Source organism: Myripristis murdjan, chromosome 18 (genome assembly GCF_902150065.1).
Source record: "Myripristis murdjan chromosome 18, fMyrMur1.1, whole genome shotgun sequence".
Lineage (NCBI taxonomy): Eukaryota > Metazoa > Chordata > Actinopteri > Holocentriformes > Holocentridae > Myripristis > Myripristis murdjan.
Window position 1 is genome coordinate 1,935,237 of NC_043997.1, and position 139,724 is coordinate 2,074,960.

The 139,724-nt window shown below is 43.7% G+C and overlaps 11 protein-coding genes, 2 long non-coding RNA genes and 1 pseudogene across 16 annotated transcripts in view; 6 read left to right on the top strand and 8 right to left on the bottom strand.

Moving 5' to 3' along the window:
- nfxl1 (nuclear transcription factor, X-box binding-like 1) overlaps positions 1-10,832 on the bottom strand; it is a 38,101-nt gene extending 27,269 nt beyond the window's left edge. The window contains exons 1-13 of one of the 2 annotated variants that reach the window (XM_030076343.1): positions 10,700-10,832; positions 8,890-9,089; positions 8,527-8,733; positions 8,221-8,330; positions 7,105-7,235; positions 5,697-5,741; positions 3,965-4,098; positions 3,660-3,745; positions 3,398-3,473; positions 3,100-3,200; positions 2,094-2,208; positions 1,744-1,868; positions 1,519-1,641 (exon numbers count right to left, since the gene is read on the bottom strand). In XM_030076343.1, the coding sequence (XP_029932203.1) occupies positions 1,519-1,641; positions 1,744-1,868; positions 2,094-2,208; positions 3,100-3,200; positions 3,398-3,473; positions 3,660-3,745; positions 3,965-4,098; positions 5,697-5,741; positions 7,105-7,235; positions 8,221-8,330; positions 8,527-8,733; positions 8,890-9,089; positions 10,700-10,764 (1,518 nt within the window). In that variant the 5' untranslated portion in view covers positions 10,765-10,832. Of the gene's footprint in view, positions 1-1,518; positions 1,642-1,743; positions 1,869-2,093; positions 2,209-3,099; positions 3,201-3,397; positions 3,474-3,659; positions 3,746-3,964; positions 4,099-5,696; positions 5,742-7,104; positions 7,236-8,220; positions 8,331-8,526; positions 8,734-8,889; positions 9,090-10,408; positions 10,595-10,699 lie in introns of those variants that run through there. The other variant, XM_030076344.1, reaches the window with a different exon arrangement.
- Positions 10,833-12,904: 2,072 nt separating this feature from the next.
- cnga1b (cyclic nucleotide gated channel subunit alpha 1b) lies at positions 12,905-30,159 on the bottom strand. Its single transcript, XM_030076509.1, has 15 exons — positions 29,919-30,159; positions 27,121-27,257; positions 26,068-26,139; positions 25,898-25,948; positions 25,651-25,770; positions 23,767-23,871; positions 23,499-23,605; positions 23,123-23,297; positions 20,254-20,390; positions 19,071-19,243; positions 18,312-18,437; positions 17,199-17,351; positions 16,814-17,045; positions 16,232-16,407; positions 12,905-15,065 (listed from the first exon to the last, which is right to left on the bottom strand). The coding sequence occupies exons 2-15, from the start codon at positions 27,234-27,236 to the stop codon at positions 14,871-14,873; spliced, it is 1,938 nt and encodes a 645-aa protein (XP_029932369.1). The 5' UTR covers positions 27,237-27,257; positions 29,919-30,159; the 3' UTR covers positions 12,905-14,870.
- A 2,759-nt stretch (positions 30,160-32,918) lies between these two features.
- On the bottom strand, positions 32,919-55,183 carry LOC115376701 (uncharacterized). The gene is made up of 6 exons (XM_030076461.1): positions 54,429-55,183; positions 38,457-38,565; positions 37,875-37,927; positions 36,348-36,710; positions 34,532-34,681; positions 32,919-33,697 (listed from the first exon to the last, which is right to left on the bottom strand). Exons 3-6 carry the CDS (start codon positions 37,918-37,920, stop codon positions 33,552-33,554), a joined length of 705 nt encoding a protein of 234 aa, XP_029932321.1. The 5' UTR covers positions 37,921-37,927; positions 38,457-38,565; positions 54,429-55,183; the 3' UTR covers positions 32,919-33,551.
- LOC115376966 (V-set domain-containing T-cell activation inhibitor 1-like) lies at positions 40,861-53,606 on the top strand. The gene is made up of 5 exons (XM_030076819.1): positions 40,861-40,979; positions 41,350-41,611; positions 50,725-50,732; positions 52,984-53,005; positions 53,579-53,606. Exons 1-5 carry the CDS (start codon positions 40,910-40,912, stop codon positions 53,604-53,606), a joined length of 390 nt encoding a protein of 129 aa, XP_029932679.1. The 5' UTR covers positions 40,861-40,909.
- Positions 55,184-55,290: 107 nt separating the features above from the next.
- On the bottom strand, positions 55,291-61,253 carry LOC115376699 (membrane-spanning 4-domains subfamily A member 12-like). Its single transcript, XM_030076457.1, has 7 exons — positions 61,063-61,253; positions 59,902-60,012; positions 58,839-58,895; positions 58,345-58,482; positions 55,924-56,037; positions 55,679-55,762; positions 55,291-55,518 (listed from the first exon to the last, which is right to left on the bottom strand). The coding sequence occupies exons 1-7, from the start codon at positions 61,198-61,200 to the stop codon at positions 55,435-55,437; spliced, it is 726 nt and encodes a 241-aa protein (XP_029932317.1). The 5' UTR covers positions 61,201-61,253; the 3' UTR covers positions 55,291-55,434.
- A 2,200-nt stretch (positions 61,254-63,453) lies between these two features.
- Positions 63,454-68,937, top strand: LOC115376967 (uncharacterized). The gene is made up of 4 exons (XM_030076820.1): positions 63,454-63,523; positions 64,002-64,355; positions 66,308-66,422; positions 68,670-68,937. The coding sequence occupies exons 1-4, from the start codon at positions 63,454-63,456 to the stop codon at positions 68,935-68,937; spliced, it is 807 nt and encodes a 268-aa protein (XP_029932680.1).
- A 3,453-nt stretch (positions 68,938-72,390) lies between these two features.
- LOC115376968 (uncharacterized) lies at positions 72,391-73,682 on the top strand (annotated as a pseudogene).
- A 5,075-nt stretch (positions 73,683-78,757) lies between these two features.
- On the top strand, positions 78,758-94,101 carry LOC115376746 (uncharacterized). Its single transcript, XR_003929837.1, has 3 exons — positions 78,758-78,769; positions 80,017-80,020; positions 92,501-94,101. It is a non-coding gene; the product is annotated as an uncharacterized LOC115376746 (long non-coding RNA).
- Positions 85,369-92,501, top strand: LOC115376715 (coxsackievirus and adenovirus receptor-like). Of its 2 annotated transcripts, XM_030076480.1 has the most exons (3): positions 90,872-90,976; positions 91,219-91,578; positions 92,055-92,501. In XM_030076480.1, exons 1-3 carry the CDS (start codon positions 90,907-90,909, stop codon positions 92,273-92,275), a joined length of 651 nt encoding a protein of 216 aa, XP_029932340.1. In that variant the 5' UTR covers positions 90,872-90,906; the 3' UTR covers positions 92,276-92,501. The 2 variants fall into 2 exon arrangements, 1 of the variants encoding a protein (XP_029932340.1); XR_003929830.1 differs by lacking the exons at positions 90,872-90,976; positions 91,219-91,578 and adding an exon at positions 85,369-85,443.
- Positions 94,102-99,740: 5,639 nt separating the features above from the next.
- LOC115376725 (programmed cell death 1 ligand 1-like) lies at positions 99,741-103,788 on the bottom strand. 2 transcript variants are annotated; one of them, XM_030076497.1, is made up of 3 exons: positions 103,652-103,788; positions 100,127-100,495; positions 99,741-99,913 (listed from the first exon to the last, which is right to left on the bottom strand). In XM_030076497.1, the coding sequence occupies exons 1-3, from the start codon at positions 103,728-103,730 to the stop codon at positions 99,801-99,803; spliced, it is 561 nt and encodes a 186-aa protein (XP_029932357.1). In that variant the 5' UTR covers positions 103,731-103,788; the 3' UTR covers positions 99,741-99,800. The 2 variants fall into 2 exon arrangements, with proteins under 2 accessions (XP_029932357.1, XP_029932358.1); XM_030076498.1 differs by having other exon boundaries at positions 99,741-99,904; positions 100,118-100,495.
- A 1,752-nt stretch (positions 103,789-105,540) lies between these two features.
- Positions 105,541-108,926, bottom strand: LOC115376969 (sialoadhesin-like). The gene is made up of 5 exons (XM_030076821.1): positions 108,912-108,926; positions 107,599-107,986; positions 107,256-107,498; positions 106,958-107,110; positions 105,541-105,728 (listed from the first exon to the last, which is right to left on the bottom strand). Exons 1-5 carry the CDS (start codon positions 108,924-108,926, stop codon positions 105,616-105,618), a joined length of 912 nt encoding a protein of 303 aa, XP_029932681.1. The 3' UTR covers positions 105,541-105,615.
- Positions 108,927-110,987: 2,061 nt separating this feature from the next.
- On the bottom strand, positions 110,988-113,173 carry LOC115376729 (sialoadhesin-like). Its single transcript, XM_030076504.1, has 6 exons — positions 113,143-113,173; positions 112,553-112,588; positions 112,176-112,433; positions 111,833-112,075; positions 111,538-111,687; positions 110,988-111,305 (listed from the first exon to the last, which is right to left on the bottom strand). Exons 1-6 carry the CDS (start codon positions 113,171-113,173, stop codon positions 111,211-111,213), a joined length of 813 nt encoding a protein of 270 aa, XP_029932364.1. The 3' UTR covers positions 110,988-111,210.
- A 10,391-nt stretch (positions 113,174-123,564) lies between these two features.
- On the top strand, positions 123,565-127,939 carry LOC115376742 (uncharacterized). Its single transcript, XR_003929834.1, has 3 exons — positions 123,565-123,671; positions 126,799-126,844; positions 127,865-127,939. It is a non-coding gene; the product is annotated as an uncharacterized LOC115376742 (long non-coding RNA).
- Positions 127,940-139,382: 11,443 nt separating this feature from the next.
- Positions 139,383-139,724, bottom strand: part of LOC115376970 (low affinity immunoglobulin gamma Fc region receptor III-like) — a gene marked incomplete at its 5' end in the record, with an annotated part of 2,331 nt that continues 1,989 nt past the window's right edge. Inside the window, one exon of the mRNA XM_030076822.1 lies at positions 139,383-139,495. Coding sequence (XP_029932682.1) covers positions 139,383-139,495 — 113 coding nt within the window. The remainder of the gene's footprint in view (positions 139,496-139,724) is intronic.

Here is a 139,724-nt window from a genome sequence, read left to right on the forward strand (position 1 = left end):
CACGAGCAGGTTTCACTGAACAGAGTTCAAGCTGAGGCTCCGGTGAGAAAAAAAAAAACTTCATGACCTTCTATCACAAACTTCCAAAACCTTAAAAATTTGATTTGATTCCTCCGTGGTTTGTTGATGTCGCTTGTCGTCGAAAAGTTGAAATGGGGTGAAGGTCTGTGTTTGAAACGAACCAAATACTTTCTGTGACAAAGCGGTAAACCGACCCATGCCTACCTCGCTTTGTCAAAATCCAAGACTGTCCTTTTCAAAAGTTCATGACTGTGCAGGAATCCAGTGGCTGACAGACTCTGAATAAACCAGAGGTGCAGGTTAGAGGCTGACATCAGACAGGACGGTTGTTTTGTTGTGATGCCGGATCGAGACGGGAAGGTAAAGCCTTGGAAGGGGAACGTGAGTCAGGAGCGATAAATGTCTGTTATCTGAAAGTACTTTTAAATCTATTAAGTTTTATGTAAAAACCTCTCATTATCATCGCTTATTCCCATCCTTGGTATCATCTCACTCGGCTATGCTGGCTAAGCTAATTTTCCTTTTTGCTGTCCTAGGATAGCGACGATATTCATTCCATTGCATTCCTGGGGAAAAAAAAGGTGAAAGCCAACACCAGATTCTCTCTCGCCGTTTCTCCTCGTAACATTTCCATTTTCCACATCCGTGATTTTCATAGCTTCCTATTGAAGGTGGTGCTAGTGATCTGGCACCGTGCTGCGCTGTGATTGGCTGGGTCTCCATCACGTTCTTCCTTGTTTGACTTGTTTGCTCGGGACGTGAATACGGTCAAACGTGGGAGCAGTTATATCATTGGTGAGGAGATACTGTCTGTCTCTGGCATGCTGGAGGTTTGGGAGAACAGAGGAGGGGCTTTTATTTTGTTTGGTGTGTCCTACAGGGTCACATCCCACCACTGACACTTTGAAATCAAATTTAAAGACGCACAATTATTTTTTCTCCTGCTTTCAGTTCTGTCTGAGGTCGCCCCATGTTTTTTTTTTTTTTTTTGGTCAAGTTCACATCTTTAACACCCTGTTAGTGAGTTTTTAATCTGCTGATAGGACAGTCAAGCAGACACAGTTCTCTTTGTATTATTTTTCACGCAGAGTGTATTTTCAGCTCTGACTGCTGGTGAATCCTATTAACACAGCCAAATATTTTTTTTTAATTAAATTTTAAAATATTCTGTCAATGTATGTTTAAAATAAGGGTTCACCCATTCATTAATTATTTTGTCAGTTTCAATCGAGTCTTCTTGCTCCCCCTGGTGGATATCACATGAACAGCAGGAGCTGCCGAAGAATATTATGGCCAATGCTGCAGTTTCATGATGCATCTGATGCAATGTTTTTGTTTGTTTGTTCCTTTGTTTGTTTGTTTGTTTTTTTAAATAAAAAAATTGTTTGGATCTCTGTCATTTTTTGGAAAATATTTGGAAATGGGAGTAAATGGGATGAGATCAGGACTGGATGGATGGGGCGGGACAGGAGGACAGTTCCAGACCTCCACACTGACCTTCCTCCTGCACTGGTGCCTCTGGCAGCTCCTGGTCTTGGGACACTTGGAGTCACACAGGTACTCCTTATGGCACGGCATCAGCTTCCTGTATTTACCACAGCGGCACTCCTTCTCCACCTCCTGAGACAGAGACACAGCTTTAGCACGCTGTGTGTGTGTGTGTGTGTGTGTGTGTGTGTGTGTGTGTGTGTGTGTGTGTGTGTGTGTGAGTGTGTGAGTGACCTGGCGGCAGGTCTCACAGCTCCCTCGGTGACACCTCATGCTGCAGGTGTGTTTTCCACACGACAGGGGGCGCTCGCATGTGTCGCCACACGGCAGCACCTCCTCCGTGCACGGCAGAGACGACTCTACACACACACACACACACACACACACACACACACACACACACACACAGAGAAATTATATTAGACTGAACACAATTAGAGAAGAAGAATGACAAGAAAGATCTGTGTATCTGCACGTGTCGCTAAAGTGTGTTTCCATGTTCATTTGTATGTGTGTGTATACTGATGTTATCTTGATTGTGTGTGTGTGTGTGTGTGTGTGTGTGTGTGTGCGCGTGCGCTCACTGGTCTTGCCACATGGACAGGTCCTGCTGGTGGAGCGAGGGCAGGGAGGACAGGTGCCGTCGTGGCACATGACCTCACAGGTGTGATTCCCACAGGACAGAACAGACCCACACAGCTGAGGAGGAGGAGAAGGAAGAGGAGGAAAAGGAGGAGGAGGAGGAGGAGGAGAAGGATGAGGAGGAAGATTATTTAGACAGGGAAACACATTTTGTTTTAATAACAAACAGGAAGTGATAACTTCCTGTTTGGACAGGTTCAACTTCCTGAGGAGAATCTGTGTCCTCCCATCAGCGTGAAAAGGTGGAACGCTGACAGCACCTTGGCAGAGGATGCAGCTTATTGGGTGGTTGCTATGGTAACTAGGGGGTTGCTAGGATGAACAAGGTGGTTGCTAGGGTGGACTATGGGGTTGCAATGGTGTACTCCGTGGTTGCTGTGTAGAACTAGGTGGCAGCTCGATTATTATGCGGTTGCTATGCTGTACCAGGTGGTTGCTAGGGTGAACCAGGTGGTTGCTAGGGTGCATTAAGCCACTGCAATCTACTCAGTGATGTATTAGATGGTTTTTATGCCAAAATGGGTGTCTGCTATGGTGTGCTAAGTGGTTTCTATGGCATACTTGGTGGTTGCTATGGTGAATTAGGTGGTTGCTAGGTTAACCAGTAGTTGCTTGAGTGTACTTAGTGGTTGCTATGGTGAACACAATGGTTGCTAACTCATTAGGTGGTTGCTAGGGTGCACTCAGCAACTGCAATCTACTTAGTGGTTGCTATGCTATTAGGTGGTTGCTACATTGTGCTAGATTATTTCTACAGAGAAATGGGTGGTTGCTATGGGGCACTATCTGGTTGCTGTGGTGTATGCGGTAGTTGCTTTGCTAAGATTAATTTGGTGGTTGCTGTGGTACACAAGGTGGTTGTTAGTGTATACTAGGTGGTTGCTAAGGTGTTTCTGAGTGGTTGCTAGGCTGTTATGTGGTTGAAAAGAAATCAATAATGAGTTTCACCTGTTGGCACTGCCACTCTGGACTGGCACACGGTCGCTCTGCCTCTTCCCGACCACACACACACTTCTGAACACTGACTCTGGGACAGGGATCACACACTCCTGGACGAGACACACACACACACACACACACACACACACAGAGAGAGTGGGCGATTGAGAGAGAGAGAGATCACCATCACTGTCTTATTGTTAACAAAGCTGACGAGCTGACACTAGATAAGTGTGTGTGTGTGTGTGTGTGTGTGTGTGTGTGTGTGTGTGTGTGTGTGTGTGTGTGTGTGTGTGTGTGTACGTACCTGCGTGGCAGGGTTGTGTACAGGTGTGCTGTTTGCAGGGTAACATCTTGCCACATCGCTGCTGACACGACCAGGCCTGGAGACAGAACACACAACTTCGTTAATTAGCCGAGCACACAGTGTTTTTTTAAACTAACACTGTCTGTCGATGTGCGTATGCGTGCGCGTGTGTATGTGTGTGTGTGTGTGTGTGTGTGCCTGTGAGAGAGAAAATTTTATTGATTAATTCATTCATTTATTTATTCATTTATTTTAAGGATACCTTGTTGCTACAGCGACGGGGGAGGGGCTTGGCCTTGCCACACATACAGGAAACTGATACCATCTTTGGACAGGGGGGACAGGGACCTGGAACACACACACACACACACACACACACACACACACACACACACACACAGTTAGTAAGCATGTAAACTATAAAATTAATTTCACAAAATGAGGTTAAAAAATATAACAATGAATGAGCCAAGACTGAATCGTATCCAGAAGAAATGCTCTACATATTGCGTGTGTGTGTGTGTGTGTGTGTGCGCGTGTGTGCGCGCGTGTGTGTGTGTGTGTTACCAGGGTGGCAGAGCAGCAGACAGGTGTGACCGCAGGCCGGCTTGAGGTCCTTCTGACAGATGGAGCCGCACGAGTGAGGAACCAGCCAGGGGTCGTCTGGGGGATCCTGCAGCTTCCCACAGTAACACACATACCTGCACACACACACACACACACACACACACACACACACACACAGATAAACAAAGTATACTAACAAAGACTTCTGCACTGTGTTAAAGAAAAGAGAAAAGCGGGGAGATAAACATACGACTCAGCACTGGGAGCAGCCTGCTGGTTTCTCTGCTCTGATTCTGTTCATCATGTCATTATAACACACAGCTGTTTGTGTTTGAAAGCACCACAGCAGCTTTCAGACCTCTGTGTTTGTACCAAACAGTGTCTGGGACGCCCAATCGATAACTATTGATAAATCAGTAACAAGTAGATTAAAGCTGTATTGTTTATTTTGCACAGTAAAAGTTAATTTTCTGAAAGCGAACCGTTTTCCTGAGTGCACTATAATGCACATCCACTGTGTTCACTTTACTGTTATTCCATTGTTTAAACTGTTCATATGCTCATATTTCTACTTTCTCCTGTTGTTTAAACTGTTCATATTTCTATTTTCTCCCATTGTTTAAATTGTTCATATTTCTATTTTCTCCCATTGTTTAAATTGTTCATATTTCTATTTTCTTCCGTTGTTTAAATTGTTCATATTTCCATTTTCTTCCATTGTTTAAATTGTTCATATTTCTATTTTTTTTCTATATTCCTAGTTTATAGTGTTTATGTTGCTTGTTCCTATTTATTGGCTGATTTTTCTGTAAATTATGCTTCATATTTTGCTCTCCACTTTGCTGCTGTAATACTGGAAATGTCCCCACTGTGGGACTAATAAAGGAATATCTTATCTTATCTTATCTTATCTTTCCCTTAGTAGCCGCTGACATGCTCAGCAGTGATTGGCTCACACGTCCTGTCACAGCAGGCGGACCGCTGCCTTGTGATCGTGTTTTTAGAAAACAAAATGATCTGGGAAAATCACTTACAAACAGTTTAAAGGTACGCGACCGTGCAGCCAGCAGGTTGAAATTAAATTAACAGGATGCCTCGTCCACTCATGTAGCCGCAGACAGATTTCACTCGCACGAGAAAAACTTTATTCGTCAGCCTCTGTGGCCAAAATACAAACCGCTGCTGAAGCTGAACACTGAGTGATGTGTTAACAAACTATCAAAAAAAAAAAAAAAAAAAAAAAAAAAATATCAATCATTTTCAGTGCTTTCATTGCAAATATATGAATTTCACCAAAGTGCTTATGGTCCCAGTTCTACTACAGAGAGGCTGATTTTACAGGCGTGCAGCGACACCTGGTGGCAGGAGAGAGGAGCAGCAACAGGAGAAACCAGACATCAGGCTCACAGCACCAACTACCTCTGTTATTACAATAAATGATGAACCTAATGATAAATAATAATAATAATGATAATGATAATGATAATGATAATAATAATAATAATAATAAAAAATTAACTAATTAGATGAATCAGCTGTGAAAAAATGATCATGTGCTGCTGCCCTGGTGTCAATATCTGTGTGTATTCTGACATCAGCATCAGTGTCTGATTTGGAGAAACTCTATGTAACTCATAATCTATTATTATGGGAATCTGATGAACACATCACACACTGTAATGTGTGTGAAAAAATGTGAGGGAAACGACACAGAGACATGAAGGATCCGTACCTGTTGGGCGTGGCGCTGGGAGGATATTCTGCCCGACACTTTGGACTGAGGACAGGAGGAGATTTCATATTAAAATAAAATATACATTTATACTGTACATCATTTAATATTAGAAATATTCTGCTGTTTGGCTTTTAACTGTTTAATATACACCATGCTCACTGTAGCTTCTAGCAGATTAGACTGTAACGCAGTGCAACTAGAGATGAACTGAAGTCATGTTCAGCTTTTCATAAACTTAAATAAAAACTTTAATCCAGTCTGTTGTGGCTTATCTGCTGCAGTGTGAGAAAAAAATCAACTTTTAAAACATAAGACCACACTTTGTTTTGTTGCTGAATCACAGCAGATGAGCTGTAATTTCGACATCAGGTCATCAAAACAGATTTTCACATGCAGAGAAACTTCAAAGCCTGAAAATGGCTACTAATATAATGTAAAAAAAAAAATCTTCAATGTGAATGTGGTCATGTTGGTGTAATGTGACGCTCTGGCCAGCAGAGGGCGCAGCAGGAGGAGAAGGTGGGGGGGCTCAGATTCCTCAAACACTCATTTTTAAAATCAGTAAAAAGCCTGACTGTTCTACCTTAAAGGACATTTTTTTCCATTTCCACATGCAACAATGCTGAAAATTTGTTTTGTTTGATACTTTTTTTAGCAGCAAAAAAAAAAATAATAATAATAATTAGAAAAAATAGAGACCAAGTCAAACGGCTGCTGCACATGAACAATATTAGTGCATCTAAAAGAATCTGACTAACAATATATTTCTTTTTTTTTTTTAGCTGCTATAGAGCAGATTTTTGGAGCTAAAAGGCATACTTTTTTGGTTCATGCATAAAAGATGAGAGGTGTGAACGTATTTATGTGACTGTATGTGCTGTTTTGTTGTAGTTATGCCTCGCTGGATATGCATTGTTTTGTTTTGTTGTATGTTGTTGGATATGTGTGGTTTTATTGTAAGTTTATGTTGTAAGGATATATATTGTCTTTGTTGATGTTTTATGTTGTTAAATATGTTGTTTTGTGTTCTATAAATAAATAAAAAAAAGCAAAAAAAAACAATATATTTCTGGATGTATAGACGATCAAATCCCACACAAGTTTGGAGCCGGTGTGTGAGCGGGCAGGTGAGGTGGGCGGAGTCAATTTGCATATTTATAGATACACGCATACTTAATGAGCACAAGGTTTAGAGTTATATTTCACCTAAATACAGGCTTCTAAATGTGTGATATTGATAGACAGAAATGATGTTTATGGGTTTAATAAACAGCTGAAGGGGGATTTTCTAAATTATCATGATTTTTCCAAAAATGAAATGATATTTTACAGTTTCGCTGAACGTTTCTGCTCCCACGTTTGATTTTTCACGAGAGCGTGCTGTGGGTAAAGCGTCCCTCCTCACCAGGGCCAGGGCAGCTCCCTCTGACCGAAGTCTTCATCAGTGACCGAGGAGACGAGGAAGACCGAGTCCCTCGCCCATTTCTGAATGCAGGGGATGTGGAAGAGAGAGAAACAGCTGCAACAGCTCCACACCTGGAGAGAGAGAGGGAGAGAGAGAGGGAGAGAGAGAGACAGAGGGAGAGAGAGAGAGAGAGAGAGAGAGAGAAAGGGAGAGAGGGAGATTTGTTCTGATTTCTTGTATATGCCAGTGTTTATGGATGTTTATATATTTGTTGTGTAGCTGTTTGTTTGTTTGTTTTATCCCACATGTTTGCAGGTTTGTGAAGACATGCAACATAAGAAGAATTTCCCAGTTTGGGATCAATAAAGTATATCAATCTATCTATCTATCTATCTATCAACATGACATGCGCTGTGGATCATTAGTGATTTTGTTGTTGTCTGTGTGTGATTCTGTATGTGACGTACAAACGCCTGTTTGTCAATAAAGCAGCCTTTGAATCTGCCCGTCAAACAACAATAACTAATGAAAAATAAACAATAAAATAACAGAGTAAAGGATTAAAATAACAATAATACTAATAATAATAAAAATGAAAATAAACCACCAATGAGAAACAAACTGCTGAACTGAACCTGAAATGTAAAGAGGAAGAGAGAGAAGGAAGAGGAGGAGAGGAGGAGGAAAAGGAGGAGGAAAAGGAGAGGATGAGGAGGAGGAAGAGAGAGGAGATAAGAGGAAGAGGAGAAGAGGAGGAGGAGGAAGAAGGGAGAGGCAGACAGAGGTGGAAGAGGAGGAGGAAGATGAGGAGAGAGGAGGAGGAGGAAATGAGGAGGAAGAGGAGGAGAGAGGAGATAACAAGAACAGGAGAAGAGGAAGAGGAGGAGGAGGAAGGGAGAGGAGATAACAGGAACAGGAGAAGAGGAGGAGGAAGAAGAAAAACTATGAGGAAAGACAGAAAAAGTAAAAAAGAAAAGACAGATGAGAGAAAAGAGCAGATGAAGAGGAGAGGAGGAGCCTCAGACAACCAGCTGCTACTGTGTGTGTGTGTGTGTGTGTGTGTGTGTGTGTGTGTCAGTGTGTGTGTGTGTGTGTGTGTGTGTGTGTGTGTGTTACCGGCTGGGCTCTCCTGACCGAGGCGATGCAGATCAAACAGGTCAGAGCTCCGGACTGAAACACATCGCTGACATACTGACCCGTCCTGACCAGGCCGCTGACATCACCGCCTGGCACACACACACACACACACACACACACACACACACACACACACACACACACACATGCACGCACACACACACACACACAGGGAGCCCAGACATGAGAAACATCATGAGAACACTGATCGACCCGCTCGGAGGAAGCGCTGATGTCACTGCTCAACGTCGAACACGGTGGTTGCCGTGGTAACCGCGCCCTCACCTGTCTGGTCGGTGTAGGTGGTGAACGTCGACGCCAGGATCTTCCCTCTCTTCCCGTCCTTCATCTCAGTCTCTCCGTCGCCGCCGCCGTCGTCGTCGTCATCATCATCGTCAGAGGAGGAGGAGCTAAAGTGGCTCTGGACCAATCGCTGAGCGGCGGCCTGGTTGGACTTCCTGATCTCCTCAAACTTGGATTGGACGGACGCGCCTGTCAATCAAGGACAAATAAAGACACTGATCATCAGCTGATCGATAATCACTGCAGGAACAAAGAAGGCAAAAGAATTCAGAAGACAGTGGTGTGGGAAAAAAACTCTCTCACACACACACACACACACACACACACACACACACACACACTCACTCTGTTCAGGTTCCGGTCGAACAGGAGCGCTTGTTTTCCCGCCTCCTCCTCTGGCCGGATGGGCGGGTGCAGCCGGTGCTCCCGGTCTCTCTCTGTCCTTCTGCGGAGGTCGTGACCTTTCACCTTGACCCCCCTGACCCCGGCCACGCCCCCTGCCCTGCTGTCGCCAGGCCGGCTCCATGGCAACCGCCTCCGAAAGACTGAAGGAGAATAACACAGCAGAAATTTTAAAAAAATAGGGTTCGACCAATATGTTGCTCTTCAACCTGATGCTGACTCTAAACTGTAAATTACTATGCACAAAATAAAATAAAAAATAAATAAAAATAACAAGAAAAACTACAGTAGTATCTTCTGAATGAAATGTTTCAATTGAATCAAATCACTCTTCATTTTTATGGCAGCTTTCATGCAAAACAGCAGCACAAGATGCTTCAAAGTACAATGAAAATACAATACAATGAAAACAGAACCACGCATAAGGAGCGATTAAATATGAAACACTGAGAATATTCCCAACACTGAACAAAAGATAAGATGCTGTCAAACATTACTAGAAATGTTTTTAATAAGAGCTGGGGAATAAACGATGATTTCATTACGGGAGGACACGCTGTCGTTCAAAAACCATCAGATTATCAGACTGATATATCCCTAAACCGATAAACCCATACGTCTAAGCTTAGATAGATAGATAGATAGATAGATACTTTATTCATCCCAAAGGAAATTCGCAGTTTTTCAGCAGTATCCACAGATTACAGATTAAATAAATCAATAAAAAAAAGATTTAAAAAACAAAGAATAAGATCTAAGTACAACAGAATAAGATCTGAGTACAACCCAGTGTGCAAAAAGCAATGTGCAAAAAAAAAAAAAAAAAAACAGAAAAAACAGAAAAAAACGTGTGCATGGGTGTATAGAATGTGCAAATTTAGAAGAAATATACAGTATAGACATGATAAATAGCAGTAAGCAATATAAACACTATAAACAAGGATTATATAAAAAAAAACAGAAATATGAACAATTTAAGCTTAAATAATTTAATGATCATTAAAGTGATAAAAGTGATTATTGGTGTATATAATGTACGCCGAATTGAAGAGGGCACCCGAGTCATTTGAGGAAAACCTTCATCTTTTTCCTACAGCGCGCGCGCGTTGGACGAGGATAAAATAACCCAATTTTTCCATGGAGTCTGGTGTGACGTCGTGAGCCTGCGCGGTGACGCCGCTGCCTGCCCGCGGGTGACGTCAGCCACGCCGGACTCCAACGTGCTCTGTGTGCACAACGACGGAGGAGCGTGCTCGCGTGCCGTTGCACTCCAAATGCATGAGCACGTGAACGAGGCAAACAGAAAACAACAGCGTGACTGTCCCGCCGCCGGACTCCCATTCATTTGAACGGTGAATTAGTGTCAGCGAGCCTACAGGGCATAAACGCTGATTCCGCTTCACTGCTGATCCCCGGTCTGCTTTAAAACTGAACTAAACCGTTACATGCTAACGGAAGCTACCTGTTCACCTGTTCACCTGCTTTGCACCGTGAACGCGCCGTTCTTTAGCAGCCACCAGGTGACGTTAGCAGCACCAATCCACAGTGAACTGGCTAGCCGGCTAGGTGGCTAACTCATGCTAACTGCCGTTCATAAAGACGTAAAACTCCGTCAGAACAAATGTCGCGTCCCGCGGACACGCTCCTGTCTAACATCAGCTCCTCCTCGGCGCGGCGGCTCATGTTGGGAGATAAAAACACAAACTGATAAAGAGTTTACACAGTTTCTTTCTTTTTTTTTCCTGCAACACACCTCAGCTGTCGGCAGCGAGTGGAGCCCGGGACCCGGTTGACATGCGTGGGGGCTTCGCAGTGCATGCCGGGAGTTGTGGTCCGTGAAGGCTGCGGGCAGTCGGGCGGTCCGCGGAGGTTCGTGTCAACATAAAACTACAAGTCCCGTCATGCAATGGGGAGGAGAGCGGGGAGGGGGGCTGCGCGACGTGTCACACGTCAGCTGGACGTTTCATCCTGCTGATATCAGTCAAATCCTCGTTTTTATGGGAAATTAAAAAGTAAATATAAACTATTAAACTCATAAACACCAAGAAAGAGGTCAAACTGTCAGCCTACTGAAATATGAAAATATGAATAACTTATGTGTTGTATGTTTTCAATAATAAGTTTATTTTTCCAATATTTTTATTAGAATCTTTATTTTATTTTATTATTTATTTTACTTCATGGTGTTGTTTATTTGACTCAATATTATGTTGAGCATATATCAGAAATATTTGTGTATTTAAATGTGTTTTCAAAGATTGTGTGTGTGTGTGTGTGTGTGTGTATCTAGTTAAATTTTCCTAACCTTAACCATACCCTTAACCTCACCTTAACCAGGCTAACATTAACTCACATTCACCTAATACTGGCTAACAAGCTAACAGTCACTAAGCTAACGAGCTAGCAATTAGCTAACGAGCTAATGATTAGCTAACGAGCTAGCCTGTGTGTAACACCTTAATGACACGCTGTGACGGCTCTGTTACACACTTTGGCCTGATATCATGTTGAATACTACTACTACTGAGTACTGTAGCAGTAGTAGTAGTAGTAGTAGTGGTAGTAGTAATAGTAGTGTCAATATTGGTATTAGTAGCATTAGCAATAACAATATTAGTGTAGTAGTATGGCACAGTAGTATCAGTAGTAGCTATTGCAGTAGGTATTGCAGAGCTGCCAGCTCTCACGCAGTGGCCGTGAGACTGACGAATTTGATTGGCTCCACACGCTCTCACGCCACACCTCCGATTTCTCACGCTGAAGTGATCATTAAGAGCCTTTTTTTCTTTTGACTAAAACCGGTTCTGTTTATCTCTGATCTATCTGTTGAGCCTGAGAAAAGATAGATAGATAGATAGATAGATAGATAGATAGATAGATAGATAGATAGGTATACTTTATTGATCCCAGACTGGGAAATTCACACGTTAAAGCCACTTGTGATCGATAAATTATGCCTGCAGAGCAGAGGCTGCGGCGGCTGGGCCACTTTTACAAGAGGCTCAGCCAATCAGAAGAATCTCTTTGATCAATCAGGGACTTCCCCTCACCCCACCGGCATATTATCCAATGAAATGAATGAGTTAGAGGCTACTCACATTACAACGTTTGTACCGCGCCCAAGCGTTCATGCACGAGCACATGCACGGTCACGCACGCAGCGCGAACGTGGATACGGTGTAAATCATACAACTTTCCTCCTGCCTCTGCAAAATCGTTTAATGTGCGCAGTGCGATTACCGGCAAATCGCCGCGTTGCGCAATCAATAATCAACCATGTTGTCTGTGTTGCTGTCCGTTGTGCTGCTGCAACCGCATATAAACAAAAGTCGGTTTGTAATGAAAGTACAGCAGTCTGTGTGCGCGGCGCACCTGTCAGATCCAGTAGACCTGGTGCCGGCTGGCACCGCACAGTGCGCGGCCACCCGGTCAGGTCTGGTCTACCGGATCTGACAGGTGCCGCTCCGGCTGTCAGCTGGACCTTTCTGAAGGAGGAAGTTACCTCCGAAACTTAAGGTAAATAAACATCCCTTACAAGGTACAAAAATGTATTTTAGTTATCCCCCCCCCCCCCCCCCCCCCCCCCCCCGGAAATCTCACTCCAAGGTTTTTTGAAAAGTTGGCAGCTCTGTTATTGTAGTAGTATTAGTATTAACAGTAGTAGTAGTACTGGCATTACTTGTATCAATTATAACAGCAGTAGCTGTACATAACAACAGAGCCAGCAGTAGTAGTAATAGCTGTAGTAGTAGTATTAGTAATAGTAGTAGTAGTAGCAGTATCAGTAGTAGTAGTAGTAGTAGTAGTAGTAGTAGTAGTAGCAGTAGTAGTAGCAGTATCAGTAGTAGTAGTAGTAGTAGTAGTAGTAGTAGTATCAGTAGCAGTAGTAGTAGCAGTAGTAGTAGTAACATTGTAATAACATTGTCAGTGGTTGTGTGAGTAACGACAGAGACAAATCTTCCTTATAAAATATCTTTATTGCGGCGCTTCAGCAACTGAAAATTATTTGGTTGATATTTTTCTAGAGAGCTGTTACACCTGACAGGAAGTCCACTAAACAAAACAAAAACAAAAAAAAAAGTTTGTCAGCAGCGTCATGGAAAATCCAGACGCCGGACGGCGGTGGCGGCAGCGCTGAGCGTGGACTTCCTGGTTGTTTCACAGCTAAAAGCAGCTAATTCCTTTTTTTTTAAATACAGACTCAGTCCTGATTTAGTGTACAACAACAGCGCCCCCTCTGGCCTCCTCTGTCCTCTTAAAGTTTCTCCAGGGGTCAAGCCTGCGGACCGAGCTCACACACACACACACACACACACACACACACACACACCCGCAAACACACACACACACGCACACAATATACACACAGGCGGCATGATGGTGGTTTCCTGACAAAACATTATGATGATATTGAATATAATGTACAATTTCAAAATATTTCCTTTTTTAGTGCTGATATAAATATGATTTATAATTTAAAATGGTATTTAAATATGTATATTTTTAAACTTTGCTTTAGGAAGTGGTGTTTTGTTTACTCAATTTTGACCACAATTAAAAAATAACAAGACAAAACATTTTTTTTTTCGATGTTAACTTGTCAGGTCCAAACCAGCCGTCACACCTCAGGGTGTGTATTCGTATGAAATCTCCGCTCAGACTCGATAAACTTCCCGGTTTGTTGCTGTAAAATAATAAAACCATCCAGAGGAACTTCCTGTCCCTGCTACACGCAGTGCGTCTTATTTTACACAATATTACATTATAATTACAGAGTTGTACAGTTTTAACACGTTACTCTCTCTCTCTCTCTCTCTCTCTCTCTCTGTGAAGCTCGCTCGTCCTCTGCTTCTTTCCAGACTTTTCATCCTCGGCTTCCACATGAAGGAAATCTCTCGGTTGGACTTTACCTGAGGCGGCGCTCAGAAGGCGTCGCTGTAATTATGAATCAACACGATGAGAAAATAAAAGAAAAAACAAAACGCAGGTGCTGAAATCCATTTGAGCAGGAATTTCATAATCTTACAAAGACAATAATGTTGATTATAGTTAATCATAATAATAATAATAGTGATTTGCATAAATTAAAGCGGTCGTCGTGAAACCTTTTTGTCTTTGCTTAGTATTAAATGTGATTGATATTAGGCTTTCCTGCCAAAAATCACAATGTTGGAGGAAAAAAAAAAACACTTGCAAAGTAATTTTTTTTTTTTTTTCATTTTTTAAACATTTTGTGATTGTATAATTGCATTAATTTCAGCATTTCCAGAATAATTTTTTAATGCAATTCTGACATGAAATAAGACAAAATAACCCCACAGATTTGAATTTCAGTTTGCAGTCAAATCTAAGCTTCCATGAGATTCTTGTTTTTTCTTCATTTTGGTGATAAACTGCTCAGCTGTGTTTCCTCTCAGCGTCATAACGAGGATGATGTGTGTAAACCATAATCCAGAGGAAAAACAGCCACGTCTTCATCGCTTCTCATTCTCCCTCGTCACGACATCGATGTTTTTGTCTCAGAGTCTCCTGGGATTTCCCGTCAATGGAGTTTGAGTTTCTCTTCCTCGTCTGTTCAGCCACCGAGGAACAGATGATGAAGAGGATTCATGAACTAAATGTAACTTGGATCATCTTTTTTTTTTTTTTTTTTTTTTTGGATGGAAATGTTGCAGATTGTTAAAGTAAAATCAAATGTATTTTTCCGGCGTCTGTCTGATGATTTTATTGGATGAAAAGCGAGCGAGCTCCTGACGTGGCTGTGATGCGTCGCTCTGATCTTCAGGTAAAGGTTCGACCAAACAACCGTATGCCGTGAAAGTGAACTGATCCCAAACAAACCCAGCTAACCCAGGCTTGAAAAACAAACGCCCCCATCCCGCTGCTCCCACGTGTTCCTCTTGGCTCTACTTCTTCTTCTCTTCCTATGTTGCTGATTCGCCGTCTGCCGGCGGCACCAGCTTCTTCTCCAGCCGGACGACTCGGTGCTTCAGTTTGCTCTGCGAGGCCTCGTGCTCGGCCAGCAGCCGGGCGTAGCGGGTCTGCAGGATGTCCAGCGTGCTGGTCATCCGCTGCACCTTCTCCTCCATGTCTTTGGGGTCGGGGCCCTGCGCCGCCACCTACAGGCCAAAAAGGAAGCACGTAAGTAACAATAATATATCTGTTTTGGGAAAAAGCCCCGAACCTTCTCATTCAACAGCTCTAGAAGACCTAAGGGAGGTCGTAGAGGTGTCTCGTTAGCTGTGCTCCCACTCAGGTTTTATTAATGTCAGGAAACTTCTAGGTGAACTTTTGGAAAGTGAGAGGAGAGAGGGTTATTCAGTGATGGGCGCCACTCATCTCAGAACGAAGTCACATAAAAAACAAATCTGGACTCTCCAATGATCAGGATCAAATTAGTTCTTTCCAATCAAATCAGAATGAAATGAAATGAAAGATGAATTCTCTTTCCATCTCTTATTTTAACCCCTTCATCAACATGCCAAAAAATCCACCAAATGGAATTTTTTTTCTGTGATATTGTCCCCTGAAATTAGCTTCCATTCACGTTTGTCCAATCTGAAATTTCAAATTGCACAAAAAGCGTTTTGACAGAAATACAGTTTTCTTTCATTTACATTTACTTTACAAGTTCCTACTAATCATTAAAAATAGCTTCATTTGGTTTAATGTTTTACTTTCAGTTCTTTAATCAGTAAACAATTTAGAGTTTGTCATTAAGTTGAGGAGTCCATCTGCCCGCTGGGAAAAATGAGAAATGCTCGTCAGAATCCTTAGAGGGAAGAATTTTTCAGAGATTTCAGAGATGAAGTGACGTGACGTCACACGTCTTATGGCGCCTACAGTCTGTGAGGACTCAGCGGTCTTATGTGCTACATTGTGCAACATGGATCCAATAAACTTGGGTCAACATCCAGTTTGATGTCTGTTGACTCTACGATTCACACCTGAATCTTACTGGCTACACCGAAAGTCAACGTACAAGAAAACATCATCGGCGTACGTGATCACTCTGCAGCGCTGTAGTGGTGAAAAGTATACATTTTACCCACTAGATGGCAGACAATGTAGATTTGTCTGTCTGTGTTACATGCCCCCTTAAGTTACACTTGTAGTTACTATGGTTTGAGTCATATAATTAGCTCGTCATGTTGTCACGTATCATTTACTTTTACACTCTGAAGTTTCGTCCTTTAACCAAAAAAAATAGTCTGGTGTAGTTTTGTTTAGAGACGCTGGGTTTGGAATCAGCTGTTTCAGTTCCAGAGGACAGAAGCAAACCAACCTCCAGGTCCAGCAGACCGTCCTTCATCAGGATCTGCCGCCCCTTCTCCTCCAGCATGGCCTTGGCATCCGGATACTCTGTCAGCGCCTCCATCAGGTCGTCTTTGGAGAGACAGAAGAGGTCCGAGTAGCCGATGCTCCTGATGTTGGCGGTCCTCCTGTTTCCCGCTTTACTTCCTGTTAGAGGAGGAGCAGAGTTAGACAGAAACACCACGAGCACGTCTTTACATCCACTGTACAGAGGCCACGCCCACTGCCACGCCCACTTTTGACTGGACAGCCAGAAAAGCTGATCAGGTAAAGATCAGTTATTCAAGATTCAAGAGACTTTATTTGCCATTTGTACACGAACACAGATCCCTTACTCTGTTTTTTAAAAGGTTAAAAAACACAAAACAACAAATTAAGAGTGTGACAGGTACAAAAGAGGCACCTCAGTATCTGTTCTGGAAGTTACTGAACGCCCCCTACATATTTAATAGTATATAATAATTTAATATGATATTTAATGTACTGGACTATGCATTACAGTATGCTGCCACATATTTCTGCTGTGAGAGCAGCTGGACGAGGCTCACTTCACCTTTAATAGCGAGGATGCTGATCTCGCCAAAGTAGCTGCCGTCGCTAAGGACGACGAACTGCTTGATCCCATCGTCGGCGACGACGGCCAGCTTCCCCTCCTTGATGATGTACATCTCTCTGCCGATGTCACCCTTCTTACAGATGTAGTCGCCTGGACTGTACACCTGAGGCTGCAGCTTCAACACCAACTCCACCAGGAGGCCGGCCTCGCAGTCAGCAAAGATACGCACCTGAGAGAGAGAGAGAGAGAGAGAGAGAGAGAGAGAGAGAGAGGACAAGGAAAGAAAAGAAAAGAAGGAAAGAAAAGAAAAAAGAAATGAGGACAAGGAAAGTGTGTGTGTGTGTGTGTGTGTGTGTGTGTGTGTGTGTGTGCGTGTGCGTACCTTCTTCAGCGTGTCCAGGTGGACGTTGATGGCGATCTCGGCCCTCAACTTGTCAGGCAGGAACTTGAGCACCTCCCTCTCGTCCACAGCCTTCTTGTTGGTCCACAGGTAGTCGAACCACTTGATGACTCGCTTCTCCAGGTCCTTGGTCACCTGGGGGGGAAATACAATGAAATGTAAAATAGAATGAAATAAATAAATACAAGGGTCACAAAAAAGAGGTGAAATTATGGGACAGCTAGAAGCATTTACAATTGCCTGAATTCATTTGGGTTTTATTTTTCTCTTCTTTCCGTCCTTCTTTTTTGTTCAATAATAATGTGGAATAATTTAAACTAGACTCATTTTGAACCAACAAACTAACGAGTGAGCTGACTGGCTGACCCGCTGATTGACCACGTTTACATGCACACCACATTCCTGTATTATTCGGAATATCCTCAATATTCCGGTTGCGCACGAGTCGTGTAAACACACCGAACCCGATTAAGGTCATATTCCAGTTGGAGAATATTCTGAATCAGACCCCTGGCATGTGCCTGTTCCAACCGGAATATTGTGCCATGTAAACACCTTAATCTGAAAATGTCCTGAACCGGAATATTAAGTCACGTCTGCGCATTCTCGACTCACAATGAATCCTGGGGCGTCTTTGCTGCTATGGTTACTGCAAGTGGGGAGAACGACGTGGCGAACAGCAGCAAGAGCCAGGAGACTGCAGTCTGCCTTCAGCTGGTCAAAGACGGAGGATATCGCTATATCTTCTTCTTCTTCTGTATTTCCGGCAGACCAGATGCCTCTAAGCATATTTCTGCCCCCCGCAGGTTGAATGTTGCATTACATAAGAGCGTTGAAACACGGGAACATGCCAAGTATCATGTAAACGGAATATTCCAGTTGCTGCAGCGCATATAAACACCTTATTCAGAATATGACCTTAACCAGAATATTGACCCGAATCAGAATATGGTGTGCAGGTAGACGTAGTCATCGACTGAAACTGTAAACAAATGACTAATTAAAAGGCGGGTCTAATAAACAACCAGCTGACAGTCTGACTGAGTAGCTAATTATCTGATCGATTCTGACGAGTTAATTGATTGAGTGACGAACCTTTCGGAAGCTCATGTACTGCTTGATGGCGTCGATGCGGGCCTGGAAGTCGGCTCGGGCTGCGTTCATGTTGGTGATCATGGAGCCGACGTTACCGACGATGGTGGCAAAAATCAGCACACCCACCTGCAGGACAGTAGAATAGAACAGGATAGAAATGAACACAATGCTGGTAACAGAGTCAAGCTGCAGGACTGAACTGATCGCTGTCACGTTTGGGTGTCACCGTCTGGGGAACTGCATTATTGGTATGTTTTTCATGTCAACAGCAGGACTTCCTGTCACTGTTTCTATTGCAGGTTTACAGTAAAAAAAAAAAAAAAATCTATAGTGCATTTTTAATCTGAATTAACCGACACACTGGATTTGGTTAAGTCACCTATTAGCATCACGTTCCTGTAAATGGAGCCGATTTGTTTATGTTTAAATATTTAAAATGCGTTTTTGTTGCATTTTTGAACATTTTTGTCTCTATCATTGCATGATGACAGCTATATATTATTATTTTTAAATCCAACGTCTGAGCTTTGAGATTCACAATTTAAAAAAAACTAAATAAAATCTGAATTCGGTGTTAAATTAATCAAAACACTGAGCACAGGCCTTTCTGTGTTACCAGGCTCTGCTTAGCCATGACATTACTCTTCTAATTGCCTTAATGAGGATCCAGAATCCAGATTTAATTATTGGTGTTCATGTAAACGAGTCGCTGGCGCCCGTCATTTGGCTTCATGACGTCACTCTTTGAGCCACACCCACCAGGAAATCAGTGACGACGAAGAAGTACTCGGAGTTCTCCTGGGGGGGCGGGGTCTCTCCGATGGTGGTGAGTGTCAGCGTGGACCAGTACATGCTGTAGGCGTATTTCCTCACCAGCCGACCAAACTCTGGGTCCGACGGGTCGGGGTACACGAACCTGTCGGAGCCGAAACCTGCGGGACGAGGAGGAAGAGGAGGAGGAGGAGGAGGAAGGAGACGTTAGGACCTCTGAAGAAGCTACGCACAGCAGCCGCCATGTTGGAGGAACAGCGACAGCTCAGTGAAAGAGCGGCACATCATCGGCGTACAGTAAAACGCGAAAAACTTAACATAGCAATGACCTCTAACCTTTAACGGTGTGAGTGATTTTCTGACGTCCCTTTTGTCTTTCACACTTTAACACTGCTGTTAGCTTCAAATTTACAAACATTTTTATCATATTGGTGTCATTTCGACTCCAGTAATTTAAACCTCTAGAAAATTTGTATTCTAATAAAAACTGCTTCCCAAATTCTTCACTTTTGGAAGTTTAAAAAATAATTTCCACCATTTTCCCATCTCACTGGAAGAGAAAAGTGTTGATCAAGGGATTTATTTTATTTATGTTTTTTACTGTCCATGTACGTGTTAATTTTAATTAATTAGACAATGCATATTTCACCTCCACTATCTACACTATACGTTTAGTATTTTTTATGCACATGTGCAAGCAAAAAAGCTGAACATTTTTTAAATGTTACACTTGGAGTGCCATCCTGTCCGAGCTGCTGTGTAGTTAGCATGCTGTTAGCTCTGTTAGCAAGTGGTGATGTGGGTCCCTGAATTTTAAATAAAACGAGAGGCAGATACGCAGCCGAGAGGGAAGCTAATCTGGTATGACGGTGAAACCTCAGTGCAGTCAGTTAGCTAATACGTCCTCATGTTAGAGCACGGCGAGTGCCAGCGGCGAGGGCTATCCTGACACTGAAGTTCATTCGTTAAGTTGAGAAACAAGCGTAACGTGTGGAGGTGCTAAGACATCCATGGGATTTCTTCTCAGCTTCACTTTTTTGTTTTTGGCAAGCAGCAGAGTCCTGCAAGAGAGACGACTCAGGCAATGCAGCTCACAAAGTTACCTTCAGGAACGCATTTAAAAAAAAAAAAAAAAAAAAAAAAAAATTGTGAGCCGGAGGTTCAAACCCACCGATGGCCTTGGAGAAGGAGTAGTAGAGGCAGGCGTTCCAGTGGATGATGATGACGATGTACATGACAAGGTTGGAGATACGCAGGACGTTGGGATAGCTCGTCCTCGTCTCCGTCCGCTGGAAGAACTCCAGCATCCTGGAGGAGAAGGAGGAGAAGAAGAAGAAGAAGAAGAAGAAGAAGATGCGGAAGAAGAAGAAGAAGAAGAAGAGTAAGATGGGGAAGAAGAAGAAGAAGAAGAAGTAGTAGTAGTAGTAGAAGAAGATGAAGAGGGAGAGCAAGAAGAAGATGAAAGAACAGAAGAAGAAGCAGAAGAGGAAGAAGAAGAAGGGAGAGACAAGACAAAAGGGAGGAGGAGGAGGAGAAGAAAAAGAAGAAGACATGAGAAAAGAGAAGAAGAGAGAATAGAAGAGAGAAGAAGAAAAGAATAAAGGAGGAGGGGAAGAAGAAAAGTGGAGAATAGAATAGAAGAAGAGAAAAGCGGAAAAAAGAGAAGAGAGAACAGATACATTGTTTTAAGATTACAATCACAAATTACAATCAAAGAACACAGACATCGAATAGAACAGACATAGAACAGAATAGAATAGAACAGAATAGAATAGAATAGAAAAGGCCCATGTGGTAATGTGCTGAATAGTTTCAGTTATAAATCTCCAACTTTTCAATGGAGATGTGTCAGTTTTCACAGCTGCCAGCAGATGGCGACATAACTGTTCTTCACTCTCTCTCTCTCTCTCTCTCTCTCTCTGTGTGTGTGTGTGTGTGTGTGTGTGTGTGTGTGTGTGCGTGCGTGCGTGCCAGTTACAATACAAAGCAGGATTAGCATTAATAGGATTAAACCGCCCAGAGGAAAGACGTCTCTGTGTGATTTACAGACACTTTGCTGCTTTTCTTTCCCTGCAGATCTTCAGGATTCATGTCCAACAAATAAAATCAAAATGAAATCATAATCAAAGTCTGCTTCACCTCCAGAGATCACAGCAGCTCAGCTCAACACTGAATGTCAGCAGCAGAGGAAAGACACGACCTCCAGGAACTGCACCAAAGGACCTAACCATCGTTTTAACCATTTTAACCATCGTTTTTTATTCTTAACCATTGTTTTAACCGTTGTTTTTATTCCCTTTATCTTATTTATTGTTTGAGTGAACTGCACTGATCTCCTCGCACTGGTAGACGCGTGAAACACAATAAAGAAATCTGAATCTGAATCTGAATGTGAGGATCTGCAGGTGTTTTGTTGTATTTCATGAGGAGCTGCTGCGTTCAGGTGCCGCTCTCAGCAAAACCTAAACTCCTGGCAGAAAAACATTATTTATTTATTTATTTATTTACTATGGGTAAAAATGCACAAATGATCATATGATAACACGTTTGTTTATGGGTATATGGGTATATGGTTTAAAACTGAATCTTGAATCCACGGTGTTCACTTTATTGTTCCCTTTATTGTGTAATTCCGTTGTTTAAATTATTCTATATTCCTTGTTTATAGTGTTTATATTGCTTGTTGCGATTTATTTATTATGGTTCATATGTTGCTCTCCACTTTGCTGCTGTAATACTGGAAATTTCCCCACTGTGGGACTAATAAAGGAATATCTTATCTTGAAAATATAGTTTGGATAAAGTGTATGGAAGTCAGCTGATAGAGTGGTTACTGAGTGGTGGAGAAGGGGTAGGATTTTAAAAAAATAAGCATATGCTTCTTTCTACTCCTTTTTGGACATGTTTTGTTGTTTCGACTATTCTGTATTATTTTTGTGTTTTTTCACATGTTCAAAATAAAGCCTTCATTCATTCATTCACATTCATTCATTAAAAAACACTCACTGCATGGAAATCTGGATTTTCACGTCTGCAAACGTCACTAAGTCCCAGTTAACGCTGCGTTTGTTAGAAAATGGTTCACAGAGACACTGAACGCCTCATCAGGAACAACACCGAGACAGGTGAGCGTTATGACATCACACACCTAAAGAGCCAATCCGAGGTGGTGCTCCTCACATGATTTACATATCCTCACCTGGTCGTGTTTAATCAGGAAAAGTGGTGGTGTAACTAATGATTAATGACTAATGACTGATACATATATTTTTTTTACATGAGATACATCAAATATCTCGTGTGTGTGTGTGTGTGTGTGTGTGTGCACGCGCGCACATTTTTAACGACCACAACTTATCGATTTCTATTTAAGCCGTTTAAAGGTACAAAGTTTTTTTTTCTTTTGCACCAAAACAAAAAAAACTTTGTAAATAGTTTAATTTCCGTTGTTAAATTCACGTTTTGAACCAAGCTCTGTAACCATAGCAACCAGCTGCGACCCAAGCACACAGCTGAACACGTTTACATGTGGATTCGGGTTTGATTTGATCGTTTTTGTCGAGTTAACGACGTGCACGGGGCGGCTGGTGCTCGTCCTCGTCTGCCGGGCTGCACAGCGCCCCCCTGTGGCCGCTTTTACTGCTCAGGTTTTTGTTTTTTTCCGCAGGCTTTGTGCCGTGATGTCATCGACACGGAAGATTTAACGAGCATGCAGTTTGACACGGACACAGCCTCAGTGATAATATGATTATTGATTATTGATTATGGTCCCCCAGACCGTCTGCAAGTTTCTCGACACTTTGTTTATTACAGTCCAAACAGAGCAAGGCTAACGACTCCCATAGACTTCAAGTGTTTATGCTAAGCTAACAGGAAATGCTACCCATAGGAGCTGAACCAGTGGACGTCCAGAGGTGGAAATGGCCCCCAAAAAAATAATGTTTTTGGGCTGCCATCCTTTTCAGACTGGGGGTGTTTATCTGTGTGTGTGTGTGTGTGTGTGTGTGTGTGTGTGTGTGTGTGTGTGTACGTGTGTGTACCTGTTGAACCTGAACAGCTTGTTGAGGCGGATCTCGGGGTACTTGACGCCGACGTACAGGTAGAACAGGTCGGTGGGAATCATGGAGACCAGGTCCAGTTTGAACTGGACGCTCTTCACGTAGCGCTCACGCAGCTTCTTCTCATCGTTCACCAGCAGACCCTGCTCCAGGTAGCCTGCACGCACACACACACGCACACACACACACACACACACACACACACACACACAGTTCATACACACAAAGAAAAGAGAAATGATGACACACACCTGTAAGACTGTGTGCATTTGTGTGTGAACAATGTATTTATTTACACATATCTGTGTGTGTGTGTGTGTGTGTGTGTGTGTGTGTGTGTGTGTGTGTGTGTCCTGACCGGTCCTGGTTCTGAAGATCATGTCAGCGATGTAGACGAAGTCACAGAAAAGGTCAACAAAGAACCAGTACATCAAATAATCTGTCTGCAGCTCCTCGAAGCACGCCCTGCCACACACACACACACACACACACACATGCACACGCACACACACACACACACACACACACACACACACATAAATTAATTATCATCACTGTAATGAGACAGCATGTATATGACCAGATATAAATGTGTGTGTGTGTGTGTGTGTGTGTGTGTGTGTTACCTGGCGATAATCAGGGTCCAGTTGTACATGACAGGCATGGTGATGATGCCCAGCCAGTAATAGTAGGTGTTACCTGCTGGGTCAATCGCCGTAATCAACTTGGGACTAAACACACACACACACACACACACACACACACACACACACACAGGAAAGACCCTTTAGGAGTGATACCAGAAGCAACACAGCAATAACAGTAATGATATATGGCTAATAATACTAATACTACTAATACTGTTACTACTAATAATACAATAATAAAATAGCATTAATATCCCCACTGTGGGACTAATAAAGGAATATCTTATATAAACACTATCACAACCATAAAAATCAATAGTCAGGTCATAATCAATGGGCAGCCAGAGACTTGGACGAGCTCGTGCCTCAAACGTCGACCGAAAAATCACAGACTGTGCCTTTAATGCACCTTTACCTGCTGCAGAAAAGGTCAACAAGTCAACAAGTCAACAAGTAAACAAGCTGATAAATAAACTAGAAAAGTGCAGTTTGTGGGGAAACTGCGTGGGCAAGCTGGAAGAGTAACCGCAGCGTGCGGTTTCCCAGCAGAAAATGAAATGCATCATGAGAAAGGTAACGCTTTGGGCTTTCAAACGGAGTCCAAATTATGTTTCAACTCCCAAAAATGCCCGAGAAACGGCGAGTTGAAAAAATGTGTGTTTCTCCCTCTCTCCCCAGATTCTGGGTTCCAGATATAATGGGAGTCTATGGGGGAGAGAGCTGGCACTCCTGCCTCGTTAAGTGTCACTGTTTAAAAAGTTGAAGCTACTTTGCTTTTGTATTTACATTTTTCAAAGCAAAACTAGTTTTCCTACTACTTTACCTGAATTTGTGCATGTGGAGTGAAAATTGTGGCCAGGAGAGCAAGTTAAAGACAAAATTTTTAGACGATTTTTCAGGGCTGCTGCACTCGAGCCGTGATGTCACTCACTCTGGCTCTCCGAACATTCCGCCATTAGTGTGTATTGCGTCTGGAATTCCGATTTCAAACTGGAATTGCGGAAAAACGGAAAGTCGGATCGGTTTGAAAATCGACGCGCCGCTTCTTCTCCATAAGACGCACGTTTTTCATATTTGGTACGTGGACGCAAGTCAAAAGCTCTGGGCCCTGGAGCCTTCCGAAGTTTTGGCCATTCATTTCCGATGGCCGAAATTTTCTGTAAAATTGGAATTTTGAGAATTCTGTGAGTCGGATTCCTTATAAAAGTAATAGCAAATGTCTCCCACTCGGGCCGCACATTTTCCCAATTCATTGTGTGGGCCTAAAATGAAAGCTGTAGGAGGAGTTACGGGCCAAAATATTTCTCCCTGGCAGGCTCGCCGAACATGCCGCCATTAGTGTGTATTGCATCCGGATTTCGGCTTCAAACTGGAATTGCGGAAAAATGCAAAGTCGGAGAGGTTTGAAAATCGACGCGCCGCTTCTTCTCCACGAGACGCACGTTTTTCGTATTTGGTGCGTGGACACAGGTCCAAAGCTCTGGGCCCTGGAGCCTTCTGAAGTTTTGGCCATTCATTTCCTATGGCCAAAATTTTCTGTAAATTTGGAATTGCGAAAATTCCGTGAGTCGGATTCCTTATAAAACTAACAGCAAACATCTCCCAGTCGGGCCGCACATTTTTCCAATTCATTGTGTGGGCCTAAACCGAAAGCTGTAGGAGGAGTTACGGTCCAAAAAACGTACGGAATAATAAAGAAAGAAAGAAAAAAGAAAGAAATAGTAGGAAGAACGTTATTAGTGTGTAAGCTGCCAGCTTGCCCACTAATAACGTTCGGTCGCAGGAAGATACAGATCCAGATGAATCCTGAGGGCTGATCAGTGCAGTCGTTTTGAGTGGAACTGCCCTTTAACTCAAACTCACGCCTCCTCTTTGGCTTTCTCCTTCTCCTTTTCCTTCTCCTTCTCCTTCTCCTTCTCCTCCTTCTCTTTCCGCTTCTTCTCCTTCCTCTCCTTCCTCTCCTGCTTCTCTTTTTTCTCCTCCCTGAGAGAGAGAGAGAGAGAGAGAGAGAAACAGCTGATGTCAGCGAAATCACGAGACACGACCTGATTCCAAAATCAGGTCGAATCAGTGATCTCAAACGAGGGAGGGGCGGACTCACTCCGTCAGCTCCTTTTTCTTCTTCTTCTTCTTCTTCTCCTTCTTCTCCTCCTTCTCATCCCTGGAAGACGAGAGGAAGAAGCGTCACACACACATCACACTCCCCTGTGTGTGTGTGTGTGTGTGTGTGTGTGTGTGTGTGTGTGTGTGTGTGTGAGTGAGTGTGTGTGTGTCTCTCACTTCTTTTCGTCGTCGTTGTTGTTGCTGTTGTTAACGTTGAACAAAGCTCCTGGTCCGGCTCTCTGGCCAAACCTGGACCAGAGGAAAAAAAAAAAAGAGTTTGGAAGATGAGAAAATACTTAAATATAACAATAATAATAATAGTAATAATAATAATAATAATAATAATAATAATAATAACAATAATAAATAATAATAATAATAATAAATAATATACTTAAAGATGTTATTTTTACTGGAAATTAGAGTGAATTTGATCGTGTAAATTTAAAAATTTAAAAAGCTCTCCGTGCAAATGTGTGTTCTGCTCGGTTAACCAAAAGAAATTTTACAGGAGTTTTGGACTTCCATCTGCAAAGTCCAATTATTCAGCACTTTGTCAAATTTCAAATTCACTTGATTTTTATTTTTCAAAAAGGCGAGCAGCAAATAAGGAAGAAATGATCCAAACGTTAGCAAGACAAGAGCAAAATGTGATACAAAAATTACCGAAAAAAAAAGACAAAAGTATTTAAGTCATAAAAAACTTACAAGACCCATTAGATAAGACAATTAGATATACTATATATAAGTAGACAGTATATTCAAAATTCAATTACAAGAAAATTACCACATGAAATGTAAAGCAAACCAAAACAAACCAAAACAAAAATTACCCTCCAAATAATAAAAACAAAAGGAAATAAAGGGAATTTTGTCAAAAGGTTGAAGCAGGACCTTTCAAAATAAAAGCTCTGGGTTTCAAAGGGTTCACATAAACACAAACTGAGAGAGACACTAAATCTTCACTCTCAGTAAAGAAGAAGACCTGATTCTGGTTGTTTGTTTGTAAACACATGGTAATGGTGGCAGATTTTGATGGAAGCTTTTCTTTTCTTTTTTTTTTCTTTTTTTTTTTGGTCCGTTACCACGGTGACGGTGACGGACCAATCGGAGTCGATCTATGTGAGCTGCATGAACTTTGTAGGCAAACAGCTTGTCGATAAAGAGCTGGTGTTTAACACGCCAAAAGCACCAGCAGTGACTGTCAACCTTGTTGCCATGACGACTCACCCGTCCCCCTCCCCTGCTTCTGCTGGCCCCTCCTCCATGTCCTGCAGAACGATGGTGGGCGGAGTTAGCGCGGGGTCGGGGGAGTCGGGGTCTAACGGAGCGATCTTGGCCGACATGGAAGAGCTTCCTCTGGCTTCCTGTTGGGGAGAAGAGAGAAAAACTTTACATCGGCAAAGTCTTGACTTTTATTTTGTAGTTTTGTGACATTTTAGGGTTTTTTCATCATTATTCACGGAGATTCATCGAGTTTTTGAAGAACACAGGATCACCCAAACTAGATTTAAATACATTACAAATACATTATGGTCACAAAATTGAGATTATTGGAGATTTTTGGTGTGGTTCCTGGCGTCTTGGAGACCATCAGCGTTGGGCAATTTCATCTTCGCCATTTCCAAAATATTTTGTGCCTCCAAGCCCACAACCTGCCTGTCCCACTTCTTTCTCTCCAAGTTGTTGAGGCACGCCTCCTGCTATTTGGATCATCTTTGCTGAGTATAATCAATTCCTTGTGCTTTCCACCTTAACTTCAGTGATTAAACCTCTACGTGAAAAGGTCCTCGGTCCAAACCTCCTCAGTAAATTGCGGATCGGGCTGCAAAGTTTTGTCCGAACCCGACCCGAGCCCCAGATTTGGCTTGTCCTCCATCTTTAGCTAAGAGTTTGTAATCGTTAGAAAATGTTATACAAATACTGCAGATGTGACCGAACCCGACCCCAATGGGACTTGTCCAGTCAGGCCGGGTACCCCGACTCTAGTCCTCGATAATTTCCCACCAATTTCAAAGATTCCCACTCTCCTCAAAGTCTTGGAAAGAGCTTCCTGCCCAGTTATCTGACTGTCTGTCCAGCAGAGGTTCACCTGAGCCGTCTCAGTCTGACTTCAGGTCTGTATGTACACCTGAAGCTGATCAGTGGCCTGCTCCTTGCTCCTCTGATTACTCATCGCTCTTAATCCAGTTTGATTTGTCCCAGTTGAACACGCTGCACTTCTAAACAGCTCGGAGAACCATGCAGATCCACGGATGTTTGGCTTTCTTGGTTTACCTCTCTGACAGACAACATCATTTCTAAATTCTCAAAGTGATCCTCGGCATCCCTCAGGGTCCAGATCGAGGCCTGTTGATGTTCTCCACCTTCCAGCTGGCTCTCGCTGTTCTTGCAACCAGATCGTCAAATTGTTTGTATTTAACCTTTATTTAATCTGGAGAATACCTCTGAGGTTAAGAGTTGATGCCTTTGATACCCAGAACTGCACAGCTGTGAAGACTCATGACGCCTCACAATTTGCAAATCTAGAGTTTTGCCTTTCCGCTGCTTAAAGGTGGATTTCACTTAATTTTCTTTATCTAAATTACAATTCTGGGCCCAAATTACAACGACTGCTCCCAGAGTTCACTGTTCCCTTGCTAAACATGGCCGATCTTCTCAGGTCCACCAAAAACACCATGTTAAAAACCTCCAGCTGGTATAAAACACACCTGCCAGAGGATTTACCTGAACTAAATCAATATAATGACATCACACACACATGCCTTCACCGGCTGCCAGTCCAAAACAGATCCGACTCGAAGGTGGTTTTCCCAAATTTGAAAAAAAGTTTTGAGGGAATCGGTATGAGCCACAATGCCAGCACAAAACCCCCGGGAGGAAATCTGTGAAAACAAAACATAATCCCCACAGAATACCTTGTTTCAGAGGAAAGCAAAAGAGAATACTTCAGACGCACAACGGGAATAATAAAATCAGACTCCAACAAGAGCCACACGAGTTACATATCACGGCAAATTCTGTCGGTTCCAGGTGACGCTCAGCAACCCATCACCGTCTAGTTAACACGTCTGATTAGCACACTAGCTTGTAGTAGCATAGTAGTAGGCCTAGCTGAAATTAGCGTTTAAAGCATATTAAAGGACAAGTTATTTTGTAACCCAGGCCCTGCTTATTGATCATCTGGCATCATCCTCAGACCTAGAGAGGATCGGTTGCTTCAGTATTGATCCTGATATCGATGTTCTGCAGGCTCCCGCTCGGCTGCGGCAGCGGGCAAATGGTGAATAAGTGAGAAAAACTTAGATTATGTTGTTTTCTGAAACAGGAAGTTCAGTGTAATCTCAGAGTGCTCTCCTGGAGAAGGGCTCACCGCCCGATCCTTCATACAAACGTCGCCCTCTTGTGGAATTCACGAGTTCAGAAGTGAAAGTTTCCTGAAAGCTCCGAGTTCACGACATCCACTTCCCCCGTCAAAACCAGGAGCTCAGGAGAACTACTTTATCTGACAAACCAAGCACCGCCTTTCAAGCTGTAACCTTCCACGCTGCAGTGTGTTCAGGTCAACATTAGCACGATTAGCCTGCTGGCTAGTTAGCGAGCTAGCAGTGTGTTCAGGTGAGCTGAGCTGAGCCTCGGCCTGCAGACGAGACAGTTTACTGAGTCACAGCGGCTAATCTACCCGATCACACTGTTCACACACACGCACACACACACAAACAAGATGTCTCTAACTGCTGCTAAAGTTTTTTTATTCTACCTTCGTCCTGCATGGATGTTTTCAGATATTGTATTTATTAAGCATGAAGCTGCACATGACAGACTCAGCATCAGAAACAGTGAAACTCCACATTTCTCAACACACTTTTTTCTGCAGAGGTTTTGCAGTTTTTCACTCATTTATTATTGAATAATTTTCTATATATCAGCTATATTGTGTGTAATATTATTTTATCATATATGTTATGTAGTAATGTTCCATAAACTAATTATTCCTCTTCTCTCTATTCCATTATCTCCTTACTCACCTGTCAGCCGGTAATCCGTCACCCTTGGTTACACAACCTAGACCCACCAGCCGCCCATCAAACTCATTGTCATGGAAACAGAGAAAGGCCCCCCCCCTGCCCCTTTAAACCCGGCGGGTCAAAGTCCAGAGAGAAAAACGAGTGAAATGAGCGGGACAGAGCGTTTCCTCGCCGCCGGACGCTTTTTTTTCCAGCCCGAGAGACTCTGCTGTCACCCTGACAGGGATAAAGGGATTAGAGGGAGGATGATACTCTCCCTTTCTCTCTCTCTCACGCTCTCTCTCTCTCTCTCTCTCTCTCTCCCTCTCTCTCTCTCTCTCTCACCCAGGCCCAGTCACAATCATGATAATAAAAATTATTTTATTGCTGTTATTGATATGGACCTCCACAGTCACAGATAAAAAGCAAAGGACATGATATAATAAAACCTGTGAAGCCAAACAGCAATAAAATAGATGACAATAATGATAATAAAACCAGACAATATAAGACTAAATAAAAAATTATAGCCCAGTGTGATTGAGTCATACAGTTTAATAGCTTTATCATTATTTATTTACTTACCTGGCATCAAAATCCAGGAGTAAATAAATAAAACTGCTGATTTTCTGTGTTTCTGACACACTGTGGATTCCTCAAGTGGATTTTATATCTGTTTTTTTCCTCAGTTGAACCTTAACTAATGAATACTTCACGTTTCATATCTGGAATCAGTATAAAAGTTGGTATCAGTGCATCACAAACAATAATCATAGCTCATATCTAATGATTTATCACCAAGTGGCAAAACTGTCAGTAGATATTCTACAGATACAGGTTTTAAAGCTGTGTCAGGGAAAAATACAGACGTTATTTGGTGTAAATGGTGTGTGTGTGTGTGTGTGTGTGTGTGTGTGTGTGTGTGTGTGCTGTGTGTGTAAGCAGCAGTAACCTGTGTCACTCCATTTTCAACATTTTATTACAGCAAAAGAAATATGACATGACGCCACTTGTGCAAACAGAAATTAATTCTTTTCTTATTTCAAAAAAATAAATTTTTAGAATCTGATTTTATTGGAAAAATATTAAGGAAGGGAGGGAGTGAGGGATGGAGGGAGGGATGAATAAAAAGACAGCAGCTGAAAAAGGAAGTAAAGAGGAAGAACGGATGATGGTGAAGACATGATGAAGGAGGGAGGGAGGAGACGAGTGCGAGCGACACGAACAGATTACAGGCAGTGGGTCAGATTTCTGTTGATCCTGCTGAGTCAGCTGTGTACCCAGCTCACACACACACCCACACACACACACACACACACACACACACACTCACACACTCATGCACGCTGGTCTAATTCCTAATAAGCCTATCAAAGCTACCTGTTAAATGCTGCAGCTCTGACCCTGCATCTCTCTCTCTCTCTCTCTCTCTCTCTCTCTCTCTCTCTCTCTCTGTGTGTGTGTGGGTGTGTGTGTGTGGGTGTGGGTGTGGGTGTGTGTTGGGGTGAGGGTCAAGTGTGTGTGTGTATGGGGAGGTGGTTGAATCAGAGTGCACATGCAGGGAAAATGTTAAAAGTTGGATAAAGAAACATGTGGGTCAGGATTAAAGGGGCAGTTCACACAAAATGCAGTGTGCAGTGCGTACTGTACGCCAGCCCGTGCTCTATGTAAATTAAATAAGTTCTTTTATTTAAATAAATTACTTCACGCTTGTAAAATAAAACACAAACGTTTGCATTTCCATGATTGATTTCTTTGCAGAGACGACACGCAGCAGCGGTGTGGCTACCCGACTTTTTAAAAGCCTCTCCTTTAACACAAACTGGACTCTTTCACTGTAAAAGATGCCGGCTGGTGGTGCGTCCAGGACTTTATTCTTACTGAACAACCTCTCCCTTTGACACAGCTGATAATTTAAATAACTGATATATTATTTAATCCCACACTTCAAAATGAAACCTGTCCACTCGTTTTCCACATGAAGTGCACCAACATCAAGTCGATCCTTTTTTCCTTGGAAATGTGCAAACTTGTGATTAAACCTTATTTTAGGTGAATGAAGGGAGCTGGAGTGTCTCTGCTATACCTGACAAAGATTAATTTATTACTGGGCTAATTGGTATTTATTTGCAGGGATGAAGCTCAAAATAATCTTCGTTTATCCTCGAAGGGCTCGCAGCTCAAGGCGTCCCGTCATCCACAGGACAGAAAAAAAATGAGTTTGGGACAGACAACGTTCTCCTGTGTGAGGCTTTCTGGACAAAACTGTAATTCTGGGATTCTCCTATAATTTTCATAATTTCCCAGTCACATAGAAGCAGACAAATTGAATGGATTCTGCATCGATAGCAGCTTCTAATCCTCTCTCTCTCTGTCCTGCCTCTCCCATCTCTCTCGACTGTCATGATCAAATAAAGCAGAAATGCCAGGAAAATAATCTTAAAAAAAAAAAAACAATAAAAATCCAGATTCTGATGGCTGTGTGAAAGAGCTGCACACGTTCTTCTTCTTATTAAACAGCCTTGACTGCTTTATGTATAATATCTTTATAAGTTTCTCTGCAGATGATACAGTTTGCATGCCAGAGAGTCCCTCTAGTGGTGAAGGTCTGTCATCGCAGTTTGAACAGAGATGACGGGTGAAGGAGGCCAATGAAGTCTTGAATTGTAGCTCAACAGTTCAGGGAGAAATTAAAAGTTTGTTTTTTTGCCTCGACCAGACCCAGACTTTTTCAAACCACCGATAAATTATCAAAATAAAATTAATAAATCATTTCACACTTGTATCTCTGAGGGTGAGGAGGACGTGAAATGAGTGAAGGACACTCACTAAGACCGAGAGAGGATGAACTTTTCCAAAAATGTATTTAGCAAAAAGGTTACAACAATAAAATGGAATAAAACATGAAAATGAAGAAGTAAAAAAAAAAATACCATAAAAAATAAAAAAAAATACACAAGTCAACAAATAGACAGATCAAAACACAGTGTGGCAGTCTTTAACATTCATTTCTATCGGCATTGTCCAGTTCACTTCTCAGGATGAGACAATAAAACAACCTCACGTGTGTGTGTGTGTGTGTGTAGAAGTTGACACGCCCCTAATGAGCTCATTTGCATATAAATCCCTGTTGCTGCTTCTTCATTTCATGGTGAGTGACAGGACAGCAAAAATAAAAAAAACAAAACAAAACCCTGCAGGCACAATGAAGTTGGATATGAAGGACATTGTATACTGAAATAATAAAGTTACAATAATAATGTCACATAAATTCCCATATTCATGTTAATTTTCTGCCACTTCTCCATCACAACTCGGTGTGTGCAGGTGTGAAGTCTGCAGGAAGCACCTTCTCACCACACCTACAAAATAACGTCTGCATGTTTTTTTGTTTATACATGTGGCACCTGGACTTTGGGGTCACTCACTGTCAGCTCATCATCAGCTCGTTAGTCAGGTGAAGGTTAGGATCTGGTCAAGGTTATGAAACTTTAGAAACATTTTGCTCGGACATGGATGTGAACTGCAGTCTGTTTGACCCAGTCGCCCCCTCACCTGCATCTTCAGGTGGACTCACTTGTTTTACATGTTCCTGCTCTTTCTGTCTTTGGCACATCGTCGACACACAAGCTGATCCACCTCATGGCACGCCGGTCAGGGAGCCGCTGCCAAATCTGGTCGAGGCGCAGCATCAGAGCCGGGTTCGCTCCACGGCCAGATGAGAGGTGGCGAGGGCACGAGGGATGAGGACGTCCCGGTGGTGTTGAATCGCACTGAAGGCTCCTGAGGAAGAAGAGGATCTGATGTGCAGACGGGTGACACATTAAAATTAAGCCCAACATGCAGCGTCTCAGTAAGACGTTCAACAGCTTCATGGATTCTCCAAGTCTCTGGAAGATCCTGGTCGTTTTTACTCATTTAATTCCAAATCGTTTTCTTGTCTTTTTTTTTTTTTTAGGTCATTGCTGGAGCTCCTGGACGAGCCCCCAATTTATAGACCTCAGCATAACAGGTTTTTTTTTTTTTTTTTACAAATATTATTGTAATTTCCTTGTATTTTCTTTACTAATCTCTGACTAATTTTCAGGTCTAACAGTTTGATGCATGTGGCCGTGTTCAGATGCCTCTGAATCTGATGTTGATCCAGTATCACTGATCTGAGGAGGTCTGACATCACTTTAATAAATATAAATGTAGGTTTCCGATCTTTTTTTTCAAAATGTTTTGCAGCAATTGTTTGGCAGATATTTTTTTAGTAAGGTTCTGCTGATTTTTTAAAAATTTGTTCACCTCCTTTCTCTCGTGTTTTTTAAAGAGATCCAGTGAACTTGCTCAGGTTTCAGAGGCTTCATCCTGTGAGGAAACGTCTGTATTCTGATCCACAGGGTATACAGGGGGCACACTGAATGGTTTGAAGATGAAGATGATGATGTAAATCCTGACGCTGTGGCCTTCAGCTGAACACCTGTGACAGAGTTTGGACTCTCCACCACCATCATCATCATCATCATCATCAAAAGACCAAATGGAGGGAAATCTTTCGGAGGAATGGCGCTCCGTCCCTCCAGGAGAGCCCCAGAGACTTGGAGAATCTTTGACGAGGAGCACTGAAGATGTTAAAGCTCAAAATCTACCTGGTTTTTCTTCTGGGGCACGGGCTCGGCGACCGCATGCCACGACGAGAGCTGCCTGAGCTACAAGAGTTAGAAGAGCTGCTGCCACGACCACAGCATCGACCCATCTCTGCCGTCTCACCTCTGGAGATTCTGGTGGGCGTTTTGCAGCTGGATGGAGGAAACACACTAGAGTTTATATGGAACAGTGTGTCACCTCAGATTTCCACTAAAACCACAGTTTGAGAACCAAGTGGTGGTGATTTATTTCCACAAGAACTTCCTCTTTAACGAGATCTTCTGCAGGACATTGAGGCCACTGTGACGGAACCAACATGTGGACTGATGGCTGCCAGGCTGAGATCTGCAGATGGTATGAGACAGCAGACAAACTCGGCTCTCGCTGGAGAGGGTGCCCAGGTGAGAAAGGGCGAAATTCAGGACGGAGCAGTTGGGGGTGGGCATGGCCATGTGGCTACAGTGGGCGGGGCCTCCAGTACATTACAGTCAGTCAATGTTCAAGAACCTGGAGTCCCAGGTTCTTGCAATGACCCAGGGCTCCTTGTCAGGTTCAGTTTCCCGCTGTAAATGTTTGAATTGACCTTCTGGAAGGAATAAGAAGAACAGCCGTCCTATCTGGAGTTACCTGGACACACAGGTGAATCAGTGTGCCTGAATCTGTGCACCTATAAGCAGGAGGGGAGATCATTTCTCTGTTTGCTCTGCCATCAATGAGATCTCCTTCCCCTCATAGCTGTCGAGTGCATCAGAAGAGAGTTATTCTTATGGTTTGAGTTTGGGAATGCCATTTATTTATTTATTTATTTCTGTTTCTATTTGTTTAAATGTTCCTTTAATTTGCTCAGAACCGCTGAGAGATTTTGTTTAACAATAGTTAAATGAGGAAATACTTTAAACTAATTTCTTTGCCATACATTTCTCTGTTTGTGTAATTGATACAGACCACCACTTGATGTGATTAAAGGGGAAGTTCTTGTGGAAATAAAACGCCTTTATTGTGGAACCTGCTGCCTCATTCCCCTTAATTTTAGTGCATCACGTCCGATGTTTGATGTCCGTCAGCTTCAGAACTCACCAGTTAGGTTACAGCTAAAAAGTTGCCGCTAGCTGTATATATGCGTAGCTGTATATCAAACCGTGGCACTAATGTACACGGCTAAAAAAAAAAAAAAAAAAAAAAAAAAAAAAAAAGCCATAATTCATTTGATGCTGCTGTAACATAAGAATTTCCCAGTTTGGGATCAATAAAGTGAATCTATCTATCTATTTGGCTACGGACACAGCAGTTCCCATCTGTGGGCAACATCAAAATAATGCTTCACAACAATCAGTATTTAATGTTTTATTAGACTGTAACTAATCAAAACTTGCGTTTAGGGTTCAGTCCACTTCTCAGGACAAACAGGACAGGATTCAGGACAGCTGTTTGTAGTTTAAGACTGTCCCAGATGGTCACCCTGTGTGGGGACCATCATGACCCCCCTTGGCCCAACTCAATCCCCGCAGTGACTTCACCTGAGATCTGCAGGTACCTTAAGTTTCCACCTGGAGCTGAACTTTTGCATTGTGACAGTTCTCAAACCCCATCTGATACAATTTTATACTTCCATCTTTGACCCATAAATCACCATGAAATGCATCTGTCCTGCCTTAGTAATACAGTAGTAGCCATGGTAACAGTCACAACTTGATAAGATATTCCTTTATTAGTCCCACAGTGGGGAAATTTCCAACTTGCATGATTACTATGGCGGTATTAATTTTCCTTTCAACCAAAGAATTTGCTGAGATGAGGAGTTTTGCCGAGTCAGCCTACCTGTGACTGTGAGCAGGCATTCGCCGTTGCCCCCATCACCATCCTCGGTGAACACCTCACACTGGAACACACCTGAGTCTTCACTCCTGAGTCTGGACAGGTGAATTCTGACGAGTCCTTTTCTCAGGTCGTCTTCGTCGCATTGCACTCGTCCCGCAAACTGCTCGTCTTGAGACTCTGGGTGCTCAACGCCGCCTTGTAGATGATATAAAGTCTTTGAAGTCGCATGATCGGACAACCAAAAAGCACAAAAGACGTTAAGATCAGCGAGGGGCCTGACGGGCGTGAAGGTCCACTCCATGGTGATGTCACTGTTCTCCTTGGCCTGGTGGAAAGTCTGGCTCACATTCATGACAAGTTTTCCTGTTGGGAAGAGATACATACTTAAGCCATTTAAGACGCCTGTGCCTTGTTTTGATTGTTTTTGATGGGTAAGTGAAGTCACCATGTTTTTTTTTCTGCATAAATTAAAGGATAAATCCATTCTTCTTTCTACTGCAGTCATTGTGCCATGGGTCATCGTTGAGAGCGGGGAAAGAGCGGAGCCCTTTCATGTTATGTTATGTCCATCAGCTGGGGGCTTGTCCGGGAACCCCGGCAACGACCTGAACTTTATTTGAACTTTATCTGGTTAAGTTAAATCTCGGCCTGCAGGTTTGGTTGGAGCTGTTTCTCATGATTCTGATTCACTGTTTAAAAGGCTTTTCCGTCCTGATGGGAGTAAACTGCCAGCGGAAACATCAAAACACTGCTTTCACTAGAATCTGCATGGGTTTTTTGTGGGCCTTCATTTCATGGCAAATTGGAGTATTTCGCCTGTGAACCAAAGGCCCATGCTGGTTTTATGTACAGTGGTCCCTCGTTTATCGTGGGAGTTACGTTCTAAAAATAACCTGCAACAGGCGGAATCCGCGAAGTAGTCAGCTTTATTTTTTACAATGATTCTAGATGTTTTAAGGCTGTAAAACCCCTCACTACACACTTTATACACTTTTCTCTGACAGGCATTAACATTTTCGCACTTTTCTCTCTTGTTTAAACTTTCAAAGTTCAAACCTTCGTAGAAAAATAAGTCCAGTATTATAGAATGAACGCATTCTGTACTGTACAGGAGACACGGCACGGAGGAGATTGATTGACAATGGTCTACAGAACCTTAGCCAATCAGGACGCAGAACACAATGTGTGGGTTCTCCCTTAGCCAATCAGGACGCAGAACACAATGCGCTTAAAAAAAAAAAAAAAAAAAAAAAAAGCATGCAAAATTGCACAAAAAAAAATCCATGAAACTGCGAGGCCGCGAAAGGTGAACCGTGTTATAGCGAGGGACAACTGTATTCATTTTCTGTGTTCCCAGTAATCAGAGTATTGGTGTTTATGTTAATGTTGAGTGTGGCACCGACTCAAAAGCCAGTGTCAGTGGATCTGGTGCCACCTTGTAGAAAGAGATCGGAGACATTAAATCATATACATTTTTGGTTGGTAGGTGATGCAGAGCTGGATACTGAACAGAAGGTGTGAGCTCACCACAGACAGACGCTGGCAGGACCAGCAGCAGCAGGATGCAGATCATCTTCTCCCTGTGGAAGCAGAGGACATGAACACGTCTGAGGGACCAACACGATCTCATGGGATGGCCTAGAAACAGCACGACACTTTTTTAAGGTCAGTGAGTTATCACCTATTAGAGATCAGAGACTCAGTGGGACTTTGGCCTGGTCAGATATGTGATTTATGATTAATTGTTTTAATACACAGTGCAGAGTTCAGGGTCTAATTCAATGACTGGTGCTATTGTTATTGCAGTGGTGTCTTGTTGTGGGAAAAATATTTTTTATTATTATCCAACACATGTTGTTGGCTTTCTTTGTCATGGTGCCCTAAATGATGGAAAACACAACCGCAATACATCAGAGAAGAGGACATCCACTCGTCTGTCACCAGCTAGCTGAACAAGAGCCGGTTTGTCAATAATCAATGATGGAATTACTTTTGAACTTCTGTCTGTGCCGCTGCTGTGAGCTGCTAAACCCGGTGACGATGGTGTTGGAATAAAATCATGTTTGGTCTAATTTATCAGGTCTAATTTTCAAGAAAACTGATTCTTACCTGGTCTGCAGTTCTGCAGGTGTAGCCAGCAGGTTACAGAGATTTTACAGGCAGAAACATCCCAGGCAGAGGAGTGAGACTCGGCCTCACGTCCCAGTGGAGGCAGCCTCTGACCGTCAGGCAGGGAGGAGAATGGAGAAAACAGAAACAGAAAGCTTCATTAAGAAGGTGGGAAGTGGGGGAGGGGGGAATGCATCATGTTATTGTAATGCATTTAAAAAAAAAACACAAAAAAAACATGGACTGATATGATACAGACAGTCTGTAAGGGAAGGAACAGGAAAAGAAAAAAGAGGGATTTTATGTCAGTTATTGGTCCTCCAACCCCAAAATGAATGGATCTGATGAATATCTGATTTTTAAAGTTTTGTGCTCAGCGGCACCTGGCAGCATTTAAAAAGTGGTGCTGGTGTGTCTCTATAAGAACTCACGGGTCTAAATTAAGGACGTGTGTGTTGAGATTCTGTGTAGCAGCTTGAATGCATCACAGGTGCAGAATCTCATATCCTCATGCAGCCATGTTGGCTCCAGGAGCACCGCATTTTTAAAAATTTATCATTATTGATTATTTATTGCATGAAGGGGACATTCAGTCTTTTTTTCTTGTGTTTTGGATGCTGTGTGTTTTCCGTTCCCCAGTAGCGGTTTTAGGCACGGGCGAAGCGGGCAGCCGCCCGGGGCGGCATATTTTCATGTCACGTGGGGGGCGGCATGAGCGCCAAAAAAAAAAAAAAAAAAAAAAAAAAAAATCATCCTCGCTGCAAAGCAGTTTTCTATTATCGTATTCATCCGAATATAAAACAATATTTTTTCCATTGAAAATGCCCTGAAAAAACGCCCTCGTCTAATATGGGGGTCTAAGCAAATCCACATGTATTGTTGCATATGTAAACCAGTAGGTAGGCTCGCCTGATGCCGCAATTACCGGCGAATGGCCGCATTGCGCAGTCAATAATCAACCATGTTGTCTGTGTCATTGTCCGTTGTGCTGCTGCAGCCGCGTATGAACAAAAGTTGATTTATAATGAGAGGATGGCAGTCTGTGTGCGCCGCTCACCTGTCAGATCCGGCAGACCTGACCGGGTGGGCGTGGCACCTGTAGGCATCAAGCCGGTGCCGCGACCGGCCCGCCTGATGCTGACCGGTGGCTTTTTTTTTTATGCAAACAAGATTTTGTCCATATAAAAAGTATTTTTCCAAAAAAGGTATTTGTGCAGGTGTTGGCGCCCCTGCTCTGGGAGACATGGGAGAAAACTCTCCCATGTTTTAAACTCCCACATGAGTCTGGAGACGAGGAGACGGAGGGTTTTCCTCCAGTCAGTCACCGTTTACCTGATGAATCTGTTTTCTGGTTTGCAGGTCAGATGATCAAACAGGATAAAGATCCAGCAGAAAAACCTCGTTGGAGTCGACTTGATGCAGTGAAAGTTGTTGTTGCTGCTGTTGTTGTTGCTGCTGTTGTTGTTGCTGCTGTTGTTGTTGTTGTTGTTTGTGTGAGAAAACGAAGAGCATGGTGTGTGTGTGATGTCGGACGTGTGTGTGATGCTGTTGCATTTGGGTGTAATGTCGCTGCAGCTACGTGTTTCTGATGCTGCTGCTGGTGTGTGTGTGATGCTACAGGTGTGTGTGATGCTGCTGCAGGTGTGTGTGATGCTGCTGCAGGCGTGTGTGATGCTGCTGCAGGTGTGTGTGATGCTGCTACAGGTGTGTGTGCGATGCTGCTGCAGGTGTGTGTGATGCTGCTGCAGGTGTGTGATTCTGCTGCAGGTGTGTGTGATGCTGCTGCAGGTGTGTGTGATACTGCAGGTGTGTGTGTCAGGGTCCTCATGTACAAAGTTATTCTGCCATGCTGTTTATCTGAGCCTCCAGCTGCAGAGTCTCTGCTTCAGTCGTGTGTTTTGAACAGACTTTATCGGCACCGTCTACCTGGACAGGTGTCAGCTGACGAGCCGCCTGATTCTTTAAATCCGTCCTCACTTCCTGTCTTCTTCAGGGTTTTTTATTCAAAAACGTTACAAAACAAGGTGAGACTGATTCATCTCATGAGGTTTTGTAGCACCTTCAAGCTATTGGTGTGTGTGTGTGTGTGTGTGTGTGTGTGTGTGTGTGTCCTGCTGTATTCACTGTATTTATACGTGTGTGTTAACAAATGAAGGTCATGTTCCAGTGATGGAGGCTGGGATTCTTCATGTGTATCTCAAGTTTTTTTTATGACTGTGCTGTTCATTCATTTATTTTGTAAAAAAAAAAAAAACTTTGTAATGTTGTTTTCAGATTTATGCAATAAAAACTTTTAACTATTTATTGATTGATTGATTGACAGCCCATGTGAGTCACTACTTCCTGTAAGACTGGAGGCGTTTCAGGATGCTGCATGACACGACTCTCCACAGTTTGAGGAAAAGTTTTCTACAGTCTAACGGACGTTTTCAAAGAGGAGCGGCTTCACCGACATGGCTCACATTACATCACCATTAATATTTTTGATCATCACATGGTTCCTGCCTGTGCTTTCTACTAAAGGTGAGCTCATTATGGGATGTAGTCCCATAATGATAGGATTTCTTTAGAATCTCTGAATTTGGGGAAGTCAGAGGAGCTGTGTTTCCTCGGTTGTCCCAGTGCATGTGTGTGTGTGTGTGTGTGTGTGTGTGTGTGTGTGAGTCCTTCTCTTTTAAGTTTTATTTTTATCTTGTGGTGATGCAATCATGAGCACATGACTTGTGCTTATTTGTGAACGGGGCTGATGTTCAAACTGATGAGCCGACGGCTTCTGAGCATTTGAGGATCCATTTGAAGTTTGAACTGACAAAAAGTGGAATTTTTAAAATTTTTTTGAAGATCTGTGTTGCTAACTTTTCTGTTCTGGGTTTGTTTTTCCATCGTCCTTTAGCCCTGATCCTGACAGCTCAACCTGGAGACGATGTCACCCTGAGCTGTCAGGCTCCTGATGTCAACATTGAAGCAGCAGAGTGGAGCAGAACTGACCTGAAGAAAGAAGAATATGTCTTCTTCTACCAAGACAGGCACATTGACTTAGTCAACCAGCATCCGTCTTTTAAGAACCGGGTGGAGCTGAAAGACAAAGAGATGAAGAACGGCGACCTGTCTGTGATTCTGAAGAACGTGAAGAAGAACGACAGTGGAACATACGAGTGTCACTTTAAAGCTGCTAGTGAAGGACGCAGGACGAGAGCCATCATTAAAACTGATCCCATCTGTACCATCCAGCTGAAGGTTGTAGATCCAGATCCAGGTGAGTTCAGTGGCTGCAGGTTGAATCTGAACAGTTTGACTGGGTTTTATTGAAGCTTTCTAGCATAGTTTCAGTAGCAGGACCACACCTAGGGATGGCGAAAATGGAAAATTAACTTGGTCGACCACCGGGCCTCATTAATCGGTTTATTTCGGTTAATCGAGAATATTATTTGACTCTCTGTAAACCATAAAAGAATAACCGCAACAAATAGAAGCTAGCAGCGCTAGCACCGGCGCCATTGTCTTGCCCTGGACGCATACCACTACGTCCGCGACCAACAGAAGCGTGGCTCATTTCTCCCATAGATGTCTATAATATCTATGGGATATTATAGATATCCCATTGTCATATAATATAATTATTATAGATATCTATGGTTTCTCCGGTCTGTCCCTACCAAGCTGAGCTCTGTGCGTAATGACGTAATTCAAGCCCGGCAGAGCGTCCCGTCGCCATGGTTACCGTATTAAACTGTATGTGGGCGCAAGAGCAACTTCTCCGCGTTCAGGAACAGTTGGAATTTTGCGATCGGTCAAACCTTACGGTAGTTACGGTATTTACAATCTGACATGCGCATTTGTGTCGGCGACGACACGTTCAGACTTAAAGGGTTTTTAACCGACAAGATTATTTGGTTAAAGTTCAAGCGGTCAACAACCGGTCAAAGGCCACCGGTTAGCATCCCTAACCACACCACAACCACGCTTCTACTGGCATTGCTTAAATTCTCCTAACCCTTTCCTCCTCTGTCACACTGCGCCCCTCCCTCCCACCCTGTTCTCTCCTCCTTCTCCTCTCCCGTCCTCGTAGGGTCCTGAGGGGGTTCGTCGTGCCCGGGAGTCTCGGCGGATTCCCTCAGAAGCTGCCGAACTACAAGAGCCGAACTTCAAACATGTCTTGTTGCTGGTGTGGTCCTTGCTAGTGAACTGATGGTGAAGAGACACTGAAAAGGAATCTAAGATATCAAGTTTGAATTCAGCAAAGACGGAGGGTTTTCTTCCAGTCAGTCACCGTTTACCTGATGAATCTGCTTTCTGCTTTTCAGATCAGGTGATGAAACGGGATGAAGGTCCAGCAGAGGTAACAGCTGGGAATGGAGATGATGCAGTGAATGTTGTTGTTGTTGTTGTTGTTGTTGTTGTTATTGTTGTTGTTATTGCTGTTGTGTGTATGATAAAACAAAGAGCATGTTGTGAGTGTACTGGAGCTGCGTGTTATCGTCTTCCAGAAGCTGTGTGGGACGTTCTTGCACATGTGTGTCTTGCTGCTGCAGTTGTGTGTGATGGTGCAGGTGTGTGATGCTACTGCAGGTGTGTGTGATGCTGCTGCAGGTGTGTGTGTGATGCTGCTGCAGGTGTGTGTGTGATGTTGCTGCAGGTGTGTGTGCGATGCTGTTGCAGGTGTTTGTGATACTGCAGGTGTGTATGTCAGGGTCCTCATGTACAAAGTTATTCTGCCACGCTGTTTATCTGAGCCTCCAGCTGCAGCGTCTCTGCTTCAGTCGTGTGTTTTGAACAGACTTTATCGGCACCGTCTACCTGGACAGGTGTGAGCTGACGAGCCGCCTGATTCTTTAAATCCGTCCTCACTACCTGTCTTCTTCAGGGTTTTTTATTCAAAAAAGTTACAGAACAAGTTGAGACTGATTCATCTCATGAGGTTTTGTAGCACCTTCAAGCTATTGGTGTGTGTGTGTGTGTGTGTCCTGCTGTATTCACTGTATTTATACGTGTGTTAACAAATGAAGGTCATGTTCCAGTGATGGAGGCTGGGATTCTTCATGTGTATCTCAAGTTTTTTTTTATGACTGTGCTGTTCATTCATTTATTTTGTAAAAAAAAAAAAAAACTTTGTAATGTTGTTTTCAGATTTATGCAATAAAAACTTTTAACTATTTATTGATTGACTGATTGATTGATTGATTGATTATTAGTAGCAGTCTGCTGTTATGCACGTGGTGAACAGACTGCAGGTTTGTTTCTCTGCTGAAGAGAATCTAAAATTTGTTAATCTCAATCTGCTGACAACTTCTCTTCCACAAAAAAAAAAAAAAAAACACGCCTGCTGCCCTGGCAACTGTCTCAGGGTGTGTGTGTGTGTGTGTGATTTTCCAGGCAGTAAACATGAATTCAGGTCTGAAATGCAGGTACTTTAAATATCAAAGTCTGGTTTACTTGCATTTCACCCAAAAAAAACAAAAACAACAACAAAAAAAACACGATTTGTTCTCCGAGCAGCTGAGTTTTGTTGCGTCACAGGCAAACAGCACACCTTGTCGTTCAGGTGAAGCTACTCTCTGCCGAGTTGACATGAAATCCCCCTGAATGTAATTAAACTGACTTGGTAGGGAGGTGTTGTGTTTTGAAGCTGCACTCACTCTCCAGCTGTAGGTGTTCTCCCAGCTTTCACCCTGAAATACAGATTCTGAAAACATGTCATGCATCCAGAAATCCATTCAGCCCAGTGGAAACATATAATATTGGTTATGATGTGTGTTGGATGTGCATGTCCATAAGAAACATAAATATCAACATCCAACTCAAAAGTCCTTTACATCAATCCACAGGCAAAAATAGAACTCAAAAACACAAATGCATTACAAAAAAAAAAAAAAAAAGGACAAAGAAACAAAAAAGTGTCAGCCTCACCGGCAGATATCCAGGAAATGGAGCAGTGAATGAAGTTCCATGTGGATCCTGTAGATGGCAGCTTTGGCTCTGGCTGTGAGGGTTTCAGCTCAGGGGAACTTCTCCTTTGGACACGACTGGCCTTTCAAACTAAGAGTCCTTCTGTTCATTTAACAGATTTAAATCAGAGCTCCTCTCTCTTGCAGGTACATCAAGAGCCTGCCCTTCCCAAAGAGAGGGAGGAACCTTAGGATGTCGTCTGTGCGCCGAGGCAGTAGATAAGCCCTCATTGCAACTGTGTCCATGCGGTGTTTAGAAATCTCTTCTTCTGAGACTGTACAGGTCAATCCGTTGTCCAGATACGGCAAGATTTTCGTCCCCCATGCATGTAAAGGCTGCAGGGCCACTGCCACACACCTGGTGAACACCCTTGGGGAGAGCGAGAGACCAAAGGGGAGCACCCGGAACTGGAAGTGGCGACCTTAAAAAGCAAACCGCAGAAAGGGTCTGTGATGAGGCGCATCGGGAACATGGAAATAAGCATCCTTCAGGTCTATGGATGTGAACCACTCCCCACGGGCAACTACACGCAGAACGTCTGACACGCTCAACATGTGAAATAGATAGATAGATAGATAGATATAATTTATTGATCCCAACCAGGGAAATTCTGGAAATGACAGGACCTTCAGGAACCTGTTGAGTCCCCTCAGACCCAGGATTGGTCAGAAACCGCCTCCTTTCTTTGTCACAAGAAAATAAGTTGAGTCGAACCCCCCGGCTGTAGCAAAGGGTCTACCAGCTTGATTGCACCCTTGGCCAGGAGGGAGGAACACTCCTGACTTGGGGCCAAAAATTTTGCCGGGTCAGTGATGATGGTCATCTTGACCTGGCCAGAGGCTGGGGGGCGCCGTTGGAACTGTAGTAAGTACCCCTAAATTAAGATGTAAATTACCCAGGGGTCTAGTGTGTGAGCAGCCAGGTAACTGAGCTGCTGCCCCCAGACTTCAGCGCCTAGCCCCCCAGCCTCCAGAGGCCTTGGAGGGTCGACACTCAGATTCCGAGACCCGGGGCACTCAGGGACGCGAAAATCATGAGAGGCCACTGAGAAGACCAGTGGGTTCACCTCTGCTGACCACTGGAATAGGCTTGAGGCTGAGGATGGTGCTGGGGGGCAGCAGAGGAGCTTCTGGGCCCACTGGGGACCGACACACCCCTATGAAGGTCCGACAGCTACTGCCTGGTTTGCCTGGCTTGAGCAGTCCGCTCTAGTGCCTCCACAGCGGCTGACCCAAACAGCTTGCCTGGCTCCACCAGAATCGTATGGAGAACTCTTCTACACACCCCTGCCTCACCAAGGTAGTCATCAGGCACCCCAGTTCCCTTGACATGAGTGCAAAAGCCTGCAGTGAAGCATCACCCAGACTCTGAACAGAAGCCTGCTGGTGCCTGCTGCAGTCAGGCTGAAAGGGCAAGTATAATTGTCAGGGTCAGTTTTAAAAAAAAGTTAACCCCGAAGGCAAATCATGTTAATTTTTGGCATACAACATTTTTGGGGGTTTTGAAGGGTGCTGAATTCAAATCTTCTGTATGCCAGGCTCAAAAATGTTCCGCCGCCGCCGCCAGGTCGAAATCTAATTAATCACTTATCGTTTGGACTGTACAAGGTAAATACCTGAATTTAATGTGCTTTTACAGGTTTTCACATATGGGGAATTCAATGCCATGCTCAGATTTAAGATCAAGACCACAGAAAATGCTTGAAATCAATGTACATGGTTTAAATTGTTGTCTCGGATAATGAATAATTCATGAACAAAAGAGGACCATGAAACGGGTTGATGGTATTCTGAAGAATTTACTTGAAATATGTTTAAGAACAAGGTTGATTACAATATTTTAACTATTTATTTACTTATTTAACTGAATTTTAACTATTTATTTACTAATGTATATTTTATACATCCATGGTGTGGAGAGGTAGGCTAGATATGCACACATACACTACCAGTCAAAATTTGGACACACCTTCTCATTCAGTGTTTTTTCTATATTTTTACTACTCTCTACATTGTAGATATATACTGAAGACATCAAATATATCAAGCAAAATATATGGAATTATGTAGCAAAGAAAAAAAATGTTAAACAACTCTAAATATGTTTTATATTTTAGATTCCTCAAAGTAGTCACCCTTTGCTTTGTTGACAGCGCTGCTGTCAGCTGACTTTAAATAAGCACATTTTCCAAAATCCTGCCTAGTCTATGATGAGAAACGGGTGCCTAATGAGTCGGCATGTGCCCCTGACCATTCGCCAGGCTGCTGATGCATTGGGAGCAAGAACGTGTTGCAGCACTCACACAACATCCAACCACTGTTGTAATATAATCTTCAGTGGTTGCAGTTTAGTAGTTTAGTAATGTTCACACCTATTTCAGATAATAAATACAAAGTTTTATGAAGATATATTGATTTTAAAATGGTGGTAAGATTAAACCACAAAGAAGAAAATGTTCAAATGATCCCTCAGACATTTCCCTCTTTCCTTTATTTCTAGTGAATTTAAACTACCCCCAGACCCTGCTTTGAAAACCAGTGTTTTAGTTTGTTTCCACCTGTGTTGAAGTGAAACTGGGGTTTCTGCCGACAGCAAAGTGGCACCACCAAGTGGCCGAAAGAGTCAAAGCACCAGCAGTGAAGTTGATGGGTGTCACCCAGGACCTTCATCCTCCTCCTCACAGCTGAAGATAAACATCAAGTCACAGCAACGCGGCTCCAGCTGGACCTCACTGACGTCTGGAGTGTTTTCTGCCCCCTGCAGGCGACTGAGCGCTCAACATGTCTGACAGGGTTTTTTTTCTTGCTCCAGACCCCCAAGTGGAGGTTCATTAAGCCACGGCCGCCCATCTGAAGTGGTTTTATGGACTTCAGTGAGGGGCTGTGGACCCTGACATGACCTCCACCTCCCGTGGCTGCGTCTTTCTCTGTGTGACTGTCTGCCTGCCTGCCCGCTCCTGTCCCGGGTTGCCTAGTAACACACACCGACGCTGCGCACTGAGCGCACCAGGGCACCCGCGTGTTTTCAAGATGTCGGCTACACCCGACACTCCACCACGTCCCAAAAAGCAAAAACGTTTGCAAAAGTACAGACGTGAATGGGAAGAGGTGAACCCGTGGCCTGACAGCGTCAGAGGCAATGAGTAGCTATATAAAATACTTGTACTGTAGGGCTGTATTGAAGGTAGGCTGATTTCCAGGACTTTAGCAAACACTATGGCTGTGCGGTCAGGCACAATGAGACACCCAAAGAATCCATTCCAACTGTGCTTTATTTACTTCTTTTCTTTAGTTTGGCAGATGCATCAGAGGAATGGAGGCTGACAACAATCAGTGCTGGTTTATCTAGACAGACAGAAACTATGTATAAGCATACATGAAACGATATGCAACACAAATATCAATATCCATTATCCCAATAAACAATACAAGGCATACCTCTATCATTATAATGCAACATAAACATTCCAGCTATTTAACTCACTTAAGCATGGATATTAACAAAGAAACTCACATGGTCACACAGACAAACAATTGCTGCCAGTGGATTGCAGGGATCTGCTGCAAGAAAGTGGGAAAAGGGCCCACACCTGTGCTCAGTCCAATTTATCACCTCTGCTGCCTCAAAACTCCTCCTACTTACTGATCCTCCTATTATCAGCTCCTCCTCTGTGCCTGCTCTTCACAACAAGCTACAAGGCAAATTGCAAAACGTGTCGGCGAGTAGTACAGTAAGGGACGTCATTATATGATCAACTTGATTTTTGATTTGTCAACTTGATATTTAGCAGAAGATGTCAGTGCTTATGCTGATGTGGACATATACCCCAGTGTTTCCCAACCGGGGGTACGCGTACCCCTAGGGGTACGCGAGCACATTGCAGGGGGTACGTGAAAACATAGGCGGAAATCCCGGGGGTGTCGGGGGGGACAAGACCCCTCCATCCATAAATTTTGAATAATATAGTAATATTCAATGAAAGTGCAATGCAAGCAGTGCTAATTATAAATGTAAAATAGTGGGTTTTTAAGTGTTTAAATGTTATGACCCCCCCCCCCCCCCCCCCCCCCCCCCCCATGCCTCACAGTGGTTTGGTCCGCATCCTGCTCCCGGCAGAGCGGCAGCTCGGTAACTTTCAGTCCGTCAGCCTGAGAGGCAGCAGCCTGATGAGAACTAGCAAGAAAACCTCCTCAAGTGAAAGCCAGTGAGTCATTTATCACACCACCTGTTCACCAAGCACAAGGCTGTAATATGAAAGGCGATATTTTCCCCTGCTTGGTCCAAACCCTGCCTCTTTCAGCTCACTGTTTAAGCTAACAGCTAATGATTGTTTCTGTTAACATTCGTGTATTAAATGCTCTCAATTGTGTACTCTTATTTTGAAACCGGAAATGCCGGTTACGAATGTCTCTGTAATTAGCGTTTAAATAAATGACACCTGTGCTGCTGAGGTCTGCAGACCCGGAGACTGCAGATTCAGGCCCGCAGTTTTGGGACCCGCAGTTCTAGGCCCCTCGCAGCGACACCTACTGGACTGGACCCGCAGTACAGGACCCGCAGTTCTAGGCCCCTCGCAGCGCCACCTACTGGACTAGACGACTGTAAAACTGCACCGCAGTCCCTGCAGTTCTAGGCCCTTCGTTTTTCCGCTATAGCGCCACCTATTTCATCGGAGACAAGTAATGACAGACGATCGGAGTGCAAGGATTCAACGTGGAGTCAAGTTATGGAATGGCCTTAGTGATGATTTAAAATTGTGTAGCTCTCTGTTGAGGTTCAAAAAAATATTGAAAAGTAGAATAATAAAGCATTACAATGTAAACTGACTGCAATGTGAAATTAACCCTTGTATAGCAGCATCTACCCTTTCATAAAATTATGATTTTTTAAAATCAATTTTTCCAGGGTTTTTCGTTCCATTCTATTTATTAAAATGTTTTAAATTATTTTAAATCATTACTTAATCAAATATTAACCCTTTACATGCCTGTTTGTATCATATACTACTAATTAAAATACTAACAGGTAATGAGATTATTTTACTATTATTATCCCAGAGTGACATGGGTTGCCCATCACCCACAATATTAACTTTGGTGCATTATTTATTTATTTATTTATTTATTGCGAGAAATGAAGTGGCGACTGTGAAACAAACTCTGTGGTCTGTTCGCTGCTTTCAGAGCTGGTGTGAGGAGAAGAAAGAGACTGTTGATTTTCACCCGATCTCAGCGTCTGTGTTGCTTGGCAACCATTCTGCCCACTTTCTTGCTGGATTGCACGCTATTGTTTGGTGGAAGAGTAAATACTTCTCAATTTAAGCAATAAGCCCCGAGAAGCAGTGGGTTACAGTGATTTCACAACGGCTGAGGAGCTTTTTGCCGTTGTAAAATCACTGTAACCCACTGCTTCAAGGGACTTATTGCTTTTATAAAACGGTTACCCTCCATATAGCCCATAAAATAATCACACAAGAAAAAAAAATCAATAATTTATTGGTAATAATGCCACAATAAAATTGAGAACTATTCATTCTTCCACCAAGCAAGATAGAGTGGACAGAACGGTTGCCAAGCAACACAGACGCTAAGATAGCTTGAAAAAGCGGCATATATACCAGCAGTTAAATTATCAACAACAAACGTCAAATTGATTTTGCCAGGCCTAGGCCTACAACATAATGTTTATCTGGTGCGTGTGCATATCTCCGAGACGGCTCTGATTCCAATGAACAAGCCAGTAATGACATCCATATCCTTATTTATGCTGTTTAATTGGCATTGTAGTAAACTGTCAAGCAACTCCGTACAGCTGTATAGCAACTGCAGAGAAAAATGTCTGTCTACGCCCATGAAAAAAAGCCGTTAGAATCACAAGATCCCTGGCCTGTTTCCCCGGCTTGTCCATGCGCGTGCACGCAAGACAGTGCATGCATGCATATGTGCGTGCACGCACGGCTTTGCATGAGTGTGCCTGTACACATAAGAGCAATGAAAAAAAGTCAGGGGAATCACACAGGCTCCTGTTCCTGCTCCTGTTGTGCATATGCGTGCATGCGAAAACATACTGAGGTGTAACAAACCTTTAATCAGTTGTTAGTATGTAGTATTTTGGTGTGATAAACGTTAAACCAGTGCAGTATTGGGGTACAATAAACATTTAAACTGTTAGAATTGAAGGTGTAATAAACCTTCAAAGCTTCTCCTTTACTGATCCCCGAGGGAAATTCTTGCAGTTTTGCATTCATCCAGCAGGTGGCGCTGTCGCGGAAAAACGAGAGGCCTAGAACTGCGGGTCCTGTACTGCGGGTCCAGTCCAGTAGGTGTCGCTGTGAGGGGCCTAGAACTGCGGGTCCCAAAACTGCGGGCCTGAATCTGCAGTCTCCGGGTCTGCAGACATATACTATTGGTGCTGCTGCGCCAGGTGGTGATTTGAGTTACACGAGAAGTAGTGTGAACGTCTCCTCTTTCTCCCGGTTTTTATTCCTCCATCGCTCTTTATTTTATCTAAAATGACGACGACTGCTACACACGCAGAACGCTGTGCAGTGAGGGAGAGAGAGGACAGAGCACAGGAGGAGCAAATACTGAGCTTTTTAATCTTTCAAAAAGTCTGTCAGGATATTAATCTCAGAAATAGTTCATATTTTACTGATATTTTGAGTTTGTCTCTAGATAGATATCTATTTTTTGCATTTTAAACTGCATTATTTTGTGGCATAGTTTCATGTCATTTTCTTATTTGATCTAAAAGGGACAGTGTACAGCTCAAACATATACTGTATGTCACTATGCCATATGTTGCTTTGTTTTTTGTTGACACCACAATAAAAAAAATTTTTAAGAATAGTTTGATGTAGTTGGATTATTCAAGGTATTTCCTGTAGTTTTAGAGCTTATTTTGAGTTTCTAGTTCTTGTAAAGCTACTTTGATGGACTGTAGTGGAAATAGAACAGCGAGTAAAGAAATTAGGATTATTGCTTTTAATAGCATTATTTAAAACCTATGAACATGCTGAGGGCTCAGCACTTAATGGCAAATTTCAAAGGAGCATAAGAGAGTTCAGAGAGAGATGTACAATCGTGCCAGACAGCAATTACTCTCTGAAATTTTGCTGTTTACCCCCCCGCCCCCCGTAGCCACGTATGAGTGAGGGGGTACTCATGGTCTGACAAAAAGGCTCAGGGGGTACACAAGACAAAAAAGGTTGGGAAACACTGCTCTAGACTACTTTTCTTACTCTGCAGGCTTTCTATTTCTTCCTCTAGTTCTTGAATAACTGTACGATTTATTTCTCTTTGTAAGTCTATTCCTGTATTGTCTAGCTCCAACCAGTATGACGACCACTCATTATGTTTTGCATAACAATCTAGCACTCCTGGTTGTTTTCTTACAGTGCTACAGTATTTTGAGGGCCTTTCTCCTGGTGGTGTTTGATTCTGGGCTTGGCCCACTGTTTTGCTTAGTCCTGCTGAATAATTTCTGTTGGTTTGAGAATTTTCTTGGTTTTCTGCATTATCATTAATATTATCATTTCTCATCCAAGGGTCTACTTGATTTCTAGAGTTGTTACTTGGGCCAGGCCCTGAGCCTGGGCTGCAGCATTATTAGCGCTCCTCTGAGCATTATCACGAGTTATCACGAGTTGAGTTATCACTTGGGTCATCCTGACCCAGCACTGCTTGTGATATTAATTCAAAATCACTTGAGAAATTAACCATTTTTGTAGCATTTATTTTGCTTCTCTTTCAGTTCAGTTAGACCTTCCTTCAGGAATTTCCTGTATTTTTCCCCTTCTTCTTTAAACATGTTGAGAATATTTAGCTCCAAATCTCTTTTATCTTGTCTTTTCTTGCTTTTGTCTTTTATTTTGTGGTCTCTGATTCGCCTCTCCATATCCTCACACACCGACACGTCAAACGTGCCATCTTTTGGCCACGCAGAAGCCATTCCCTGTGTCCGCTTCTTCCATTTTTCAGAAATTTTAGAATTTTGTTTTAAAAGTTCTGGGTGCCTAGTCCCAATCAAGGCTGTTGGCACGATACTCATCTTTACTATGGGCACCTTTAAACTTAGCTGGTGTAAAAAAAAAAAATTTCAACTTCTCTGTGCAGAGCTCAGAATGAGCACAAGGGAGGGGGGACTGTGTCTGTGTGCTTTCTAGGCGACCTGCCAAAGCTATTGTTTAAGTGGACTACAACATCCAAACACGCCTCTCTCACTCCCACCGGTCAGTCCCACCAATCACACTTGACCGGGAGGAGCCCAGAGGCGGTCCTCTTTCAGTTACTCACACTCAACTTTAACCCTTTCAAATCCGACTTGCAATTTTACCTACACAACAACAATTTTCTATCTGCGCCACAACCTAGCGTCGCAGCCACACCCTATTTGTCTACCTCAGACTGTCACTTCTCAACCATACAACGCTTCTCTCACACCCTCATTCTTACATACTTACACATTCTTCAGAATAATCACACACTACAAATTTACCAAGCAAAACGGTTTGCATTACAAAACTTTACATTCATGGGATGAGGCAATTTTGATTCTATTACTCAAAGCAAAAACACCACAGGTTTATCAGATGGGCCCAAGCAGTTGTTTTGTTTATACGGAATATATTCAGAATTTAAAGTTGCAACAGTATATGTGACGACACGGTATGTCTGCACAGACAACTTAAATTGGTGAAGAATCAGCGGGACCCATCAAACTTTGTGCAGCATACAATTTAATACTCTCACACAGCGCTTCACTCCCGCACACTCCACTCACACTTTTACTTTCTCCCACACGCACTCACTTCTCTTCATTCACACACACATACTGTCAGTCCAAGTCAGTCTGGTTAGTTGTCCTTAGTCAGGGAGAAAATATCATATCAGCATTTGTTCTTTTTTTTTTTATTTTAGGTCCTTATTCTCAGGGGTTTCCTAGACCCACGTAGTTGTTCAGGAGATTTTATGGAGCTTAATCTTATCTTTAACTAAATCATTTACTGGTGATTGGAGAAACTGGCTGGCCACACCAATTTCCCCAATTGTGACCTCAAATTTTCTCTCCTGAACTTTTGTAAGTTGGAAATTGTGAAATTTAGAGAGGTCTGGATTCACTCTTAGCTATGAGTTATACACAGATATTATAATTGTTCTAAATTATGTTCCGTAAAGGTCGCCCCAACTAGGGCTGAGGATCTGACTGATTCGGATGAACTTGGAACCTATAGGTCGCAGCTCAAGTGCTTTTGCACGAGGCCACTGCGAACCTCCAATAGGTTCGGTTCACTAATTATTCTAGTGGATGAGGTGTGACCCTCCTCCACGTATTATTTTATCATTTAAGTGAGTACAGTCGGATTGGGGTTCCCCATTTAAGAGTAATGCCGCCCAAAAGACTTCACCATGGCAACCGATTTACAGCGCGGCACACGGTACACTCCCGTATAGTAGACCTCAGCCTGCGGTTATCGTACGCACCCAAACCAGGGGGCCCTGGCGCCGGCTTTCACAATAAATACAGCGCTTCACAAAACTCTTATTTCCACAGCACACAGCTTGAGCATCTCCGGCTCCGTTCTGTGGTTGGACAGCTTAACTTTTCTAACATGCACTGGGAACCAACTCGTCCCCCTTTTTTCCACTCAACAGCCTGTCCAAGCACGATGACTGGCCAGTCACACTGCCAGATATGCCCAATCAGCCAAAACAGAATTGTCACACCTACGTTGCTCAAGCCGTTCCAGAGCACCTTCCGTGCTTCTCACAAATACAGAAACACAATAACACAGTAAACACACTTTTACAGAATTTGCTGGCAGAACCTGCACGTGTAGGTTTCACCCGGGACCTGTGTCCCCCTCATAAGCTCCTCCACCGCTCTCTCCCCTCAACAATGTTCACTTAGTTTTAGCTTCAAATATTCTTAAACCAATAATTCATTTCGAGTGCATCCATAAGTACTGAGACTTCAGCCGTCACCCCCCGCAACGAGTGCACTGATGTAGGTTTAATTGTAACCTACCTTGTGCTGCAGCTTTCTTCAGCGACCTCGGTGCGGGACATGCCGACCTTCCTCACAGCTCAGGATCCAGACTCGATCACGTCGGGGTCACCAATTATGTCGTGGCAGAAAGTGATGGTTCAACAAAGGAATCAAATGGTCGAGACACAGGTGTCAGATGGGGAATTCTCTTTATTCACAGCGGCCCTACTAACAACATAGATCAGAGACAATTCTTCCAAAAGCCCACATTACAGATCATGCCATCACTTTTTATACCCTGGGTGTGTATTGGTTATGCGTTGTTTTGGACAGTATCTCATGACGTTTTGGCAGACCTAACTTCCCGTTAATGGGGAAACATTTCCCGACCTCGCTTAACTTGGACTCCAACCAGCTTCCTCTGATTACTCCACATGATGAGTGTGTGTGTGTGTGGTGTGCTTGCCTATTTCCCAGAATCTCCAGATGTTTCCTACTCATGTTCTTAGCCTATACTTGCCTTGTTTTGGTGTCAGTACTGATCACAATGGCTTGGCAATCACACCTTCATGAAGATCACGATGGCCTGGCTCTTACACTTTTCCTGGTGCCCAAACAAGTACGAGACCTGGCCTGCAGCTTAGACCCTGCCACACTACTACAGTAGAGAATGGAGAAATTAATAGCCTACTTTTATGTTTTATGAACAACTGAACAACTGCCTTTCGCCAACTATTATGTCCGTTCTCTCACTGCTACTAGAATCTGAGCCACAGGCGCTGCTAAATAATGGCCAATTTGGCGATTTTTTTTCAGGCTTTATCGGGCTGTCGGGCCTAAAGTTCGGCTAATTAGTCGGGTCGGGTAGGGCCTCGGGCTGGCCCAGTCGGGCCCGGTTCGGGTCGGGTCTTAATTTTCAGGCCCGATGAGAACTCTGATTCTGGTCAATGCAGTCTGTAATCCATTATTTCTAAATGCAGCTGTGTCCTGAAGCTGTGACATCATCCGTGTTTCTGATCAGCAAAGCTCTTTAACCAGTGGCAGGTCAGCCGACAGTGGTGGTGTATGCTGGAGGCTCGCCCAGATCAGCAGCTCCTCGCTTCTCTGGTTCTTTAGGAAGCTCCATGGTCTGCAAAACAATATATCATCTATAACAACACATCAACTATAAAACAACACATCATCTGCAAATAAACACATCTGTATAGCAACACATCATCTGCAAATCAACACATCATCTGTGCAACAACACATCTGCAAAATTCACGACTGCGCAGATCTACACCAACCTGGTAGATGACGGCTGAAGTGGGCGGAGCCTGCATGTTTGCTGGGAGGCCTGAAGGTAAGTTGTTGCTCACAATGAACTCCGACTGCAAGACATGAAAGTTAAAGAGCCTCAAGCTGCTGCTGTCATGAGAAACTTCTCATTTCTCCAAATTTCCTCATCATGAAATTTATCTTCTTTTCAGACGGAGAACAAAGGGAAATGTCAGAGTTTAAAATCTGCTGGCATGTCGCGTGGCCGACTCACCTGGGTGTTGGAGTGGCTTTTAGCTTTACAGATTTCCACGGCGACAGTGATGGCCACGATGAACTCCAGCAGGGAGAAAATACCCAACACGACTGACAAGGCCAGTGACAGAGTCTGGAGGAAGACAGGAAGCTGCAGTCAGACTTCTACCACGGCCAGGAGAGACACCAGACTGATTATTACTAATCCAGGACACTGATAACTGATATATAGGGCCAATCAGGGGCAGAAATCCCATTTCATTACTGGTGGGGACAATAAACAGCAAAATTTCAGAGTAATTCCCGGAGGGGACATGAAAAAATTGCTGTCTGGCACGATTGCACCTCCCTCTTTCTCTCTTATGCTCCTTTGAAACTTTCTGTACAGCGTTGAGCCCTCAGCGTGTTCATATGTTTTAAATAATGCTATTAAAAGCAATAATCGTCTAACCAAATTTATTTGCTCACTGTTATAATTTCCACTACAGTCCATCAAAGGAGCTTTACAAGAACAAGAAACTCAAAATAAGCTCTAAAACAAGAGGAAATACCTTGAATAATCCAACTACATCAAACTATTCTTCAAAAAACAGATTTATTGTAGTGTCAACAAAAAACAAAGCAAGATATGGCATCAAATAGTGACATACAGTATACACTATATTACCAAAAGTATTCGCTCACCCATTCAAATGATCAGAATCAGGTGTCCTAATCACTTGGCCTGGCCACAGGTGTATAAAATCAAGCACTCAGGCATGCAGACTGTGAAACAAGACATTTGTGAAAGAATGGGCCGCTCTCAGGAGCTCAGTGAATTCCAGCGTGGAACTGTCATAGGATGCCACCTGTGCAACAAATCCAGTCGTGAAATTTCCTCGCTCCTAAATATTCCACAGTCAACTGTCAGCTCTATTATAACAAAATGGAAGCGTTTGGGAACAACAGCAACTCAGCCACGAAGTGGTAGGCCACGTAAAGTGACGGAGAGGGGTCAGCGGATGCTGAAGCGCATAGTGCAAAGAGGTCGCCGACTTTCTGCACAGTCAATTGCTACAGAGCTACAAACTTCATGTGACCTTCAGATTAGCCCAAGTACAGTACGCAGAGAGCTTCATGGAATGGGTTTCCATGGCCGAGCAGCTGCAGCCAAGCCACACATCACCAAGTGCAATGCAAAGCGTCGGATGCAATGGTGTAAAGCACGCCGCCACTGGCCTCTAGAGCAGTGGAGACGCGTTCTCTGGAGTGATGAATCACGCTTTTCCATCTGGCAATCTGATGGACAAGTCTGGGTTTGGAGGTTGCCAGGAGAACGGTACATTTCAGACTGCATTGTGCCGACTGTGAAATTTGGTGGAGGAGGAATTATGGTGTGGGGTTGTTTTTCAGGAGCTGGGCTTGGCCCCTTAGTTCCAGTGAAAGGAACTTTGAATGCTTCAGGATACCAAAACATTTTGGACAATTCCATGCTCCCAACCTTGTGGGAACAGTTTGGAGCGGGCCCCTTCCTCTTCCAACATGACTGTGCACCAGTGCACAAAGCAAGGTCCATAAAGACATGGATGACAGAGTCTGGTGTGGATGAACTTGACTGGCCTGCACAGAGTCCTGACCTGAACCCGATAGAACACCTTTGGGATGAATTAGAGCGGAGACTGAGAGCCAGGCCTTCTCGACCAACATCAGTGTGTGACCTCACCAATGCGCTTTTGGAAGAATGGTCAAAAATTCCTATAAACACTCTCCTCAACCTTGTGGACAGTCTTCCCAGAAGAGTTGAAGCTGTAATAGCTGCAAAAGGTGGACCGACATCATATTGAACTCTATGGGTTAGGAATGGGATGGCACTTCAGTTCATAGTATGAGTAAAGGCAGGTGAGCGAATACTTTTGGTAATATAGTGTATGTTTGAGCTCTACACTGTCCCTTTTAGATCAAATATGAAAATGAAATGAAACTATGCGACATAATAATACCATTTAAAATGCAAAAAAATAGATATCTATCAAACTCAAAATATCAGTGGAGTGGTCTTGTCCCCCCACCCCCTCCCAGGATTTCTGCCTATGGAGCCAATATTCATTTCTGCTCAACTTGAAAATTGCAGTGTCAAAGTTTCAAGTGTTAAAAGCCAACACAAACCTTGTTTCAGACTAACAAATGATTAATTAACATTATAATAGTGAAAATTGCAATAAAAACATTAGAAAAAGGAAAAAGTCCACATAATCATTTGAAAATCTGAAAAAGTCTTTTGGAGCCACAGAGATCAGAGCAACAGTGTTGCTCTGCCATAAAAGATTTTGAGTTTCATCCCCCTTTAAATGTGATTTTTTCCCCCAGACAGAACCACTGCGCTCATCAACAACAAACTGCCGTAGTAAATTCGTGGCAGAGGAAACCGTTTCAATGTTTGAAACCTGATGAAATGTCCTACCTGCCAATTATGATCGTTATCGAATGCAAAGAAAAAGAAAGAAATCATGAGGATCCCAGTGACGTCCATAAAGTGGAGGATGACGGCGACAACAGAGGGCAGGGTAGCAATGATGCTGAGGGTCAGGGCGGCGTTCACCTGCCGGGCAGAGCGACACCACCTGACGTTAGCCAACCATGTTGCAATAAAGCTTTTGATAGCTGTTTTCAGTTTGTCTGTGTAAACTGTGTCAGTCCCTATCAAATAAACCATGAATAAAATAATAAAACAGACATGAAAGACAGGGCATGACCTGTAGCTGAAGGCCTTAGGGCTCAGATTCGAACCCGGTGAGGTGGTCGACCTCCACCAGGTGAACCACCGGGGCGCCTGACACCTCGTGCCACTGACTATGTCCTGAAAATGATTTTGTTAATAGTGCGGGAGTCCCGGGTGTGCAGGAGGTGTCGGTGTCTCTGTTTCAGTGATGAGGGACAGGAAGTGGGCGTACTGACCTTGCAGCGGTCCATGGACCTGGTGGCAGCCACCGTCAGAGAGCCTGCCAGGATGTACTGCAGGACACACACATTCAGCACCGTCAGCATCACCTCACTCATACCATCATTATTACTGTTACCAGTCAAAGTGAATCTGCTACCCGTTACTGAATCATATGAAACCAGACGACCTGAGGAATCTCTTGGTACTGGCAGGTCATGCTGGGCCGCCAGCAAGGCGGCTAAGTATGACTGCAAAGTGTCTCAATGAAAATGGGTTCTCTGGGCAGCCACGGCTCTCCCCTTTGCAGACACGCCCACCTTCTGCTAATCCCATGCAGTTTGAGCCACAAAGCCTGCAGTCCACATGTGTTCTTGTGGCCTGTTGTAAAATGGTGTGTGTGTGCAGACTGGGGCCTAAACTTGGAGCTGCATCAGTTGGCTTTGACTGGAAAGCTGAGACTCTTGTGGATTCAATGAGCCACATTTGATTCCTGTGTGATGATGTTGGCCCCCATAGCAGCCATTTCACTGCAGGCAGAGACTTTTGTCAAACTGGATGTCACTGGAGAAAACGACCTCTAGTGACCTCTAGGAGAATCACAGCCTCATCAGACTTTACAGACACAAACTAGAGAGCGAGGCTGTTCAGAGGAGCTCTGCTTCTCCAGCTGGACTGACAGCAAGGGCCAGTTTCTGGCACATTTCCAAAACACAACACTCAACATCCAATCAACTAAAAAAGCAGCTCTTAAAGAAATCTGAAAATGTCAGTTTTGAAAGTTTTTGGCACCAAATCAAAGCCCGAATTTTTCTGTGGTGTTCCTCAGGGTCTGGTGATCAATTCTCCGGGGGTCAAACATGGTTAAATGTTGTACCAAAACTGTGTAACAAATGGTATCAACCCAAAAATTACTGCAACAACTTATGGCACATAACTGAACATGGGAATGGCCTCATATACTTCCATCATAATGTTCTAACCCTTATACACTGCAAATAAACCAAAAACTAAACATGTACCTAATGAAAACACAGTGTTTCTTTCAGATTTATGACTAGAATAACTTGACAGACTCACAAACACGGGTCCCCACACGAAGATGAAGGTGAACACGGCGATCGTTTTTGGGAGGATCACCATCCCGATCCCAAAGAGGAGGACCAGCAGGCCGATCATGATCTGCACCGTCTACAGGGACAATAAAATACAACAACAATATTATTGATAACAGTTACACCTTTCATAGAATTTCAAAGAAGTAAAATAAATCAGTAGGAAAGAGGGAATTTTTAGTCACAAGCAGGTTTCACACAGAGAGGTGGATTCAAGACACTCCGTGTGAAAAGCTTGAAATAACACAATAAAATGTATAAACTCAATTTCACATAAAAATACGGAAGAAGTAAGAGGCGTAAAGGAAATATAATTAAGATTAAGAAAAATAGACAGATAAAATATAAGATAAATAAGATACAAATAAAGATGAAGAAAATAAAAAGTTAGAAGAAACTGATTTAATTTCTTGAGTGTGGACAACAATAATAATAATACTGATAAGCATTTTCTAAAAATCCATGTGAATTTCACACACATTGGTGAAGAGGCTGCAGAGCACAAACTCAACAGAAACACTGAACATCAGACACACACACACACAGTTGTGTGTCATTCTTTTTTTTTTTTTTTTTTTTAATAAACATTAGCTTATAAACGTCAGTAAAACTGATAATCGATCAGGCTGCAGGGGACAAGAAATAAAACCCTGGCAGGAGTGGGAAAAGTGGGCGTGGCCAAAGATCACGTAGGAAAAGTGTTTTACACAAATCTAATAAAAAAAAAAAAAAATAGAATAAAAAAAATCTCCCTGATCTTTAGGCTGCTGTTTGATTCTCCCACTGGCTGCTGTGCAAGGCAACTTAATTTGTGCTTTACACAGACCAACACAGGCAACACGAGCAATAAAAATAAATTGAATTACAATTAAAAAGATTTCAATTATATTTTTAAAAATATCAAACTAAATGAGACCAGTCGAACAGGAGAGTAAAAGTTATAGTGCACTGTAAAGTTTTAACCAAAAGCCTCAAAGTTCATTTAACAAAAGGCAGCAGCCGGGATTTAACGGAGCAAATGATGAATTTTGTAATTATGCAGCTGAGATAAACAAAAACAGAACTTATTAAAAACCAATAGTGTGTGTGTGTGTGTGTGTGTGTGTGTGTGTGTGTGTGTCCTCACCCCCAGTGCCAGCAACCGTCTCTGTCTGGCGCCCTGGGGGCCCAGCGGCGGGCACCCCTGGGCCCCCGGGGCTGAAGGGTTCACCTGGGTGATGACCGTCACGCCGGCCAGCGAGGAAGACGCCACCGACGCAGACATGATGAGCAGAGACGAAGCCGCTCTGCTTCCTCGCTGCTTTTCTCTTAACGAGTAACCCGAGTCTGAGAGGGAAAAGATCCCAGCAGGACGTTTCTATTGCAGCTCTAAGGAAACCCCACCCATGCAGGAAAACAACAGCCACACTTCTCGGAAACCAGTTCACACTTCCAATGCATCAACATGGCGAATGGCCAGGGTTACATGCCGACTTATTAAGCACCCGTTTCTCATTAGTTGTGCACGAGTTGCGTAACCCCACAGATTTACATAGAACCACCACAGCATTCTAGACGCCACAGGAAGCATTTGGGGCGTCAAATCCGGCAGACCTGACCGGGTGGGCGCGGCACCTGTAGTCATCAAGCTGGTGCCGTGGCCGGCCCGCCTGATGCTGACCGGTGGCTTTTTTTTTTATGCAAACAAGATTTTGTCCATATAAAAAGTATTTTTCCAAAAAAGGTATTTGTGCAGGTGTTGGCGCCCCTGCTCTGGGAGGGGCGCGTCTCGCCGCCAGAGGGGCACCGGTAGCGGCCGTTATCGCTTGGAAGTTCTCACCGTGCGAGAACTTGTTCTTATTTTGTTGGTGCCCTTTGATTTGTGAGACTCAGCAGAGTTTGTGATTTTTGCTTTTCTCTGTGAGAGCTGGAGATCACTGCTGACAGCAGACAGCTGATCAAACTGGAAAGCCTCTGGACAGAAAGGCTCCTACAAATGGTTTCTAACCTGCAGTAGATAATGAGTGATGGCAGTCAGTGGAGAAAACTCTCCCATGTTTTAAACTCCCACATGAGTCTGGAGACGAGGAGACGGAGGGTTTTCCTCCAGTCAGTCACCGTTTACCTGATGAATCTGTTTTCTGGTTTGCAGGTCAGATGAAGAAACAGGATGCAGATCCAGCAGAAAAACCTCGTTGGAGTCGACTTGATGCAGTGAAAGTTGTTGTTACTGTTGTTATTGCTGTTGTTGTTGTTGTTGCTGTTGTTGCTGCTGTTGTTGCTGTTGCTGCTGTTGTTGTTGTTTGTGTGAGAAAACGAAGAGCATGGTCTGTGTGTGATGCCGGATGTTTGTGTGATGCTGTTGCATTTGGGTGTAATGTCGCTGCAGGTACGTGTTTCTGATGCTGCTGCAGGTGTGTGTGATGCTGCAGGTGTGTGATGCTGCTGCAGGTGTGTGTGTGATGCTGCAGGTGTGTGTGATGCTGCTGCAGGTGTGTGTGATGCTGCAGGTGTGTGATGCTGCTGCAGGTGTGTGTGTGATGCTGCAGGTGTGTGTGATGCTGCTGCAGGTGTGTGTGATGCTGCTGCAGGTGTGTGATGCTGCAGGTGTGTGTGATGCTTCAGGTGTGTGTGTCAGGGTCCTCATGTACAAAGTTATTTTGCCATGCTGTTTATCTGAACCTCCAGCTGCAGTGTCTCTGCTTCAGTCGTGTGTTTTGAACAGACTTTATCGGCACCGTCTACCTGGACAGGTGTGAGCTGACGAGACGCCTGATTCTTTAAATCCGTCCTCACTTCCTGTCTTCTTCTGGGTTTTTTATTCAAAAAAGTTACAGAACAAGTTGAGACTGATTCATCTCATGAGGTTTTGTAGCACCTTCAGACTATCGGTGTGTGTGTGTGTGTGTGTGTGTCCTGCTGTATTCACTGTATTTATACGTGTGTGTTAACAAATGAGGGTCACATTCCAGTGATGTAAAACACTTTGTAGTGCTGTTTTCAGATTTATGCAATAAAAACTTTTAACTATTTATTGATCGCTTGACTGATTGATTGATTAGTAGTAGCAGTTTGCTGTTATGCACGTGGTGAACAAACAGACTGCAGGTTTGTTTCTCTGCTGAAGTGAATCTAAAATTTGCTAATCTCAATCTGCTGACAACTGCTCTTCCAGAACAAAAAAAAAAAACACGCCTGCTGCCCTGGCGACTGTCCCGGGGTAAGCCCCTCCCTGGAAAGCTAGAGAGAAAATCAGACTGCCTGATCTTACAGCAACAATGAAAAACACTGAAACTGTTGCCCTGACAGCTGTCCCAGGTGATGTGTGTTTGTGTGTGTGTGTGTGTGTGTGTGTGTGTGTGTGTGTGTGTGTGGGCATTCAGCTGTCTGAAGTCATTGTTCTTCCTTTCCTTCCTTTCTTTTTCCAAATACTTTTGGGTATTCATGCAAGGTTTCAATCTCTGGTCACTCTCCACAGTTTGAGGAAAAGTTTTCTACAGTCTAACGAACGTTTTCAAAGAGGAGCAACTTCACCGACATGGCTCATGTTAAATCGGTATCAATACTTCTGATCATCACATGGTTCCTGCCTGTGCTTTCTGCTGAAGGTGAGCTCATTATGGGATGTAGTCTGTGTGATGGAAATGCTTCAAAACTCTCTTATGACTCTGAATGACAGTTTTAAATCGTCCCCACCGGCTGGCTGCCCGGCTTCTTCTGACGTAAAACTCACTTTGGATTTCTTTAGAATCTCTGAATTTGGGGAAGTCAGAGGAGCTGTGGTTCCTCAGTTGTCCCAGTGTATGTGTGTGTGTGTGTGTGTGAGAGAGAGTCCTTCTCTTATAAGTTTCATTTTTATCTTGTGGTGATGCAAACATAGCACATGATGGATGTTCTCTGCACGTACAAATGACTTGTGCTTATTTGTGAACGGGGCTGATGTTCAAACTGATGAGCCGACGGCTTCTGAGCGTTTGAGGATCCATTTGAAGTTTGAACTGACAAAAAGTGGAATTTTTAAAAATTTTTTGAAGATCTGTGTTGTTAACTTTTCTGTTCTGGGTTTGTTTTTCCATCGTCCTTTAGCCCTGAATCTGAAAGTTCAACCTGGAGACGATGTCACTCTGAGCTGTCAGGCTCCTGATGTCAACATTGAAGCAGCAGAGTGGAGCAGAACTGACCTGAAAAAAGAAGAATATGTCTTCTTCTACCAAGACGGGCACATTGACTCAGTCAAACAGCATCCATCTTTTAAGAACCGGGTGGAGGTGAAAGACAAAGAGATGAAGAACGGCAACCTGTCTGTGATTCTGAAGAACGTGACGAAGAACGACAGTGGAACATACGAGTGTCGCTTTAAAACAGAAAATGTGGAAAGCAACATTACTGAAGCCAAGCCCACCAGCACCATCGAGCTGGAGGTTGTGGATCCAGATCCAGGTGAGTTCAGTGGCTGCAGGTTGAATCTGAACAGTTTGACTGGGTTTTATTGAAGCTTTCTAGCATAGTTTCAGTAGCAGGACCACACCTAGGGATGGCGAAAATGGAAAATTTCCTTGGTCGACCACCGGGCCTCATTAATCGGTTTATTTCGGTTAACCGAGAATATTATTTGACTGTCTGTAAACCATAAAAGAATAACCGCAACAAATAGAAGCTAGCAGAGCTAGCACCGGCGCCATTGTCTTGCCCCAGATGCATACCACTACGTCCGCGACCGACATGAGCTTGGCTCGTTTCTCCCATAGATGTCTATAATATCTATGTGATATTATAGACATCCCATTGTAATATAATATAATTATTAAAGATATCTATGGTTTCTCCGGTCTGTCTCTACCGAGCTGAGCTCTGTGCGTAATGACGTAATCGAAGCCTGGCAGAGCGTCCCGTCGCCATGGTTACCGTATTAAACTGTATGTGGGCGCAAGAGCAACTTCTCGGCGTTCAGGAACAGTTGGAATTTTGCGATTGGTCAAACCTTACGGTAGTTACGGTATTTACAATCTGACATGAGCATTTGTGTCGGCGACGACACGTTCGGACTTAAAGGGTTTTTAACCGACAACATTATTCGGTTAAAGTTCAAACGGTCAACAACCGGTCAAATGGCCACCGGTTAGCATCCCTAATAGTCAGAATAGGGCTTCAGAAATGACTTTTGCTGACATGTCTGGGTAAAAGCTGACAACCTATTTTTTCTGTTAGAGGGGACCCATAAAAGACTTTTTAGGGTGGTTGTCATGTTGAATTTCTTTTCTTGTGACTTTTAGAGCCCTTTAATCCTTTTAGTCTTAAGGTATTTGGCTGTTTGTGCATGATTTTCATTTTCTGTTTACAAAACCCATTTAAAATGTTTTACCATAGTAAAGTTTGGTATCTTTTTTTTCAGCATATCATCACCTATATGACCCAGCCATTATTTTTGTCATTTTGTCATACTGTATCAACATATTGGACCCAAAAAACACAAAAAACTAAAAATCAGATTTGAAAATACAGGGTTTTTTTTTTTTACTGGTAAAAGGCAGAAAGATGCTTACTAAATTATTTTGAAGGTTGGAAATATAAACATAGGTTGCCTATGTGAACACAGAATGGCCAAATTTAAATAACATCAATGATGCATCCATCCATCCATCTTCTGCCACTTATCCGGGGTCGGGTCGCGGGGGCAGCAGTCTAAGCAGGGACACCCAGACTTCCCTCTCCCCAGACACTTCTGCCAGCTCCTCAGGAGGAACCCCAAGGCGTTCCCAAGTCAGCCGAGAGAGATAGTCCCTCCAGCGTGTCCTGGGTCTTCCCCGGGGCCTCCTCCCGGTGGGGCATGCCCGGAACACCTCCCCAGGGAGGTAGTTACGGTATTTACAATCTGACATGCGCATTTGTGTCGGCGACGACACGTTCGGACTTAAAGGGTTTTTAACCGACAAGATTATTCGGTTAAAGTTCAAGCGGTCAACAACCGGTCAAAGGCCACCGGTTAGCATCCCTAACCACACCACAACTACACTTCTTCTGGCACTGCTTAAATTCTCCTAACCCTGTCCCCCTCTGTCACGCTCGTATCCTGCGCCCCTCCCTCCCACCCTGTTCTCTCTTCCTTCTCCTCTCCCGTCCTCGTAGGGTCCTGAGGGCGTTTGTCGTGCCCGGGAGCCGCGGCAGATTCCCTAAGAAGCAGCAGAACTACAAGATCTTCAATCAAGTTCACAATTCACTTTGCAATAAATCGCTCAAACGTGTCTTGTTGTTGGTGTGGTCCTTGCTAGTGAACTGATGGTGAAGAGACACTGAAAAGGAATCTGAGATATCAAGTTTGAATTCAGCAAAGACGGAGGGTTTTCTTCCAGTCAGTCACCGTTTACCTGATGAATCTGTTTTCTGCTTTTCAGGTGCGACGGAGGAACAGGATGAAAGTCCAGCAGAGGAAACAGCTCGGCTGGGTCAACACGATGAAACGAATGTTGTTGTGATTGTTATTGTTGTTGTTGTTATTGTTGTTGTTTTGTGTGTTGTTCCCCCTGTTGTTTGTATGATGAAACAAGGAGAATGTTGTGAGAGTCATGCTGGATCTCATTTTGCAACAGCTGTGGGTGGGGCTCTTGCACAATGTGTGTGATGCTTCTGCAGGTGTGTGTGATGCTTTTGCAGGTGTGTGATGCTGCAGGTGTGTGTGATGCTGCAGGTGTGTGTAATGCTGCAGGTGTGGCGTGATGCTGCAGGTGTGTGTGTGATGCTGCAGGTGTGTGTGATGCTGCAGGTGTGTGTGTGATGCTGCAGGTGTGTTTGTGATGCTGCAGGTGTGTGTGTGATGCTGCAGGTGTGTGTGATGCTGCAGGTGTGTGTAATGCTGCAGGTGTGTGTGTGATGCTGCAGGTGTGTGTGTAATGCTGCAGGTGTGTGTGTGATGCTGCTGCAGGTGTGTGTGTGATGCTGCTGCAGGTGTGTGTGTCAGGGTCCTCATGTACAAAGTTATTCTGCGATGCTGTTTATCTGAGCCTCCAGCTGCAGCGTCTCTGCTTCAGTCATGTATTTTGAACAGACTTTATCGGCACCGTCTACCTGGACAGGTGTGAGCTGACGAGCTGCCTGATTCTTTAAATCCGTCCTCACTTCCTGTCTTCTTCTGGGTTTTTTATTCAAAAAAGTTACAGAACAAGTTGAGACTGATTGATCTCATGAGGTTTAGTAGCACCTTCAAGCTATTGGTGTGTGTGTGTGTGTGTGTGTGTGTGTGTGTGTGTGTGTGTGTGTGTGTGTGCCCTGGTGTATTTACTGTATTTAAACGTGTGTGTTAACAAATGAAGGTCATGTTCCAGTGATGGAGGCTGGGATTCTTCCTGTGTATCTGAAGTTTTTCATGACTTTGCTGTTCATTCATTTATTTTGTAAAACATTTTGTAACACTGTTTTCAGATTTATGCAATAAAAACTTTTAACTACGTATTGATTGACTGATTGATTGATTGAGTGATTGATTGATTATTAGTAGCAGTTTGCTGTTATGCGCGCGTGGTGAACAGACTGCAGGTTTGTTTCTCTGCTGAAGTGAATCTAAAATTTGTTAATCTCAATCTGCTGACAACTTCTCTTCCAAAACCAAAAAAAAAAAAAAAAAGAAAAAAAAAAAAAGAAAAACACTCCTGCTGCCCTGGCAACTGTCTCAGGGTGTGTGCGTGCGTGCATGCGTGTTTGTGTGAATTTTCCAGGCAGTAAACATGAACTCAGGTCTGAAATGCAGGAACTTTAAATATCAAAGTGTGGTTCACCTTTATTTATTTACTTGTTTATTTATTATTTATTATCTATATATTACATCGTAGGTTAATATACATTCACACTGTTTTTCAGACTGGAGGGGAAGGGGTGATTCCTTAAGAGGCCAAATCAAGTCGGTTAGTTCCTGAATCCCAGTACCGGGCGTCGGGTTCTGCCACTTGGTTCTTGGTTCTCAGGGTTTCATGCTAACTCTCCTTATATATGCAATCATGTATATACTTAATTCCATCTGTATATTTCATTTTCATATTCATTCATCTATATTTTTAGTTTTTAGTCGTTATAGTCTTTATTGTATATGCTTAGCCTTTATTCTATTTTATTTAACTTTATTATATGTTTCTACTGTTGCTGCTGGAACACCAGAATTTCCCTGGTTGGGATCAATAAAGTACGCCTACCTACCTACCTACCTACCTGCATTTAAAAAAAAAAAAAAAAAAAAAACACAAAACAAAGGCGTTTTGTTCATTGAGCAGCTGAGTTTTGTTGCGTCACAGACAAACAGCACACTTTGTCATTCAGGTGAAAGCTGACCTTTCACCCTGAAAAACAGATTCTGAAAATATGTCATGCATCCAGAAATCCATTCAGCCCAGTGGAAACATATAATACTGGTTATGATGGGTGTTGGATGTGCATGTCCATAAGAAAGATAACATGTCCATAAGAAACATAAATATCAACATCCAACTCAAAAGTCCTTTACATTAATCCACAGGCAACAATAGAACTCAAAAACAGCAATGCATTGTAATCAAAAGGACAACAAGCTTGATTGCACCCTTGGCCAGGAAGGTGGACAACTCCTGACTTGGGGCCAAAGATTTTGCCGGGTTGGTGATGATGGTCATCTTGACCTGGCCAGAGGCTGGGGGCCGGTGTTGGAACTGTACTAAGTACCCCTACGTTAAGGTGGAAATTATCCTGGGGTCTAGTGTGTGAGCAGCCAGGTAACTGAGCTGCTGCCCCCAGACTTCAGCGCCTAGCCCCCCAGCCTCCAGACGCCTTGGAGGGTCAACGCTCAGATTCCGAGACCCGGGGCACTCAGGGACGCGAAAATCATGAGAGGCCACTGAGCAGACCAGTGGGTTCACCTCTGCTGACCACTGGAATAGGATTGAGAATGAGGATGTTGCCGGGGGGCAGCAGAGGAGCTTCTGGGCCCACTGAGGACCGACACATCCCTATGAAGGTCCGACAGCTACTGCCTGGTTTGCCTGGCTTGAGCAGTCCGCTCTAGTGCCTCCACAGCGGCTGACCCAAACAGCTTGCCTGGCTCCACCAGAATCGTATGGAGAACTCTTCTACACACCCCTGCCTGCACCAAGGTAGACATCAGGTGCCCCAGTTCCCTTGACATGAGTGCAAAAGCCTGCAGCGAAGCATCACCCAGACTCTGAACAGAAGCCTGCTGGTGCCTGCTGCAGACAGGCTGAAAGGGCAAGTATAAGGTGAGAAAGGGAGTTACCAGTGCAGCCCATACGTGCGGTGGTATCTTTAGCCTTACACAGTAACACTGAGGCTGGGGACACCTAGCGTCCAGCCTCAGCACCTCATCAGGTGCAACTATGAGGGAGGCAATTGCCGGGTCAATAGCTGGTATGCGGCTGAGACCATACTTAGATAGATTCAGACATTCATCCGAAGGAAGAACAATAAGGGAAGCGGGTGGATTGCATAGAAAGAAAGCACTGTCTGGAGCTGAACCCATGTGTGGAACATCAATCTGCAAATGGGCCAGGGCCATGCAATTGATCGCCCCTATGGAGTTATCCGACATGGCCTGTAAGGAACCCTAGGGTGATGAGCGGGATGCTGACCCCGAGCCCCACAAGGCCCCATCATCCCCAGAGACATTTAACTGGTTTGTGGAAGAAGACACTGAGAGAGTATCGTCCTGAGGAGATGGAAACTCCAGTGGAGATTCAGGCAACTCTAGCTCCTCCACACCAGCAGTGGGCTGAGGGCCAGAAGAAGCGACTTCATGAGAGCTGGTCCACTCTGGAGGAGAGACCTCGGCTTTTAGATTTCTTCCTGGAGGATGCGCTCTCGATCTCCACGACTAAGAGCTTGGGGCTGCTTGGTTGAGTTGGAAGCAGCAGATCCATGGGTGGAACCTCTGTAGTGCCCAGCAGGTGCTCCACCTCTGCCAGCCTTTCTGCTCTTATCGCCCATCCTATCAAACTACAATTCATGCATGGGTCCTCTGAGAGAACCTCCTTGTAATGCTCGAGGCCAAGGCAAGAGGGGCAGAGGTCATGGCCATCCTGCAGAGGGACCATCCAGGTACCACAATAATGCGGGGACAACATAACAGAAGTAAGCCACAATAGCTTACACTGGGAGCAGGAGCGAGAGCACTGCCTTCACAAATGACAGCCAACAAGAAAAACAGAAAGGTCAGGTTTAGCGAATGTGCCACTGCTGACAGGTTAGACAGAAGGAAGAGAGAGAGAGAAAAAAAAAACCACAACAAAAAAAGCTGCCGCCAGTATTCACCATATCACTGAGGCGATTCGGTGTTGTGTTGTCCTTGTGGGGGAAAAAATATTTGTCTTTCTGATGGTAGGGTGTACATGCTGTTAAATGTGCATCTTTTGTGTAGTTTGACTGCAAAACATTCAAAACCGAAACTAGAAAGAAAATCCGACTGCCTGATCCTACATGTCAGGAGAGAGCAACACTGAAAAACAGTGAAAAGCTTAGTCTGTCACAACCTGTTGCCCTGGCAGCTGTCCCAGGATGTGTGTGTGTGTGTGTGTGTGTGTGTGTGTGTGTGTGTGTGTGTGTGTGTGTGTGTGTGTGTGTGTGTGTAGGCGTTCAGTTTGCCTGTCTGAAGTCTTTTTCCTTTCAAATACTTTTGGATATTCATGCGAGGTTTGATTCTCTGGTCACTGACTTGTAATTTTTTGTTTGTTTGTTTGTTTTGTTACCATTTTTACGCTTCTGTGTTTTCTTTTTGGTAATTTGTTTGATGGCTCTTCTTGCTCTTCTTTGTCTCATTATCTTTTTTCATTTTTGAGTAATTTTGGGGTAATTCATCTGTTAATTTAGACTTATGATCTTTTCACGCAAAAAAGAGCTAACACAAAAGGGTTAACACAAAGTTGAACCTGTCACTGCATCGCCAATCACAGCCCATGTGAGTCACCACACTTCCTGTAAGACTGAAGGAGTGTCAGGATGCTGCATGACACGACTCTCCACAGTTTGAGGAAAAGTCTCCTACAGTCTAATGGACGTTTTCAAAGAGGAGTGATTTTACTGACATGGCCCACGTTAAATCATCATTAATATTTTTGATATCCCTCTCCCACTAAATTACCCCCGAAGACATTTCAAATTCCCCACCACCAAGGCAACAACTCCAGCCTCACCACACGTAGCAAGTGGCGTCGTTACCAAACTCCAGAAAGGTCCTCTCCTTTCCTCAGGCCTCCCTGACTAACCTACCTCAGCTCATCAGGCATGCAGCTTTACCCTGTCTTCTTCCTGTCCTCCTATTTGTCATCCAAACTCCCTCTCCTCTCGTCTTCTCCAGTTCCCACCAGTCTCCGTAAACAAATCACTGATGGTAACTACATTGATCTTGCTGTCCTTATCTTGTCTTTCCTCCATTAACCTCCAACCGACAGATTTCTCGAGGGGCCTGAATGAAACCTCCACTTGAAAGACAGACTTCCTACCCGCTCCAGAGAACTCACCCCAACTGAGTTCGCCTACGCTGTCTCTCTCTCAGAAACGTCATCTGTTCTCAATTCCCCACCCGTCGCCAAGAAATGAATTACTACCTGGCCATCATTCCCAATTTGGCCCTTCGTTTTGGAGGCAATGGCTTTTATCAAAATCATGTCCATTTTACTTTTGAAGAGGCAGCCCGACTTCAACAGTTCAACGAAGATACATACTGGGGCACCCTAGATAATGAAATTTATTGCCGAATCTTTGCTGCCCATGCAGCCCCTCCATGCTCCCTGTGTGGAGCACCTTCCCACCCAGCCTTCTCCTGCTCTATCCCTGCACATGCGAAGACATTTCAGCCATTACAGAGCCAAAGAAGAGCCTCTGCTTTCTCTCGCTTGTCACCAGCAGCCCCCCAGCGCCGATAACTGCAAAACCAGCATCAGCCCCATCTTTCATCTTCATCGTCCCAGTGCCGCATCCTCCATGTCTGCTCCTTCTGTGGTGGAGGTCACGCCTGCCCAGCATGCCCTCACAACCCCACTCTACAGAAGCTAGGTAAGCACCTATCCACGCCTGTTAACATTCCTGCCTTAGCTGCAGCACTTCAAAATCACCCAGATCCAGCATTCGTCCAGTTCCTCTTTAAATGTCTTCAAGAGGGCTTCCACCCTGGGATTTCAACTCAACCATCCACTTCTTTCAAATGCAAAAACCTTCAGTCAGCCATTAACGATCCAGAGTCTGTCAATCACCTCCTCGCCAAAGAAGTCAAAGAAGGCTTAGGGTTACACTCAGTGCAGTCTTCTCTGACCTAGCAGGGCCTCTGTCTGCCGAGAAAACAGAGGGCCCCTCCACCTCTCTGGAATTTCTTGGCATCACTCTGGACACAAACCTGCTGCAAGTTTCTCTCTTCGCTCGGTCCATTCACCCATCCCCCGTTTCCAAACTTTTGAATTAGCCCACTAGGAATTACAACCAGGAAATACTCCGGGGAAAAAAAAAAACAAAACACATCATCACAGATCTTTCCACACCCCGCGGCATCACTATCCCCAGCATTAACAGCCTGATACCGAGAGAAGACTTCTCCCTTCACTACGCTTCTATCAACCATGCCATCTCCTTAATCAAACTTGCCGGGAAAGGGTCCTGGCTTGCAAAAGCGGACATCACCAGCGCCTTTAAGGCTCTTCCCATCCACCCCGACTTTTGGTGATTCTTTGGCGTCTGCTGGCATGGCAAATACTACTTTGGATTCAGGTTCACTTTTAGGTGCAAAAGGAGCCCCAAGCTTTTTGACACCCTGTCCAAAGCCCTCTGCTGGATCCTGTCCAACAATCACAAAATTCTCAAAAATCTCATCCATCTCTTGGACGATTTTCTCATAATTTTGCCACCCTCATCAACACCAGCTTCGGGTTTGGCTACATTCATTGCAGTCTTCTCTGACCTAGGAGGGCCTCTGTCTGCCGAGAAAACAGAGGGCCCCTCCACATCTCTGGAATTTCTTGGCATCACTCTGGACACAAACCTGCTGCAAGTTTCTCTTCCAGATGAGAAGCTCAATTTAATCCGCCTCCTGATTTTGAACTTCCTCCTCCCCCGTCACTGCACCAAACATTAACTTCTCTCTCTCTTAGGCCACCTCAACTTCGCCATCCATATCATTCCTAAGGGGCAAGCCTTCATCTCCCACTCGCTATCCATCGCTGCTTCTGTTCCGTCCCTGCTGGACTTCATCTCCCTGGACAGTTGCAGTCGGGCCAAACTCCATCTGTGGCTCAACCTTCTCTCAAACTGGAATGGGATTACCTTATTTTACGATGACTATCTGACTCACCCTCATGAAATTAACTTGTATACTGATGCTGCTCCATCTGCCGGTTTTGGGGGTTTCTACGATGGAAGATGGTTTGCAGCAGAAGGGCCCTTAGAGCTCACTAGTGAGTGCGAGACGACATCTTCAGCCCTCTTTGAAATATACCCCATCGTAGTCACTGCCATCCTCTTGGGCCATCAATGGTCTTGCAAGTCCTTCCTCCTCTACTCCAATAACCTGGCAGTTGTTGACATCATCAACAAAGGTCGTTCCAATTCCTTATCCATTCGTTCATGTGCCGTCTAACCTGGCACTCTGTCACTCACCAGTACATCCCCTGAGCTCATGTTCCTGGTCACTTCAATGCCATTGCAGACTCTCTCTCCCGTTTCTCGTTCCAGAAGTTTAGAGGCTTGACACTTTATGCTGACAACTACCCAAGAACTGTACCTCCACATTCGGCTCTGATGTTCAACCTGTAAACCCCGCCTTAATACCACTGATCTTTGAATTCAGGAACTCCATCATCAACAGTCTATCACACTCTACACTCTCATCCTATTGGACTGCTTGGAAGTGCTTTCATCGCTTCCACAATCACTACAGCTTAGCCTTCCCATCATTCAACCTCGTCACCCTGACCAGTTTCATCACCTATGCCCACTCCTCATTTTCCATCAGAACTCTCACCATCAAAGTATACCTTAGCGGCATAAGCTTTTTCTCCAAGCTCCTAACTGGCTCCCCAGGTCTAGCCTCATGCCATCCTCAAATAGCATCACTCCTTAGAGGCCTCCGACGTCAGGAGCCAGTGCAAAACCCTCGTCGTCTTCCCCTTACCGCTGACCTTCTATTCATCTGTATCCAGACCATTCGATCCGGATATAGTTCTCCCAACGCGGCCGAACCCTGGAGGCCATGGTCTTGCTTGGCTTTTTCGAGCTCCTCAGATGCCCCAAATTCACCGGCTCCTCCCTACACTTCGACCCTCGCTGCCATGCTTGCATCTCCGACTTATTGTATTTCTCAAATGATATCACAGTGTACTACCTTAAGCGAACCAAAAACAATCAATCCGGACAGCCAACACCAGTCTTCTTCAAAGTCCAGTCTGAATCTTTTCGAGTCTATTTCGAATTACCTGGAATTCTGCAAAGCCCAAAGCCTTTCACCATCAGATCCCCTGTTTGTCGCCAAATCTGGACGCATAGCCACTCGCTTCTGGTTCCACCAGCACTTTCACCAAATCCTTTCCATGTCTGGCATATCCCCAGTCGACTACTCTGGACACTCTTCTGCATTGGAGCAGCCACCTCAGCCTCCCGCAATGGCATTCCAGAACACCTAATTCAAATCACAGGCCGCTGGTCATTTCAAGTATATCACCACTACATTCATTCAGATCTTAGAGATCTCAGATCTGCTCAGTCCTGTCTAAAGTAATTAAGCTTTTACCCAGTTTGGGATCAATAAAGTATACTTATCTATCTATCTATCTATCTATCTATCTATCTTTCTATCTTTCTATCTTTCTTTCTTTCTTTTTGGGGGTTTGTCGTGCCCGGGAGCTATGGTAGATTCCCAAAGAATCTTCCCCGCACATAGCCAAACTACAAGATATTCAATCAAGTTCACAATTCACTTCGCAATAAATTATTCAAACGTCTCTTGTCGTTTGTGTGGTCCTTGCTAGTGAATTGATGGTGAAGAGACACTGAATAGGAATCTAAGATATCAAGTTTGCATTCAGCAACATGGGCCAGATGCAGGAAGCGATGTGCAAACCTATTTTATCAGGGTTTTTTTTTTAATTTGTTTCCACACTTATTCCACTTCTTATTTTGTTGGTGCCCTTTGATTTGTGGGACTCAGCAGAGTTTGTGATTGTTGCTTTTCTCTGTGAGAGCTGGAGATCACTGCTGACAGCAGACAGCTGATCAAACTGTAAAGCCTCTGGACAGAAAGGCTCCTACAAATGGTTTTCTAACCTGCAGGAGATAATGAGTGATGGGAGTCAGTGAAGAAAACTCTCCCATGTTTTAAACTCCCACATGAGTCTGGAGATGAGGAGACGGAGGGTTTTCCTCCAGTCAGTCACTGTTTACCTGATGAATCTGTTTTCTGGTTTTCAGGTCAGATGATCAAACAGGATAAAGATCCAGCAGAAAAACCTCCTTGGAGTCAACATGATGCAGTGAAAGTTGCTGCTGCTGTTGCTGCTGTTGTTGTTGTTGTTGCTGTTGTTGTTGTTTGTGTGATAAAACGAAGAGCATGGTGTGTGTGTGATGCTGGACGTGCATGTGATGCTGTTGCATTCGGGTGTAATGTTGCTGCAGGTACGTGTTTCTGATGCTGCTGCAGGTGTGTGTGGTCCTGCAGGTGTGTGTGTGATGCTGCAGGTGTGTATGTCAGGGTCCTCATGTACAAAGTTATTCTGCCACGCTGTTTATCTGAACCTCCAGCTGCAGAGTCTCTGCTTCAGTCATGTGTTTTGAACAGACTTCATTGGCACCGTCTACCTGGACAGGTGTGAGCTGACGAGCTGCCTGATTCTTTAAATCCGTCCTCACTTCCTGTCTTCTTCAGGCTTTAAACTCAAAAGACCACAAAGTGAGACTGATTCATCTCATGAGGTTTTGTAGCATCTTCAAACTATTGGTGTGTGTGTGTGTGTGTGTGTGTGTGTCCTGCTGTATTCACTGTATTTAAATGTGTGTAAACAAATGAGGGTCACATTCCAGTGATGGAGGCTGGGATTCTTCATTAATTTATTTTGTAAAACACTTTGTAACACTGTTTTCATGTTTATGCATTAAAAAAAACTTTTAATTGCTTATTGATTGCTTGACTGATTGATTATTAGTAGCAGTTTGCTGTTATTCACGTGGTGAACAGACTTCAGGGTTTGTTTCTCTGCTGAAGTGAATCTAAAGTTTGTTAATCTCAATCTGCTGACAACTGCTCTTCCAGAACAACAACAACAAAAAAACACGCCTGCTGCCCTGGCGACTGTCCCGGGGTAAGCCCCTCCCTAGAAAGTTAGAAAGAAAATCAGACTGCCTGATCTTACAGCAACACTGAAAAACACTGAAAACTGTTGCCCTGGCAGCTGTCCCAGGATGTGTGTGTGTGTGTGTGTGTGTGTGTGTGTGTAGGCATTCAGCTGTCTGAAGTCATTTTCCTTCCTTTCCTTCCTTTCTTTTTCCAAATACTTTTGGGTATTCATGCAAGGTTTCATTCTCTGGTCATTGACTTGTTATGTTTTTTTGTTTGTTTGTTTTGTCACCATTTTTAAGTTTCTGTGTTTTCTTTTTGGTAATTTGTCATGTTTATTTATTGATGTATTTTGCATTTTTCCCCTGTTATATTGTGTCTTCTTTGTCTTACTATCATTTTTTCACTTTAGAGTAATTTTGGGGTAATTCATCTGTTAATTTAGACATATGATCTTTTCAAGAGAGAAAGAGATCTTGTTAAGGTTTCAAAGGGATAACACAAATGAGAAACAGCAGCAGCCAATCACAGCCCATTTGAGTCACCACACTTCCCGTAAGACTGAAGGAGTGGGATTCTGCATAACGACTCTCCACAGTTTGAGGAAAAGTTTTCTACAGTCTAATGGACGTTTTTAAAGAGGAGCGACTTCACCGACATGGCTCACGTTGCATCACCATTAATACTTCTGATCATCACATGGTTCCTGCCTGTGCTTTCTACTAAAGGTGAGCTCATTATGGGATGTAGTCTGTGTGATGGAAATGCTTCAAAACTCTCTCATGACTCTGAATGTTGGTTTTAAATCGTCCCCACCGGCTGGCTGCCCGGCTTCTTCTGACGTAAAACTCACTTTGGATTTCTTTAGAATCTCTGAATTTGGGGAAGTCAGAGGAGCTGTGGTTCCTGGGTTGTCCCAGTGTATGTGTGTGTGTGTGTGTGTGTGAGTCCTTCTCTTTTAAGTTTCATTTTTATCTTGTGGTGATGCAAACATAGCACATGATGGATGTTCTCTGCACTTACAAATGACTTGTGCTTATTTGTGAACGGGGCTGATCTGAAAACTAATGAGCCGACGGCTTCTGAGCGTTTGGGGATCCATTTGAAGTTTGAACTGACAGAAACTGGAATCTTTTTGAAGATCTGTGTTGTTAACTTTTCTGTTCTGGGTTTGTTTTTCCATCGTCCTTTAGCCCTGATCCTGAAAGCTCAACCTGGAGACGATGTCACCCTGAGCTGTCAGGCTCCTGATGTCAACATTGAAGCAGCAGAGTGGAGAAGAACTGACCTGAAGAAAGAAGAATATGTCTTCTTCTACCAAGACGGGCACATTGACTCAGTCAAACAGCATCCGTCTTTTAAGAACCGGGTGGAGCTGAAAGACAGAGAGATGAAGAACGGCGACCTGTCTGTGATTCTGAAGAACGTGACCGAATACGACAACGGAACATACGAGTGTCACTTGAAAATAGAAAATGTGGACAGCGACATTACTCAGGCTGAGCTCATCAGCACCATCGAGCTGGAAGTTGTGGATCCAGATCCAGGTGAGTTCAGTGGCTGCAGGTTGAATCTGAACAGTTTGACTGGGTTTTATTGAAGCTTTCTAGCGTAGTTTCAGTAGCAGGACCACACCTAGGGATGGTGAAAATGGAAAATTTCCTTGGTCGACCACCGGGCCTCATTAATCGGTTTATTTCGGTTAACCGAGAATATTATTTGACTGTCTGTAAACCATAAAAGAATAACCGCAACAAATAGAAGCTAGCAGAGCTAGCACCGGCGCCACTGTCTTGCCCCGAATGCATACCACTACGTCCGCGACCAACAGAAGCTTGGCTCGTTTCTCCCATAGATGTCTATAATATCTATAGGATATTATAGATATCCCATTGTAATATAATATAATTATTATAGATATCTATGGTTTCTCCGGTCTGTCTCTACCAAGCTGAGCTCTGTGCGTAATGATGTAATCGAAGCCCGGCAGAGCATCCCGTCGCCATGGTTACCGTATTAAACTGTATGTGGGCGCTAGAGCAACTTCTCGGCGTTCAGGAACAGTTGGAATTTTGCGATCGGTCAAACCTTACGGTTGTTACGGTATTTACAATCTGACATAAGCATTTGTGTCGGCGACGACACGTTCGGACTTAAAGGGTTTTTAACCGACAAGATTATTCGGTTAAAGTTCAAACGGTCAACAAACGGTCAAAGGCCACCGGTTAGCATCCCTAACCACACCACAACCACACTTCTTCTGGCACTGCTTAAATTCTCCTAACCCTCTCCTCCTCTGTCACGCTCGTATTCTGCGTCCCTCCCTCCAACCCTGTTTTCTCTTCCTTCTCCTCTCCTGTCCTCGTAGGGTCCTGAGGGGGTTCGTCGTGCCCGGGAGCCACGGCGGATTCCCTCAGAAGCAGCCGAACTACAAGATCGTCAATCAAGTTCACAATTCACTTTGCAATAAATCGCTCAAACGTGTCTTGTTGTTGGTGTGGTCCTTGCTAGTGAACTGATGGTGAAGAGACACTGAAAAGGAATCTATCAAGTTTGAATTCAGCAAAGACGGAGGGTTTTCTTCCAGTCAGTCACCGTTTACCTGATAAATCTGTTTTCTGCTTTTCAGGTGCGACGGAGGAACAGGATGTAGATCCAGCAGAGGAACCTGCTGGGCTTCAACATGATGAAACTGATGTTGTTGTTATTGTTGTTGTTGTTGTTGTTGTTGTTATTGTTGTTGTTATTGCTGTTGTTCTTGCTGTTGTTTGTATGATGAAAAAAAGAGCATGTTGTGAGTGTCCTGGGGGAGCTGTGTGTCTTCATCTTCCAATAGCTCTGTGTGAGGTGTGTTTTGCTTGTTTAAGTGTGTGATGCTGCAGGTGTGTGTGATGCTGCATGTGTGTGTGATGCTTCTGCAGGTGTGTGTGATGCTGCAGGTGTGTGTGATGCTATTGCAGGTGTGTGTGATGCTGCAGGCATGTGTGATGCTGCAGGTGTGTGTGTCAGGGTCCTCATGTACAAAGTTATTCTGCCATGCTGTTTATCTGAGCCTCCAGCTGCAGCGTCTCTGCTTCAGACGTGTGTTTTGAACAGACTTTATCGGCACCGTCTACCTGGACAGGTGTGAGCTGACGAGCCGCCTGATTCTTTAAATCCGTCCTCACTTCCTGTCTTCTTCTGGGTTTTTTATTCAAAAAAGTTACAGAACAAGGTGAGACTGATTCATCTCATGAGGTTTTGTAGCACCTTCAAGCTATTGGTGTGTGTGTGTGTGTGTGTGTGTGTGTGTGTGTGTGTGTGTGTGTGTTTGTGTGTGTGTGTCCTGCTGTATTCACTGTGTGTTAACAAATGAAGGTCATGTTCCAGTGATGGAGGCTGGGATTCTTCCTGTGTATCTGAAGTTTTTTATGACTTTGCTGTTCATTCATTTATTTTGTAAAACACTTTGTAACGCTGTTTTCAGATTTATGCAATAAAAACTTTTAACTACATATTGATTGATTGATTGATTGATTGATTATTAGTAGCAGTTTGCTGTTATTCATGTGGTGAACAGACTGCAGGTTTGTTTCTCTGCTGAAGTGAATCTAAAATTTGTTTATCTCAATCTGCTGACAACTTCTCTTCCACATTAAAAAAAAATCAAAAAAACAAAACGCCTGCTGCCCTGGCAACTGTCCCAGTGTGTGTGTGTGTGTGTGTGTGTGTGTGTGTGTGTGTGTGTGTGTGTGTGTCCCTTACCAAAAAGGAGTATACTCAAGTATACTTATAAGTGTACTTTTTATGAATTAAATATACTTTCTGTGAACTAATACTTAGGTAAGTATACTTTTCAGATTACTTTGAATGTACTATCAGGAATATACTTAACAAAAGTATACTTAGTTTATACTGACGAGTACACAGGCAAAGTTTAAGTATACTCCAAGTATAACATACTTGATATACTTTAAGTTTAAGTATATTATCCAATAGTACTTAAAACTTAGTACAAGCATTTAAAAATGTTGTACCTGCTTGCAACATGGAGTGTTATTTTACTGTATTAGCTGGCTTGTTGTATAGCTATTTTACACATTGGCTGCTTTGAGGTAGTTGCCATAACACATACACTGTGAGTGAACCTGTAGTGTACTGCTTATACTTGACTACATTTACACTTAAATACTACTATATTTACGTATATACTGTTTATAGGTTCAAGGTTGCCAGTTGCCACACACAAGTACACAATGCTCAAATCAGAATTCAACTCATACTTATAGTACCATCCATCTTTCTTTATAAAACACATTTAAAAACAACAACACTGTGCCAAAGTGCTTTACAATTAAAAAAAAAAAAAAAAGAAAGAAAGAAAAGAAAATACACATTGCACATGAATCATCATATTGTAGTCACGTTCATATACATTCGGCAACATACAAATTATCAACGTCATCAAGTGTTTTGATGACGTTGATCCCTTCCAAACCTTGTGTGTCATCTTTCGAGACCATATTTGGCCAGATTGCACAAACATTACCAGTCCTCTTAACAACATTAATGAAATTACTCTCTACCCCAACTTGCGGGTCTTTACACACTGGCCTTCTGTTTGTTTTCAGCATCTCAACTAAAATACAACAATTTTTCTCACACTCACAAGTTGCAGGGCTTTGATGTTCACAGCTGCTTTTAAAAACCACAAGGTCGCCAAGCAGGCAAAATGTGCCATCATTCAAGCGTGCTGCATTGTTAGATCTCCATCAATCAAAAAACATCGATATGACCAAAAGCAGTCACCAACAGTAAAGCGGTTACCCAAAGATTGACCCAAGTTTTGAATGCCATGCCTATTTGTCACATTTGCTCTCACAGGGTTGGCGCCCAAACCTGTAACACTTTCATTCAGTAACTCTCATTTTTCAGTTCTTCGTTCATTAAAGTGCATTTTTTTCCAAGAGGTGTTTATTCACATGAGATACCTCTCCACTCAGCTATTGATTCAAATTAGACTGTGCCAACTCAGTGGCCTAGTGGTAGAGCGTCTGCCTTGAGGAGGTCGGGGGTTCAATCCCCAGCCGGGACATCAAATTCAAGTATGGTTGTAGTATGCATCAAGTAAAGTATATTTCAAGTACATTGAAGGTAAAAGAGTAGTGCACTTTTAAGTTTATAAAAGTGCAAAGTAAGTAAAGCAATAGTGTACTTGAAGTACACTAATGAGTATACGAATGGTTTACTTTAACTAAAGAATAGTACAACTCAAGTACAGGAAATAGTATAATTTAAGTATACTTATATATAAGTAAAGTAACCTTGAAGTTTACCCGAGTATACTCAAAAATGGGCCAAATCAGGGTACTTTTAGTATAAGTATACTTTGTAAGTATACTAACTAGTACATATGTAAGTACACTACTAGTACATAAATACAAGTATACTTGGTAAGGAAAGTATACTTGATAAAGTATACTCAAACTCCACTTAAGTATACTTGGAAAGGTAAACTAGAAGTTTACTTCTTTTTGGTAAGGGCTCTCTCTCCCGTTTCTCGTTCCAGAAGTTCAGAAGCTTGACACTTTATGCTGACAACTACCCAAGAACTGTACCTCCACATTCGGCTCTGATGTTCAACCTGTAAACCCCGCCTTAATACCACTGATCTTTGAATTTAGGAACTCCATCATCAACAGTCTATCACACTCTACACTCTCATCCTATTGGACTGCTTGGAAGTGCTTTCATCACTTCCACAATCACTACAACTTAACCTTCCCATCATTCAACCTCATCACCCTGACCAGTTTCATCACCTATGCCCACTCCTCATTGACCATCAGAACTCTCACCATCAAAGTATACCTTAGCAGCATGAGCTTTTTCTCCAAGCTCCTAACTGCCTCGCCAAGTCTAGCCTACCGCCATCTTCAAATAGGATCCCTCCTTAGAGGCCTCCGACGTCAGGAGCCAGTGCAAAACCCTCGTTGTCTTCCCCTTACCGCTGACTTTCTATTCATCTGTATCCAGACCATTCGATCTGGATACAGTTCTCCTAACGTGGCCCAAACCCTGGAGGCCATGGTCTTGCTTGCCTTTTTCGGGCTCCTCAGATGCTCCAAATTCACCGCCTCCTCCTCCTTACACTTCGACCCTCGCTGCCATGTTTGCATCTCCGACTTATCGTATTTCTGAGACGACACCATAATGTACTACCTTAAGCGAACCAAAAACAAACAATCTGGACAGCCAACACCAGTCTTCTTCTTCAAAGTCACCTCTGAATCCTTTCGAGTCTATTTCAAATTACCTGGAATTCTGCAAAGCCCAAAGCCTTTCACCGTCAGATGCCCTGTTTGTCGCCAAATCTGGACACAAAGCCACTCGCTTCTGGTTCCACCAGCACTTTTGCCAAATCCTCTCCATGTCTGGCATATCCCCAGTACACTTCTCTGGACACTTGTCCGCATTGCAGCAGCCACCTCATCCTCCCGCAATGGCATTCCAGAACACCTAATTCAAATCACAGGCCGCTGGTCATTTCAAGTATATCACCAATACATTCAGTCAGATCTTAAAGATCTCAGATCTGCTCAGTCCTGTCTCAAGTAATTAAGCTTTTTGGGGGTTCGTCGTGCCCGGGAGCTACGGTAGATTCCCAAAGAATCTTCCCCGCACATAGCCAAACTACAAGATATTCAATCGAGTTCACAATTCACTTCGCAATAAATTATTCAAACGTCTCTTGTCATTTGTGTGGTCCTTGCTAGTGAATTGATGGTGAAGAGACACTGAATAGGAATCTAAGATAACAAGTTTGCTTGCGTTTTCTAACCTGCAGTAGATAATGAGTGATGGCAGTCAGTGGAGAAAACTCTCCCATGTTTCAAACTCCCACATGAGTCTGGAGATGAGGAGACGGAGGGTTTTCCTCCAGTCAGTCACCGTTTACCTGATAAACCTGTTCTCTGCTTTTCAGGTCAGATGATGAGACAGGATGAAGATCCAGCAGAAAAACCTTGTTGGAGTCGACTTGATGCAGTGAAAATTGTTGTTACTGTTGTTATTGTTGTTGTTGCTGCTGTTGTTGCTGTTGTTGTTGTTTGTGTGAGAAAACGAAGAGCATGGTGTGTGAGTGTGATGCTGGACGTGTGTGTGATGCTGGACTTGTATGTGATGCTGTTGCATTTGTGTGTAATGTCGCTGCAGGTACGTGTTTCTGATGCTGCTGCAGTTGTGTGTGATGCTGCGGTATGTGTGATGCTTCAGGTGTGTATGTCAGGGGCCTCATGTACAAAGTTATTCTGCTACTCTGTTTATCTGAACCTCCAGCTGCAGAGTCTCTGCTTCAGTCATGTGTTTTGAACAGACTTTATCGGCACCGTCTACCTGGACAGGTGTGAGCTGACGAGCCGCCTGATTCTTTAAATCCGTCCTCACTACCTGTCTTCTTCTGGGTTTTTTATTCAAAAACGTTACAGAACAAGTTGAGACTGATTCATCTCATGAGGTTTTGTAGCACCTTCAAACTATTGGTGTGTGTGTGTATGTGTGTGTGTGTGTGTGTCCTGCTGTATTCACTGTATTTGCGTGTGTTAACAAATGAGGGTCACATTCCAGTGATGGAGGCTGGGATTCTTCATTAATTTATTTTGTAAAACACTTTGTAGTGCTGTTTTCAGATTTATGCAATAAAAACTTTTAACTATTTATTGATTGCTTGACTGATTGATTGATTGATTGATTATTAGGAGCAGTTTGCTGTTGTGCATGTGGTGAACAAACAGACTGCAGGTTTGTTTCTCTGCTGAAGTGAATCTAAAATATGCTAATCTCAATCTGCTGACAACTGCTCTTCCAGAACAAAAAAAAAAAAAAAAAAAAAAACACGCCTGCTGCCCTGGCGACTGTCCCGGGGTAAGCCCCCCCCCTGGAAAGCTAGAGAGAAAATCAGACTGCCTGATCTTACAGCAATACTGAAAAACACTGAAAACTGATGCCCTGGCAGCTGTCCCAGGATGTGTGTGTGTGTGTGTGTGTGTGTGTGTGTGGGCATTCAGCTGTCTGAAGTCATTGTCCTTCCTTTCCTTCCTTTCTTTTTCCAAATACTTTTGGGTATTCATGCAAGGTTTCATTCTCTGGTCATTGACTTGTTATGTTTTTTTGTTTGTTTGTTTTGTCACCATTTTTAAGTTTCTGTGTTTTCTTTTTGGTAATTTGTCATGTTTATTTATTGATGTATTTTGCATTTTTCCCCTGTTATATTGTGTCTTCTTTGTCTTACTATCGTTTTTTCACTTTAGAGTAATTTGGGGGTAATTCATCTGTTAATTTAGACATATGGTCTATTCAAGAGAGAAAGAGATCTTGTTAAGGTTTCAAAGGGTTAACACAAATGAGAAACAGCAGCAGCCAATCACAGCCCATGTGAGTCACCACACTTCCCGTAAGTGGGATTCTGCATAACACAACTCTCCACAGTTTGAGGAAAAGTTTTCTACAGTCTAACGGACGTTTTCAAAGAGGAGCGACTTCACCGACATGGCTCACGTTGCATCATCATTATTACTTCTGATCATCACATGGTTCCTGCCTGTGCTTTCTACTAAAGGTGAGCTCATTATGGGATGTAGTCTGTGTGATGAAAATGCTTCAAAACTCTCTCATGACTCTGAATGTTCGTTTTAAATCGTCCCCACCGGCTGGCTGCCCGGCTTCTTCTGGTGTAAAACTCACTTTGCATTTCTTTAGAATCTCTGAATTCTGGGGCTGATGTTCAAACTGATGAGCCGACGGCTTCTGAGCGTTTGGGGATCCATTTGAGGGTTGAACTGACAAAAACTGGAATCTTTTTGAAGATCTGTGTTGTTAACTTTTCTGTTCTGGGTTTGTTTTTCCATCGTCCTTTAGCCCTGAACCTGAAAGCTCAACCTGGAGACGATGTCACCCTGAGCTGTCAGGCTCCTGATGTCGACATTGAAGCAGCAGAGTGGAGCAGAGCTGACCTGAAGAAAGAAGAATATGTCTTCTTCTACCAAGACAGTCACATTGACTTAGTCAAACAGCATCCATCTTTTAAGAACCGGGTGGAGCTGAAAGACAAAGAGATGAAGAACGGCGACCTGTCTGTGATTCTGAAGAACGTGACGAAGAACGACAGTGGAACATACGAGTGTCGCTTGAAAACAGAAAATGTGGAAAGCAACATTACTGAAGCCAAGCCCACCAGCACCATCCAGCTGGAGGTTGTGGATCCAGATCCAGGTGAGTTCAGTGGCTGCAGGTTGAATCTGAACAGTTTGACTGGGTTTTATTGAAGCTCTCTAGTGTAGTTTCAGTAGCAGGACCACACCTAGGGATGGCGAAAATGGAAAATTTCCTTGGTCGACCACCGGGCCTCATTAATCGGTTTATTTCGGTTAACCGAGAATATTATTTGACTGTCTGTAAACCATAAAAGAATAACCGCAACAAATAGAAGCTAGCAGAGCTAGCACCGGCGCCATTGTCTTGCCCCGGACGCATACCACTACGTCCGCGACCGACATGAGCTTGGCTCGTTTCTCCCATAGATGTCTATAATACCTATAGGATATTATAGATATCCCATTGTAATATAATATAATTATTATAGATATCTATGGTTTCTCCGGTCTGTCTCTACCGAGCTGAGCTCTGTGCGTAATGACGTAATCGAAGCCCAGCAGAGCATCCCGTCGCCATGGTTACCGTATTAAACTGTATGTGGGCGCAAGAGCAACTTCTCGGCGTTCAGGAACAGTTGGAATTTTGCGATCGGTCAAACCTTACGGTAGTTACGGTATTTACAATCTGACATGAGCATTTGTGTCGGCGACTTAAAGGGTTTTTAACCAACAAGATTATTCGGTTAAAGTTCAAACGGTCAACAACCGGTCAAAGGCCACCGGTTAGCATCCCTAACCACACCACAACCACACTTCTTCTGGCACTGCTTAAATTCTCCTAACCCTCTCCTCCTCTGTCACACTCGTTTTCTGCGTCCCTCCCTCCCACCCTGTTTTCTCTTCCTTCTCCTCTCCCGTCCTCGTAGGGTCCTGAGGGGGTTCGTCCTGCCCGGGAGCCGCGGCGGATTCCCTCAGAAGCAGCCGAACTACAAGATCTTCAATCAAGTTCACAATTCACTTTGCAATAATCGCTCAAACTTGTCTTGTTGTTGGTGTGGTCCTTGCTAGTGAACTGATGGTGAAGAGACACTGAAAAGGAATCTGAGATATCAAGTTTGAATTCAGCAAAGACGGAGGGTTTTCTTCTAGTCAGTCACTGTTTACCTGATGAATCTGTTTTCTGGTTTTCAGGTGCGACGGAGGAACAGGATGTAGATCCAGCAGAGGAACCTGCTCGGCTGGGTCAACACGATGAAACGAATGTTGTTGTGATTGTTATTGTTGTTGTTGTTATTGTTGTTGTTTTGTGTGTTGTTCCCCCTGTTGTTTGTATGATGAAACAAAGAGAATGTTGTGAGAGTCATGCTGGATCTCATTTTGCAACAGCTGTGGGTGGGGCTCTTGCACAATGTGTGTGATGCTTCTGCAGGTGTGTGTGATGCTTCTGCAGGTGTGTGATGCTGCAGGTGTGTGTGATGCTGCAGGTGTGTGTGTGTGATGCTGCAGGTGTGTGTGATGCTGCAGGTGTGTGTGATGCTGCAGGTGTGTTTGTGATGCTGCAGGTGTGTGTGATGCTGCAGGTGTGTGTAATGCTGCAGGTGTGGCGTGATGCTGCAGGTGTGTATGTGTGTGATGCTGCAGGTGTGTGTGATGCTGCAGGTGTGTGTGATGCTGCAGGTGTGTGTGTGATGCTGCAGGTGTGTTTGTGATGCTGCAGGTGTGTGTGATGCTGCAGGTGTGTGTGATGCTGCAGGTGTGTGTAATGCTGCAGGTGTGTGTGTGATGCTGCAGGTGTGTGTGTAATGCTGCAGGTGTGTGTGTGATGCTGTTGCAGGTGTGTGTGTGATGCTGCTGCAGGTGTGTGTGTGATGCTGCAGGTGTGTGTGTCAGGGTCCTCATGTACAAAGTTATTCTGCCATGCTGTTTATCTGAGCCTCCAGCTGCAGCGTCTCTGCTTCAGTCATGTGTTTTGAACAGACTTTATCGGCACCGTCTACCTGGACAGGTGTGAGCTGACGAGCTGCCTGATTCTTTAAATCCGTCCTCACTACCTGTCTTCTTCAGGGTTTTTTATTCAAAAAAGTTACAGAACAAGTTGAGACTGATTCATCTCATGAGGTTTTGTAGCACCTTCAAGCTATTGGTGTGTGTGTGTGTGTGTGTGTGTGTGTGTGTGTGTGTGTGTGTGTGCCCTGGTGTATTCACTGTATTTATACGTGTGTTAACAAATGAAGGTCATGTTCCAGTGATGGAGGCTGGGATTCTTCCTGTGTATCTGAAGTTTTTCATGACTTTGCTGTTCATTCATTTATTTTGTAAAACACTTTGTAATGCTGTTTTCAGATTTATGCAATAAAAACTTTTAACTATTTATTGATTGACTGATTGATTGATTGATTGATTGATTATTAGTAGCAGTCTGCTGTTATGCACGTGGTGAACAAACAGACTGCAGGTTTGTTTCTCTGCTGAAGTGAATCTAAAATTTGTTAATCTCAATCTGCTGACAATTTCTCTTCCACAAAAAACAAAAAACAAACAAAAAAAAAAACACACCTGCTGCCCTGGCAACTGTCTCAGGGTGTGTGTATGTGTGTGTGTGTGTGTGTGTGTGTGTGTGTGTGTGTGTGATATTCCAGGCAGTAAACATGAATTCAGGTCTGAAATGCAGGTACTTTAAATATCAAAGTCTGGTTCACCTGCATTTCACAAGAAACAAACAAACAAACAAAAAACAAAACACAATTTGTTCTCTGAGCAGCTGAGTTTTGTTGCGTCACAGACAAACAGCACACCTTGTCGTTCAGGTGAAGCTGCTCTCTGCCGAGTCGACATGACTGAACAACAGGAAGTCCCATGGATCTGATAAGAAAATCCCCCTGAATGTAATTAAACTGACTTGGCAGGGAGGTGTTGTGTTCGGAAGCTGCACTCACTCTCCAGCTGTAGTTGTTCTCTCAGCTTTCACCCTGAAATACAGATCCTGAAAATATGTCATGCATCCAGAAATCCATTCAGCCCAGTGGAAACATATAATATTGGTTATGATGTGTGTTGGATGTGCATGTCCATAAGAAACATAAATATCAACATCCAACTCAAAAGTCCTTTACATCAATTCACAGGCAAAAATAGAACAAAACACAAATGCATTACAAAAAAAAAAAAAAAAAAAAAAAAAAAAAAAAGGACAAAGAAACAAAAAAGTGTCGGCCTCACTGGCAGATATCCAGGAAATGGAGCAGTGGATGAAGTTCCATGTGGATCCTGCAGATGGCAGCTTTGGCTCTGGCTGTGAGGGTTTCAGCTCAGGGGAACTTCTCCTTTGGACACGACTGGCCTTTCAAACTAAGAGTCCTTCTCTTCATTTAACAGATTTAAATCAGAGCTCCTCTCTCTTGCAGGTACATCAAGAGCCTGCCCTTCCCAAAGAGAGGGAGGAACCTTAGGATGTCGTCTGTGCGCCGAGGCGATAGGTAAGCCCTCATTGCAACTGTGTCCATGCGGTGTTTAGAAATCTCTTCTTCTGAGACTGTACAGGTCAATCCGTTGTCCAGATATGGCAAGATTTTCGTCCCCCATGCATGTAAAGGCTGCAGGGCCACTGCCACACACCTGGTGAACACCCTTGGGGAGAGCGAGAGACCAAAAGGAAGCACCCGGAACTGGAAGTGGTGACCTTGGAAAGCAAACTGCAGTAAGGGTCTGTGATGAGGCGCATCGGGAACATGGAAATAAGCATCCTTCAGGTCTATGGATGTGAACCACTCCCCAAGGGCAACTACACGCAGAACGTCTGACACGCTCAACATGTGAAATGACAGGACCTTCAGGAACCTGTTGAGTCCCCTCAGACCCAGGATTGGTCAGAAACCGCCTCCTTTCTTTGTCACAAGAAAATAAGTTGAGTCGAACCCCCCGGCTGTAGCAAGGGGTCTACCAGCTTGATTGCACCCTTGGCCAGGAAGATGGACAACTCCTGACTTAGGGCCAAAGATTTTGCCAGGTGGGTGATGATGGTCATCTTGACCTGGCCAGAGGCTGGGGGCCGGCGTTGGAACTGTAGTACGTACCCCTAAATTGAGATGTAAATTACCCAGGGGTTTAGTGTGTGAGCAGCCAGGTAACTGAGCTGCTGCCCCCAGACTTCAGCGCCTAGCCCCCCAGCCTCCAGAGGCCTTGGAGGGTCAACACTCAGATTCTGAGACCCGGGGCACTCAGGGACGAGAAAATCATGAGAGGCCACTGAGCAGACCAGTGGGTTCACCTCTGCTGACCACTGGAATAGGCTTGAGGCTGAGGATGGTGCTGGGGGGCAGCAGAGGAGCTTCTGGGCCCACTGGGGACCGACATACCCTGGCTTGAGTACCTCCACAGCGGCTGATCCAAACAGCTTGCCTGGCTCCACCAGAATCGTATGGAGAACTCTTCTACTATCAGAGGAGACCGTGCAAGCAACGAGCCTGGACCAAGGTAGACATCAGGCGTCCCAGTTCCCTTGACATGAGTGCAAAAGCCTGCAGTGAAGCATCACCCAGACTCTGAGCAGAAGCCTGCTGGTGCCTGCTGCAGACAGGCTGAAAGGGCAAGTATAAGGTGAGAAAGGGAGTTACTAATACGGCCCATACGTGCGGTGGTATCTTTAGCCTTACACAGTAACACTGAAGCTGGGGACACCTAGCGTCCAGCCTCAGCACCTCATCAGGTGCAACTATGAGGGAGACAATTGTCAGGTCAATATCTGGTATACAGCTGAGACCATACTTAGATAGAGCATTCACCATATTCATCAGTCAGCTTCAGTGAACACACCGAGGCGTTGTGTTGTTTTGTTGTCCTTGTGGGGAAAAATATTTGTCTTTCTGATGGTAGGGTGTACATGCTGTTAAATGTGCATCCTTTGTGTCGTTTGACTGCAAAAACATTCAAAACCGAAACTAGAAAGAAAATCAGACTGCCTGATCTTACATGTCAGGAGAGAGCAACACTGAAAAACACTTGAGAATCTCAGTCTGTCACAACCTGTTGCCCTGGCAACTGTCCCAGGATGTGTGTGTTTGTGTGTGTGTGTGTGTGTGTAGGCGTTCAGTTTGCCTGTCTGAAGTCTTTTTCCTTTCAAATACCTTTGGATATTCATGCGAGGTTTGATTCTCTGATCATTGACTTGTAATTTTGTGTTTGTTTGTTTGTTTTGTCACCATTTTTAAGTTTCTGTGTTTTCTTTTTGGTAATTTGTCATTTTTATTTATTGATGTATTTTGCATTTTTTCCCTGTTATACTGTGGCAGTTTGATGGCTCTTCTTCTTTGTCTTACTATCTTTTTTTCACTTTAGAGTAATTTGGGGGTAATTCATCTGTTAATTTAGACATTTGATCTTTTCAAGTGAAAAAGAGATCTTGCTGAGGTTTCAAAGGGTTAACACAAAGCTGAACCTGTCGCAGCAGCAGCCAATCACAGTCCATGTGAGTCACTACTTCCTGTAAGACTGAAGGAATATCAGGATGCTACATGACACAACTCTCCTCAGTTTGAGGAAACGTTTTCTACAGTCAGCCGGACGTTTCAGCGAGTTCACCGTCATGGCTCATATTAAATCGGTATCAATACTTCTGATCATCACATGGTTCCTGCCTGCGCTTTCTACTGAAGGTGAGCTCATTATCGGATGTAGGAATCTGGGTTACCTAGAAATGCTTCAAAACTCTCTCATGACTCTGAATGTTAGTTTTAAATCGTCCCCACCGGCTGGCTGCCCGGCTTCTGTTGACGCCCCTGTTGACGTTTGCGTTTGGGGATCCATTTGAAGTTTGAACTGACAGAAACTGGAACATTTTTGAAGATCTGTGTTGTTAACTTTTGTGTTCTGGGTTTGTTTTTCCATCGTCCTTTAGTCCTGAAGAAGAAAGCTGGAGATGATGTCACCCTGATCTGTCAGGCTCCTGATGATGTCGACATCGCAGCAGTAGAGTGGAGCAGAACTGACCTGAAGGAACTAGAACCTGTTTTCCTTTCTGTAGACGGGCACATTGTTCCAGACCACCAGCATCCATCTTTTAAGAACCGGGTGGAGCTGAAAGACAAAGAGATGAAGAACGGCGACCTGTCGGTGACTCTGAAGAACGTGACTGAATACGACAGTGGAACATACGAGTGTCGCATTAAAGCTGCTGGTGAAGGACGCAGGACGAGAGCCATTATTAAAACCAAGCCCATCAGCACCATCCAGCTGGAGGTTGTAGATCAAGATCCAGGTGAGTTGAATGGCTGCAGGTTGAATCTGAGCAGTCTGACTGGGTTTTATCGATGGTGAAGAGACACTGAATAGGAAGCTAAGATATCAAGTTTGCGTTCAGCAACATGGGCCAGAGGCAGGAAGCGATGTGCAAACCAATTTTATCTGTTTTTTTTTTATTTGTTTCCACACTTTGTTCTTATTTTGTTGGTGCCCTTTGATTTGTGGGACTCAGCAGTGTTTGTGATTGTTGCTTTTCTCTGTGAGAGCTGGAGATCACTGCTGACAGCAGACAGCTGATCAAACTGTAAAGCCTCTGGACAGAAAGGCTCCTACAAATGGTTTTCTAACCTGCAGTAGATAATGAGTGATGGCAGTCAGTGGAGAAAACTCTCCCATGTTTTAAACTCCCACATGAGTCTGGAGACGAGGAGACGGAGGGTTTTCCTCCAGTCAGTCACCGTTTACCTGATAAATCTGTTTTCTGGTTTTCAGGTCAGATGAAGAAACAGGATGAAGATCCAACAGAGGAACCTGCTGGGCGTCGACATGATGCAGTAGCAGCAGTTGGTGCACTGGCACTTGTTGCTGCTGTTGTTGTTGTTGTGATACTCAGAAACCAAAGACCACGTCAACAACCCAGGTGTGACGACCGTCCACAATCAGAGTGTGTAGAAATTGAGATGGAGCAACCCAACATAAATCAGGTGCGTTAGATCAGTCTGTGGTTGTGTGTGAAAAAAGCTGTTGCAGGTGTGTGTGATGCTGCAAGTTCAGACCCGTTTCCATCCACTTCTGTTATGCGGATATTTGAAGTCGGTTCATCAAGTCGGTTATGACATCATAACACTGCAGAAGAGGAGGGCGCAGCATGACGACGTAGTACAGGCGCGTCGGTCCAAAATCCAAACAAACAACAGCAACTGAAGAGAGCAAGAAAGACGCGGGGAGAAAGGAAAGAAGTGACTCAAGATTCAAGAGGTTGTAGATGTACAGCAGCAGTGAAATGGGATTGCAACCACCCAAGCTACTGTGCAAGTGAGAATGGAAACAGAAAGTTTTAATGTATTGCACTCTGACAAGAGCTCTGATAACAGCTGTCCAGAGACGATGAAGTGGCGCCACAAATGAAATATGGAGCAACCGCCATGTCGTCCTCCGTACATCTGGGAACGAAGGCGGGCTAAGCAATTTGGGAAGTTGTTGTCCAGAGGAATTTCACGCGTTAGCTTTGGGTGAAGCATTTCAGACACGTTGGCCATGATAGGACCATTTGCTGGGCCGCTCATTACAATGGATCGCCATTGCGTTATACAAGCTTGCCTTTTGTGCTGAGTAAACAACAGTACATCGTTATATTTACGGAGTCTGCGAAGCAATATAATCAAAACGTACTTCTTAAGATTTGCCATGGTTCGTCGAAGCCTTCTGCTGACATTTGTGTTTGGAGATCCTGGTAGGTTGTGGCTTTTCTTTGTCGCTTGTTGTTGTGCTTTAATTAGTTCAAGAAAAGTTAAAGCCTCTTCTTCGGTCCAAACATACTGGCTGCTGTCGTCGTCGTCTGCCGCCATTTTTCCTGTGCAGTGGAGTGAAGTCACGTGACCATGAATGTCACCGTTTATTCGCTAAACCTGTTTCCGTAGCAACTTATTCACATTTTCCTTTTATCGATACACCAACTTTTCCACCTCCCCCGAGCGGAAAAACTTTTTTTTTTTTTTTTTTTTTTTTTTTTTTTTTTGCGATATTCAGAGATTTCATCAATGTTTGCATTCAGGTTTTTATTGTGCAAATTGAAAATGGGAATAAAAACAGGTGGATGAAAACCAACCCATTTTGAATAAGGAATGGATGAAATAAGCTGATTGAAGCTGAATTTTCCATTCTGGACCAAGGCAGAAAACCGAGCTGCTGTTTAGCGCCTGCAGCTCCCATATTTCCTGCAGCGCCCACTCTCACTCACAATCTGGCAAGCTGGTTCTTGATGTGAGGCAGGGCGAGCTACAGCATGCAGATCAGGGATGACTGGCATCCTGTGACGGCACATTACAACGTTCCCTCGAGCAAATCTCCAATACTATGCCTGTCTCGTCTCGTCTCATCGTCTGCTGCTTATCCGGGACCCAGACTTCCCTCTCCCCAGACACTTCCGCCCCAGCGTGTCCTGGGTCTTCCCCGGGGCCTCCTTCCAGTTGGGACATGCCCGGACCACCCGGATGCCCCCTAGGAGGCTTCCAGGGGGCGTCTGAAGCAGATGCCCAAGCCACCTCAACTGGTTCCCCTCGATGCGGAGGAGCAGCGGCTCTTCTCCGAGATCCTCACCGTATCTCTACGGGAGCACCCGGCCACCCTGCCAAGGGAACTATGCCGGTGCTGCGCTATATCATCTGCCAGTCCTTTGTGTCGACTCGCCCAGTGCAGACCTCCAGTGACCAACAGCAAAGATGACTTCTTGCTGTTTTAATTTACCGTATATCACCAATTAATCGCCCGGCCGCAAATAGCTGCCTGGTTCTTATAAACGCCTGGTGTCTGCACCCATTTTGTGTATTAAACACCCACCCGAATAACCGCCAGGGCGATTATTTGCATTATATTGAGGTAAACCCAAAATAAGGCTATTCACCTTATTTTTGCAGAAATAAACAGTTAGCCGCACAATAACAGTGAGGCACTTCTGTTTTCTGTCAAAATAAGAGCGCTAGCTAACGTCAGAACAAAAGGGTGTACCGTAATCTTAAATCGACCGACTGAAAATATGTTGGACAGTAGCTGTCATCACGATAATGACCTGGTGCAAAAATAAATAAAGGCCTGCAGCAAATAGCCGCCTGGTTCTTTTAAACGCCCAGGGTCCAAGTCGATTTTGCATATTAAACGCCCGATTAATTGGTGAAATACGGTATTCATTTATGTATTTCTTTATCTATCCCTATGTATTGTGTTTTCTTGGTATAAGGGATTTTAATGTAATTCCAGTGTGTATTGGGTGTTGCTGTACTACTATCTTAGGCTGAATAAATACAATTAATATTCTCCAACCAAGAACAGCCTCCAGTTTCTGTTCTGAACACCACACGCAGCAAAAAGATATCATACTAAACCTAAACACTGAACCAAAGTCAAGCACGTTAGCCACGTCACTCCTGGGTTAGACACACTTCACTCCTACGACGTCAGCCAAAAACCACACACACGAGTTGGAAGCTTGTTTGAAAGCTCTGGAACATAATGGAGGTGATGCCACGTTTTGGAGGACGTCCATGGACGTGAAGACGCTGGAGCGGCGGGGGTAATGCTGGAGCCGGCTGAGGAGCATCGCACCGACGGATCACCACGCTGCACCAAACACACGGAGGTATGTGTAACGCTGCTGTTTAATGTCCATTTACCACACCCATGACTGGACCCAGCGGCCTGGTTCCCGAGGCAGGTGGATGGTAGGTGTTGTTCATGTTGCAGCTTTGAAGGAAAGTGAAGCTTTGGAGAAGCAGGAACACCAGCTGAGGAGGAGAGGGAGCAGCTTGATTTGGAAGCTGAATCCACTGCTAAGTTGGCACTTTTACAGACCCCTGAATCTGAATCTGAATCTGAATCTGAATCTGGAAGGTTCTTCTTGAGGACCTTCAAACTGCAGGAGTTCCTATTTTGAGAGTGGAAATGAAATGAAATGGAATTTGAAACTGGAATCCATCAATGTCTTAAACCCTATGGCAAAAGAATACAAGCCAGATTCACTGAAATCAAAAAGATGAAGAAAAAAACAAAAGCTTAGCGAGATAGTCAAGTCATTATCCATGGATGTGAACCACAAGAAACTGAGCGATGGTTTAACACGGCTTTGAAACATCAGTGCAGCCCCAGTGAACAACAGCAGGAAAACAACATATTGGGAACATCGCAGCATTTCCAATGCCAAGCAGCCAAAATAATGAGGACAGGAACTCTACATACCACCATCACATGGGTCTCAATCCACCTGGAGACAGACCTTCACCCACAGGCAAAATGAAATGACAGCTGCTCAGGTGCAGCGGCAGCGTTCCTCCTCTGCTGGCACCAGAAGTTCCTACGTTTTTGAAGGTGATATCCTCCTCAGTACAGATCCTTTATCTGAGCCTTGGAGCCAAGAGAGGAGGCCGAGGCAGGAGCAGGCGATCGTTGGTCCTGTTTGGAGCTTGTGGCTCCGGCCAACGTGACGGTGGTAAAGGAAAAAACAAAAAAAAAAAGTTTGCTCGAGGGGAGGCAGCATTGTTGTGTTTACATTTCGAGGTTGCTGATAAGTTAAAGTGGGCAGCTAGCTAAGTTTTTGCACTATAAAGAGCCGTGCCATGAACGCCCTGTTTGGCCTTGGAGTGTTTCCATTGCTTATGGTACCAGTGGGTCGGCGTCATAGAATTAGAGAGGCACGCTCGTTGCCATGGAGTTGTTATAGTAACAAGAGGAGCTGTCAGTTGTTACATTAGCTTTTTGCTGCTTTTTCATGGACAAAATCTTGTCAGAATAAGTTGCCGCCCAGTGGCTTTTTTTATGGGCTGGCTGCGGCACCGGTCGGCGACAGGCGAGCTGGCCGCGCCCACCCGGTCAGGTCTGCCGGATCTGACAGGTGAGCGGCCGACCCGCCTGATGCCATCATCATCATCATCTTCACAGATGCTCTGCCATCTGCTGCTTAGTGGTCACATTTCCACTTCCATTTGTAAGAAAAATGTTAACTAGGCTACACAACAGAAAAACCCAACAAAAAACTCAGCAAGCAAATCAATTTCTTCCATAATCTCTCCAGAAACTAATGTTTGTAAATAATAGCCCACTGGCTGAAGGTTTAATGGTTGTCACTTGTCACTTGTCAGTTTGTAGCAGCCTGGTTAACTGACATTCTAATGGACCAGTCACGAAGGAGATCATATTTAGGCCCGCCTCCGCGGCCCCGTTCTAATCGGGCCAGCACCAGATGTCAAACCGGGCTGAAATCTTTCACGGTTGGTTCCCGGAACCAAGCGGGCTGGTGCAGTGGGAATGAATGCGGAACCGTGAATTTCACAGCACGGCACTATAGTGGAAAAACGCTAATAGAATTCTCATCGGGCCTGAAAATGAAGACCCTACCCTACCTGGGCCATACTGGACCAGCCCGATAAAGCCCGAAAAAAAAAGAAAGGAGAGGGAAAAAAAAGATCGCCAAATTCTCCATTATTTATCAGCGCCGGTGGCTCAGATTCTAGCAGCAGTGAGAGAACGGACATAATAGTTGGAGAAAGGCAGCTTCACCACAGAACCAGAACCCAAAGCCCGACCCTACCCGACCAATTCACATACATTTCCCCAACCCTACCTGACATTTTCGGGTAGGGTCGGGTTCGGGCAGAATTTGAGAACTCTAAAAACAAGACGATGATACACCTATTAATACCTCTGTCCCCTCTTCTTCTGTGTGTGTGTGTGTGTGTGTGTGTGTGAGAGAGAGAGAGAAAGAGAGAGAGAGAGAGTGTGTGAGTGTGTGTGTGTTGTGTGTGTTTGAGTATGAATGTCTTGTGCGAGTGTGACTGTCCTCCTCCCAGGTGTCCTCTTCATCGTCCTCATCCTCGTCCTGCCTCCTGGGTCGAGGCTGCTGCTCTTCTGCATGTTGCCCACCTGTGGCCCACCTCTTGCCCACCTGTTGCTCACCTGTCACCCGCCTGTTGCCCACCTGTTGCCCACCTGTTGCTCACCTGTCTGGCCAGGAAGGGGTCTCCTCTCTCTGTGGTCCTTCCCAAGATTTCTTCCATTTTTTCCCGGTCCAGCTGGGGTTTTTTGGGGGAGTTTTTTCTTGCCCGCTGAGAGGATGAAGTCAGGTGGCGGCTAAACAGGCCAGGTGTTCATTACTTTGTATTACATGCAGTATTAAACTTCTGCTGCTTTATTTCAATGCTTTTATTTTGAAGTAGGCTGTGAAAAATACTCAGGTGTGACCTGATGAGCCGATACCTCAATAAGTGTTAAAGAGCCAGGAAGTGAGACTGAATCACCTTCAGCCTGTGTGTGTGTGTGTGTGTGTGTGTGTGTGTGTTACCTATTTATTAATCTATTTACAGTGTGTGTACGTGTGTGTTAACAAATCAAAGTCATGAAGGACTGATTCATCTCATGAGGATTTGTAGCACCTTCAAACTGTGTGTGTGTGTGTGTGTGTGTTACCTATTTATTAATTTATTTACTGTATTTATACGTGCGTGTTAACAAATGAAGGTCATGTTCCAGTGATGGAGGCTGGGTTTCTTCCTGGCTTTGCTGCTAATTCATTTATTTTGTAAAACACTTTGTGACGCTGCTTTCAGATTTATACAATAAAGAATTATTTATTATTAATGATTGACTGATTGATTGATTGATTATTAGTAGCAGTTTGCTGTTTTGTACGTGGTGAACAAACAGACTGCAGGGTTTGTTTCTTTGCTGAAGTGAAGTGTGTGTGTGTGTGTGTGTGTGTGTGTGTGTGTGTGGGCAGTGTGTACACCCCGTCACACACCACAGGGCTGTGAGTTTCTTATTGCAGGAATCCAACATATTTCTTTAAATCATAAACACATTAACATCATATATATTTAATGAAAGTGCCTCTGATTCCAGATTAAATCATTAATTTTCATTCATTCTCAGTCCATTTTCTACATTAACCCCCTGAACCCCAAACCCGCCGGCGGGATAGAAAGACATGTATTTTTTAAAAAATCGCCAAAATTCAATCGTTTATCATAGCTGGAAGCTATTTTTTCGTCGGAATTTGAATTTTCCGACGGTCCCTGAATGCAACATGTCCGACTTCCTTTTAGCAGTAGAAAAAGGGACGAAACTAAGCCTAAAAAAGTGATTTTTCATTCGAATCATTTTATTATACATGCTTCATTCAATAATTCGCCAAAAAATAGTCGTTTACGCAATCGAGATCATTCAAAAAACAGAAAGTTCTGCAGTCTTCAGCAGATCTGAGACATCTTGATTGATTCAGGTGAGCCCAACAGTCGCGTGACAATAATTCACTGAATTTCAGTGTGAAGGCAGCAGGAAGGGCACAAGGCAGTAAAAACGCCTAAGTTTATACAGGTTGGAAAAATGTTAATATTTCAGGAAATAAATCATGTGAAGCCCTACTTTTTTTTTCCTGGATCAGTGACACTTGTCGGCACCTGAAAAAATGTTCTGTACATAGATTCCAATGTTTCTCAATTTTTGTAAAATAAATTCTCAAAAAAAATCAGTTTGCCTTTTTTATTTTTTTTTATTATTTATGGCACTATAACTCTTTCATACTGTGTGAAAGACATTTTTGAATGGCTTCAGGTGATAGCCACAGCTGTGCTGTTTACACAGAGGTGCAGCACTTGTAATTGCAGTGAAAAACAAGCCCACAGTGTACATGAATATAAAGAAGAAAGAAAGAGGAAAGTAGTAGGAAAAATAGTTCTGCTTTGAAAAATGTAACTAGAAAAGCAAAGCAACATAAACTTTTTAAACTGTGACACTTGACGAGGCAGGAGTGCCAGCTCCCCCATAGACTCCCATTATACCTGGAACCCACAAGCTGGGGAGAGAAGCAGAAGCACACACTTTTTCTTAACTAGCCAAATCTCGGGCATTTTGGGGAGTTGGAATAATTTTGACACAGTTTGAAAGCCCAAAGCCTTACCTTTCTCATGATACCTTTTATTTTCCACTCGGTACTGTCTTTGAGAAAAAAGCATTTGTTTGACCACTACTTTTAGACGTTTTTCTGCCAAGCAGCACTGTCACTCATGCTGTGTGCTCACACACTTTATAGAGCCTCATTTCTGGCTCCACTCACACAAGCAGCATTAGTCCAGCGGATAGGCTCTCTGCCTGCCATGCAAGAGACCAGGGTTCAACTCCCCACCTGGCCAAAAGCGACAACACTTCATAACCCTCTAACAGCACAGGGCTGGTGGGTTACCACGCGGTGGCAAGCACAGTCAGAGTTTCTGCTTCTTACATTTTAGTGATTCGGATGCGCACCCCCCGGCAACGGCCCCTGAGGCACTCTCAAAATTTCCGCTGGGAATTTTCTATATTAATTCACTGTTGGGCCTTCAACATTAGTTCACTCACGTTGAAACATCACAATATCAACGTTGATTCGCTTTGCAAAATGAAAACCAAATTCAACATTGATTCACCCATGAGTTATGATGTTGATTCAGTGTTGAATGAATGTTAAAATGCCAGCTGGGAAGCTACATGTTGTTATCATACAGCCAAAACAACCAAAACAAGAACAATCACTGCAACACTTTTCACTCTATCAGGCTGGCTCCCAGCAGCTTCCACAGCTGGATCTTCATCCTGTTCCTCTGTCAGACCTGAAAAGCAGAAAACAGATTCATCAGGTAAACGGTGACTGACTGGAAGAAAACCCTCCGTCTCCTCGTCTCCAGACTCAAACAATCTGGATGATAAATTAAATGATTTTTTAGAGGTTTAATCGACACACAGGGTCTGTTCAGGATCGGCCTCCAACATGAAATAAAACCCAGTCAGACTGTTCAGATTCAACCTGCAGCCACTGAGCTCACCTGGATCTGGATCTGCAACCTCCAGCTGGATGGTGCTGATGGGCTTGGTTTTAATAAAGGCTCTCTTCCTGCGTCCTTCACCAGCAGCTTTAAAGCGACACTCGTATGTTCCACTGTCCTCCTCCTTCACGTTCTTCAGAATCACAGACAGGTTGCCGTTCTTCATCTCTTTGTCTTTCAGCTCCACCCGGTTCTTAAAAGACTGATGCTGGTAGTCTGAGTCAATGTGTCCGTCTCGATAAAGGAAGACATATTGTAGTTCCTCCAGGTCAGTTCTGCTCCACTCTGCTGCTGCGATGTCGACATCAGGAGCCTGACAGATCAGGGTGACATCGTCTCCAGGTCGAGCTCTCAGGTTCAGGTTCAGGGCTAAAGGAAAAACCCAGAACAGAAAAGTTAACAACACAGATCTTCATAAATATTCCAGTTTCTGTCAGTTCAAACTTCAAATGGATCCCCAAACGCTCAGAAGCCGTCGGCTCATCAGTTTGAACATCAGCCCCGTTCACAAATAAGCACAAGTCATTTGTAAGTGTGTGTGTGTGTGTGTGTGTGTGGGGGGGGGGGGCCTGGCTAGCTACCTCTGGTTCGCTATCCATTGTTGCCAGCTTGGCGACTTTTTCGCTAAATCTGGTGGCTTTCAAACTCCCCATGGCAACTTTTTTTTTTTTTTTTTTGTCAAAAGCTTTTCCTGGTGTTACTGGAGACTTCTCTGGTATTTTGGAGACTGACATGAAAGCACGTATCGTTCCTGTTGCAACTTCCTGTTGTCAGCGAGCAGCGGGTGCTGCCGCGAGCCCCTCCCCCACCCCAAAGTCCTCCCAGGCGGTCACAGCCTCACAGGAGAGGAGAGAGAGGAGACCCACCACTCCACGTCCAGGCAGCAGATGAATCGCACATGCGCAAAGCCGCCGTTGGTCCCGCCCTTCCTTACAGAGCGGGACGTAAATGTAAACGTAAATAATCTGTAGTTCTAAAACATTTAAGATGTTTTTTACTCACTTTTTGTCTCTTCCATGACATTATTCCTCTCCTACAGCATCCATTACAATCACATGCAAATTGCCAATTATGTAAATTAGTTCTTACATTTACCAGGAGCATGGTCGCTAAAGGAGGCAGAGGTATAACTAAACATACCACACGGCGAGCAGGAGAGGGAAGGGGAGAGGGAGGGAGAGGAGGAAGCCATCGCCAGCAGCTAGGCTAAGTTAAGTTATGTTGAGCAACGGGCAGAGAAAAGGCACTAAGGAGGAGGATAAGGTTGTATGCTTAGGTAAAAACGAGATGAGGCATTAATGTACAGCAGGTAATGTATTACAAGCCCAATATATGGCAGATTAGGATTATTTAGATGTGGAAAATTACGCTAAAATATGCGTAATATTTTACGCATATTCTAAAATATTCTAATTAGGCTAAAGACACAGAGTTTTAACAGGTAAAATAATCAAACGTTTTTCTACAAGTCAAGCAGCAGCGCTTTGCAGCCGTTCATTACAGGAGCGTTTTACGCCATATTGTTCACCTGCTCACACACTCACTCCGTTCAACAGCCTCAAACTAACCCAAACTAAACAGCTCACCGGAAACTCCGTGAACGATCAAAGCAGCTAGAACCAGACGAAACGCCATGATAACGAAGGTGATAACTTTACTTCTGGACCCGAGTTCTTCTGAGATGGACGACAGCCAGAGGTGGTTCACACACAGCGCCCTTCCGCATACACAATGCCCTTCCACACACACACACACACACACACACACACACGGTGCCCTTCCGAGCGTTAAGGGCCCCCCTCCCACAGCCGGCCCTGCTGTGCACGGCATCGTTTCAGCAAGCAGGGCCGCCTGCAGCTGCATTGATAATAGAAAACCGCTTCGTGGCGCTGATGACACAAAAAAATGCTGCCCACTTCGCCCATGTCAAAAACTGCAACTGACGAGAACTCCTCGACATCACATCACGTGGACCAGAGCTGCTCTACATCTGTTTGGAGGTTATTACACTTTTTTTTTATGATTGCTTACACACATGAGAACATTTCTTCAAAAAGAATTCAGCAAAGCTCAAAATAGAAATCAAGCACCTTTTTCACAGTAACAACTGTTTCCAAAATAACCAAAAAATAAAAATAGAGTATAGAGTATACTGTACTTTACAGTAAAGTTTTTTTTCAATCACTTTCTCCAGTATCATGAAACTGGGATCCACTTTATCATCATCTCTACCTCCAAACCACAGCAGAAGTTTTCTTTTGAAAATGTGTTCATGCCTTTTCATTGGATTCACACATTTTTCACGCTCTTTTGCACCTGCATCACTGCCCTTTCCACCAATCACCATTCACCAATCAATCAGTATGCACCTACAAAAAAGGGGCCTATAAATTGTATTCTGTATTTTTTTCAACTCCTTTGAGTTTTTCTGTGTAATACTGTATGTGAATTACAGTATTTCAGTTTTTCCATCAATACAGTAAAATGTCACCTCAAAGTCTTTGAGTTTGGATGCAGTTCTTTACTGTAAGTTCACATTTGAATGTGTAGCACACAGGAGAACCTTGTTCACACTGACAGCTGTATTTTGTATTCTGCTGTCAGCTGTGTTACAGTACAGTAGAGCTGACTGAAGGAATCTACTCATCTGGGCAGAAGTTGAGTTGTTTGAGGGAAATATTGGAACATGGGAAATATTTTGTTTTGGCATGGTGAGAGCCTTTTGCAAACAAAATGTGTTATTCTGGGCAAAGCACCTGTCATTAGGCCGATGGATTTACTGACAAATTCAAACTATGGACGGTCACAAAATCTCATCCACATCACATACAGTGTCTTCCTGTGCCTCTTACGCACACCACCTCCACGCAAAGTCCTCCACATGGCTGACCTGGGGCCTGTTTGTAGAGCTTAGGCCCTGACTGGTTGGTGTTCAGGTTTCTAAGTAAGTGCTTTCATGTGTGTGTCTCAGGTTTTCTAATTACCTGATGTGTTTTATATTTTGAACAAAAGTGTTTTCCAAATGTTACCACATGATTCATTTTCTTCTGTATGAGCAGCAAACACAGTTCAGAGCAGCTCCTGTGTCTCAGGTGTGGCCACGCTGTGTTTAAGGTTTAGTTCCAGTGAGTTCAGGTTTTGTCACATTGGTTTAAAGCAGATGTTCTCAGTGTGTAAGCGATCGAAAAAAAACTGTAATTTCATTATTTTTTTAAAAACCATTGACGCTCTGTTCTGTTTTGTTTTGTTTTTGTTTTTTTAAAGATAATTTTTTGGCATTTCGGCTTCATTTGCCCGCCTTCCTGTCTGTCTCTACAGAAAGGCAGGAAGGCAGGGGAGAGAGAGATGGAGGTTAGGGTTAGCACCAAACCAAACCCAGGACCCCACGATCAGGACTCACGCTATTCTGCATTTTTTTTCTTAAACACTCCATGATGTCACACAATCTTGGACTCCTGCTCCCCCAAAACAATCAGCATGTTAAACTTCTTCCAACGCCTGTTTCAGCTCTTCAGTTCAACTCACCTGGACCTCCAGCCTCCAGGTGGACGATGCTGAGGAGAACAGTTTCAGAGAGGGTTCTCCTCCAGGGTTCCTCATTCATATGTTCCACTGTCGTCCTTCTTCAGGTTCCTCAGACTCTCAGACAGACTCTCTGTCTGAGGCAGCAGGAGATCAGAGTGAGTGGAGATCTGCTGCTGTTCTGTCTTTCTGTTGAACTCTGTGGTTTTTCACAGTAAAGACACGCCTCTCTGTATATATGTCACCTACATGAAAATAGGTGAGTGGTTGACATTTGTTTTTTTTGTTTTTTTTCCAACTTCAATATGAGTTGTGCTGTAACGCCTCTTAGATCTCCTCAGCTGTATGTGCTCTTTCAGACTTTGTATTGGAGTCTGAATTTTTTCACTGATTTATTGTATTAGTGCCTCAAATTGTGCTGTGGTGTGCCATGAAAGTTATTGTACACAAAATGAAAATGGGGTAAATGGGTAAGTCCTTTGATCATAATTCTTTAGAGTCACTATCTTGAGATCCTGCATTTCCTGGTTCAAATCCTCCAAATTTTGTATTATTTTTCTAAATTATCGTGCAAAGCAAAGCGTCTGTCCTCAGTCTTTCATTATGTTTTAGATTCATTCTGACAAACCCTGTTGTGAATCTAGAAGAAAAATGCTTGTGACTCTCAGTGATATTTTTTTTCCAACGTTGGTGGAACAAAACCAACCCAACGCACTCTGTGCAACATCAGAAACACAGCTGAACTACAACTTTAACAACACTGGAGAGCTCCTTCAGCGACAGACTGCTTCACCCAAAGTGTGTGAAGGAACGCTATCGCAGGTCCTTCCCTCCTGCAGCCGTCAGACTCTATAACAAGCAGGGCTCCCAGTAGACCACACACTCTCCAGGACTGCACTGACTGCACTAGAATGCACATTCTCCCAGCACCTTAACCTTTAAATTGTTCATATTTCTATTTTCTTTTTCTATATTCCTTTTTATAATGTTTATATTTCTTTTTGCTTTTTATTATCTGTTTATACTGTTTATAGTGTAAATTATGCTTCATATCTTGCTATCCACTTTGCTGCTGTAATGCGTGAAATTTCCCCATCGTGGGACTAATAAAGGAATATCTAATCTTATCTTATCTTATCTTGAACACACACACACACACACACACACACACGTATATGATGAAAGTAAGAACATGAAATTTCAAAATGACAGTTTGTGTTCATGATTTTTACTGCACCCACTTCACTCTTCTGTTGTTGAGGTGGCAGGATGTGGTAAAGTCGAGGCGGCACGGGTCTTATCCGTCACAGGCAGCGTGAGGGCGTGCACTCTGTGGCTTCAGAGAAGAACTGTCAACTGGTAATGAATTTATTTACTTGGCAGAGAAAAACAGGAAGTCAAAATCTTCACCTGGTGTTTTTTTTTTTTTTTTTTTTTTTATTGACGGCACAGTGCAAGGTGCAAGGCATTTTGCAAGATGCTCTAGAAGCTGTGTCCTTCCAATCAATCCAATCAATCAAGCAATACATACAGTACAATATTTCCAAAAACAAAAACATTTCTCTGTACATTAATATCTCACTAAGTCCATCCTCACACAGGACTATCCAAAATACAGTGGAGTGGAGTCTAAATGAGCAAAGTCATTTTCTGTTATTTGTGATGTGGAGAGTCGTGGCTATTCGCAGATTTGAGGCAAAAACTTTAGCATTACTCCCAATAAAGCCTTTAATTGAGTCCTGTGGTATTCAAGGATCGTTCCTCTGCAAACTTTCTCTTGTTCCACCGGCACCAGGGAGTTACAGGTGTTGCTGTGGTTCAGAATCTGATCCCTACCTGTGAACGGATAAATTTATATATTTTTTTTTATGTCTTGGGGTCGTGTTTTATTCATTTTTTAAAGATGGAGACACAAGGATGAGGTCATCATCAGGGTCGTGTCTCTCTCTGTATCTTGTCCATTCATCTCAGAAGCGGTGCTCGGTGGTGACATCGGCAATGACATCATCATAATCATCATCAGCCTGATTCGGTGGGGCCGTTGCCATGGAGACGGGCCGGACGTTTCCTTTGGCCAGAGCTGAGGTGAAAGAAAATTAATTTAATTTATTTGTACTGATAGAGGCAGCAACATGACTATTATCATTATTGTCCTGGGTGACTTAAACCTTGACTGGCTGTCCAGTGCTTCAGGTCCAGTTTAGAGTCTCGATACACAAAATCATGAGAGAGCTACGCTTTAAGACACCATCCTGACCGGCAGATCTTAGCATTGTACAATTACAAAAACATCCGCCATGTATCATTGCCCAAAGAAATTTTTAGCTTCTCTTTTAGACTCGCAAAATTATTTTGTTGCTTTTGCAAACACAATTTCAGCACCCTTTAAGAAATTTAGTGTTAAGAGTTAAAAAAAGGAAGAACCCATGGATTTACTCAGAAACTGTGGAAATGCTACATGCAGCAGAAATTGCTTGATGTGAAGCCTGAAAAACAAAGTTAATTTGTGAAATTTGATGGGCAGTTTTCCCATCATCTGTGTAACAGGTGCATCTCTGCCATTCAAAAGTCACCAAGTCTTCATTTTATGTTTGTACACTGCCTGACTGCAGCAGAAACCCAGAACAATCATGTCTTTATCACACAGTCCTATTTCATATTGACCCAACAAAGTCATTCAGGACTCCACTACTGTCCAGGATGAAAAGGAAACGTGAAAATCACAGAAGCCGGCAAAGTGGCCAAATCTGTGGTTTCAGGTCCTCGACTGATCACATCTTAACATATAAAATGTCAAGGCCATGTGTTTTGCTCCCTCTGTTTTTCCTTCCTCCTGAGCTCCTGACCTTCGCCCACCTGCCCAAACTCCGGCCGTCCTTCCTGGAAAACCTGTCAGCTCCTTGGCTTCCTCATCTACACTGTTTTCCACAAGATTTCTAAGCTGAACTCTATCTCTGGTTTGACTCTTCAATAAATTATCACCAAAGCTTGTTCTGAGTCTGCATCCTGGGGTCTGGCTTTTTAGTGATCCTAACATAAAATCAGAAGGCCCTCATATTTTTATACTTTATATGTAATTTAATAACGAGGGCGTCATTGAAAAAGGGAGTGTTCTGTCACTTAGCCTTTCCTGAGTGAAATAAAAAATTGATTGATTGATCTATTTGGTCAGTTGGTCGAGGTCACAGTGTTATTTAGATAATTTGTCAGAACAAATTGAAATCACCAAACATTTTTCTGACTGACAGTGATAATGTTGGACCCAGTTTATTTTTATAAAGTTGGTTGGTTGTTTGTCTCGTCTCTTACCTGCAGACCTCTGGCGCCACAGAGACACCAGGAGCAGAGTTGAGATGCAGTAAGGACAGAACACCACTAGGTGGCAGAGCAGTCTGACTGGAGACAGCAGGGGAGCTGGAGGAGCGGCTGGTGTTGGTGGTGGTGTTGTAGCTGAAGGTAAAACTAGAGAGAGAGCAGTGGAGCGGGTCAGGTGAAAGTGCAGATGGGAGTAAACTCTGTCTCAAAGCGTTTTAAAACGCTAAAACTCACTTGAACATTTGGACAAGAATTCTTGCAGCACCTGCTCATGTCAGAGAAACTGGCTCACCTGCCACAGCCAGCCGGCTGGGTGGAGACTGTCCATAAGCAGAGATGTTGCAGTGGTAGAGGCCTTCATCAGACTTGGAAACATGGTGGATGGTCATCTGTCCTGTAGACTCAGTCCTGATGAAGGAGCCATCTTTATAGAAATCAGCTGGGAGGTTGGAGGGAGTCCTGGTTGTACAGTTCAGAGTCACAGCAGCTCCCTCCATCACAGGAAGGACAGGACTCTGCAGGATCACATCACCACCTGAACACAAAGAAAAACCACAGGATTTCATCCACTGAGAAAAATATTCATGATTTAATGCAGATAGATGTTGATACTGAATAATTATTTAATTAGTGACCAGTGACGGTGATGTTGGCGGTGTTGCTGGTTGCTCCCTCTCTGGACTCACACCAGTAAACTCCAGTGTCTGATGGGAATGTGTATCTGATTCTGCAGGAGGAAGCTGTTAGTGTTCCCCAGGTGCGTCCACACTCTGTCATGGTTTCTGTGGTCGTGTTCCTCTTCACCGTCCATCCAGCAGAGTCTTCCTCACAGCTCAGATGAAGAGACTCATGAACAAATAGCTGAGCTGTGCTGGGCCTGAGAGTCAGGGAGGCTGGGTGGGGGTGGAGAGGAGGCACAAAGGACAGAGGGCTGACTGGGCTGACTCTTGTAAAGCTGGAAGTCAGAGACTCTCCTAACACTTTGGGCCTGCAGCCAGAGAAGTGCACTGACCTTTGTTGGGCCTGCAGCACAGAGACACGGTCAGCACTGAGGACACAAGAGACTCGGCTTGGTTTGAGCTTTTCACACCATCACACAAGACAGCTGCACTCCAACAACATGCAAACTGGGCTGTGGACTTCCTGTCAAACCTGCTAAAGTCTGCAGGCCACTCATTTGGCTTCACTGTGTTTCATAAAGACTTGACTGGAGATTTAATCCAGCACAGATGCAGGAGAAACACATGAAGGCATCTGTGCATCTTCCACCAATCAGCTGATACAGATGTGAACATCTGTCTAACCCTAACCCTAACACTAAGGTAAGTAAACAAAGACTAAGGTAAGTAAACAAAGACTAAGGTAAGTGAACAAAGATTAAGGTAAGTAAATAAAGACTAAGGTCAGTAAACAAAGACTAAGGTAAGTAAACAGCCAGTGTGTACTCACAGAGCAGCCGTAGTAGAGTTGGGCTCTCCATTCCACAGCTCGCTGATATGAGATCAGCACTTTGAGTTTCATCAGTCACACCAAGTAAAACCCGCCCCCTTCCTCTGTGAGTGTGACAACATGTTTTGGGTGTTTGTGGTTTTCTGTCCAGCAGCAACTGAGAAAGACAAACTAAAACAAGAGTTTATTCGGTTCAGTTTGATATTATTTAGTTTATTTGTGCTGTGAAGAAAACAAAAACAACAACATAGGACTGAAATGATGAAACTGCAGCACAGAGTTTGTAGCAGAGTGTGAATGACAGCCGAGCACAGCTTGGTGGAGGACAACAGGACGTTCTGCGTCAGTGCAAAATGCATCAAATGGCAAACACACCATGAAGTTGGCATGTGGAAAATGAGGTAACTTTAACATATAATTCAGTATCATCATCATCATAAGTTAAGCTATTATTTTAGGATGATTTAATGTTCAAGTTCTCAAAAAGGAAATCACAAACCTTCCCTTCCCCCATGTTGGCCACAACCACATGAAAAAACAGAGCATGCTCCTGTACCAGCCAGCTAACGTGTATACCCCCCCCCCCAACACCTGCACCACCACCCACCCACCCAACCACACACACATCCTGTCTCATCAGTGTGTTTCCAGGTAAGAGAAGTGATGCCTGACATTTGGTCTTGCTGCTGTCATTAAAGCTCTCCCTCGGCTGTCTGGGCGTCACACTGACTTTCTGAGGCCTCGTTCAGACTGACAGCCCAAATCTGTTTCTGGCAGATCCAGGTTGGTTTGTAGAAAGTTTGCACAGTGAAAAGCCACATGAAAAGCTACTTTTGTAGGTGAAGTGTGATTCAAGTCTGATTTCTACAGAAGCGTCTCAGTCAGTCGCTCTGGACGCTCAAGTCGGATGTCAGAATCTTTTGTGTGTCTCGCAACGCGACATGGCGACGACATCAGATCCAGAGTGAGGGAGGTGCAGAGCAGAATCCCTGCTGCTGCTGGCAGAGCGGCAAGCAGACGCTCAGATAAACCTTCTGCCGCCACTTTGCACAGAAGCTTCTGGATGTTTCTCCTGCTTCCACGGTAGAAAGCCACATCATCGGCGTACGGGGTTACTGATGCCTAGGTGGTTACCATAGCAACCCATGCAGACAGGCTGGTGATGTCTGGACACACAAATCCTATCTGATCACTTGTGAGTAACGGTGTGGACAGTCTGTCTCCAGGATCTGATCTGAGATCTGATTGGCCTGCAGGCTGAACCTTCCTGTCACTCACACACTCCCAGACCAGAGATCTGTTCTCTGCAAATCCCACGCTTTGTCTCATCACCGCTGTTTTTGCCCCACCATGTGGTGCCAAAACAAACCCGCAGGCATCACACACTTTGAGGTGTACAGACTTTGGCACAACACAGGGTTGTGTGTGTGTGTGTGTGTGTGTGTGCAGCTGCCGGTGTGCTGCTGCTCAGTTTGTGAACATGAAGATGGTTTTTCCTCTGAGTCGTTCATCCTGCTAACAGCTGACCAGTTTCTACCCCCCACTGAGCTCGAGCTGGGTTGGCATCTGGTGTTTGATATAATTTCTGCATCGTGCCTCAATCTGACAACTGGAGGAATAAAAGGGATCACAGCTGCTGAGAAAACAGTTCAAAAGAGTGAGGAGCTGCAACCTGTTGAATTCAAACAAACTGGAACCAAATGACGAGAGCTTTGCCTCTTTTGTCCATTGAAAGGTCAACTTCCTGCATTATTTGTACTGCCTCTGCACCTGACTGGCTCACTGAGATCCAATCATGTCCTGAAGTCGTCTGAGCCAATCTCATTGCCATGGCGATGCTTGTGCTGTGCATGTGCACCTTGAATTAGCAGGTGTTTTTCTTAAGGTGAGTTCAGAGCAGACAGACTGCATTTAACCAGCAGCTGGAAGTGGCAGAGGCATCACACAGAGAGCTGAACCAACAGACTGAACACAAACTGCAAACAACATTAACATTTAGAGAAAATAAAACAAATGCAGTAAGTAGGTCCTGTATAAAATATGTGTGAGATGAGGATGTTAATAGACTGCAGTTGTGGTTTTATGACCCAGTTTGTTGCAGCCAACATGAAAAAATAAACACACTGACCAAAAACACACTGGTGAATACAGAGAGAAAGACAGGATGTAGAGATTGGTTAGCCACAGCCAAGCCAGAGCATGTGTTGAGTTTCCATCTGATGGCTTTTTACACCACACACACACACACACACACACACAAAGACTGTTACTAGTAAAACTGTTGATTTGGGTTCTGGCTGCCCTTCATCTTGGCTGAACCCAGACTGTCTCTCTCTCTCTGGTGTTTCCTGAGTTTTGTGTCGGTTCTTAAGGCTTCTGACCCTGATAATCAGAACATAAATCAAACACAGAAGTTTGTCTTTCAAGAAAACAGATATGACGCGTTTTTGTCCAGGTGATGTTTTTAATTCAGCATGTTTGAAACTTGACAATGATGACATATACAGTGGTAGATTGGTAAGCCATACATGTTCCACCTGTAATCTTGCAGCAATCTAACAATTATTTTCATACTAACTGGGATTCATGATGAAGTCATATTGTTCACCGTGCTGTTCTCCTCGTGACGTTTGAGATCAAGGAAAAGTGGTTAGGAGAGGACGCAGGATGTGATTTTTTTGGACTGCTCTAAGGCAGCCGATGTTTTGTCTAAACTGACTGTCAGTGTCCAGTTACTGCAGGACTCCTCTGGCAGGGTGACCTTTTGTTTTACTGCTTTTTGTCCTCATCCATTCATCTCAGAAGTCATGCTCGGTGGTGACATCAGCAATGACATCATCATACTCGTCATCCAGTCCCTGCACTGTTGCCATGGAGACAGGTGGCTCAGGTCCTGCAGGTCAAAGTTGAAGAAAAATTCAGAAAATCTGTGCTCTACTAATACAGGACCGATACTGACAGAGGCAACAGCAGGATTCATTTATTTACATCGACTGAATCCACAGCAAAAACTGATTTTTCTAAGTTTGGCTGATGATATTTTTCTAGTCTCTGACCTCGTGTTGGCAGTAAACAGCTGCAAGAGAGCACAAGACAGAGAGACGGTCAGTCAGTCAGTCTCTTACCTGCAGACCTCTGGCGCCACAGAGACACCAGGAGCAGAGTTGAGATGCAGTAAGGACAGAACACCACTAGGTGGCAGAGCAGTCTGACTGGAGACAGCAGGGGAGCTGGAGGAGGGGCTGGTGTTGTTGGTGTTGTAGTTGTTGGTGAAACTAGAGAGAGAGCAGTGGAGCGGGTCAGGTGAAAGAGCAGATGGGAGTAAACTCTGTCTCAAAGCGTTTTAAAACGCTAAAACTCACTTTAATGTTTGGACAAGAATTCTTGCAGCACCTGCTCATGTCAGGGAAACTGGCTCACCTGCCACAGCCAGCCAGCTGGATGGAGACTGTCCATAACCAGAGATGTTGCAGTGGTAGAGGCCTTCATCAGACTTGGAAACATGGTGGATGGTCATCTGTCCTGTAGACTCAGTCCTGATGAAGGAGCCATCTTTATAGAAATCAGCTGGGAGGTTGGAGGGAGTCCTGGTTGTACAGTTCAGAGTCACAGCAGCTCCCTCCATCACAGGAAGGACAGGACTCTGCAGGATCACATCACCACCTGAACACAGAGACAAACCACAGGACTTCATCCACTGAGAAAAATATTCATGATTTAATCCAGATAGATGTTGATACCGAATAATTATTTAATTAATTACCAGTGACGGTGATGTTGACGGTGTTGCTGGTTGCTCCCTCTCTGGACTCACACCAGTAAACTCCACTGTCTGATGGGAGTGTGTAAAAGATTGTGCAGGAGGAAGCTGCTGGATCTCCCCAGGTGTCTCCACACTCTGTCATGTTTTTTTTGGTTGTGTTCCTCTTCACCGTCCATCCAGCAGAGTCTTCCTCACAGCTCAGATCAAGAGACTCACGAACAAACAGCTGAGCTGTGCTGGGCCTGAGAGTCAGGGAGGCTGGGTGGGGGTGGAGAGGAGGGACACAGGACAGAGGGCTGACTGGGCTGACTCTTGTAAAGCTGGAAGTCAGAGACTCTCCTAACACTTTGGGCCTGCAGCCAGAGAAGTGCACTGACCTTTGTTGGGCCTGCAGCACAGAGACACGGTCAGCACTGAGGACACAAGAGACTTGGCTTGGTTTGAGCTTTTCACACCATCACACAAGACAGCTGCACTCCAACAACATGCAAACTGGGCTGTGGACTTCCTGTCAAACCTGCTAAAGTCTGCAGGCCACTCATTTGGCTTCACTGTGTTTCATAAAGACTTGACTGGAGATTTAATCCAGCACAGATGCAGGAGAAACACATGAAGGCATTTGTGCATCTTCCACCAATCAGCTGATGTGAACATCTGTCTAACTCTAACCCTAACCCTAAGGTAAGTGAACAAAGACTAAGGTAAGTAAACAAAGACTGAGGTAAGTAAACAAAGACTAAGGTAAGTAAACAAAGACTAATGTAAGTAAACAAAGACTAAGGCAAGTGAACAAAGACTAAGGTAAGTAAACAAAGATTAAGGTAAGTAAACAAAGTCTAAGGTAAGTAAATAAAGACTAAGGTAAGTAACAAAGACTAAGGTCAGTAAACAAAGACTAAGGTAAGTAAACAAAGACTAAGGTAAGTAAACAAAGACTAAGGTAAGTAAACAGCCAGTTTGTACTCACAGAGCAGCCGTAGTAGAGATGGGCTCTCCATTCCACAGTTCGCTGATATGAGATCAACACTTTGAGTTTCATCAGTCACACCAAGTAAAACCCGCCCCCTTCCTCTGTGTGTGTGACAACATGTTTTTGGGCTGTTTGTGGTTTTCTGCCCAGCAGCAACTGAGAAAGACAAACTAAAACAAGAGTTTATTCAGTTCAGTTTGATATTATTTAGTTTATTTGTGCTGTGAAGAAAACAACAACAACAACATAGGACTGAAATGATGAAACTGCAGCACAGAGTTTGTAGCAGAGTGTAAATGACAGCCGAGCACAGCTTGGTGGAGGACAACAGGACGTTCTGCGTCAGTGCAAAATGCATCCAAAGGCAAACACACCTTGAAGTTGGCATGTGGAAAATTAGGTAACTTTATCATATAATTTAGTATCATCATAACTTAAGGCTATTAATTTAGGTGATCATTTAATGTTCAACTTCTCAATACGGAAATCACAAACCTTCTCCTCCCCCATGTTGGCCGCAACCACATGAAAAAACAGAGCATGCCCTTGTACCAGCTAGATAACGTGTATAACACCCCACCCACCCATCCACACACACACACACACACACACACACACACACACACAAACACACACACACACACACATCCTGTCACATCAGTGTGTTTCCAGGTAAGAGAAGTGATGCCTGACATTTGGTCTTGCTGCTGTCATTAAAGCTCTCCCTCGGCTGTCTGGGCGTCACACTGACTTTCTGAGGCCTCGTTCAGACTGACAGCCCAAATCTGTTTCTGGCAGATCCAGGTTGGCTTGTAGAAAGTCTGCACAGTGAAAAGCCACATGAAAAGCCACTTTTGTAGGTGAAGTGTGACTCCAGTCTGATTTCTAAAGAAGCGTCTCAGTCGGTCACTCTGGACGCTCAAATCGGATGTCAGAGTGTTTTGTGTGTCTCACGATGTGACAACAACATAAGATCCAGAGTGAGGGAGGTGCAGAGCAGAATCCCTGCTGCTGCTGGCAGAGCGGCACGCAGACGCTCAGATAAACCATCTGCTGACACTTTGCACAGAAGCTTCCACTGTAGAAAGTCACATCATCGGCGTACAGGGTTACTGATGCCTAGGTGGTTACCATAGCATGTGTGTGTGTGCAGCTGCCAGTGTGCTGCTGCTCAGTTTGTGAACATGAAGATGGTTTTTCCTCTGAGTCTCATTCATCCTGCTAACAGCTGACCAGTTTCTCCCCGCCACTGAGCTCGAGCTGGGTTGGCATCTGGTGTTTGATATAATTTCTGCATCGTGCCTCAATCTTACAACTGGAGGAATAAAAGGGAGCACAGCTGCTGAGGAAACAGTTCAAAAGAGTGAGGAGCTGCAACCTGTTGAATTCAAACAAACTGGAGCCAAATGACGAGAGCTTTGCCTCTTTTGTCCATTGAAAGGTCAACGTCCTGCATTATTTGTACTGCCTCTGCACCTGACTGGCTCGCTGACATCCAATCATGTCCTGAAGTCGTCTCAGCCAATCTCATCGCCATGACGATGCTTGTGCTGTGCATGTGCACCTTGAATTAGCAGGTGTTTTTCTTAAGGTGAGGTCAGAGCAGACAGACTGCATTTAAACAGCAGCTGGAAGTGGCAGAGGCATCACACAGAGAGCTGAACCAACAGACTGAACACAAACTGCAAACAACATTAACATTTAGAGAAAATAAAACAAATGCAATAAGTAGGTCCTGTATAAAATATGTGTGAGATGAGGCTGTTAATAGACTGCAGTTGTGGTTTCATGACCCAGTTTGTTGCAGCCAACATGAAAAAACAAACACACTGACCAAAAACACACTGGTGAATACAGAGAGAAAGACAGGATGCAGAGATTGGTTAGCCACAGCCAAGCCAGAGCACGTGTTGAGTTTCCATCTGATGGCTTTTTACACCACACACACACACACACACACACACACACACACACACACATAAAGACTGTTACTAGTAAAACTGTTGATGGGTTTGGGTTTGAAGTTCTGGCTGCCCTTCATCTTGGCTGAACCCAGACAGTCTCTCTCTCTCTGGTGTTTCCTGAGTTTTGCTGCGGTTTTTAAGGCTTCTAACCCTTATAATCAGAATATAAATCAGAACACAGAAGTTTGTCTTTCAAGAAAACAGATATGAGACGTTTTTGTCCAGGTGATGTTTTTAATTCAACATGTTTGAAACTTGACAATGATGACATGTACAGTGGTAGATTGGTAAGCCATACATGTTCCACCTGTAATCTTGCAGCTATCTAACAATTATTTTCATACTAACTGGGATTCATAATGAAGTCATATTTTTCACCGTGCTGTTCTCCTTGTGACTTTTGAGATCAAGGAAAAGTGGTTAGGAGAGGACGCAGGACGTGATTTTTTTGGACTGCTCTAAGGCAGCCGATGTTTTGTCTAAACTGACTGTCAGTGGCCAGGTTCTGCAGGACTCCTCTGGCAGGGTGACCTTTTGTTTTACTCCTTTTTGTCCTCATCCATTCATCTCAGAAGTGATGCTCGGTGGTGACATCGGCAATGACGTCATCATTCTCGTCATCCAGTCCCTCATCAGCCTGGTTGGTCTGCACTGTTGCCATGGAGACGGGTGGCTCAGGTCCTGCAGGTCAAAGTTGAAGAAAAAGTCAGAAAATCTGTCCTCTACTAATACAGGACCGGTACTGACAGAGGCAACAGCAGGATTCATTTATTTACATCGACTGAATCCACAGCAAAAACTGATTTTTCTAAGTTTGGTTGATGATATTTTTCTAGTCTCTGACCTCGTGTTGGCAGTAAACAGCAGCAAGAGAGCACAAGACAGAGAGACGGTCAGTCAGTCAGTCTCTTACCTGCAGACCTCTGGCGCCACAGAGACACCAGGAGCAGAGTTGAGATGAAGTAAGGACAGAACACCACTAGGTGGCAGAGCAGTCTGACTGGAGACAGCAGGGGAGCTGGAGGAGGGGCTGGTGTTGTTGTTGGTGCTGTTGTAGCTAAAGGTAAAACCAGAGAGAGAGCAGTGGAGTGGGTCAGGTGAAAGTGCAGATGGGAGTAAACTCTGTCTCAAAGCGTTTCAAAACGCTGAAACTCACTTGAACCTTTGGACAAGAATTCTTGCAGCACCTGCTCATGTCAGAGAAACTGGCTCACCTGCCACAGCCAGCCAGCTGGGTGGAGACTGTCCTTTACCAGAGATGGTGCAGTGGTAGAGGCCTTCATCAGACTTGGAAACATGGTGGATGGTCATCTGTCCTGTAGACTCAGTCCTGATGAGGGAGCCATCTTTATAGAAATCAGCTGGGAGGTTGGAGGGAGTCCTGGTTGTACAGTTCAGAGTCACAGCAGCTCCCTCCATCACAGGAAGGACAGGACTCTGCAGGATCACATCTGAACACAGAGACAAACCACAGGATTTCATCCATTAAGAAACAAACTCTTAAGCCTTATTTTAGCGCCTCCTGTGGCCCATTTGGTGCCATTTGTTGTTTCTCTGAGTAGTTGACCCATACTGTCTATATGGTCAAATGGAAATGGGAAGTTGCTGCTGTGAGCAGCAACTTCAAAGATGAGTATTTTCTTGAAAACAAAAAATACCGATCATGTTTATGGGTCCTATATGAGTTACCTATTGGGTTTCCACAGACTGAAGGCAACAAGCTGAAAAACATTAGATTGCATTTGGAATCCATCAGACAAACCCCTTCGAAGAGCAACAGTCGTTCTCAGAGCACACACGCTGATAAAGAACTTCAATGTAGGTTAATTGATAAACTGATTGACTCATGTTGGTCAGATCCTGTGTGGACTCACCAGTGACGGTGATGTTGACGGCGCTGCTGGTTGTTCCCTCTGTGGACTCACACCAGTAAACTCCACTGTCCCAGGGGACCACAAATCTGATGCTGCAGGAGGAAGCTGCTCTTTCCCCCCAGGTGTCTCCACACTCTTCAGTGGTTTCTGTGGTCGTGTTCCTCTTCACCGTCCATCCAGCAGAGTCTTCCTCACAGCTCAGAGAAACAGACTGCCCATGAAACAGCTGTGTTTTGGGACTCACAGTTAAAGACGCTGGAAGAGGAGGAGGTAAAGTACTTAAAAAGACCTAAAATACTTCTGGATGATTCTTTGCATTTTGGAAAAAAAACAAAAACAAAACCAAAAACCAAAACAGTTGTCTGCTTTTGACCGGGAACCAATCATCACATCAGTGATCCAAACCACAGCATCCGCTCAGCTCAACACCACTGACTTCTTATTAACACATCTGATTAACACACCAGTTAATGCATTTACTTGTAATATTTAGCATTTAGCATGAGCAGTATTAGCCTGCTGGTTAGTTTATTGGGGCAAGGTGTGTGTGGTGCATCTGGGAACAGAGTGGCATTGAGATGACCCTTACCAAAAAGGAGTATACTCAAGTATACTTATAAGTATACTTTTTATGAACTAAGTATACTTTCTGTGAACTAATACTTAGGTAAGTATACTTTTCAGATTACTTTGAATGTACTATCAGGAATATACTTAACAAAAGTATACTTAGTTTATACTGATGAGTACACAGACAAAGTTTAAGTATACTCCAAGTATAACATACTTGATATACTTTAAGTTTAAGTATATTATCCAATAGTAGTTAAAATTTAGTACAAGTATATAAAAATGTTGTACCTGCTTGCAACATGGAGTGTTATTTTACTGTATTAGCTGGCTTGTTGTATAGCTATTTTACACATTGGCTGCTTTGAGGTAGTTGCCATAACACATACACAGGGAGTGAACCTGTAGTGTACTACCTTACCAAAAAGTAGTATACTCAAGTATAATTATAAGTATACTTTTTATGAACTAAGTATACTTTCTGTGAACTAATACTTAGGTAAGTATACTTTTCAGATACCTCTCCACTCAGCTATTTGATTCAAGAAAGGCTATGCCAACTCAGTGGCCTAGTGGTAGAGTGTCCGCCCTGAGACTGGGAGGTTGGGAGTTCAATCCCCAGCCGGGTCATACCAAAGACTCTAAAAATGCTGCCCATTGCCTCCCTGCTTGGCACTCGGTATTTGGGGTTGGAATTGGAGGGTTAGATCATGAAATAATTACCACGCATGGCACCGCTGCTGCCCACCGCTCCACCTGGGTCAAACACAGAGAACAAATTTTGCATCCTTATGCAATATGAAAACAGTTTAATTCAAGTATAAGTAAAGTATATTTCAAGTACATTGAGTATACGAATGGTTTACTTTAAGTAAAAGAGTAGTACAACTCAAGTACAGGAAATAGTATAATTTAAGTATACTTACATAAGTAAAGTAACCTTGAAGTTTACTCGAGTATACTCAAAAATGGGCCAAATCAGGGTACTTTTAGTATAAGTATACTTTGTAAGTATACTAACTAGTACATATGTAAGTACACTACTAGTACATAAATACAAGTATACTTGGTAAGGAAAGTATACTTGATAAAGTATACTCAAACTCCACTTAAGTATACTTGGAAAGGTAAACTAGAAGTTTACTTCTTTTTGGTAAGGGGAACTTATCATCAGTGTATGTGCACTAACCTTTGGTGGGTCTGCAGCTGCACAGCAACATGGTCAGCACTGCCAGGAAATGAAACTGTGGTTGGTTTGATGTTTGGCGTGCAATCGGACATGAGACCTGAGAGACTCAAGCGTGTCGTGCACACACACTTGAGTCTCTCATACATCTTAAATCACAAATCTTGCGGCCTGTATATGGCCATGTCAGTAAAAATGAAACCTTTCACTTTCTGGTAACTTTGTGGCTTTCAGGTGAAACTGGTCCCATCCAAAATGGCATTGATGCAGCAACTTTTGTTATTAGTGCATGTCATTGTCAGACTCTGAGGTTGTGATTATGATGCATGGCACCTTTTTAACACGAGGACAACATATCAGTGGAGTACACCCTCCCCATCTCTGCAGTTTCACAGACCAATTACAGAAATCTCTTAGCTTCACCTTAACAATGACACTGTCCTGACAGGACTCTGCAGGGTCACATGACAAACACAGAGACAAACCTAACTTAAAGACTATCCTAACTATCTTGTCCTAACTTAAAGACTATAAGTTAAGATAACGCCAATGTTAGTGACCCGCTGCTGCAAAAACTTAAAAGGTAACTGTGGGTCAAGAAAAATTCTGCAATGACTTCAGGTGGGACGCAGCAGTGAAGGCGATGAAGAGGAGTCAAGAATAAAAGAACTTTACTCTACATCCAGAATAAAGACGGGATTCTTGATATGTCAGATCAACAACAAAACAAGGCAGGTGTGCTCTAGTAGCATGACAAAGCCATATTTCTGTGTTATATTTTATTATCTACAGCATAATCTTTGTCATGATCTCGTTTACAGATTGGACTTACAGAGCAGACACGGCAGAGATGCGCCCTCCATTCTGCTGCTTGACGATATGAGAGCAGCACTCTGAAGTTATCTGTCACACGGAATGAAAACCCAGCCCCACTTCCTCTGTGTGTGATGGCATGCGCGGGGGCTTCCTCTTGAGCAGCTACTAGGAAACAGGTTACCAGGTTTTTGGTTAAATTGAGTGAACGAATGTATTTTCATTGCTCCATTCGCTTCATTCCGTTGCTTTAATTGCTAATATCTTCTGCATTTTGGGTGAACTGCCCCTTTGACATGATATCATCTGGTGGTTAGTTATATTTGTTTGTTTGTGCCAGGTTGCCCTTGTGGTTGGCTTTTTGTGGTTATGGGCGGTGGGGCTTCTCATCTGCAGCATATGTCTGCAACATGAGTGTTTTTGACAACACTCACTGGCCACTTTATTAGGTCCACCTGTTCAGCTACTCGTTAACACAAATATCTAATCAGACAATCACATGGCAGCGGCTTGGTGCATTCAGACCTGTGGACACGGTCAATAAGATCTGCTGAAGTTCAAACCGAGCATCAGAATGAGGGAGAAAAGGGATTTAAGTGACTTTGAGTGTGGCTGATCTGTCCATCTCCGGGGTTTCCAGTGAACGTTCCAGAAAAGAGACAACACCCAGCGAGCAGCAGTTCTCTGGTTCAAAACTCCTTGTTGATGCCAGAGGTCGCAGCAGAACAGCCAGACTGGTTGGAGCTGATAGAACGGCAACAGGAACTCAAAGAACCTCTCGTTCCAGCCGAGGTCTGCAGGAGAACATCTCTGAAGGCAGAACCCGAGGAACCTTGAAGCAGACGGGCTGCAGCAGCTGAAGAATCCAGTGGCTGCCGCTCCTGTCAGCCGAGATCAGGAACCTGAGGCTGCAATTCACACGACTCACCAAAACTAGACAGCAGGACATTGGAAGAACGCCGGCTGGTGTGATGGGTCTCGATTTCTGCTGAGACATTCGGACGGTCGGGTCAGAATTTGGCATCAGCAACATGGCAGCCTGGATCCTCCAGCCTTGGATCAGGAGTTCAGGTGCTGCTGCTGTGACGGTGTGGAGGAGATTTTCTTCGTCTCAACGCCACAGCTGGCCTGAGTGCTGCTGCTGACCACGTCCATCCCTTCTTGACCACAGTGGACCGTCTTCTGATGGCAGCTTCCACCAGGAGAACTCACCACGTCACAAAGCTCAGATCATCTCAAACTGGTTTCTTGAATATGACAGTCAGTTCACTGGCACCACATGCGTGATGCTTTCTAGTCAATATGGACCAAAACCTCTGAGGAACGTTTCCGGCACCTTGTTGAATCTCTGCCACACAAGAATTGAAGCCGTTCTGAAGGCAAAAGAGGGTCCAACCTGCTGCTGGCAAGGTGGACCTGATAAAGTGGCCAGTGAGTCTTTATAATGTGATCCAACTCTATGATACACCACTTTCCACAATGCAGACTAGTATTAGACTTGGTGGTAGTGTAATGGTGCAGTACCAGTAGGACCAGTACAGTGCATCATGTAGTGATGGTATTTTACTGCTGCTGCTCGGTGACTCTCTGCTGACACCTAGTGGCCTAAATTCAGAATTCAGCTAAACACATTCTGCAACAAATCAGTTTTAAAAGTACTGAAAATAAAAACAAGTGAGCCCACACCTAGGAAAAACAACAGTCATTTCTAAAACCATTTAAACTGGCCTACATGGAAATGATTTAAAGTAAAATGTAGGCCCACTTGTAAACTGAAGACTTAATGCTCCAGTGTCGTAACATTAATACGTAACAGTGTAGGGTCGCTTATTTACCAAAATAAAGCACTGGGGATTTGTGCTGGTGCAATGAGATCAACACCGATTAAGGCAATGCAGATTGAGTTAGGAGAAGCAGCATTAGATCTGAGAGGAGACAAAATCATGCTACTATATTGGAGTTGTTTACAGAGATGTGGATATGAAAATCTGCCAAGAGTGTAATACAGGAATGCTGGGAATACAGTTTTCAAAGTAATGGTTTTGGTTGGATAGCAAAGGCTAAGTCAGAAGAATATGGGCTGGGAAAATATATGTTTTAACTCCCCTACTCCTGTTTGTAATGTTCTCCCCTTGCTATTCTCAAGACATCGGGTAGATCTTAGTATCACAGAATTAAAAGAGGAACGTGAAGAGAGTGGGACAGGTTATTTGGCTAGTCAATATATAAGAAACACGTTTTATAGTTATTTAGATATGTACACAGACGGGTCCAAAGATGAGTACGGAAGAAAGTGCAGAGGCAGAGAGAGGAAAGAGAGGGGGAAGAAGACATAGCAGATGATTGGGGAGATTATTACTACGGTTATGTTCTGTGTTCTTTAATGGAATGCCAGGAGTTTAGTGAAAAATGGACAGGAATTAAGAGTTTGTTCATAGGCATGAGAACGAGCCAGAAGTCAGAAGTGATTTGTGTTCAAGAGACATGGCTGCGGCCATGCCTAGATTTTGTAAATTTTGGTAGATTTTGAGACTGGATAGGGCAGAAATAATAGGGAGGGAGTCCGTGGGGGCTGATAGAACTCACGGGGGCTGTGCAACTTGTGTAAAGAATGGGCTGCAGGATAGAAGAGTGGGAATAAATGGAAACCTAGAGTGTATTGCTGTGGTGGTTTGGGATAATCAAAATCACAGGGGTAGAGTTAATAGTAGTAATAATGATAATGGGGCTGGAAATAATAAATTTAACACTGAGGGTGAGAATGGAAACAGTAGGGAAGGCAGTAATCATAAAAAGAGTGTTACGGTGATTAGCTTCTATAACCCCTGCAATCGTATGACACTGTCAGATTTTGATGATGTAATGGAGAAGGTATGGTGCCCGGTAATATGGGCTGGATATTTTAATGCACATAACCCCTTATGGGGCAGTGTGCAAAGGGACAGTAATGGGGTTGTAGTAGAAGACTTTTTAGACAAGCATGGGTTGGTAGTAATAAATGATGGGAGGCCAACCAGGTACGATATTGCTAGGAATACCTCTAGTCACCTAGACCTTATGATAGTTGGTGAGTGGAATGTAATGGATACAAATAACTTGGGCAGTGACCACCATAGACATAATAAAGGCTTTATATCTATGGTGACCACTACCCACTTTTGAGTAAATGTGCGAGAGAGTTGAGGAAGGAAGAGGGAGAGAGGGTTCCTAGATATAACTTTGCTCGGGCCGAGTGGGACAAATTTCAGGAAAAGGCAACAAGCTTAGTAGGAGAGGTTGATAGTGAGGCCTCAGTGGACAGGTGGAATTACTCTGTGAGCACCATGATCCATGACGCAGCTCATGGGACCATCCCTGAGAAGCGGGAGCCCTTATTTGTACTTTATTGGGCCACAATGAGAGCCACCAAATGATTTCCAAGGCAGCACTGCAGTCCCTGCATCATACTGGAGAGTATGGGAAGATCTAGTTAAACAAGACACCAGAGGAGGGCAGTAACACACTTTGCTGTGTCTAAGCTGCCGGAAATTTAAAAAAAAAAAAAAAAAAAAAAAAAAAGAAGAAGAAGAAGCGGGAGGACAGGAAGAGCACGACACTTGTAGAAGAAGAGGATGGAAAAGCAAGGAAGAAGTTTCTTTTATTAGGATGAGAATTGGTCATACCCACTTCAATAATACTCTCTTCATTTTAGGAAAACATCACAATGGATTATGTCAAGAGTGCCAACAGCCAGAGACAGTACAACATGTTCTAATAGACTGCAATAAATATACCAGGGAAAGACAGGAGCTAACTTCAGAATTCAGAAATATGGGAATGGCAGAGGTATCAGTGAAAGAAATCTTGGAAATAGGATCACTTGGGAGGGGAAAAAGTAGACTTTTTAAGTTTTTGAAAGAAACTGGACTCATAAACAGAATTTAATGTAATGTAATGTTGCAGCAACGCAACAAATCGGATGCCAGCTGCCGTTAAACACCAAAGAAGAAGAAGAGGGAGAACAGGAAGAACAGGAAGAGCGCGACGCTTGAAGGGAACAGAAAAGTCACACAAAGTTTTCAGCTGTTCGGTTTGTCGAGATTTGAGCAGCCTGTCACCGCGGAGCCACCAAACCACAAGGTCAGTTTACACAGTCAGTCTCCTGTGTGATTTAACTAGTTTAAGGTGAACTCTAACTGTGATTTCGCTGCTGTAGCTGTGCGCATGTGTCGCAGTTTTCGGTGAATAAAATCGTGTCTCTGGGTCGTGATTCGCAGCCGTGTGATGTGATTTAAAGAGGCTGGCTCGGCGGACAGGCGGCTCGGAGGTCTGTCTGTCGGAGGTTCCGTCTGACCGGCTAAAAATGAGACATTTTTACCCGACGCGACGTCCTGCTGGCAGACATGTCAGTGTAGCTAACGTTAGCCGCTAGCTAACTGGCTAACTAGACGTCACCAACACAGACTCAATATTAGTCCAGTCATTTTATGAAAAAAACGTAGGACAAATTGCAAGAGAAGCAAACTCAACTGATTCTGTATCCTCAGTTTGTCCTGAGTGAGGGGAAAAAACCTAAGGAATCCTATTGGTGGAAAGTTTTGAAAATCACCTATTTATGACCACATATTACCAAAAAACACTGTTTTTAACACACAGGGGAAAGGGGTTCAACATTTTACTTTCAGATATCACTATAAAAATTCACAAGGTGATTACACACACAAAGACAAGAAAAAAAGTCAATTACAAGTTCTTTGAATTATTCTGTTTACACATGCATATCACACATTATCTGATTTGATATGCGCTAATAAGGAATATAAGGAATAAATGCCAGAGCAGATATTTAAACAGTGAATTAAAAGCTTACTATAAAAGGTGATATCTGAAAGTAAAATGTTGAACCCCTTTCCCCTGTGTGTTAAAAACTGTTTTTTGGTAATTTGTGGTCATAAATAGGTGATTTTCAAAACTTTCCACCAATGGGATTCCTTGGGACTTTTTTCCCCTCACTCAGGACAAACTGAGGATACAGAATCAGTTGAGTCTCCTTCTCTTGCAATTTGTCCTAGGTTGACCCCAATTTTGGCCTAAAATTACTGGACTATATGGTTTCCCAGTGATACAGGCTTGAGGAGGCAGTGGGAAGCTGCTGTAAGACGGGAGGGTTTTGTTGTGACCGAGTGGTCAAAGCTCTGTAGTGAGCAGGACGGGTCAGACTGTCAGTGATGTCCTCTGTGTGTGTGAGAGAGAGAGAGAGAGAGAGAGAGAAATAAATTCAAATGAACAATCAAACTTGTTTCTTTTTTAAATTATAAAATTAATTCATTTATACATTTATCTAGGGATGCACATGGTTAACCGTTTAACCGTTAACCGATAACAGTAACTCTAACCGATTAATACTAACGGTCAATTTTGTTTTTAAGCTACGTAATTCAATCAACTCATGGGGGCGTGTCGACAGGTGCAACCCATGCCATCACGTGCTTTCCATCACAGCCCACTTTACAGCGAAGATGAAGAGAGCAAAAAGGTGTACGCAGTGCTGTTTGAGATGAGAAAAATCCTGATATTTTGTTGTTTTTGTTCATTTGGTTGATGTTTATTTGGCTGTTTTTGCACATTTAAAAATAAATAAATAAAGCCCATGAGATTTTTTTTGTCACGGCACTTTTGAATGGGTCACAGTACTCAAAAAAATTAAAATAAAATAATAGGGGAGGCAACCGCCATTCCGACATCCCTCCAATCTATTATTAAAAACTCCTGAAACGGGAAATATAATATGTCTAGTACACGTATTAATGTAACTCGGGCTAGTGTGAAACATGTTAGATTCATGTCTGAATCTCAGGGATCACTGACTGTAAGCAGAAACACAGTGTCAGTGACCTGTCACAGCAGCCAGCTGGAGCGCAGCTCTCCATTGAGCCCGTGTGTCTCCATGCACGCTGGCATCATATGCAACATTAATATTACAGATATCAATGACGGCTCTGCAGATGACACCTGAAGTCACTGACTAATTCCAGTCTCCTTCGTGTTGTTCAGTAGGGGAGGGTGTGTATCCTTGTATGCAATTACGCACAAAACACACATTACATTGAATTTTTTTTTTTTTTTATCTCCAGACACGTCGCGGGTCGTCCAGGTTTACAGTAAAATTGTTCGGAATGAAGCCGCATCATCCAGATAAACATTGAGCTCCATCAGAACTGTTTAAAAATCAGATTTCAGAAGCTCAAACTTTATTTTGGAAATGAAGCAGAACACACAATTAAAGAAATCACCAGCGCGCTCGCTCTCGACATAATTTAAAAAGCAATAGCAGACGATTGAAGCCTACAGTACTGTTAATTATATCTAAAGCTTGTAGCTTTTTTTTTTTTACATTTTAGATGAGTAATCTAACTATTTGCCGTCATTGTAAATCTGCAGTTCAGCACCGGACAGCGCCGAGTCAGTGACTCTCTGGGCCCTATCTTGTGCCACCCGCTATCCGCTACCCGCAAATTGCGGATTTAGGAACTTCCATTATCCCTAAACGGTATCTTGCGCCACCCGCTACCCGCTATCCGTTATGCCGACTCGTCATTTGTGCCTGGAGGTGTGTCTGTGGGAGTGTTTAATGCGCTATCCCTAAAGTTGCTATCTTGCGCAATGCACAGCGTTCTGCGTGTGTAGCAGTAGTCGTCATTTAACACAAAATAAAGAGCGATGGAGGAATTAAAAGCTGGGAGGAATAATCTAATAATAATACTAATAATATTATAATATAAGGAGACGTCCACACATAAGACACATAAGTGGACATAACCACATAAGACACGAATGTCAACAATTTCTTTCTTGTTCTGTGTCCAAGAAATTAATATTGTTCCATTTCCTTGTTTGTAAATCTACATCTATGAAAGAAATTCAGCAAAACTTAAACTTCATAAGAAAAAAGCATTCTCATCTTTACTATGAACATGTAGCAGCTAGTTATAATGTTTCTATAGAGAAGAGTGAAATCTGAGAAATCTATAAAATCATTAATATCTGTGTGCAGCTCCACATGTCAGTTTACAAGAGCAAAATATGCGGGAGCGAGTTTCAGGAAGCAAAGTCATACCTGAGCACACAGACACTCGATAAACTAAATACAGATAAAGTTAATAATTTGACTGTGTGTGGCTTCATGCTGGGAGAAAACACTCCTCTGAGCTCTGAAGCCTCGGAGCTGAGTCACTTCTGCTCAGTCTGCTTCTCTGTCTCTTTGTAGGGAAACAGAAGCAGGACCTGGAGCCGCTGGGAGCCGAGCTGGAGATGTAAGAGCTGCATGGAAAGAGGCCTGAGGGGGTGTGAGCCAGAGCTGGATGAGCCCCTGTCACACTTCCCCTCCTCAGCTCCAGGCCAGCAGGAGCTCAGGGCTTAGCTAGCCTCCCTCCGTCCACACATGTACTCACTGACCCAGGGCCAGCAGTTAGCAGCAGGCTGAGGATTCGTTAGCCGTCTTTCCACTGTGGCGGCCTTTGGGCCAGTCGGTGCTATCACCGCACAAAAACCCGGTCCTGTTCCCACTGTGGTGCCGGTCGGCCCGCAGGCCGGTCTCCCTGCAGGAGGCGAGGGGTCAGTCTGCAGACCAATTACCTCCTGCAGAACCACGGATCACCTGATTTTTTTCTCTTTTGGGCGCCACTTTGTGTGTTGTGAGCTTTACTTGCCTGGTACCGACACCCCAGTTTTTTTTTTTTTTTTTTTTTTGGCCACGCTAAGTTAATTTTAAAAATCAAAAAATCAGTAAATACTTGAACGTGACGGCTGTTTTAATTTGCAAGTGTGAAGAGGAGAGACGGTTAGCCTGAGTTAGCCTGAGTTAGCCTGGGGCTAATGGGGAGGGGCGAGTGACACGGGCTGATGCTGGGGCTTTGATGAATTGTTGAGGTGCCTGGTCTTTGGTGGTGGTTTAGGGTTAGGATTGGGGTTGGGGTTGAAAGTAGGGTCTCTGGTTCTGCTCACACAGAACAGCAGGTGGTGACATCACCTGCCACACAGTGGGTTTGGGGTTTCGTGCCTGTTCTTCATTATGTCTGCCAGCATGAATGGGTGTTAAAACATTTTTTAAGTTTTTAATTTGTTTTTTAAACCAGCTCTCTCATGTCTCATGGATGATTCTGTGCAGAAACAGCTGCTGACTGACCTCTAGCTGTACTGCTGATTTCAGAAATGGATTTTGTGCAAAATGTAGCTGCATAATTTATCACCGACCTCAACACACGGAGTAAAATGAGCTCATCATGACCTGTGCTGCTTTACATGGTGGTGATTTTTACACCTCTGCTTCTCAGGTTTCCAGTGCAACGTAAAATGCCACTCCTCCTGCTTCTCATGTGCTGCTTTATCCAGGAGGCTACCTATGAAGGTGAGTTGTAGATAGGTAGATATCTATATATAGAAAGAGACCAGCAACATTGTCAATTGTTGCTTATGGGCTGCCGTAGACACACACGGCACGTCCCGTTACATGTAACTGTGCTCGTTTGTAGGGATGGTACCGATACCGATACTGGTATTATGAATTGCCCGATATAGCCTTATTTGGTATAGTTATTGACAAAACCATGACAGAGGCACGCCGTCTCAAGCGACCTTGAGCCACTTGAGGCCCCGCCGAGCGAGCGAGTCGCCGGGCCGAGTGTTGCGAAGGTCGATTGAGCTGACTCAGCGCCGTTTGAGTTACGTACCGATAGGCACAGAATAGTACATCTTTGTCCCCCCGACTTTCGGCACCTCTGCGTGGTCCAAGTGAATACAGCGGAATGCTCCCTACCTCCGGTTCAGCCAATCACAAGCCGCGGCCGAACAGGGATCTCCTACGGACACAATTATCGCCGCCGGAAAACAACAAATGCGCACACCATGTGGTGGTCACGGTGCTGCTCCTACTACTAGTGGAAGCACGCTGGTATCGGATCGATATCGGCTTTTAGGCAGAATTTAGTATCGGAATCAGATAGGCAAGGAAAAAATGGTATCGTACCATCCCTAGTAAATTTGCACATCATCAGCATAAAAATGAAAAGAGATATAATATTTTTCAAAGATTGAGCCGAGAGGGAGCAAATAGAGTGTTAACAAGATGGGGCCCAAAATGGAGCCATGTGGAACACCACTTGAAAGTGCAGAAGTTTTAGAGCTACAATCCCCCCAGCAGAAGCTCCTGTTAGAGCCCAAGTTTGATCCGCGCCCAAGCATGATTGCCCCTAAAATCCGGATTCTTTGACCAGTGTGATCGTTCCGTATCGTGCTTGAATACAGTACACTTCCCCCGCTCTGGCACGGTTGGAGGGGGTGTGCTTCAGCGCGGTACGGGCGCATACACGAGCACATGCACGGTCACGCACGCAGTGCGGGGACGTAAATCATGCAACTTTCCTCCTGCCTCTGCAAAACTGTTTAATGTGCGCAGCTTGATTACCGGTGAATGGCCGCGTTGCGCAATCAATAATCAGCCATGTTGTCTGTGTCATTGTCCGTTGTGCTGCTGCAACCGCATATAAACAAAAGTCGGTTTATAATGAAAGTACAGCAGTCTGTGTGCGGAGATCCGGCAGACCTGGTGCTGGCCGGCACTGCGTCGGCACCGGCCGGCACTGGCCGCGGCACCGCGCGGTGTGCGGCCACCCGGTCACCCGGTCTGCCGGATCTGACAGGTGCCGCTCCGGCTGTCAGTTGGACCTTTCTGAAGAAGGAGGAAGTTACCTCCGAAACTGTCAAGGTAAATAAACATCCCATGTCTGATTAAAAGGACCAAAAACGTTTTTTAGTTAAAAGGAAGACATGATGAATGTATTTGAACTACACTGATTTATAATGACGTCGGGCCATGCCTGTTGTCGTATTTCAACGTGATGACGTGCACACCGGGGGCAATCGTGCTTGGGCACGTTTGGGCTTTAGGTAATGTGAGTGCAGGCCAGCCGGGGACTGGGGAGGGGAGGATTTTGGCTTTAGCATGATACGGGCTCAAACTTGCCAATGTGAGTGGGCCCTTAGTCAAATAGGACTGAAACCGTTCCAGAGCCACACCTCTAACCCCTACGTATAGGGGTTAGAGGTGTGGTTCTAACCGTGAGAGGAGGATTGAGTGGTCAACCTTGTCAAAAGCAGATGTTAAATCTAAAAGCACAAGAATGGCAGGATCACCTGCATCAACAGTTAAAATCAAATCATTAAAAACTTGCAGAAGTGCTGTTTCAGTACTGTGGTGAGGTTTAAAACCAGACTGAAACATTTCCCAAATGCTATGGTGAGATAAAAAATCTTGTAGTTGCTCTGAAACAGCTTTCTCTAGCACTTTGGATAAAAAAGGCAATTTAGAAATTGGCCTAAAATTGGATAAAATAGAGGGGCCAAGAGTCCTGTGTTTTAACAGGGGCTGCAATACAGCATGTTTAAAAGCAGCTGGGACACAACCAGAGACAAGAGAGGTGTTAATCAGTGTCAAAATAAAAGACCCAACAGTGTCAGACACTTCTTTGAGCAAGCAAGAAGGCAAGCAGTCAGAAGGACAGTTCATTGGTCTCAAATGAGGTACAATCTCTGACAGTCGAGATAGTGAGATTGGCTCAAAACTGTCTAACGCATCAGAGCATGTGGGGGGAACTGAGGGGTCGAGTACAGGAGGCACAGATGTGGAAGCTCTGAGGACAGCTATTTTATCAACAAAGAAAACTAAAAAGTAGTGGAAGGAGTAATAGGAGCTGTAACATCACAGATTAGTGCTTTTGTGCATTTTCCAGAGTGTCCTCAACACTGCCTGTATGAGTCTCCACGTATCCATCCATGTTGTACAGTGCAGAGTCTTTAAAAACGGTGGAGAATTTAGCTGGTGTTAACTTTTCTGTTGTGGGTTTGTTTTTCCATCGTCCTTTAGCCCCGAACCCAAACCTGAACCTGAACCAGAACCAGAACCAGAACCTGACAGCTCACCCTGGAGACAATGTCACCCTGAGCTGTCAGGCTCCTGATGGTGTCGACATCACAGCAACAGAGTGGAGAAGAACTGACATGAAGAACCTAGAATATGTCTTCCTTTACCGAGGCAGGCGCATTGACTCAAAGAAACAGCATCCATCTTTTAAGAACCGGGTGGAGCTGAAAGACAAAGAGATGAAGAACGGCGACCTGTCTGTGATTCTGAAGAACGTGACCAAGGAGGACAGAGGAACATACGAGTGTCGCTTTGCAGCTGCTGAGGCCAAACGCAAGAAGAGATCCGTTATTAAAGCCGAGCCCATCAGCATCATCCAGCTGGAGGTTGTGGATCCAGATCCAGGTGAGTTGAGTGGCTGCAGGTTGAATCTGAACAGTCTGACTGGGCTTTATCGAAGGTGAAGAGACACTGAATAGGAATCTAAGATATCAAGTTTGCGTTCAGCAACATGGGCCAGATGCAGGAAGCGATGTGCAAACCAATTTTATCAGGTTTTTTATTTGTTTCCACACTTTGTTCTTATTTTGTTGGTGCCCTTTGATTTGTGGGTCTCAGCAGTGTTTGTGATTTTTGCTTTTCTCTGTGAGAGCTGGAGATCACTGCTGACAGCAGACAGCTGATCAAACTGTAAAGCCTCTGGACAGAAAGGCTCCTACAAATGGTTTTCTAACCTGCAGTAGATAATGAGTGATGGCAGTCAGTGGAGAAAACTCACCCATGTTTTAAACTCCCACGAGTCTGGAGACGAGGAGACGGAGGGTTTTCCTCCAGTCAGTCACCGTTTACCTGATAAATCTGTTTTCTGCTTTTCAGGTCCGACCAAGGAACACGATGAAGATCCAACAGAGGAACCTGCTGGGCGTCAGCTTTATATTATAGGGCCAGAAGGTGCACTGACAGTTGTTGTTGTTGTTGTTGTTGTTTGTTATTTTAAGAAACCCATTGTTGATTATTTTAAGAGACTTAAAGGAAAAACTGTACATAAAATCTGCAGACCTGACAGCAATGAGGAAGCACAGAGTGTGGAAATGGAGATGAAGCCACTCAGATGAAAGCTGCTCTGATACGACAGTGATGATGATGATGCTGCTGCTGATGATGATGATGATGATGATAGTGAAGATGCAGATTTAAAATGATCCATGAGAGCGGAGCTGAGTAGCCGGGGGTTATTCCAGAAAGCGGGTTATGTGGAAACTCGGAGTAAGTTAACCCTGAGATGAGGGAAACTGAGTTATCCGTTCCACAAAGAGAGGTAACTGAAACTCTGAGTCAGTCACCATGGTTAGGGTTAGTATTAGTATGGTTTACTATAAGAAACCCTGAGTTTCTAGCTGTCTCAACCCACAGGAAAGCTGTTAGGCATTGATTGCCCATTCATTCCTGATTGATATCGAAGCCGAACTGATTCGAAATGCCTTAGCTTACGTCGCGAGAGAATCTTCCGACCCAGATCACATGTCATTTCCAGAGGAATATCTGTTTGAACGCTACCGCTTTTCATCAGACGCGATAATTTATCTCAATAACATTCTCCGGCCATACATCGCCAACCTCACACACCGCGGTCGTGCGCTCACATCACAGCAAATTTTATGCATAGCACTACCTGTATGTAGAGATAGAGATATATATTAGTTTTATTTTTTTTAAAAAAGAACACAATTGTATGCATCTGATGTAGGCACTTGTGTCCTGGGGGGTGACAGGCTCAGATGAGCTTCCCAGAGCTCAGAGGTGGTGGAAGTGGCCCTCCACCCGTTTTTCGGGCCTCTGCCTTCTTTCTGTTGGCTGAGCAGAACTCAAATGTTATTATTATTATTTTTTTTTTTAAATTAGTATTTTATTGAGTGTTCGTGTACACATCAGCACATTTTAAATGACTTAAATACATATAGAATAAAAATGTGTAAACATTGTATCAAGTGTTAATCTAAGTTACTAAGTGGGATATTAAGTGAGAGGATGTTATTTACGGGTTTAAATTACTGCTTGAAGTAGCCACTGACTTTATATTTTCTTTGTTTAATAGCCTAAGTCAATTTAAAAAAATAAAATTAAAATCAAGCCTAGCAAACTATGCCTTACATTTTTGAATGATGTTTTTGTATTTCATTTTTAGCTGCTGTTTTTCCCCTGTTGGGTTGCACCTAAATGAAAATCCGATTTGATTCCTATGTATATTCATAACTGTATGCTACGATCTTAAGTACGGTTAAATGTTAAGTCATTTGAATACTACATTCAAACTTATGCGTTGACTCGGGTTGCAATTTTCTCCCATGACGCTTCTCTCTCCTTTGCTGCTGCAGCGGTGTTACATTTACAGCGAAACATGTGGTCATACTCTCCATGGGCCTACAATAGGACCTCCAAATAACTGGATCTTTTTTTTTCTTTCCCAGTTGCCATGGTGACTCATGGTATCGGGGCTCCATTGATGATGGCTTTTTATAGTTGTGCTCGCGCGTGACTCGAGGTGAACATACTCAGGGTTGATTGAACTAACTCAGATCAGCTGTTCTGGAACCGGATACTCCGAGTTTCCCATCTCAGAGTCAGCTCAGCGCTCAGAGGTAGACTCAGAGTTTGTTGAACCTCCTTTCTGGAATATACCCCTCTGATCTGTTCGAAATAGGAAATTAGTCAAACTGATAAAGAAAAAGGGTCAGTTTCCAACGAGTATAGCGTGTCAACCTCAAAATGTACCAGCATCTCCAGTTAGAAAAGACGTCTTATTTTATTTCCCAGCCGCAATTTGTGATGACCCGCCTCTATTCTGCCCGAAGCCAATAGACAAAAAAAAAAACTCAATCATCATCATCATTTTGTTCAAGCTGTGAAGACAAAGAATGAAAGCATTAAATACAGGTCAAACCATGGCTTTCTGTTGTGTTTAAATTTATATTTCCTTCTCCAGTTTTTTGATTTCCATATCCCGACGGTGTCGCGCCGGTCAACAATCCCGCTTCCGGCGCCCCTCTGGCCACTAGCGGCACAGCTCCAGCAGATGGCGCCCTAGGCAGTTGCCTATACCGCCTATGCCAAAAGCTGGCCCTGTTTGTGGTGATTTCTCTATATTCTTCATATAGTTCCATCAGCAGTGTCTGCTCCGCTGCTGAAAATGTCAAGGCTCTCCTTTTCCCCTCCTTTTGAGGCAGTTGTATCTTCGTTTTGACACTCGACTGTTCTGGGCTGCTTATGTGCCCCGTGAACGCACACACTTGAGGCTTGTTCAAACGTGGCTAGAATTAGCGTTGACCTGACGCGGCTGAATTGCGTTAGTGGAACGGGTTGAGGCTTAAGTAAAAGTTGACACTAATTCAAGCCAGGCTATATCACGTAAGCGCAGCTTTCTTTAGCCGCTTTCATGGAATAGCCCCCAGGGGTCCGTGTATGAAATGTGCTGTAGAAATAAAACTGCCTTGCCTTGTTGCCTCTCAGCGACACAGAGGAGCTTCACACCCAGTTAATACACAAAAACAAATTACAGGTGTTAGTCATTTACAAAACATTTCCAGATAGAATTAGTGTCAATAAGAAATCACTCAAGATGGAGTGAAACGAGCAGGAAATAATGACTCGTGGAAATTTCTGGAGGAAAAGCAAAGCCATGATGACAGAGAGCCACTTCTAACAGCAGCAGATGATTTGTACTTGGTCATAATTACTACAAATCCGTTTTAGTATTTCTTTAGATTTAGCCTTTAGCGGGCTGTAACTCCAGAACTCCAGAACTGATGGGGGCGCCGTCGGGTCTGGAGGAGCCGTGGATGAGAGGATTTCCATCAGGGGATGATAATAAATTCACGAAACAAAGTATGCAAACAGCGGTGCCCAAGTTTCCTGCTTAAAAGTCGTTTCTTTTTGTATTTATGTGTAAGATTGTTTATTATTTCTATCCTGCAGCTGGAATTCTGTGCGATGCAATAAGTTCTTTAAGCACAACTGACTCAGTGTTTGTGTTAAATACTAATACTAATCCTAATAATTGTAAATACTGACTGTTGAGCACGTTTTGCTGAAGGAGTGGAGCTTGAAGGAGAGGGCACCAGGAAATTCACTGGTGTTGGTATCCACCACTGAATTTCTGCTCTCATGACATTCCTGTTATTTGCTGTCAAACTGGTTCCTTTCTTTCTGTATTTCTGTACTTTTAAAAAGGTTTTGTTGTATTTTAAAGAGCCAAGAAAGTTATTTTGTGGTTAATCTGCTCAGGGTAATGCATAATAACTCATAATGCTGCTTATCTGAACCTCCAGCTGCTGCGTCTCTGCTTCACTCTTCATCTGGTTTGAACAGACTTTATTGACACCGTCTACCTGGACAGGTGTGAGCTGACGTGTCGTCTGAGTCTTTAAATCCGTCCTCACTTCCTGTCTTCTTCAGGCTTTAAATTCAAAAGAGTCACAGAACCAGGAAGTGATGCAGTGAGACTGTTAACTAAAGGAGGTTTGGTAGCATCTTTGGTCTCTTGGTGAATAGTGTGTGTGTGTGTGTGTGTGTGTGTGTATTACTGTGTAGTGTATTTATAATGTATGTAGTAACTGGACTGACTGTATTTGTACATGTGGTGTCCAACAAATGAACCTCATGGGATTCTTGCTGCATATTTCTGTGTTTTTCATGACTTTTTTTTTTATGCACTTTGTAACACTGTTGTCAAATGTGTTACACAATAAAGACTTTATTTTTTCTACTCTTCATTCCTTGTTTGGGTCTGGTGTCTCACATCTTCCTCTTCAGAAGACCCCCCAGTTTCCCTGTGGAGTTTAGGTCAGGCCAGTCTGTTGGCCTGTCAAGCTCAGGGATACCATGGTCTTTAAACCAGGTGTTGGTACTTTTGGCAGTGAGGGCAGGTGCCAAGTCCTGCTGGAAAATGAAATCAGCATCTATAAAGCTGGTCAGCAGAGGGAAGCATGGAGTGTTCTGAAACATGCTGGTCGACGTCAGCAGCTGACCTTGTGTAACCGGCTGTGTTAGTGCTCTGCGCTGTTTGAAGAAGAGACTCAGGCGAGGATGTTTTTGGAGGCAGTCTCCATTTAATTCTGACGAGAACAGCATAAAAACAAAATGCTCCGGTCAGTTTCTTCCAAACACGGTGCCCCTACACAAATTAAATGACTCATGAACATGCTGTAGCACAGGGCAAGCACCTAATACAGCGGTGGAAAAACGTTTTCGGACACCCTTAAAATTTTACACAATCTCAAATATTATCATGAAATATTTGTGGAAAAATCTTTTTTGTGTTTCAAAAGGTGTGGCTACATTAGACAGATACAAACAAATACAAATTATATTTTTTTGTTTATTGGTTACAAGAAAAACTGGACTCTTCTGACCACAGAATCTTCTTCCAGTTCCTGGCTGTCCAGTTCTTGTGTGCCTGGGCTCGACGACGCCGGGCTAACCTCTGTCTCTCACTGATCAGGGGCTTCTTGATAGCCTTGTAGGACCTTAAGCCATGATCTAAAAGTCGGCCACGTGCAGTGCGGGTGGAACACTGAACACCAGTTTGGTTTGACCACTGCTGCTGAAGCTCCTGTGATGTCATTCGGCGGTTTTTCCTGCACATGTGGATCAGGATGCGGTCATTTCTTGCTGAAGAAACCCTTGGTCGCCCAGATCTTGGTTTGTCTTCCAAGCTGTTGGTTCGTCTGTATTTCTGCAGAGTGGATCCAACTGCTGAAGGACTGCATCTGCACTTCCTGGCTATCTGGCGGCAGCTGTACCCTTCCTGGCTGAGAATCTTTATCTTCAGGTGTGTTTCCTGCGTTAGGTTCCTTGTTTTAGCCATTTTTGTGTCTGAAGAACTTTCAGATGTGCTGCTTTATATAGACACCAAGCTTGGCAACAAAAATTGTGTATTTTAATAAAAAGGTACCAAAATGACCTAATACTCCAAATTTCTTATGTATTTTTATGGAACCAATCAATTTGAAGTTTTTAATGGCTTTTTTTAGGATTTGTTTAGTATTTGGGCTGTGACTGTACTAAAAGAAATTGCACTTGAAGACCTAAGAGTGATTCTTAATGCAATATTTCACAAATGCATGGGGTGTCCCAAAACTTTTTTCCACCACTGTAAGCAAAGCCAGCAAACGTACAAATGCAATCAGCAGAGGCTAAAACACATCAATTTCCCGACTACAAGGCCACTTACCTCTCCCACGGAGACCAACAGCAAAAAGGAAGGTAAAGGCACCAAAACACTAATTATAGAGGCGGGGTCACACTATATAGGAACATCGGGGTACAGACTCAAATTAACTTTCCACATACTGACTCAACCTGTCAGGTATTAACTAAAATAAATAAAAATGAAATAAATTTAAAGTTACACAGATTTTGTGTAATAATAATAATAATAATAACAATAATAACAATAAGTACTGTACATAATCTTTTACACATATATCTTCCTGCTGCACAATTGACCCTGTTACACCTGGACCTGATGAAACACAGTGGACCAGCACCAGCAGCTGACATGGCTCCCCAAACCACCACCGACTGTGGAAACTTTAACTGGACCTCAAGCCGCTTGGATTCTGTGCCTCTCCTCTCCTCTTCCTCCTGACTCTGGGACCCTGATTTCCAAATGAAATGCAAAATTTACTTTCATCTGAAAAGAGGACTTTAGACCACTGAGCAACAGTCCAGTCCTTTTTGTCCTGAGCCCAAGTTAGACTCTGACGTTCTCCCCCAGATTCATGAATCTGCTTCGTTTCACAATCCTCTCAGTCCTGTGGTTCTCCCTGTTTCTTGTGCACCTTTTTCTACCACCTTTTTTCCTTCCATTCAGCTTTGCATTAATGTGCTTAGATACAGCTCTCTGTGAACAGCCAGCTTCTTCAGCTATGACCTTTTGTGTCTCCCCCTCCTGGTGCAGGGTGTCAGTAGTCAGGTTTCCATCCAAATATATCGACATTTTTGAGCAAAGTTTGTCAAAATGCGCAAAAGAAAATGCGAATTTATGCCTGTTTCCATTAGTTTTGTTTTGCGATTACTGGGAGGAGAGTGCGCCATGAGATGACATCATAAGATAGCGTCTGTGTGTCGACTGAACAACAACAAACACTCAGCTGACACTCAACAGCTGATCAGGGACAGATTCCTGCTGAACTTGTCTGCTCTTGAGAGAAGTCTGCTTACTATTTTGGCAGCGCTAACTTCGTACCGAACCATCCTAAATAAAGAATAAGATACTACTACTAATAATAATAATAATAATAACTAATAATAAGACTGTAGTGTAGAAGTGTGACGTGGTATCCGGTCCAGTCATCTTTTATTCTCAAAACCTGTTTCCACAGCAAAAAGTCGCATTTTCTTTTATCGATACGCTGAGAAATCCACCCCCTCCAAGCGTAAAAACTTTTTTTGCGAATTTTGGGCCGTTTTTTCTAATTTCTGGCGTTTCCATCCAATTTTTTTTTTCACAATTTTTGAAAATGCGAATAAAAATAGGTGGATGGAAACCCAGCTAGTGATCATCTTCTGGACAACTGTTGAGTCAGCAGTCCTACCCATAACTGTGTAGCTTCTGACCCAGACTGAGAGACCATCTAAAGGCTCAGGAAACCCCTGCAGGTGTTTTGATTTAATTCATTCATTCATTCAACCTTTATTTGGATTTGGAGAATCATTGAAAGCAAGCCCTCATTTACAATGATGCCGAATGTACAACAACCATAAAAACAATATGGAATCACAATACAATAACAAAAACAGAATAAAACAGGGATTAAAACAGAATAAAACAGGGATTAAAACAGAATAAAACAGGGATTAAAACAGAATAAAACAGGGATTAAAACAAAATAAAACAGGGAATAAAACAGAATAAAACAGGGACAAGATTAAAAGCAGTTACAATTATGAGTAAAATAATCAGCAATCAAAGATTTGAACTGGTTGAGGTGTACAACTGATTCAAGCTTCAAGTCACATTGCAAAGTGTTCCAGCTGTGAGCTGCACAGAAGCTAAAAGCAGTTTTTCCAAGTTCAGTACGTAGGCGCGGTACTTGGAGCAACAAAAAATTGGAAGAGCGTGTGGAGTAATTCCTACTGGACCACTTCAATAGAGAGCTCAGATAATTAGCTGATTGGAGTGTGACACCATGAGTCTCCAAAATGGAACTGTTTCACAATATTATCATTTTCTGAGATACTGAATTTGGGGTTTTCATAACCTGTAAGCCATAATCATCAAAATGAAAAGAAATAAACACTTGAAATATATCAGTCTGTTTTTAATGAATCGATATAATATATGATTTTCACTTTTTAAATTAAATTACTGAAATAAATCAACTTTTTGATGATATTCTAATTTATTGAGATGCACTAGTATCTATCAAACCATGAGGGAAAATATGAGTGGGGGAGGAGGGGCTGTAGGCACATGTGACTGAATGTGGCATCCAGTGCGCCCCCTGGTGACGAGACTGCAGGCAAAAAATAAATAAATAAATAAATCAGCAGTCCAGGCCCATTACCCCATTAGAAATGAAATTAAATGAAATATGTTTATTGTCCACCATGACAGAAACTGTCCCTCATCCACACCTGGACAGACGGGACATACATTAACATGAACATGTAATATTTAAAAAAAACACAAACACTGTGTACCACTAAGATAATTTCCACCTGTAATCTTGCAGCAATCTAACAATTATTTTCATACTAACTGGGATTCATGTGGGTAAATATGAGCGTGAGCAAGCATTTTATATATGAAAAGCGTTTGGTTTCTTTTTTGTGACTGGCAGCCCGTATTCCTTTTTTATTTAAATTCCAGCCTTGATAATGAAGTCATATTTTTCACCGTGTTGTTTTGTTTTTATCTTCATCCATTCATCTCAGAAGTCATGCTCGGTGGTGACATCGGCAATGACGTCATCATACTCGTCATCCAGTCCCTCATCAGCCTGGTTGAGCTGCACTGTTGCCATGGAGACGGGTGGCTCAGGTCCTGCAGGTCAAAGTTGAAGAAAAATTCAGAAAATCTGTCCTCTACTAATACAGGACCGGTACTGACAGAGGCAACAGCAGGATTCATTTATTTACATCGACTGAATCCACAGCAAAAACTGATTTTTCTAAGTTTGGCTGATGATATTTTTCTAGTCTCTGACCTGGTGTTGGCAGTAAACAGCAGCAAGAGAGCACAAGACAGAGAGACGGTCAGTCAGTCAGTCTCT

Bases quoted from the DNA above. Each gene is read 5' to 3' on its own strand.
- cnga1b (XM_030076509.1), bottom strand. From the start codon at position 27,236: ATGTCGGCCAAGATCGCTCCGTTAGACCCCGACTCCCCCGACCCCGCG. The intron at 23,298-23,498 runs GTCAGGACACAC...GTGTGCGTGCAG, and splicing joins GATCTTCAGAACCAGGACCG to GCTACCTGGAGCAGGGTCTG. The intron at 16,408-16,813 runs GTGAAGTGAGCC...CTCCTCTAACAG, and splicing joins CAGCATCCTCGCTATTAAAG to GAAGTAAAGCGGGAAACAGG.
- LOC115376701 (XM_030076461.1), bottom strand. From the start codon at position 37,920: ATGATCTGCATCCTGCTGCTGCTGGTCCTGCCAGCGTCTGTCTGTG. The intron at 36,711-37,874 runs GTGAGCTCACAC...TCTTCCCAACAG, and splicing joins CCTGCCAGCGTCTGTCTGTG to GAAAACTTGTCATGAATGTG. The intron at 34,682-36,347 runs GTAGGCTGACTC...TCCTCCATCCAG, and splicing joins ATGCCTGCTCACAGTCACAG to CTGCAAAACGCCCACCAGAA.
- LOC115376966 (XM_030076819.1), top strand. From the start codon at position 40,910: ATGGCTCACATTACATCACCATTAATATTTTTGATCATCACATGGTTC. The intron at 40,980-41,349 runs GTGAGCTCATTA...ATCGTCCTTTAG, and splicing joins GCCTGTGCTTTCTACTAAAG to CCCTGATCCTGACAGCTCAA. The intron at 53,006-53,578 runs GTTGTTTTGTTT...TGTTCCGTAAAG, and splicing joins TTATCAGATGGGCCCAAGCA to GTCGCCCCAACTAGGGCTGA.
- LOC115376699 (XM_030076457.1), bottom strand. From the start codon at position 61,200: ATGTCTGCGTCGGTGGCGTCTTCCTCGCTGGCCGGCGTGACGGTCATC. The intron at 58,896-59,901 runs GTGAGTCTGTCA...TGTGTCCTGCAG, and splicing joins TCGTGTGGGGACCCGTGTTT to TACATCCTGGCAGGCTCTCT. The intron at 55,519-55,678 runs GTTGGTGTAGAT...ATTGTTTTGCAG, and splicing joins CTTCAGCCGTCATCTACCAG to ACCATGGAGCTTCCTAAAGA.
- LOC115376967 (XM_030076820.1), top strand. From the start codon at position 63,454: ATGGCTCATGTTAAATCGGTATCAATACTTCTGATCATCACATGGTTC. The intron at 64,356-66,307 runs GTGAGTTCAGTG...TCTGCTTTTCAG, and splicing joins GGTTGTGGATCCAGATCCAG to GTGCGACGGAGGAACAGGAT. The intron at 66,423-68,669 runs GTGTGTTGTTCC...TGCTGCCCCCAG, and splicing joins GTTGTTATTGTTGTTGTTTT to ACTTCAGCGCCTAGCCCCCC.
- LOC115376715 (XM_030076480.1), top strand. From the start codon at position 90,907: ATGGCTCATATTAAATCGGTATCAATACTTCTGATCATCACATGGTTC. The intron at 90,977-91,218 runs GTGAGCTCATTA...ATCGTCCTTTAG, and splicing joins GCCTGCGCTTTCTACTGAAG to TCCTGAAGAAGAAAGCTGGA. The intron at 91,579-92,054 runs GTGAGTTGAATG...TCTGGTTTTCAG, and splicing joins GGTTGTAGATCAAGATCCAG to GTCAGATGAAGAAACAGGAT.
- LOC115376725 (XM_030076497.1), bottom strand. From the start codon at position 103,730: ATGAATGAGGAACCCTGGAGGAGAACCCTCTCTGAAACTGTTCTCCTC. The intron at 100,496-103,651 runs GTGAGTTGAACT...TTTTTCCTTTAG, and splicing joins CCTGGAGGCTGGAGGTCCAG to CCCTGAACCTGAACCTGAGA. The intron at 99,914-100,126 runs GTGAGCTCAGTG...TCTGCTTTTCAG, and splicing joins GGTTGCAGATCCAGATCCAG to GTCTGACAGAGGAACAGGAT.
- LOC115376969 (XM_030076821.1), bottom strand. The intron at 107,111-107,255 runs GTGAGCCAGTTT...CTCTCTCTCTAG, and splicing joins CAGCCGGCTGGCTGTGGCAG to TTTTACCTTCAGCTACAACA. The intron at 105,729-106,957 runs GTAAGAGACGAG...CTTTCACCTCAG, and splicing joins GTGGCGCCAGAGGTCTGCAG to CTCTGGCCAAAGGAAACGTC.
- LOC115376729 (XM_030076504.1), bottom strand. From the start codon at position 113,173: ATGGAGAGCCCATCTCTACTACGGCTGCTCT. The intron at 112,076-112,175 runs GTAATTAATTAA...CTCTGTGTTCAG, and splicing joins CGTCAACATCACCGTCACTG to GTGGTGATGTGATCCTGCAG. The intron at 111,688-111,832 runs GTGAGCCAGTTT...CTCTCTCTCTAG, and splicing joins CAGCTGGCTGGCTGTGGCAG to TTTCACCAACAACTACAACA.